The 113,359-nt window shown below is 39.3% G+C and overlaps 1 protein-coding gene across 1 annotated transcript; it reads right to left on the bottom strand.

Moving 5' to 3' along the window:
* Nucleotides 1-22,728: 22,728 nt before the first annotated feature.
* ATG5 (autophagy related 5) lies at nt 22,729-104,906 on the bottom strand. Its single transcript, XM_086631270.1, has 8 exons — nt 104,865-104,906; nt 103,844-104,004; nt 96,663-96,790; nt 87,848-87,926; nt 81,770-81,932; nt 66,653-66,747; nt 49,876-49,993; nt 22,729-24,914 (listed from the first exon to the last, which is right to left on the bottom strand). The coding sequence occupies exons 2-8, from the start codon at nt 103,949-103,951 to the stop codon at nt 24,778-24,780; spliced, it is 828 nt and encodes a 275-aa protein (XP_086487396.1). The 5' UTR covers nt 103,952-104,004; nt 104,865-104,906; the 3' UTR covers nt 22,729-24,777.
* Between the last annotated feature and the right edge of the window lie 8,453 nt (nt 104,907-113,359).

Here is a 113,359-nt window from a genome sequence, read left to right as displayed (position 1 = left end):
ACAACATTGAGGAATGACTGTGTCGTTTGCTGCGCAGTCACTTGTCTTGCTTGAACTTAAAAAGGAGCCCAGGAGACGAGGTGGAGCAGTGGCTGCAAGTACAGCTCCCTCTGCCCTGCCGCACACAAGCAGTCCAGGCTCCTCCAGGGCAGGGGCAACATGGGACGGGACCTTCTGCTGTCTAGAGAGGGATTATCATCCTTATTCTGCTAATGAAGACCTGACAGAGAGGCAGGCTGAAGAGCTAAGGGTGCGGACCATACTGAAGGCACAGTGCTCTCTGGTTTCCTTCAAAATCTCAGCTATTTGTCCAAATCAAGGAGGCCAGAAAACAAGGGTCCTCCCTGACCATCAAGCCCATTCTCCTGAAGCAGCAGGCACCTCTGCAAAATGTTCTAAGAGCGTTGTTAGACATGATCATCCTAAATCCCAGTTCTTTGCTGGCCTCCTGTCCACTGACTCCCTCTGCACCCATTAGCCACAAGGGAACACCTCAAACCCTTGTGAATCTAACTCCAAAAATACATTCAGGGATGGACCCAGCCACAAAGTTCAGCTACAGGTTCTCACTTCCCCCAGACTCAAGCTATTTTAGTCCAGGAATGCCTGTTGATGCCATTCCTAATGCATTTCTTCTTTTATTTTTTTTTTTTAAATTAATTTTCAATGTAATCATTTAGATCAATTTAAACACCAAGGCAGCGATGGGCATCTACATGGGGGAATGTATCCAAGTTTAGGCTTATCTATCTATGGAGATTTAAAGACAGACTTCTTTTTTAAATCTAGACATTTCAGTATTTCAAGACCAGAGCTAAGTTTTGCAGCAAGGACAGGGACCCAGGAGCCAAGATGGCTGAGTTCTGGTTTTGGTACCTCCACTGACTGGTAGCAAGGTCTGGAACAAGTCAGTTGACCTTCCCATAAAACACTCGACTCATTTGTAGAAAAGGTACAAGACTTGTGCAAGTTGTGGTGTAAAACGAATATTTACACCTTGTTTTGAGATCCTCTGATACGTAACAGCACGTAGTTTTGTTGTTTGTAGAGAGAACAGGTTGCTAATAGCGCTATCTGCAATATCGTAACATTTAGAAGCCCTCACTTACGGGCCACGACTACCCTGAAGGCAACAAAAACTCTCTCTGCCCCAAGCAGCTTACAAACGAAGCGCTATTAAAAACCCAAAAAACCACTGTGGCTAGGTGCAGAGCTTAAATTTCCATTTTCTCTCAGCATTTTCCCACGAGGGGATCGCATGTGAGAACACACAACAGAGAGTCAGATCACGCCCGGTTCGGTTGCTCTGGCATGCCATTTGGCAATACAAGAATGACATAAATTAAAGTGAAACCTCTTCGCCACAGCCTAAGTGAAAATGTGAAGAGCGGGGGGTGAGAAGGAAAGGGGGATATTGATCCGTATCTCTACTCAACAGTCAGACCAGTGGTGTGGTGGCAACAAAAGACATGCCTTTGCTTTTTCAGTAACTAATAATCTATAGAGAACCATTTCCTTTTCTGCTGTTAAGATAACTCATTCGCCACCTCAGCTGCATGCAAATAATTCGTGCCTCTGCTTAACTAAGTTACCTCTCCGGAGCAGACAGAAGGACAGAAACCTCCCACCAGCGCCAATCGACGTGCAACACTGAAAAAGGAGCCAGCTCACCCAGAACTTTCTGAAACGTTTAAATCATTAGAGGACAACTGCACCAAACACGCCGCGGGAGAGACATGGCTTCATGAGATTAAATGGGTTATTTTTACTGGTCTTCGGTCCTGCCTCTGACCCACATGTGGGTTGCAGGCTGGAACTGACATTATCCAAAGAAAAGCATTTGATATCTCTGCACATAGACCACAGCTGGTCAACAACTCGTCCCAGATTTACACACAATATATTAGCTCTCATCTGTTGCCAGAAACATTACATGCTATTAAAAGTCCGGGCCCCCAGAAGTGTGCTGGAACTGAGTGGGCCTTCACTTCACATCGCTTGGAAACAAACGGGTACTGGGTTGGACATGTGTCTGTATCTGATGGACACCTTGTTCTAATCAAAACGCTGATGCTACTTTCACTCGCACTCCTCTCTCCCCACATTAACACATCGTGAGAAAGGTTAACAACAAAAAGTTATGAAATGCCAGAATTAATTAAGATTGTCAGCATGTAAGCTTCAGGAGCAGCCCTCACTTGCAGGATCATGTGCTGATTTTCCCCCAGGACTTCTACCTCGTTCAGTGGGCAAGGTAGGAGATGCTTGCCCTGCAAGGGATGGGGCAGGGATGCCCTCCCTCTCCTCCCATCTCCATCGCTGACCACGAGGCTCTGGTCCTTGTGTTCCTGCATTGCTCTTCAGCCAGGGCTGGTTGCTCCTTGGTGGTGCTGGTGCTTTCGGTGGATCCATCAGGAGGATGTCTGAAGACTTCACCTGTGTCACTCAGTGTCCACATGGGAGAGGAAGGTGGTGGTCCCTACGCATGACAGAAAAAGAAGTAAAATACAAGATTTGCAAGTCACATGTTCTCTTTGGGTGCCCAGACTTTCCAGGAGAGTGTAACCCAACTGAAGTATTATTTCACTGCAGCATAGCTCATCCTAACTTCAGGGGTCACTGGGAATCCTCAAAGCCTTCAAACTGAGCACCCAAAACCAGAGAGTACCATACTTCACAGCTTGTGAAAATCCAGTTGAAGTGACTTGCTCCATGCTATGCACAACTCCTTGGGTAACAGCCGGTGAAAAACATGTTTCCCCCAGGCAGCACCCAGGTCCCTGGCAGAGATGGCCCCTCCGTCTACCCCACCCCATTCAAGAGAGACCACCATCACTGTGTGGAATTTACTAATTAGAGCCTCCTTTGGTTCCCGATGGCGAAGGCCACGAGGGAAGATAACACACATCCCGTAAAGATCACATTGTTACACACATCCATAGGGACTTGACACAGCCTCAGTTCTGGCTTTTCTCAAATCTCTGAGTGCCCAAACTTGCCACCTCGCTGCAGTTCTTACAGGCTGTCAGGGCAAGCTCCTGGATTTTGGAAAGCACGCACACAGGTGAGATTTGTCTTGCTCTGTGGCCTGCTTGGGGTATGTGAGTACAACGCAGCAGGATTGACATTTTTCCATGAGTCAAGCCACCAGCTCTGCTGGCTGTGGCACTGCTGCCAGGAGCAGCCCATCACCCATTATGAAGACTAGCACGGGTGGGTGGCGAGCCCCACGCTCTTTCTCTCCATCCCTGTTACCTTTCTCATCCTCCCCTTCCCTGCCCCCAGCCCTGTCCTCTTGCCTTCTTGGTGAGCGTCCCTGGGGCTCCCAGCTCCATGCCAGTGCTGCCAGTACACTGGCCACGGGGGAAGGTGGCCACTGGCTTTTTCGGTCTCCTCAGCCATGACCCAGCAGAGAGCAGCGGTGAAACGCTTGCCTTTTCTTTGGAAAACCTGATGCCTCCTAAGCGAGAAGACACATCTAACTAAGCGCAAGGGTGAGATGAAACACTATGAGGGGGGGAAAAAAAAAGGAAGAACATCTTTTCACAGTCTGTAGATGCAAAGTGAAACTATTTTGATAGATCTAGCTCACTCACATTGAAAGGCCCAGAGTTTCTCATCTCTGACTTTACTCTGAGGCATGAAATCTCACCCATGACTTGACAAACTATAGCATCCACAATGCTTTGTGGCTCCTCAAAAGCCTGCTGTCACCCTGCCAAAAGCTCACCTTCAGCATTGTGCTGGCTTGATATTGCCAAATTACTCCCCCTTTTTCAGAGTTTTCCTTATTTTGATGCATTTTACTTTGATAATACTTCTCCCTGGAGCTGAAAACCCAGCGATGTGGAGCCAGCGCTCTTGTTTTTTGGCACACTGACATCTCCATGGCTGGATAACGGCAGGCGGGGAAGCAAATAACTGGGCCCATGCTAGTGAAGCGTCCCCTTTACTGGCAAGTGATAACAACCAGCTTTCCTGTGGATGTTAAGAAAGTTGCTAAGCCGCTAAGTAAGAGCTGTTTGCCTTCAGCTTCCTCACAGTGACTTACCGTAGCTCAGCAGAAGGCAGATCCAGCTTGGCAGCCTGATTTTGGACAGTCTTCATCTACAACCCAAGCAGTGAACGTTTAAATCAAGATTGGTTTATGGAGAAGCATTTTAAATGAAAAGAACTGTGTTTAAACCTGATCTTATGAAAGCTCAGCCATGTGCTTGGCTTACCAAAGTTAGCTCAAAGGGATAATAGTTCTATATAATTCCTTTGAAAAGATGCAGTGGTTTTGCTCTATTTTGTTTTAGTAAAAGAACAATCTAGCCACAGAGATGAAGAAATCGGTAAATGTTTCAGTCTGGACCGAGCATCTTTCAAAAGGAAATAGTCTATCTCACTGAAGTTGCAGAGAGGATAAAAGGGGTGGATGACACCTTGTAGTTTGTATCATACAAGGAAACAACCAAGGATTAAAGATCTATTATTCTGGGATTACCGTATGAATTTTCTTCCTAGCATTATGAAAGGTTTCTGTTTCCCTGTTGATAGATCATCTTCTAAAATGTTGTCTAATTAGGTAGTACCTCAGCCACTCACTGTCACCAGTGTCGCACCCTTTGATTCGGGGAGATAAGAAGATAGGTCAAAAAGGAGGTAGCAGATGATTGTACCACCTGTGCAATATTCATGCCTAATATATTGTTTGCTAGAGTTCATGCTCAGGTACTTAAGATGTTTCCTGCTTGCTTATCCTTCTCCCTCAAGACAATTTCTTCATTGTTTCTGTATTATCTTGGTCAGTTTTGGCATTGACACATGTAGGAGCCCACATATGCTCTGCCCTGCTTCAGGGATAACTAACCTCCTTCTCTAAAATTATTTCAAAAAGTCAGGAATGGAGAACAAAAACAAAAGACAAGTTCAATGCTCCGGATACCTTTTGTCCTGGTACACATGGGGATTAAATTGTGTTTATCTCCTTCCCCTGCTCCAAAGACAGAGGTGACATTAACAATTCAGAGCACATCTCTCTTCAAGATCTCTTGCAGCATTTAAAACATAGAGAGCAAATGGCAAAAGTACCTTTCATCTCCTTCTGAAACTTAAGTTATGCCTTAATGGTAACAAGTGAAATTAAACTGGTTGTTGCTGTTTAACTTCTCTGTGCTATTTCCTCACATGAATTAGTCATGATCAACTCTATTTGGCAGTTGTCCTTACAAAAAACAGAACAGAGAGAAGGGTTAAGCACTCCCATACGATTTACTCAATAAATTTGTCATACCCCTTATATAGAGTTGTCCCTCCAGTTCTGCCTGTTCCCTAACATATCTGGCAGTTTGAACAATGTTGGCAATATTTAAGCAATTAGGCATTCCAAGTGGAAAGGTTAATATACCTTACCCTCAAACGCAGGGTGTGTTTTGTCTTGTGCCTTCAACCATCCTTGATGAGCACAGATTGCACAACAGCCGCCAAGTAGGAAGGTCTCTCAATTTCAGTACGGCCAAGATGATTGTTTTGGTTTAGCCAAAGGCCAATAGTCCAATGGCGAGGATGGGACAAATGCACCTTGATTCGAGTGCTATTGAGACAGATAAGAAAGAGGGAACTTCATTGCTGTTACCACTTTCCGAGTGTTAAAGCCTTTGGTCATACTGGCATCGGTGCAGAAACAGGTAAAAGATAACCTGTAAAAGAACCACCTCTCTAATGGAGGTCAGAGTAGGACTGGTCAAGGAGATGTGAGATTTGTAGTTTATTTCCCCCTCTTTTGGTTGAGCAGCATCAGGATCTCAGTTTCTTTTTTTGGCCAGTTCTCGGAGACAGCACCTTGTTCGTGGTCCAAGTCTGGTGGAAAGCTCTGGGCAGGAACGGGCATGGCTGGAGAAGTCTTATAGCCTCACACTGGATGAGACCTGGAAGGCCACAGTCCACCAGTGATGAAACCACATCCCAAGCCAGCCAGTCCAGGAGACGACGTCTTCAGCTGAAACCGTCCCTGAGGTTGGAGAACAAGTACAAGTTGCAAACCACAGCCCCTCTGAGGAGCACCTCTGGTCGCTGGGAGGCCACCAGCTGCTGAACCAGCTGCCACAGCCCTCCTCCTCTGGCAGCAGGGCACACCCAGTAGCCAGCCTCCCTGTCCTGCCTGACAGGGATGCTTGGCTGTGTAGTCAGGACCTAGCTTAAGCCAGAAAAAAACCCCAAATCTACACAGCAGAGAAGGAAGTTTTGCAGGTCGCAGCCACCACCGGTGCTGCCCATCCACCCTGAGCCTTCACAGGAGGTCCCGTGCGCTGGTGGATGCAGGAGGTCAGGTCTAAGATGCTCAGCTGCCCCCTCCCGTGAGACCTGAATGGGCCTACGACCTCACCTGCGCTTGGGTGCTCCTGCAAGGCCCCCCTGGCCTCACCAGGGTCTCTCATGCAGCAGCCCCGTACTGGTAAAAACCGCTGAGAATTGGGCACTCAGCCTCTCTACTTGTGGCTGATGGTATTTCCCTGGCTGGGGTGATGTTGATGTTCGTAATGAAGCTTTGGCAGAGAGAGAGAGAGAGAGAGACATGTTGTAACCATTAGCAGACTTTGCATTTAGAATTTATCTCAGAAAAGGACAAAGGATAACCCAGCTCGATGGGGTTTTTGTGCGAGTTTGGGTCTACGCTTTCCATTGTAATCTCAGCCCCGGTCTTCACCATTGTCTTTCTCTGACCCAGAAAAACATGATCGTGAAAATAATGTTAGTTAGAAAATAATGGAACTGATAAGTCATTGCAGGCACATGTGCGTCTCATTATACATCAGTTCGGTTTCACTATATATTTTACACTATGTAACATAAATTTCACTATGCGCCACAAGTATTTCAATATGTGATAGCCAGAAAGTGGCAGTTTACACTAAAAGTTTCAGTATGTGGTAGGATATTTCAAATACTATAAATTCTCTTTTTAAGTGAAATGCATTGTGTGGATTAGTAAGAACTGCAGTTGTTTTAGTTTACCCAATGTGGTTTTCTTTCGGAACAGGATTTAGTACTGTGCTGTTCAATTGTCGTGTTTATTTTTATCATATGTATAAATGGATGATTAAATGAAAATTCATTAAGCCTACACCACACAGGACTCAGGCAACCCGAGTTCTTTTTCTAAGATCTTTTATCTCAACTTACATGGTAGTAACAAACACACTAGACTATATTAATAAGCAAAATAAACTTCCTGTGTGAGGCTTGTTATCGGCCTCTATTCATAGATTTTCTCTTTGAGCGAGAAAAATTCGAGGGACCTGAAATCCCCTCTAAGGGTGAATAGTTAAAGCAATGAGTAGGTATATCAAGGGTCCGCACTGAATCGCCATTTATTGCAGACGATGACCGTTTCAGTGGCAACCAGCAGCAGAGGAATCTGTGCTGCTCACCACGGCTTTGAGTCTGTTGATCAGTCTGACCATACAGCTACCATGTTAATTAGGTAATATTTTGCTAACAAACGCTCTCACAGTTGCTGAAAAGGGGTATTCACCGTGATGCTACTACACTGAAAAGCTCTGTCATAGATTAGAGCTACCAGGTCATCATGTTTTCATGCGTGACATCCTGCAGTGCCAGAGGGCACAGATTACCTTTGAAAGATACTTGCTATGTACCAAGAGCACTCCAAAAACAATCATGTGGCTTAGTGAAGCCAAGGCACATCTGCAGCAAGGACCATCTCCTGCAACCTTGGTCAAAGCTATTCTAATCCTTCCAGACTTGCACAGCAAAGCAATTTCCCCACATCCAGTACCTGCCATTGGAAGTGCAGAAAGAAGAAAAACATTAGACTAAATTTTGGTTATGAGTTCTCCCTCATTCTCATCGCCTCTAAACACAAGCTATACCAAGAACAGTGCAGTGCAAAGTTCTTTTTCATGCAAAACAGCCTCAGCAGAGAGCATGGGGCAATCATAGAGTCATAGAATGGTTAGAGTTGGAAGGGACCTCAAAGATCATCTAGTTCCAACCCCCCTGCCATGGGCAGGGAAACCCTCCACTACACCACGTTGCCCAAAGCCTCATCCAACCTGGCCTTGAACACTTCCAGGGATGGGGCATCTACAACTTCTCTGGGCAACCTGTTCCAGTGCCTCACCACCCTCGGAGTGAAAAATTTCTTCCTTATATCTAATCTAAATCTACCCTCTTTCAGTTTATTATTAAATCTACCCTCAATGCTGATCTCCAGCCTAGAAGAGAAACATCAGCCACCAGTTACCTCTGCTCTGGCTTCTGCCCTTGAAGATATAATTGCACAGATAATTTTCTAGCAATTTTCAATGGATAATTTCAAAATGCTAATGATCTGTACTGAAGTTCAGTGTTTAGAAGAACTGGAGGCCTCGTCTACCCCGTCTCAGAAGACTGGTGACCCTTCACCGGTGTGACTCTGAGCAAGCCACTTATAGAGCTACAAAGGCCCTGGATTAATCAGAAATAGGTCTTTTAACGTAACTCCTTGCCCCACTAGCAGGCCTAGCGGACCTCATTGGCTCCCTGCCAAATAGTTCAAGTACCTATTAACCAAGGAAAAGGTAAAGAGCTTGGGATGTAATGTGCTGGATTTCAGCCCAACGGTTTCAAATCTCCTAACCCGCAAGAGCAGCTTATCTATGTTTGGAGGTCAAAGACCTCAGCAAAGCCCTGTTAACAGGTGCATGCTGGCACAAACTCAATTGTCGGCTCTTCAGATTACACCGATCCCTTGGTTCCTTACAAGTGGGGCAAAAGGGGCCACCGAAGCAGCCAGTGACACACTCGGGTTGATCTGAGTCCGCTTAGGCTAATTTTTTTGGCAAAACACATCATCACGAGTGCTTCCTTGGCTCACAGGAGCTGGAACGAAATGCATCAAGTTCACAGCTTGGCTACCCTACTCTTTCAAAATTTAAACCCAAGACCACAGTACTCCTTGTTTGTAGTCTCTACTTACCATGAGAAACAAACTCTGCCCCAGGTACGTCACAACGCAAAGCTCATGAGCTGTGTCAGATGCTTCCCAGTGACTGGGTTGAAGGAAACAGGAATGTTTGTGTCAGACATGAGGCACGGGGGCAGTCTGGAGCGCAGCAATTACTGCTTTCATCGCAGATGGGGGCTGGGTGCAAGGGGAGCTACCTTCTCGTGCCCTGCCTGAAACCTTGAATCATGAGTTTCCCCAGTGTGCCCAAGAGCAGCCGTGCTGTCTGCTAGAGCGTCCCTGCATTAGACCAGCTAAAACATGGACTCATCTCTCCATTCAACAGGATATTTGGGATGAAATAAAGCAACGTTTTTAAGTGCATGACTGCTTTCCAGCATGACCAAATCTGAGCTGTTCCTGTTACTGTTTAAGAAGAGGAGAAGAGACAACAGCACAAACTTTCCCATATTCACTTAACTCCCGTGTTAGATCTGGGCTGAGGTATGCACAAAGCAATATATTTATGCCCTAGATTCCACTGCCAATACTGCCAACAAAAGCTAAATTACAATGATTTTCCTGTAGTCAGGTTGCTAGTCCAACAAGTTCTGGAAGGAGGGAATATATTATGCACATCCTCCAAGTCCCCTCCTAAGCACTGTCAGGTTATAATTTTAGCTTACTCTTATTACTGATCATGTATAATTGACGTTGAGCCATCCTTTAGCCATCATGAAAGTTACATTATCTAAGCTGTCGCATTACTTTCACTAACTCATCTTGCCCAAAGTTTTTAGTATTTCTTGACTGAAAAGGCAGAGGAGCAACAAAAGTTCATAAAATAGATACCAACTCATTTATCAAATCCAGACCTTTTCATTTGACCCAATCAAGTTTCACTTGTAGGCTAAAGCACATGATTTCAGAAAAAGAAATTGCAGTGTAGCTTGCAGTATTAACTGCTGTGATTTCAGAAGCAGTTGGCATTGGCTTGAAGACCGCAGTTTCATGTGTACTAATAACATTTAACAAAGGACTTTTCCATCTTTGATGACTGAAGAAGTAGGACCATTCGTAGCATATAATTAAGCTGTTGAGTTTCCGTTGTTTTGAATGTGACCTACCTTTTTTCCTCTTTACTCAGCTATGGCTGAAGCTAATATCTGTTCATCAAAATCCTTCTGTTTTGAATCAACACATCTCCATCTATGCAAATCTGAGAGGGGAAATGCTCACCACGCAGTTCATATTCCTGATAGCTGAACCATTCCTGTGGAACATCTCTGCCACATTTGTGTTTTACGGACATTTCTCTGTTTGAAGTCAACTTCTACAGGTTTTCACACAGAAAATTTTCATCAGCCTCATTTCCTCCAGCTTTAGCAGCAAAACATCAGCAACACGCAATAGGCAAGAACCTTGCAAAGTGACACCTTAAAGAAAAAACTTAATAAAAAGATTGTCTCGGCACAGTGTGAAAATTTTCCACATCGGCAGCTTCCTGCATTCTTTTCCGTTGATTTTCTTCAAATCAGCCTTTCTTTCTTTTTGAAAAAAGAGCAAGCATTGGTGTTTCCTTTAGCTCTGATTTTAGCAACTTACTGCGGCAGATAGTATTCTGCTGATCTTACGGAAGGAAAAAGACCAGTTAGATCAAACCTTCTCATTCATTCATTGCTGCAAGTCCTTGCCTCTAACGAATGTTCTCTTCAGGACAGGGGAAGCAGCTTTGCTTCGCTGGTAAGATTGCCTGAGAGTTTTGATGAGAAAAAGGCCTTTCCTCGATGTTCGTACTGTGGCTTTTATGCTGCAAGACATAAAACAACTGCAAAATTCAGGATCTGTTGAATTCCGCTTGTGTGGACAGGGGGGCATTTCCCTGTTGTGGAATTGGGGTTTGCAATATTATTTACAAGGACAGCAAAAGCCCCAGCATTCATTTGCAAAATGCTCCACAAATATAGACAAAAGCCACAAAGCAGACTCAGCAGTCACTTTCGTATCTTAAGCAAGATGGTCAAATGAAAACAAACAGCTGATTGATTTAAAGGAGATCTGTGGGAACTCCTCTGCAGTAGCACAACGTGTTTTACCTTCTCAACAACTGCATAAAATGAACAAATGACTTGTTTAATGCTGCATTTCTATACCTAGATATCTGCTGGTTCCTGTTTCCCATAAGCATAGGATGACACTGAGGATAACACAAATTTCGTTCTAGTATAGTAACAGAAAACAGTGGTCAAAAAGAGGGCAGCATAGAACAGTGTACTGTAATCATCAGTTACCTTCTGAAGTTGGCATATCTAATAATTTTGTTTTATTTTTTTAAATGTTAACATCCCATTATTTTCACAGAGCTGGCAGATCCAAAGAGTCGGGGAGGAACAGACCAAGTGCTAATAACTTCTTACACGTAGAAGAATCAGAGGATGCTGCAATCCCAGAATGTGTTTAGGAAACTTAAGAGCTGGGGAAGGTTTGCACTACTTGGGGTTTGTGCCTGCGATTAGGCACTGAGGCACAGCCTTTGGAAAGGATATCACTCAAAAGGCACAAACTAACACTGGCGTAAAGGAACCTCACTGGTCTGGACAAACCTCAAATCATTGCAGCCCATGCGAAAACCAAGCATTAAAAGCAAGAGTACTCTACATTCATTCTCAACAAGTGCTACCACAGATCAGGTTTCCCACTTTCCCTGAAAACTGACATTTGGATTTTATGTTTATTCCTCAACTGTTTCTGTGGAAACAATGAAAACCACCAAAATGAAACTCAGAAATCAACTCAGATCGTCTTTGCTCCAACTAGGCATATCCTAAACCCTGGGTGGCAGGAGAGGGAAGCAGCGCTGCCTTTTTCTTGTTCAGATAGCAATACCCTAGAGCACACTGAAAGCGATTATTTCCATCTGCCACACACAACCTAGAAACCTGAAAATCATTCTGCTAGTAGAAATCTAATACAGTAGTGAGTAACCAGAAGCAACCTACTGCTTGCTTTCATGAATTGTCACAGTGTTTTGGAGATGCCACAAGTGCAGTTCCCTGTTCTGCTATGCCTAGTAGGGTGGATGTTTAGTACTGGTCTCCAGACTGAGTAGTATATCAAGCAGCAGGTGGAAAAGAACAGAAGTACATAGAATGCTGACCCACCACAGAAATTACTCTTTCCTTTCAGTCTGCATTTGAAAAGTTTTAGACGAGTCAATTTTTCCCCTTCTTTTGAGGAAAAGCTGGTAATGACCCAATTAACTACTTGCAGAAAGATAACTGCTATGAGATCATGAAGTCCTTTGTGCAAACAGTCGCCATTCGTAACAAAAAGTAATTTCAGGATAAATGTGTAGGACTTCAGTAGGGATAAACATCAATTTAAGTAGTGCATTTGCCATAGTTTAGCACATAAGATCCCCAGATATTTAGCTCATCACTGATACTGAGATTATTGACTGCTATAAACAAGAGCAGAGATGTCACTCCATCATCAGTGCATCAGCACTGCACCTTGTTCCTATACATTTGCCTTTTAATTTGCTGCATTCACATGTCTGCACCATCCACCCCCCTTTCCAAGAGGACCGCAGCTCTGGGTTTGGAGGAGAAGGGAAAGGGAAACCAGCTGTCGGTACCATTTCCGTTGCCCTTTAAACCCTGACTATTTGTTAAAACAGGGACCAGTCCAGTCTCTGTGCAAAACCCTCCAGGAAAACCAAAGCGTTATTATCTGAAGACACAACCTAACCTTTGAACAGCATGCCAGTTTTCTTCTTAACCGTGAATATAGGACTATATAGACCCATCTGTCTCTCTTCCATAGCTTGATAAACAGCTATGGATGTCATATCTTGATCAAAAGGACAAGGACAGCTAAGCAGATTCCCAGTCGTTATAAACTAGAGAATTAAGCAACCTAGAAAGGGAAACAGGTGACCTTTCTTCAAATGACATGGATGAAGTCTGGTGCCTGGCTCCCTATGCCCAGGCACAGACTCTGGATGCACCCAAATTGTCAGTCAACCAAGATACATGGTGTGACCAGGCAATTCTCAGTGGTTAAGACTCAAGTCCTATGCACAGAAGACGAGCTCAGATGGAGTTACCTGGCAAAGTTGCTGGTTTAGCGGGACTAGGACAATTTTAAACAAAAGATGAGGTCACATACTTATTAAAAGAGAAGAGCCTCAGTAGCAAATGCATAACGCAAAGCTCTCATGTTTGCTAGAAAAGAGATTTTAACTGATGAAAATTCTGCAGTTACTAAACTTGTCACAGTATTCCCCATGAATTTCTCAATAACTGAGAAGTGGACTGGCTAGAAGCAGACAGGCTAGGCAGCCACTCTCCCATTGTTAAAATAATTGGGATGTCTCAAGATTCTCTGTTAAGATAACAAACCAACACTTGTGGTCTGATCTTGTTGAAATATTTTGGATATTCTCTGTTTCTGACAGTCCAAGGAATTCTATTACTCCGTTTGACAAAAGAGGCAAAACCAGTAGATCTGCATGATGAACCCCCACATAATTACCCTCCAAGTCAGATCAAAGAGGAGCTCTGTCTCAGACTGCAATTTTCATCTCCCTCTTCTTATTTATTGGAAGATGCATTTGCCAGACACAATATTTTCCAGAAGGGAAAGTAAGATCCAGGATCTAAAATACTAGGCATGCTGCCTCCCCTCAACCATACATGCTAACCTCAGTCTTATCAAAGCACTTGAGAAAATCTGAGGGTACTGCATTGCATTGGTTCAAATCCAACAAGCCAAGCAAAAGATTTTTTACATTTTATTTATGAGATGTGAAAAAGTTGCCTTCTACTCTCCAAACCATAGTGCTAAATACCAAAGACACTATGAAAGGGCGCCTCTATTATTCAAAAAATATTTGTGTGCTTTTGGTAGATTAATTGCATTTAACATTTTGGTTAAACACACAAACAAGCACAGCTTTTTGTTGTTGCTTCAAATGAAGCCAGAAAGAGAACAAAAGGCATTCAACTGAACCAATTTCGGTTTATAAACATATTAATTTTAAGAGCGCTATGTGTACACTTAAAATGAATTTAAAGCAGTCAACCTTTGCAGTACGATGCCCAGTTTCACTATATCCAACTAATCCATAAATCCAGATGCAAGTTGTCACGGACACTTCTTTGGAGAGCTCGCAAAGTTAAAAGTCAATGTTTCCTATTAATTAATAATTGTTTTCAGCTGTTTTGGCAAGTGATTAAAACAAAGCGTCTGCCTTTAATGTTACGATATAAAAGACGTCTTCTTTAGAGGCCTAAGTGCCAAGAGGGAATCACCTCATTTGCATGAAGGTGTCACACTTGATTGCTTGGAACATTTGCAAGCAAGTAAGACGAACAGATATTGTACCTGCTGGTGCAATGGTTTCCATACCATGTCCATTGAAACGAGTCACTGAGCAGTTTCAGAGGAGCATCAGCTGGGATAATTATAAAATGATCCTTCTCATGTTAACGGAACACCATGCTATAAAGACTCGTCCCATAAAGAAACCGTATGGGCTGTGCACCCTTTACCAAACCGTGCTGTCTTGTGACTTCAATCACACGCCCTCTATATGTTGCACTGCAAAGCATGATAGCACCTGACCCTTCCAAGCTCCAAAGCATCACCGAGATACTACTGACAGGGTCGCTCGAGGTATCAGTGGATGGTTCAACATCACCACAGTTCTGACCAGCGCCTGCTCCACAGCAGGATTAACCTCAGCTTTGAGAAGGACCTTCTGCCATAAGTAGCCTTCTAAGCATCGTCTTTTATTCCCAAACTGCTGCCAATTAATTCCCTGAGTAAAACTGAAATAACAGGTCTTCTGGAAGCTGAATTTCCACATCCTTGCAGAGGAAGGACAGCAGATTTCATGGCACAAGCTGACAAACTCTGCTTGCAAAGTGGCAGGTACTGACAGTAACATAAGCTGCAGTAAGATCCCTAGTTACCTTCCCTATCTGAACACCAGTCAACTCATGGAGAAACTTCTCTCTTCTGCTGCATCAAGAAGCTTGTGAAGTGATAAAAAGTGTCGGGATTTGAGGTCCTCTCTTTCTGGTACATCATGGGAGTTGCTGCTAGCTCCTCCTAGCTCTTGGCTTCTATCTCTAGTTTTAAAAACTTTTAAGATGTTCTTTGTTTGTTGATGTAGGGTTTTTTTAGACTGAATAGCACACTTGATCTCTGCAAGGCAATGAATCCAGATAAAACTGCAGACTGTGCTGAGCCAGCAACAACGTGTCTGTGTTGTTGAGGAGTGTGTGTATCACTTGGGGAGTGACAGAATTCAGAAGAACCAGACTGCTTCAAATAATTATCACCAATGCTAGTCAATGAAATAATCCCTGTCCTGAGGTTACTTCAAATTCCTGAAAACTCTTTTTGATATAAATAACAAAATCACTCAGAAGAAATCCTGCAGGTAAAGATGAACACTCAGATTCATTACTATTGGGTCAAGATGCATGCATGGTTACAGAACATCTGGCAAATCCACAGTTAATTATTCATCCTCACATTCTCCCTCCCCAGCGAACACCAGAGACAGCACCCTGCTGCTCTCAGAGACACGAGCAACCTGTTTACCCTGGGACAACAGGAGGTAAAAGTTCCCTATCTCGAGGCAGCTCTGAAAAGCTCACACCCTTGTTTATTATGTGGCAACCATGGCACATGCCTATACATTAAGACATAAAGGATCTTCTCCTTTATCGATGGTATCCGCATCCATTTCAGCGTAGCACCTCACAATCCATTAGGATCAAAGCAGAATGTCTAAATATGTTACAGTTCATTTCAAGCACATATCATATTGAAGATGAAGAATGCATTTTTATCCCATTCAGACAATACCTTGCAGCAAAGATCTACTTGCTGATGCTGTGCACTCAGTGCCTTTGATTATTTCAGCGTCTTCTACTGATGAAGAATGAACTCCCTTTAGGAAAAAAAAAAAAACACACACGTGTTTTTTTTCTTGAACTCTCAAGCCTCCTGATACCATCAAATGGTGTTTTGGAATAGGAGCCGCATGTGGTTTTGAAGCACTGTTAATTGCCTGCAGTGGCACAAGCAAGGATGGACTTGGGTGTGGGCAGGGGGAGGGGAGTTGTGCAATAGGCCTCTTCCATATGCCATCACACGATCTCAATCAGGTTTGCTTCTTGAAAGTACACAGAAAGCTGATTACATAGAGACAGCAAAACAAGCGTGAACAAAGGCAGGTATCTGCCTTTGTGGATACTTCCATTTGCTTGAGTGCCAATTTTTAGAGACCATTTAATTTATGCCTTGTGTTATCTTGCTAGAAGCTTCTGTGGTTACCCCAGACCAAGTCTCTGTTAGAGGTGTGGCTCAAAAACTTGAAAGACCTAAATTTCAGAGCCTCCTGAAATGATAGCTGAAGAATTAATCATTATGCCCAGTAGCTATAGTTCACCTGCTTTGTTTTTCAAAGCATGCTACAAAATACCCAAAGGGCTACGTTATGGAAAATTGTGGCACCTAGTTTAGGTAAGGAGGGAGGGAAGAGTGCAAGTAGGTAAGTGTGGTGGGTTGAGCCTGGCTGAACGCAGGTGCCCACCACAGCTGCTCTATCACTCCAATAGGATCACAGACTCCCTTGGGCACCAACCTACTCTGGCATGGGGTCCTCCAGGGGCTGCAGATGGATCTCAGCTCCACCATGGACCTCCACAGGCTACAGGAGGACAACCGCCTCACCATGGTCTGCACCACAGACTGCAGGAGAATCTCTGCTTCGACACCTGGAGCACCTCCTCCTCCTCCTTCTTCACTGACCTTGGTGTCTGCAGAGCTGCTCCTCATACATCCTCACTCCTCTCTCTGGCTGCAGTTACCGTTGTGCAGGTTTTTTCCCCCTTCTTAAATACGTCATCCCTGAGGTGCTGCCACTGTTGCTGATGGGCTCGGCCTTGGCCAGCGGTGGTTCTGTCTCGGAGCCAGTTGACATTGGCTCTTTTGGACATGGCGGAAGCTTCTCACAGCTTCTCACAGAAGCCACCCCCATAGCCCTCCCTGCTACCAAGACCTTGCCACGCAAATCCAATATATTAGGCTTCAGAGATCTGAAAAATTTTCCCCTGTGCCCCCAAAAGACACCGAACCCTACATGATTTATGGAGGCCAGAGGGGAAACAACTCCTGCTGCGCTTCCCCAAGGAAGCCAATTGCAGCAGAACCGTTGAATGCGTTCAAGTCTCAATAAAAGATAAAATAAAGACCAAATAGTTCCTCTTATTGGCATATTAATTAAAACCACACAATATATTTCAAGGAAAGTATAAGATGACCCATTAGGATTATGCCCTCTTACCATTGAAATAATTGAACGTGCAGCCACAAGTAGGACATCACTAATTTCACTAAAAACTGACATTATGATTTCTTAGTGAAAGACATTCGAGCAATAAATTAAGCTGTTTTTTATTGCCGTTACGGCTATTGTAACAGCGATTTCCTTAACAGCTGTCAAGTATAAATTTATATACAATAAACCAAACCTGGACGGTTTCCATAAAGGAGCAGATCCCCCAAATAGGCAGAGAAACTGCCTGGGTGGTTCAGTAAATACAAGCCTCAGCAGAACAGTAGAAGTTCTTGTGTGTCTTCCTATTGAAAGGCGTCAAGACGTAAAGCGCAGAAATGCTGATGATTAAAAATGACATGTCCTCCTTCTACTGCCTATACAGCCCAATTATGAACACTGACATATTTTTCTTCAAGTAAACCTAACGTGACATAATCTTATTCTGACTGGAAAATGAAACAGAAAAGGCTTATGATCAAAACTGAGTTTGGTGTTTATTACACACGTTGAAAACGTATGCTGCTGCTCTGTACGAAATATTCGTAACAACGTAAAGTAAAACTTCGGAACCATGAAACAGTAATTTTTGTGACACAAAGGTCCTTGAGCGACCCAACCATCCATTCCCTGGATAGAAAAGCAGTGCTGATCATTCGGTTTTCCACAACACAACATACCGAAACAGTAACGAGAAGCGCCTGCGTGAGTCGCACCACCATTTCGCGCAGGACATTCCCATTCCACGCAGCTGAAGGAGGTCCAGGACTAGGGTCTGCTGCAGAGGAGGAAGCTCTGAAACAACTTTTGTAAATTAAGTCCTTCTTAAGCAACGTGCTGGAACAACAGTTAAATACACTCTCTGAAGCATGCTGCTGGCTCCGAGGAGAAGGCAGTCACGGCAGGCGGTGACACCGGAGGTGCCAGACGTCGCAGGTGAGAGCCGGTGCACTACCGCCTTCATGGAAAGGACCGAAAGGAAAACACAAGGTGGGAGCTGTAAGACGATGACTGAAGGAGAAACCCAGGTGAGATCGAGAATCTAGCTCCGTCATTTCACTCCCCACGAAGTACTCCTCTCTCCAGCCCCACCTTCACCGCCTTTTGGTTCTTCTCGTTTCCCTCTCCCCTCCTCCGCACCTTTCTCTTGCTGTTTTCCTACAGGGCTGCCTGGTTTGTGGTAACAGCCAGCAGAAACGAGCTCACGCCTTGGATATCGAAGGAGAAGCCGTGCCAGAAGGGTCACGGAGTGCTCCAGAGATCGGGGTTTTAGTCACGCTGACGGCACCGTTACCAGTAGGACACCCAGGGAGCAAGGGGCAGGTTCAACCTCATCTCTAGTTAGCTGAGGTCAGGGTTTAGCTAAAAACAACAACAAAAAAAGAGAAGCTGCAAATTAAAGAAGAGTTTGCAAGTAAGGGACAGAACTCGCATGATAAAATTGTTGTGGCCGAAACAGCGAAGGAGCCGTACGTGACTTCCTGGGCCATGGCAGCACTGCAGGGCTCCAAGGCTGCTCCCGGCGCCGGGCTCTGCCTCCCACTGGCCTCGTGCAGGCTCGGGTGAGCTTTACAATGAAGGAACGCCAGCTTATTTCCCTGATTTTGAACTGTGGAAAAAACCCAGTCAGGGTGTGTGTGCATCTGAAGTGCAGATGATTTTAATTACAGCTGAAGGAGCATGTAAGGTGCAAGTTTCAGCCAGATCGTTTCCATTCTGATCTTTAATTCTGTGGAGATGAAAATACTCATGACTGCCTCCCTCTAGCTGGAAGAATGACAAATTATCTTCTTTTATGGCAGTTGGGACACTACTGACCCTAAGCAGCAAAATCTCAATAGGAATTATATACATATCTGTGCGAAATAAGACACCACCAGCTTTTGCACGTGCACTCTCTCCATGAGCCTTTCACTGTAAGGCTCCCATGAAAGTAGAACATTTAGTGAACAACGCTATTGATTTTTTATTTTTACTTTCCTCCCACCACAGCCTGCTTTTCTTTGAAAGAGGACTGAGCTTCTAGTGGCTTTTAAGACGTGCACGTGAACTTGCAAAACGCGTTCGACAAAGCCTAGCAAGCAATCCTCCCAATGCTGGCAGATGCAAACTGTATCATGTACCAGCTTTACCCTTTCCACTGTACGATACTCACGATTACCGTGAACGCGAAGATGAGAATATAATGCGTATCGGTAACTAGATCACACGTTTGTTCCCACAAGGTATTCATTTTATTTTATCTGTTGACCTATATTAGTGAAATGATGCAAGGATTAAGGCTTTAAACATCTTCAGTGGAAAGTGCTATTTTAAAATCTGACGCATTTTGGCAGTTTCAAGTGCAGTAAAGTCAAGCTCCTCCAACCCTACCACGGCGTTTGACTGCCTCTTTCTACCCTAAGCATCTTTTATCCATATAAATATTATTAAAACCAAGTGGAAAACGATACCTTTAAACTTCATATAATTGCTAGTTATTTTATACATATATAAACCTGAACTACCCAGAACTCCTCTTCATGTACCTGTTTGCACAGCTGTTATCTGAAAGAAGTTGTGTATTCTTTTGCGTTCTTTCATCTATTGTTTAGAAAAAACGATGTTTCATCTCACAGTTAAAAGAACTTAATTACTTGAATCGTAGAGACATGAAAGGCAAGGGAAGGAAAGAAAACATCTCTCTCATTTTAAACTCTTCTTCCATAAGCTAATTCGATAGTATAACTCGAAAGTACAGAAATCTGAAATCTACTTCTGAGCATTTGAAACTTCACGTCTTTTTACCTCTGTCTCAAGAGATATTACTCAGGTTTAGTGTGACATTTTGAAATGTCACCATCCCTGTCTCAAAACCAGAAGTTGTAACACAGAACAGACACCTACTTGCTTTCATTCAGAAATCCATTCTGTATGTGATGTGATAGAAATTCTAAGAACCTCTGTGCATACCCTTTCTCATCCTAAGGAACGGAAAAAAATAATCACTTCAGGAATCTCTTTCCTGTCCAAATAAACAGGGACTGCTAAAATCAATGGCTAAAGTCACTTCCCAAAAGCCTTGTTATTCTGATACAGCCACAAATCTTGAATCAAAAATATTTTGGGGGAGAAATACTTTCCCCTGAAATACACTCTTGCCATGTCAAGAAAGTAACGTTATTTTCTCAGTAAAGACAGAGTAATTTTGGTTTAGCTGGAAGGCTGAAGTTGGAAAAAGCAGTAGTAATGCCAGAGATCCACTAAACTTCACATTTCATCCATCTGCAGCACCAGAACAGGGAGCTGTCACGATCACTAGCGCGGTTCACTTTCTGGCATAATTTGAGAATCACTAATATTAATATTAGACTTATACAAGTATGTAATCAGTTTTAACATCTATACATGGTAGCATATGAATAAATACATCGGTAAGCTACTACTAAATTTGCAAGCGAACATCTAGGTTCTTTAGAGAGTTTAAAATCATTACATGCAAAAATGTTCAATTTGGAAGGTACCTAGGAAAAGGATTAACCCATCCCTTTCTTGTCCAGTGCCTTGATTTGGTAAAGTATCACTGGCAAGCTGTGAAACATTCTCCGAAGTGAACAGTCATTTTTTGACCCTGGAAGTCTCCTAAGAGTGTGCTAGTACACTTGTACAGTCAAGATTCAGATTTTCCTAAATATTGGAAATGAAAAAACACCAACTATCATCAGTGCCACAAGGAAGGAGTTTTCACTCCGATGTAATTCGCCATATAAGGAAATTTATTTTTTTTTTAAAAAGAGGCCATAATTATTATGCAGGCTATAAATAATACTGGAAGTGATGATCAAAAGCCTTCATCAGCTGATAGGTATCTGGCTGTCAGAGCAAAACATGCAGGAACACAGAACTGAAAGGACTTTCCCAGGCCCCGTGTCCAATGACTGCTACTGCAGGCAATCAGCTCTTATCCTTTCCATAACTTACCCTTCCTATTGGCTCGTTCCACAGCTCCCAAAACTCTCAGTGGAGAAGCAGCTGGGTTTCAAGTAGCTCAATGGTTTTCCTTTCCATAAGTTTATTAATAGCTAGTTCGTACTGCACGTTCCTGTGCCTGCTCTGTCCTGAAGATTTAATATTTCTTCACATTCCTGCAAGATTTCCCAACCACATCGATACACATGGCCAGCGATATCTGCATTTCTGCCACTAAGGCAGCACAGTCCCTATACCAGCTCCAATCTCTCCTTTCTGCACAGGGGCATTCAGACAACTTCCCCCCTGCCCCCGCCTAATATTCCATGTGAGAACCACTGCCCATCCGGGAAAAAATTCCCGCCTCTTCTCTGAATTTTCTGTACTTAAAGGGAACCCAGGATTACAGGAGCTTTAGCAGCATAACACGCCATTGTACGAGCTCTACTCATTTCCCAGCAGACATCCTTCTCCTTAGTCCCTGTGTCCACTCTGTATATTCAGTTCAACATCTTTTCCCATTCTCCATTTTTTGGGGTTACCAGGCCTTCGGATGTCAAGTTCACGCTCTTCCCAGTAGTGGCAATGTCCTCTGACGTTTTACCAGTACAAATTTAGGCTCTTTTTTTTTTTTTTTTCTTTTGCCAAAGAATTAATGGAAATTAATTTAAATCTAAAATAACCAATTTCTAGCACTTAAAGAAAAGGCACTGCCTTGTGTGCTGGCCGACAGTGGGCTGACTGACAGCCAGTGGTATCAAAGAAATAACTAGAAAATTCACAATTTCTTCACTGAACATTCTAAACCAGAGGCAGCCATTGCCAAACAACACGAAATATAGTGAAGACAGCAATAAGCTCTGTATTTTGCTCTTTTTTAAACTATGATTTAACTTGCTCACCAGATACACTTAAATTATAAACGTAGAGGAGCATGTGTGTGCAGGTATTTGACACTTTTCCTAATTATTGAAATTAATTTAATGAGCACTATGTTAGATTCTGACCACTTTACACCAAATCTGTTTTTTCCAGAAGTTGAAGTATTTCAAAGTGAAGAAAAGTATTTAATTAAGCCACAACTCACCTCTGTTACTGTTATCCACACACTAGGTAAAAGAAACTACAAAACCATGATATAAATCAGGTAAAGCAAAGATGCCCCTTCATTTTTGTGATGATGTTCTTTTGTTCAGGTATGTCACCCAGTCAGCTCTCTAAGAACTTCCTACTTATTAAGCATTAATTCAATGTTTTTGTCACTCCATGACAAAAATCCTTACTTAGCTGGAAATGAAGACAGACTCAAACTTTGCTTTATTTTTTAATAAAGTTTAAATAGTTAAAATAAGAGGAAAGAGTATGTTTCAAAGCCAAGCTATTTCTTTGTTCCATGCTAGGCCTTAAAAGTTGGATTTACTAGCAAATACGGGCCATGAGAAGAGAGCTGTATACTTAAAATGCTGGTGTAGAATATATTAAAATAGCCAGTGACCTACTCCAGCTTACCTTAAAACAAAGGAAACACAATCTTTACAGTTTTTTAAATGTACTGCCTCTTATCCCGATTAATGGAAAAATTATCCCTACAAAAGATTTTTTTTTTCTTTTTGAAATATAAGACTCTACAAAATATTTGCTTTATCCATTGGCAGGACTTTGAAATTCTCCAGAATATTTAGATGTGTCTGCCTAAGAAAGTTTATAAATGCCAATCCAACACTCTAACAAAAATTCCAAACAGGACTGGAAATTAGAATAACTCAACCAAATCATTCCACTGTAAGAATATTATGTTCCAATTTCTGCATAAACACAGATCAGCATGGTTTGTTTTGTTTTAAAAATTCTTCATGACCCACAGAATACAGCATAGGTTTATGTCACTATTACCTTTTCCCTTCCATTTCCTTAATGCTATTTCCTCATTTACATCTAAAACATGATGTAATTTGTCTACTGACTTTTTGTGTCCTTAGGGCTTGTTTTAGCCTCAATTCTGTCTTCATCCAAGGAGATCCTTCCTTCCCCTATTGTTTCTTAAAGAGGTTTTTGTTTCTTTGATTGATTTTCATTTTCTTATTTTTCAGATATGGGTAAGTATCCTACCATAAAGGGAGTAGAGAAACAAAATGGGAACAGCTCTGGGAGTTACCGGGACATTTGCAAGTCAAGACTTTGAGTAGGAACGTCAACAGCTGCTATTTTTGAAAAAAAACATCATGCTTTCTTCATATTTGATAATATTTGACATATTTGATAATATGTCTACTATAAACATAGTCTTGTGCCACAAACAGCCACAAACTGCAGACAAAGCAATATAGCACACAGTTTGATGAATTTAGCATAACACAAAAAAATGGCAGAGTCCTGGTAGCAGCTGCAATGGTAACAAACATTGAGAAACCAAAGTGATCCAATAACCTAAAAATACATCTGCTAAACTAAGGAAAAATCTGTGCAACGAGATTGGAAGCTTCCAAATTTCAGACTTTGCTCAGGGACCACAGTAGAAAACTAAACTCAGATGTAAGGAAGTATTAGCTTGGAAAAGCCTCAGCTTTCCAAAATCCAAAATTATTAAAAAGCAATACATCTGTTCATCATTCCATGATTTAACTGTTTTCTAGTCTATGGGAATAAACAGCAGGATACAATTGTTTGCAACATCCGTTTACTTTTTTTTTTAAAACTTTTTAAACTAAATTAAGAAAATATTCTTACAGAAAAAAAAATCAACCTTAGATGAGCACAAAGAAATGGCATGACAAATCCTGAGACAAATTATCCTACATCATTGCTAGTCTATGAAAACCAGTTTGAATAATAAACATACTGGAGTATTCGGTGACATCATACAAACTGAAAGTATTTGTAAATTATTAAGTTGTGCATGTTTTTAAATGACAGAACATGCTCATGGATTTACTTGAAAATCTCTCACTGCTTGTTATCAAAGTTAAAAGATCATTTGCATACCAATACACATACTGTAAACATGAACTTCTCATTAAGGAAAGATGGGTTTACAGTAATTTGATCTTTTACAAAAAGCTATTGGTAACTGAACCTCTCAGTGTCTAACTTTCTAGAAAATTAAACCAATGTTTCCACCCTCAAAGTTGAAACACTACCGCTTTAGGAAACAGCCCTGTTTATTTGTTAATCAGAAATACAATCAAGTGGCATATTTCCATTTGCTCTTCGGCTGACGGTTTCAGCTTCATTATATTTTACAAGAAAACAGCAGACTCGCAGAGGTCCTGTAAATTCTTTCATATCGCAACCGATTTAGTTACAGCGGTGAAGAAAAGCAGCGGTGATGCAAAATAAGATCAGCCCCATTGCCCTTATCTGGTGATAGGATCTCTCTTCCTGTTTGGCTTGCAGCAGTGAGGACTTCTTGTTTTGTTTCGTTTTTTTCTTGGTTTTTTTCTTCTGGTCAGGCTGCCTCTGTCAAAACTGACGGAAGCAAGAAGTTGACATGCCCTTATAATTCCAGCTTGAGAATGATCCTCATTACCAATACAGCTGAGTTTCAATCAGTAGGTCGGGGAATGATACTAATGTGGAGAAAATTATCTGGATAGCTCATATGTTCGCTTAGCCACTGTACGGGTGTTTCCAGCATTGGCTCAACTCCATGAATCATCACTTGAGTCTTCTGCTCTCCATCTAATTCAAAGAAAAAGAGAAACCACTAGTACACCATTCCAAGTTCACAGAAAGATTAAACATTTACTTATACTTAATTTACGGTAGATTTAATTGGTGTTACAGAGTTTAACGTCTAACAGAATGAAAAGCAGGAAATACAGTACGGAGAAAGCTGAGACTTCTATCATCTAAAACAGAAACTTTGAGTTAAAATTAATTCCAAGAAAAAACTGGATTAAAATGAAACTTAATGAAAGTGCCACTCTTCTTTGTTATTTGCAAGTTTGGTGGTGTGGTTTTTTTTTTTTCCCCTACAGTGATCACAGCTTGGTGTCACTGCAGTTAAGGCACGTCCATCTCGCCTGGCTATAAGCCATATGAATTTCACGCTTATGATGTTGAGCTTCATAAAACATACTAATGAAGTTGTATTCTTAATACTGTGATCTCCTGAAAGAGTTGGACTACACGTAATATGTCACACATATAGTACATGTAATATTGCTGAAGTAATTTTGTTTTGCTAAGAATAATTTAGTTAAGTCTCTAGCAATATTTCAGAGTTACCCAGAAGGCTGAGTTGGCACCAGCTTTGTCTCAATTAGTTTCATCTCTTAGTAAAGCTAAGTTAGCAAATGACTCCCAGTATGACAAGAATATTTTCTAAGAATATTTCAATTCTTTTTATTTATACTTGTCCCAGAGGATGCAAGTACTTTGATTCTTTGATTCAAATGATGGGAACCAGCTAAAGCAACTGACATAACTGTCATGAAATGAACTAAAAAAAAACCCCAAAAATGAAAATTTATTTCAGAGTCTTGAGATGGGAAGAGCATCTGAAATATGCTCCAAATAATGGTTGGGGGCGGAGGGGAAAGGGGAAATAGGCAGTGACCTTTTACTGTTTTTATACTATACTGTGGCATTCTCACATGGACCCACCACAGTGAAATCCACATTCAGCGCTCAAAAATATCACTGTCTTCTCTAATTGGTGTTATATGCTCCCCTCAACTGTCTGTATTACAGAACAAACCACCATGCTCCCCAAGAGTTGCATGAAAGAGCAGATTCTAGAAATGAAGGTGTCATTACTGGCTCTTTCATTCAGCTACCCCAGCTGTAGAATAATTCCTATTTTATAACATAGACCACATTTGTTTGGTAACCAAAATGATTTGACAGCTGTTCAAAGAAGTTAGTATTATAACCGGGTATCTATGCTAACACAGGCTAAATTAGACTAGAAAGAATCATCCTTGAATATGCTGTTGACTTTATGCTAGTAATAATTCTTCCTGCAGAAGCAGACAGTTAATGTTTGCCTAAAATAAAACATTAAACATTAGTTACATGTTACTTACACATGGTATCACATTCTGCACAAATTCTTGATTAAATATATAAAGCTTGATTCTCTAAATGGCATAATATACACATTATCACACCAAATTAAGCATAAACAACTGCTGGTTTCTGGTTTTATTGCAGACAGGTCAGAAGAACGCAGCACGTCGTATAAAAATAAAATTCTGGTATTTGCAACCAAAGGCGGTATTTATTGGGCTGAAACATTATCAGTCAGATTGTCAAGAGTATAAAATCCAAAAGAAAAGATCTCAGAAACCAAATTTTCACACTAAGTAGTTAGGGAATATCTAAATATTTTTAATATTAAAGTAACTCCCAAATATACGTATTTAACACTTTCAAATTCAAATCTATCTGTGGTATTCGATAAATTGGCCGCAGCATTGGTGACCTTTTTTTACATTTCATAATATTATTTAATGTTCAGAAACAGCTAATTTGCATGCACAGCCAGTTGGCAGAATGCTGTTTCGGCATTAGTACTGTGCTAGCCACCTATACGTAGCTAACTCTTGGCAAAAACTTGCACAGAAAATAGATTAAAAGCTTCAGAACCTCAGTATCATTCTCTTGTCATTGGAGGAAAGGCTGATAAATGATAAACACTTTCTTTGGCTCTTTTACTGTGTGACAGAACATTTTTGAATGTCTGTGCCTGTACGTACTAGCTTTATTCCTCTTGCTTAAAAAACGAAATGCAGTTAATCTGCATGTCCCCATTCCCTGCTCCCTACCCAACTCTGTCCCTTTCTCATACAAGCCTTTTACTCTGTTCCTCAGCAAACTGAGAAAGTCTTCGAGGTCAATGAAGAATTTACAGTTTAATTAAAGTCTAAATCTCTGCATTAGCATTGTTTGTGCTTTAGTATTATCTCTGACAAAGCATCACTTCTCCTCAATTCCTTTTCCCCTTGAGGCTTGACTAAAGAGATCTTATCTACCAATTCTTTATTTACTGTAGCCGACTTTTGCAAAATCCATTGTTTTTACTTTAGCATTCTTCCCTCCTTTTGTTACTAGGGACCATAAACTCTCACTTAAATCACATTTACCCAAACTTTCCTCAACTTTCATGTTTTCAATAACTTCCCCATTTTGAATAACATACAGAGTCTCTCTCCTATAAATGGCTCCTCTGCTTTATGTAGCAAAAAGTTGTCATCAGGAAATAAACTAAAAATATTACTGGAAAATATTATTCTTGTCTCAACAGCTGTCTAATTCATATCCGCCATTACCACTGTGATCTGGGTACTGGATGATTTGCTAGCTATCATGAAAGCTTCATCCACCTGGTTTATAGATATAATAGATTTACATAATATTTTTCCTTCCATTACTGTTCATAGTCTTAAGAGTTGTAGCTTATTTTATATGCATCTTGACACACCAGGTGCTGCCCTCTTCTTCCCCATCCATATTCTATGATAACAAGTAATCTTTTTAGACTGACAAAATGCCTCTATAAAAGTGTACAAGTTGCTAAACACAACACATATTTAAATGAGTGGTGTAAGATTTAAATGACTTAATTCCAAGGAAGATTAATGCCATTCTATGTCATTGGACTAGGCCTATAAAATTTAGGGCAAATAACTCTGCTCAGCTGTAGTGCATGAGGTCCAGACCTGAAAATATCATTACTGTCAATATCTATTTTACGATATTCGGTAATGTAGTAAAAAAACCACACCAGGATTTCTTTAAAACCAAGTAGTTCAATTTTCCAGTTCCCTCACCGATGCCCCCCTTTTAAAATCATGATAGAACTGAGTTACAATTTAGCTACCATGCGACCTGAAGATGGTTTCTTTTACTTTGTTGCAAATTAACCTCAGGAAGAAGAAGAATTGAAAATATCAGAAAAATAAGAGCATAGCAATGTATGTTTTATAGGCAGTTTTTATAACGTGTGTGCATAATAACTATTTACTTAAAATCAGAGTATTTTTATATTACTGAAGTGATGCACAAATAAGAAATACTGTTTGGGCATTTACAAAAAAAACCCAACCCTCTCAAAATCAATTAAGTCATCTCCTCTCAGAGCAGTTGACCCAAGATTAAATTATTTTGCTTTCCTGGTGGAAATTCATAAATACAGAAGGCACTACAGGCCCCAAAAGTCACTAGTGGCAAGTGATAAGCACAGATGAGAAAGCTTTTTGGTAAAACTTAACAACGTTGCATCTTTAGAAGGCAGATAACTATGCTTACATTTTGTGTCCCAAGACATTTTGGAGACATTTCAGATCACTTAATTTAGACACTACCTCAAAGGCTGCAACACTTAAAGTAGGTATCCGACTCAGGCTAATAAATCGTACCATGTAAAGTCAGAAGACTTTTCCAACTCTGTACAGAAAATTGACAGAAACATGCAGCGCTGAAGTGAAGGGTTTAAGAAGAGGTCTGCTCCTCTATCACCTATAAGGTGCTTCTGTTCCAGATCAGAAAGCACTTCGATCTAGCCAAAGAAAGTATTGGCAAAGGACTCTCTTTTGCAGATAGGCATCTGCTGGAAAGAAGCAAGAAAGAGTGGCCGTTGCATCTCAACAGAGTCCTTGAAACAGTGGTTGAAAGCCTTCCTCAACTCAAGGCAGCTTGAGTCCACTCTCCCTTCTTTAAGGAGAATGCCCTAACAACTACAATATCTGCTGTTGCTAATCCTAAACTTCCCCTAAAAACCCTCAATGTCCAAGAATCAGTGAGACACCGAGAAAGAACAAGGAAGAGAAAAATCTGTGGCCTTCAGAGAAGGCAGGAAGATGGCGCAATGCCATGGTGTCACACGGTAAGTTTTTCTGTTTCCTTTAGCTACGTAAGTTACCGTTTGCAAAGTAAACCGCTCAATATTAGGAAACAAAAGAATTCAAACTTCTTCAGCATGAATTTCGATTGTTGCACATATCCTTGATGCAATCCAAATACATTTTTCTGAATTATCTTTTTAATTAGAAAAGAAGAATTGAAGGGAAAAGAAAAGATTGTTTTTGAGATAGACTCAAGTGCCTATGAGCAGAATAGTGAGAAGGCACTACTTCTGGCAAAGGTACATATTTCAGCCATTTTTCACTCAGATTAGCACCACAATGCTCACCAATGCTGCAGCTACATACTCCCTTTCACCTACACTCGATCAGCTTCTCCGACCAGACTAAGTCCGTGATGCACCACTTAAAATTCTTCAGTGGGATGAAATACCTCCCTTCTTATTTGTGGCCTCTAGCAATCACCTGCCAGGGCAATTTAGCTGGCTTAAATTCTTTCACTGACAGACAATACAAGATATTCAGGATTTAGCAAAAATGTCCCAGGAGTACTTCAATTAGAATCCTCCATATGCAAGCCCTCTGCATAGCAAGACCCAGAACCTCCCTGCAGTTACCAAAATGGACAATGCAGAAATCGCAGCTTACTGAAGGCAGCACCACTTACAAAATCAGCTTTAAGACTCTAAAAAGGGAAATAGAACACTGTGCTTCTAACTAGGAGAAAACACCACACTTGTTGCGTGATACAAGGCCACAGGACTATATTGGACAAGGATACTAAAAAGCCTAAGGAGTAAATACACAACCCAGGAAAGTGTCATGCAGTAGCAGCCTTATGAATAACGTAGCAGAACTAGTTTCTTTTTCAGCTGTGAAGTGGGCAATGAACACTTGCTTATCTTCAGAATACATCATATGTTCTGGATAATATGATACTAAAGGTATTCCTGAAATCATCACTGTAGGAAAACTCATCTTGGGTCAGTGTTATAAGGAGCAGAGTCCTCCTTTTGTGGCTGTGGTGTGTCTGCTTTCCTTTCCACCTCTCCTGCTCCTCAGATGATCAGGCAGGAGAACAAGCCTTTATGTGCATGTACCTTGAAGCAGCCAGAGCACTTCTGGACAGCATGTGCTCAGCAGCGGGTGCCTCGGACACCTCTGAATCTGAAAAGACACACCAACTTCTTCATTGGGAAGATTTTCATGTACCTCTTAGGAAATCACTTAGAGATACACGGCTTCCAGTAATGTGCTTCACGCATAGATGCAACCCCTGAGTTAGTTACTGTCAGATATTGCTGACTCAATTTTTAAAGCCTAAAGCCAAAGCTCAGTGAGGCTAAGTCCCTAGCAAACAAAGGTGAAAATTTTCAACTTGAAAGTTAGGCTTCTGGTCTAGCAAAGAGGATCGCAACTATGTGCAATTATTTACAAAAGACTACACTGTATTAGCAAGCAAATTCAAAGGCTATGTTCTAACCTGTAACCACAGGTGGGAAGAAAGAACAGGACAGTGGTTGAAGTTATCCTTCCCCTCTCTAGGCACCTCAGGTTGGATATTCTAGGACACACAGAGAAGAGACAACCCCAGACAAGCCTCATAGTCTAATGAAGTAGTCCTCCAGTAACTTCTGCACCAGTAGCAGAATATAAACAAACAAGCACTTGATGAACGCTCTTCACTTTTTGCACTACACTTTTAAATAGTTAACATCTCTAAAAAAATCCAAAACCTCAATATTGTCAGTAATGGTTCAATTTGACGATATAGGGATCTTTCAGCTGCTAGCACTGAAACTGATGAATAACATCTAGTTCTTCAACAGCAACTCGTCCAAAACTGAAAACAGCTCCAATGTCTGCTATTAAAATTGACAACAACTGGGTACCATTTACAACAAAACAAGCTTCACAATTATTTTCATTATGTGTGCTACAAAAATCACATGTGCTCATAAAATATCCATAAACTTCAAAAAAAATTAAGCAAAGGGGTATTTATGAACATTTTCACATCACTTTTGTAACATTTACTTTAGCCAGATAGCACATCTTTTTTAATTTACAGCAAAATATTTCTTTGCTTAGTGAGCAAGCTTACCTACAGAATGAATTCAACTCATCTCTAAATCAAATATCCATGCTTTGCTTTGCTTTTCTTAAGTATCTTTTTTTAAAAAATATTAGAAGTTAAAAAATATTATTTCAGGCTTTTCCATTCATAAACTCAAATCTAACTGGAACATTTCTGCAATCAGTTTCTGGCATGTGTATGTGTAATAATGACCAAGTACAGAAATACAATGAGACGTTCAGATTCCACAGTAACGATGACCTCAACATAAAGATCTCAAATAGAAAAACAAACTTGTATTTTAAACAAATCTTACCTACTCCGCTGTGTACTAACAGGTGCTCAATACCTATACAATTTTATGGAAAGTGCATACAAAAAAAAAAGTCAAATGTCTTGGCCAAACGATCACTTGCTCTGTCAATAAACTCAGCACAAATACTTCAGACAGTGAACAATTAAATTCTCTCTCTTCACACTAGCCTATTTCAGCCATCATATCCCAGGATTTCCTTATCTGTGAATTCCACCCTATTGCAAAAAGGACCCTGCTCGTCACAGTAGTAGGCTGCATTGCTAGAAATGACTGATTTTCCACAGCAATCTTAACATACTTTTCGCCTCACTTTAAGCGCGCATAAACTACCAAAATCCTTATTCCCTTCCTCTCCCTAATTTGGAGCAATTATCAGTTTAAACAGAAACACAGATGATATATTGGATCACAATCTGCAAGATATGCTGTTCAACATCCTCTGAACGAGAGCAAGAACACACAAAGAAGTCTGCAAAGCCGACTGTAAAATAGCCTAGCCACAAGAAAAGGTTCCTCTGACCTCAAAAATTTAGAGGCTGATACGTGACACAAAAACACAAGATTGACTTTTCCTTCCTGCCTACATATCCCGCCAGCCCCGGGGAAAGCCACTGATGCTGATTTCAGGTGAAGAACTTGCACACAGAAATACATGGTCAATGCATGATTCAGAACAGGTCTTTTTCCTCAAAATTTTTCTGTATCTGGAATAAATGTTGTTCCAAACACAAGATGTGGTTTGGAGAGTAAGAACTTCAGTTCCTGGATATAATCCAACTGCCCAATATGAATATAAATGAACAATCAGGTAAATCTGTTTAACTGGCAGCAACAAGAGAGTATCTCTCATTTTAACCATTGGTAGCAACATGAGTTCAATTGCTCAAACCGAAGGTCAGCGTTTTCCTAAATATGTATTCCCAGCTCTCGATATTCTTAGTATCTATACAGATATCCCAGAGAGCTTTTAACTATAGCAATTTCTTGGCCTCAAAGACAACTAATGGTAATTAAAATCCACAACTTTGTATTTTGTTTAAAAATCTCTTTTGAAAGGAATGTTAATTTTTAATAGGTTTATGGAATGACTCCTTACAGATAACAGAACAACAGTGCTTAACTTAGTTTTTCTGACTCATTATTTTGACTTTTAAAATACTTCTCCAAAATAAACAGTTCAAAACATCAGTCTCTCTCCAACCTGGAATGTTTTGTCATTCATATTAAGTGTTTCAATTTCACCCTTACAAAGCCTTGATGTCATCCTACCAGAGGCCCTCATAAGAACTACTGCTTCTTAGTACAAAACACTATGATAGAACCAGATCTGTGTCAACCTCAGCGAACAGTACTTGATTACAAAAGCCTAACTCCAGACAAGGTATCTCAAGTATTCCTCCATTGCAACACTGTCATGAAGTCCATGTTCACTGATTTAGCTTTAATTACTGTTGTATTTCTTTACATGGTTTTGACAACACAGGACAGTTGGCTGATCTCTACATGATCTTCTCGTGGCATAAACATCTCCTACTTGAGTTTAGACATTTGTGACTTAAAGGAGAGGAAAAAAGTTTCTTTGTCACAGTTCTTAGTATGATTAGATCCCCTGGATTATATTCCAGCACAGTCCTAGCTTTCTCTGTCCCCAAAATGAAAGTAGATGAATATGCAACGTTATCATCTACATTAAGTATCATTAAATACTGAAATCAAATCAAATACTTAGTATCACCTCTATTCATCATTTTCTTCTCCATGCAATTTTTCCTCTCTTGTTATTTTCTGTCATCTTCTACCTCAAGTCTATCCTCAGGTTAGATAGCCACATTTCTGAAACAATAACAAAAAAGGTGGATAAAACTAATCACCACAAGCAGAAGTTCATTATACTTTGGAGCAGCTAATGAGAACTTGGGTTACACTTTTAAGCTAATAGTAGCCAGAAATTATGTAAACAAACTAGAAAACCTTTTTCTATTCCATTGAGAAAGTTTTTAGAGTAAGTGAATTTGGCCTCAAACACCAGTAAGTCCGGGTTCCCTGAGCAGACTATTCTTAATAATTCTGCAGGCAGTTCAAAACAGTTAACATTGATAGTAATGCCACCTACGACAAGCAAGGGGATTTTTCCTCCTGTAAAAGAGTTCATGAAGCTCAATCGAAAGGCAGATAGAGGATGGAAATGAAAACTTTAGTTAACTAAACTGTTTGTATTTTTTAAAATTTTTATTCTTGTATATTTAATAGACACTTTTTAATGGGGTTGTTGTAATAAACCCCAAACTAATTTATGACAGAATCCTAAAACACTTTTCTTAAACATCTAACATTTCAGTAGTTAAAAGTTTTCAGAAGACTTTAGCAATGACTGGGCCTGAGATAGTTCCCATCAAACATCTACCTTCAGGCTGAGGAAAAAAAAAAAAAAGATATTTTATAAAATGAAACTACCAGGAAATATTCTCCCTTCTTCCTTAGCATCAGTGCCTTAGCCTCAGCTCTGAACTAGCAACAAATCTAGTAATAAACTAGTTTATAAAAGACTAGGGTTAGCAACTGAAGCTTATAAAACAATTTTATCCAATGCGTTCAAGTTTGGCTACACACATGTGAACAAAGAGACAAAGTTCAATGCAAATCATGTCGCTGCTCTGTGCAACAAGCGAGCTCACAATACATTTACACACAGGAGGAACAGGCAAGGTGTGTGCATTAAAAGATAAGCACTTGAACGCATGACAAATTGAGCCCAATTCATCCATGATATGTCTTCCATTGCTGAGGGAAAGCTAAATCACTTTTAGGAGTTGTGTGGCTTTTTAAAACAGCAGGCATCTTGACTTACAATACGTTAACCCTTTCATGCACCATGCCCTTAACTAGATTCGAAGGTTTCCCTTCCCTCTGAAGGTAGGTTGTACACAGTTTAGAAGTTAAGGCTATCGCTGTATACAGCTAGGGAGCTAAATGTGAGCAATATGATTCTTAAAAAAAATAAATCATACATTTGATAAAGATTTTTCTCTATAAAGATTGGTATAAAGCAAATCAATTTGCTGTAAAAAAACCCTCTTGTCGCTAATAGTTTGTGAGAACGTTTAAAATATCATTGTTTTCAAAATAGTTATGCCAAACAATTAAATAGCAAACTCTCTATACAATCATATTATCTATCTCCCCATGCATATGCACATTCATAGACTTTTAAAGGTTTTTAATGGCATTCTTGAACTTTCAACCTCTATTTTACTTCATTTTCAAGTTACCATAATTCACATCATGCCTGCAAACATTTGTCGATTCTAGTGGCCGTCCATCTTTTATAATGAACTTTTCAGCTAACCAAATGATGAACTATTCCTAGCAGGGCAAAGCAAAGGATTACCACTGCTGCAAAATCACTGACGACACAGGAAAGACCAGCATGTTTACTTGTTTTCAAAAATTAGCCATAATGCTAATAGTTAGTTTGTCTAGTTTAATAAATCAGATTCAAAAGTGGACATTTGGACATAATTACAGTTTAAAAACGTGTCTGAAAAGTGATAAGCGATACATACAGATCAAAGGCTTAAATGGTTGCTATTTCGTGTTTTGTACTTTCCCCCATTTAACTGCAGAAAAATAAATTCGTTTTGCCTTTTTCAAAATGCTACTTCCAGCAATATTATTATGATATTTAACAAAGCAAACAACTCCACAAGCAAACGACACATGAAAATGGAGATGAGCTATTCAATTAATCCCAAAGTACGGACAGTTTTGTTCCATGTCTAACAAATTCGTCAACTCTGCTAAGTTGATCAGTAAAAACTTGGCTAATTGAATCCATCGATGTGAAAAACCACAGACTCAAGTCTGTACTGCATACATCAAGCTGAAGGATTTCTGCTTCAGCCATGGCGGTAATAGTCAGTGGGGTCAGGTCAAAGAGGGTTAAACTGAGTCAGGATATAGCCAAAGGAATACATCAAACACTGATTTTAAAAGGGCAATTAATCTTAGACAGAAATGCTTCCTGGGGAATGAGATCTCAATCTTAAGAGCACACTACATGATGTAGCAGTAAAAATGTACATATACAAGCTTAGAGAGCTTTCATCCTGTGATCACAAACAGAAGGGGAGTGCTGTTTATCAGAGAAATACAAACCCTTGCTAAAATACTTACATTAGCTTCTTCCGGGCCCTTACTCATTGAAAAATAAAATTCTTTAATGCGCAGGCAATAGAGTTTGCACACATGAAATATCTTTTTCTGTACACCTACTGTAAGTTCTTTCCAACAGCTAGCAGATTAAAGTATTTAGAGATCTCTAACACAGTAAAATTAAAAAATTTAGTATTGAAAACTTCAGGAAAGAGTGGATAAGGAGTAACAGAATACCTGAAGGGCTCTTTACACTGAACAGTAACTTTAAGAAAAACTAAATACATAAACTCCCTCACAAAACAGCTACCTGTTCAGAGTTAAGACTGAAAGTGAATTTTCATCAAAAGTTCATTTTAATTTTTCCATTCCAAAATATCAAGAGAGTTAGCTTCAAAGCTGATAGTTATCATATAATCTTTATTTTTAAAGGGTCTGACTAGTAACTTAAGTATTATTTTTATTTTAGAGTTCAGAAAGTGTTTTTCCACTTTACAGCAGAAAAGTAGATCCACAAAGCTTATAACACATACAAACAGCATTTGCAAACAGAATTTGCTACGTTAGTATCATTAATTAATTAGCAATATTACTAGGAATCATTAGCTACGTGGACAAATCACTGCTCTGAAATGCGTTACAGCTAATTTTGTGCATTAGTTTGCAATTTTAAAGAGAGCTGGCTTTGCCACCACTCTTCCATCTGAGGATACCGATTCCCAACATCACAAGTGGCAGAACGGCATCTATTTGTGTATCCGGTCCACACATCTGACTTCTTTGCTTAAGTTGCCAGTGAGTAACAGTTTCCACTCAGATAACTGGACTTCAGTGAAGTTTCTCAAAGCACAGACAACCACTGCATTTTGCCATTGTAAATGTTGTGACGATACCATCAGGAAAAAGGGCAAGGAGCACAAGAGGCATTCAAATCTTCAATGACTATAGCACCCCTCTGCACATCCCAAGCCACTGTGTAAGACTTGGGCTTTGACATAAGGAAAAGTTTTACCTCTATTTTATTACAAATATTCTCCAAATCGCAAAAGGTGCCAAATAAGATAGAAAGTACAATTTATCCACTGAATGTGAAGTTATCAAAATCTGTGATTAAAACAAGGCATTCAGGAAGGGTACAACTACTATTAATAAGTGCTGCTGAATCCTTAGAGAAGGAAGTAGGATGGGGTAAATAGTGCTTATTAGTGGATTACTCTGCTTTACATTATTGGTAAGGCTGCTATTTTTCTCCTAAATATTAAGTCCTTTAGTTTTGCAGGTTCTCTTCTTTTTAGGCTTGTAAGATGTTTATCTCCTGGGAAAATCAGGTTATACCTATAGACATTAAGGCAGAATACAGTAAGACTGCAAGAGAGAAGCAAGGAAGGTGGGAATGATTTTGCTCACCCTCCTCCTAAAGATACAGTACATAGACCTAATGTAAAGGTATAGATGTAGCTCATAAAATTAACCAGAAGCAACTCTCCGGAGCTCAGGGCAAGTGCCAGAGAACAGCTCATGCCTAATTCAGCTATATTATCTCCTCCTCCATAGTAGTCATTGAGAATAGTCCCAGAGTGTTGAACACTGCTCAGATTTTCTGAGAGAGTATTAATTGGCCTAGACCTAAATTATGCCAGAGAACTGCTAATAGTCATACAGCACAAACAACACATGTTCTAGTCCTCTTTTGTTTACTAGTATAAATAAAAACACTGACACCACAATGTCTAAATCTGGTTGTGCATTGCAGTGTCCTAGTTGAGAACTTCATGTTGCAAGTCTTCACGGAGGTTTACTGCTGCCTGCTGAAAGCTTTGGTAGACCCACTACAGTCTCCAGTTACACTTTCACCAGTTACAGCAAAAGGCAGAAGTGATTATACAGCATATGAACATTAACAGGATGATGACCTCTACTGAAAAAGGACTTTTGGAGCATTCTCACATTTTCTATGAAACTAACCATAAAAAATATCCTGTAAGTCTATATACATTGGGTACTTCAGCTGTTGCTGACATGCTTGTTTCTGTGAGCAAGGATACAGGAGGAACTAGAAGAAAGGTTTGTTTTGGTTTTTTCCTGTGAAGTTGTTGATGGTTTGGTCATACTGAGTGACCTCTGTGATCTCCTTGGAGTGAGACAGACTGATTTAGATCAGGATTCAAAAAAAAAATCCAATTCTTAACTCTGCTACTGACCTCAGTGTGACCAGGCGCAAGCCACATCACCACTCTGTGCCTCTAATTTCTCCTTCCTTTTTGTCTCTCTTCACTCATCTTTTGTCTAAGCGATAAATTCTGTAGGAACACACTGCAATGTCTGTGCAGTGCACAAAGAACCTGAGGTCTCCTCCTAAAACACAAAAAATATTCCTTTTAAAACTGAAAATTCACCACAAGCAAAACATTTTGTCAAGATGCTTTGATTCCAAACACTTCCCTAAATCTCATATGCATGGCAGATTACTGACAGAAAACTTGCCCAATTTCAAGTAATTTTCCACAACTTTTTCCTGACTGCCTAAATTTTCAGATCCATAGCATTCCATCAGGGATTTGGAGATAGGACACTGATGCTCCCAGGAAGCACAGCTCTACTGCAGTCCATGAAGCAGATTGCTCTAGGATGAAAAAATCCCACCTCTCTTCTGCAGAGAATTTTAGAAGTGCTGGCTTATGATTCCAAACAGAATAAGCTAAATTTTGAGAAGGTTATTCTGCTCTGTGGAGGATTTTACTTTCTCCATTTCATATTACTACTGTTAATAACAGACAAACTTTGTTGCGCTTGAATTGGCCTTCTGACAAATTTAAAGAGAAGAGTCTAGAGTCTGATACTAATAGAACTTATTGGGTGGCCGACAGAACAAATTTAGCTGAAGCTGAACAAATTTCCAAAGGCTTGTCTGAGAAACAGGATTATTTCCCTATTTGCTGTACCTCTTCCTACATTCTACCTTTTTGAATGTGCATGCCTGTGCATGCCCAGAAACCACTTCTAAGTCACAAAGAAAAAGCATATTCCTCTTGTGATATTAGGAAAGTTGTTGGATGGAAGGGGAAAGACTAGACTAGAATAGACTATTTCAGTTGGAAGGGACTTACAATGATCATCTAGTCCAACTGCCTGATGAATTCAGGGCTGACCAAAAGTTAAAGCACGTTATTAAGGGCATTGTCCAAACATCTCTTACACTGACAGGCTTGGGGGATTGACTACCTCTCTAGGAAGCCTCTTCTAGTGTTTGACCATCACCTCGGTGAAGAAATGCTTCCTAATGTCCAGTCTAAACCTCTCCTGGTGCAGCTTTGAACCATTCCCACGTATTCTATCACTGGATACCACGGAAAAGAGATCAGCACCTCCTTCTCCACTTCCTCTCCTCAGGAAGCTGTAGAGAGCAATGAGGTCACCCCTCAGCCTCCTTTTCTCCAAACTAGACGAACCCAAAGACCTTAGCTGCTCCTCCCAGGACATGCCTCCTAGCCCTATCACCAGCTTTGTTGCCCTCCTCTGGATGCATTCAAGGATCTTCACATCCTTCTTAAATTGTGGGGCCCAGAACTGCACCCAGTATTCAGGGTGAGGCTGCACCAACGCTGCATATAGCAGGACATTCACCTCTTTTGACCAGCTGGTTATGCTGTGTTTGACACATCCCACGATGGGGTTTGCCCCCTTGGCTGCCAGGGCACGCTGCTGACTCCCATTGAGCCTGCTGTCAGCTAGCACCCCCAGATCCCTTTCTGTAGGGCTGCTCTCCAGCCACTCCCCTCCCTGTTTATACTTGTGCCTGGTATTACTCCATCCAAGGTGCAGAGTCTGGCATTTAGACTTGTTAAATTTCATCCCATTTGTCCCTAGGAAAGGGGCAGAGGGCTCACAAGCTATCAAACTGGTAATCCTTGCATAGTCGATTGAGGTAAAGTTGGAGCAATCCTTAAAACCAACTTATGCTTGCCGTTTCCTGAGAAATTCTATGCAGAAAGATCACAACTAGCCCCAGATCCCCATCATGTTTCTTCTTTTCTTTTGAGAGCAAGGAAGCCAGAACATTCTGCATATACAGAAGCCCTCTCTGACTATGCAAAGAGCTTGTTTAGAAATGAAGATGGCTATCAAGAAGCCATATAAACAGCACAACTGCCACAATATTAACTCTCTCTCTGTATAGTCATGACAAATTAATTCTATATTAATTAATTCTGTGGTCATGACTATCAATTCTATAATGTCAAGCCAACCTCTGGACTTCCAGCCCTATTGATCAAAAATAACTACTAAATCAAAAGGCATGCAATTTTAACACAGAAAAAATAATCTTTTCACTTCAACTAAAAAAAACCAAAAAATGCTACTGCAGCAGGTAGGTGTGTCCGGATGTAAAAAAAAAAAAAAGTTGGAAATCTAACAGATGAAAGGCAGATGCAGAAGGATAATCCAAGCAGATGGCCTGGTTAGGAAGGGATAACAGGCACAAATAATGACTCATGCCAGAAAGAAGACGTACACGATGACCTCCTCTAACATGGAGAGCACCATTGAGTCAAGGACACAAGGAGAGTCCAATAGTTTAAGTAGTGAAGTTCAGTTCTGACCTGCAAGATGACTCTCACAGTGGAGTAGAATTCATATCACCAGTGAGCTTTTAATCACCTTTTAGAACGCCTGCACATTACAAGAACTCTAACCCTTCGCAATACTGTCATATTCATGTGGGATGAAAGTGTGGCTAATAAACTGCCTAAAACTGACCAGGGCTAGTTTCTAAATTTAGGTGGTCCGGAAAAGTATTTCAACACTGTACCTCCAAAGCACTGAAACGCAGAGAACAGCCTGCAGAAAGCACAAGCAGTCAGACTTACTAGCTAGATACGGGGAGCAAAAGCTTCCTAAGTTTGCTCACCACCGGAGCAGCAAGGACTGGGATGGTGCTGTGCTGCTCCCACAGTAAACCCCAGGTCCAGCTAAGTCTGACCTCAGTTAGGGCAGGCCCGGTTACATTTCCTGTCAATCCAAAGACATTCACACTGCATACATTTACCTTCTATTGCACTATTTGTCACTGGCATCAAAATTAGGAGCCCACATGGCAAATTTAATCTAAATCAATTTTCTGTTTGACTAATTTACTGGAAGTCAATGCTTAGAAAACGGAGGGAGAACAAAAACAATTCATGTGTAGTCTCTCATACAACATACATTAAAAAAAGCTGAGAGTTAATTGAAAACAGCTGATCTCTAATTCTACAAAATCATTCAGTACAGCAAGTCTTAAGAGAAAAATCCTGGAAGTCTTTTTGATCCTTGTTTTATTTCTGAAAGAACTAATGACACTGCTGTAGAAAGAGGTCAGTTCACACAGCTTTTCTGAATGAACAACAATACTGTGAAAACTGGGACTGATTGATAGCCTACTGTTTGCGTCATTATGTCCAAATGTTTACCATTTGAGTCTTCAAGGAAGCATGAGACAAAAATCAAAACAAGTTTTATGAAGACTTCAACAACACTGGCAAATTAAAACTATATCCAGAATTGTTTAGACATGATAGCAGTGGAAGAAAACTGTTTCCTTCTGCATGATACAGTTTTTATCTTTGCATTATGCACAATGTCTCGAATTTCTGGCATGGAAGAGGAAAGAAGTCTTTCCCTCCAACACTGTTTTCTGTCATTTTAATCCTTCGCCTCTTCAAAGCGTTCTGTTGAACTCAACAACTATTTCCTCTTGCAGTTGTTGCTCTGTAGTTATGTTAGATCATACTGTGTTCATCCCCTTCTCCTAATAAGATGAGTCACCATTTTTAAATGAACTACTTACAGTATTAGGATGTTCTTTTACAGGAACCTCATAAACGTCTACTAAACAAATTATTATTTTTTTAAATTGTGGTGAATTATTCACATGAGTTTTTTCAAACTGATGAACTCTGAAGTTGAGAACTGGTCAGAATTGGCATCACTATTTTTAGAAACAAAGGCCCCTTAACTGGCAACAGGAACACCTATCATCAGATGCCTAAAACCATGCAGAAATGCAGTATGACCTCTCTAGCAGCAACAGATTCATAAAATTTAATTTTATTAATCTGTCAAATGACATTGTTGCCATAAGCAGGTAGCCTAATCTACCTAATTTCAGCAAGCCAGAGGTTATTAGACAGTAGGGGAAAAAAGCCATGGTGTTATCTCCTTCAGGCACAGATGGGAGGAATACCCGTAAATAATGTGTTCTACCATATCAGCTATGTGACCTTACGCTGTATTTGCAGGCAACAATATGGTCTTAACATCTTCTCTTCATTGCCTGTACAGACCGCATAGTTATAGTTTTGAAGAGACCGCAGGCAATATCAAGCTTCATCTTAGCTTATTCTTCCGTAATACACTAAATATTCTCACAAATAGTAATAACTCAAGTTATTTTAAAAGCCCCCCTAATCTTCTAGAACTGGAACTACTGCTGACAATTCCACTTTACCACACAAGAACTGTCCAATTAAAGCACCAACTTTTGTCTGTGCAAGTGGCATCCACAAGTGTAGGAAAAAAGATCAGACGACAAGTTTACAAGCTGTACCATGAATAATCAGAATAATCTGATTCTAACCCTGGAGTCCTCATGAATGGGTGTTTCATATTAAAATAAAAGACAACTGTCATGAGCTTAGATTCAAAACTACACGATGCACAGTTTGTGAGAATTAAAACTAGGACTTTACACTATTGGCTGGAAAGGATCTTTGTACAATTTCAGGAGTGTAAAATGCTGAACAAAAAGGGGGACACTAGACGATTTTATTCCGGACTTCCCTAAGTAACAATGACATTAGTCTTCCTGGAGGATATCTGAAAATCAAGAGATCTAAACTGGGAAATGGAAGAATGTTGATAGTGAAACATGGTCCCTAGGTTTATAAATATTTTAGATTTTTATATCCAATGGTACAAAAACATTGTTGGAAAACTCAAGAAAACTGGAGTATAGACAACGGAACACCACACGACAAAAGGATGGAAAGCAAGAACAAACTAAAGCAGAAGTGACAATGACCAACTACTTCCCTGAAGATACAGATCTATTTCTATTAGGAAATTAGCTAAGGTTTGAAAAACTACAAAAATAGTTATACAAAATATGGTAAGCTTGCTTAGTCAAAGATGTAGAAAAGCAAATTTTAAAGGATGTAAAGCAGGTATTAAAAGAGTTACAAAGGACAACGAGTTGTGTATGACCAGAATAGAGGTCTTGAAGGAATAGGATGCAGGAAGAAGAAAGGAAACTGCTGTAGAGCCATTGACATGAAAGAAAATAGGATGGGTCAACACAAGTTGAAAAAAAGAACTGAGAAATAAGTGCCACTCCTCCATGACGCCTGGATCAAGATCAGAAGTAATTAAACATTGCCCCAAACCTAAATGACCAGTTTGCCTCAGTTCTAATATGAACAACTTGGAAGAAATCAACAAAAACAAAAGCAAGCACACCTCCCCAACAGGAGATGATCACAACTGAGAACTAAACACAGTTTAATATGCTCAAATTGCAGAACTTCCAAAGTTTTACCTTAGAAGACTGAAAACAAATGAAAATGCACATCTAGTAAGGATTCCCCATAACTCTAGGAGGTCAGGAACAGCAGTCCATTAATAGAAAGTTAAGTATTATCTACACAACCACAGAACTCCCATTCAATCTCAACTGTATGCAGCCTTTAGATGAATTTAAGTAAATAGTAATTATGGAAATATAGTAAAAAATGTGTTAATACACAGCATAGGTTTACCTATAGTAAAATTTCAGATTGAGATATCTGTCTGTCTTTCATTTACGAACTGCTGTGTAACTGATACATTACAATTTATTACTGCAATAACTAAAAAACAAATCATAACATGCCTTAAAGAGAGATTACAGCAGGCTGCAATACAGAAGAAGTGACTACTGGATTAATTTGTGTTTAAGAATGTTAGTTTTAGTATTTATTAAACAGGACAAGTAGAATTTCACTGCTTCCCAAATGTCATGTCAACACAGGAGGATCAGCACAAAGAAAAAAATTGGAAACAAATTAAACGCACACATATTAAACACAAGGTGATGCACTTTGTGATGATTTGGTCTTAACTATTTCTGTTACCACATAACCACAACCGCTGCCTGTCAAGGGGCTAAATAGGCATCAAGGAAAAAGAAAAAACTACTTGGCTAATGAGAAAATCTGATATCTGATATAAATGTCTGATATATATCTGATATAACACATTTGCTGTCTAAATACTCATTTAGACAGAAAACTAGAGAAGGTTATATTAGATTAGTTCTAATCTACTCTTCTGGAAGGAAGTGCTGTACAGTACTGCAGTAGCAGTACTGTAAAGTGAAAAAAGAACATCTTCTCTGAAGGTTTTCTCAACATTGTATTATTCTTAAAGATGTTTGCTACTAATAAAGGCAGCCATTCTCGTTGTTGTTCTAGAGGAACAGGGTATCCTTTACAGTCATGATAATTACTGCAATTGCCAAAAGTTTCAAGAACTACATTGGCTTCCTAGCGCTTGTTCGAATTCGAAGTACTGCTTTTTCTTCACACTTTCTGATCATTACCAGTAACTACAAATTGCTTGATAGGCGTTTTGACAAATGGGTTCCAAACTGCTACACTCTCTGTGACAGCTCCACTGCGGTGATTAAGGACAAAAAAAAAAGTCAAGTTCACACTCCTTACATTCTGAAGAGTAAAAGGATAGTCTAAGTAGAAGCCACTCTTTCCTTTCATCTAACAAGGCCCATGACAAAAAGCCTTTAATTTTTATCCACCGGTTTTACTCTGATGAACAGCTTTAAAGAGATGAAACTATTTAGCAATTCAGAAAGGTGAGCACTGAGCAACATTCATTAAGCAGGATGATATATACATAATTGAATAAAGGGCCAGTTTGAGGAGAGACAGGGAAGTATGGTTTGGAATAATAACTGCTCAAGTTTTCATTTTTTGAGCACTTCAACAAGCAATAAAAGCTTTCAGTAAATAGTTTCATAAGCTAATCTAAACAAAACGCAGTATCTCATCAGTTACCCATAGTCTGTTAACAGTTCAAAATAACATTAACACAATATTTAACAAAGACCTTTTTCACAATCAATGTTTTAATGTCACTATTCAACCTGCTCTACTTCTGACAACGTTCTTTACATTGTGTTTTCAACAGTTGGTAATCAACATATATATTAAATCCACATATATATAAATAACATTTTTTCATTGAAATATTTTTTCTCAGCACAGTTAAAAGAGACACTTAATTATATCCATGTTTCCTAAAGCAAAGGCATATAGACACTGTGGGTGGTTCTTGAAATCCTTCCCTCCCTCTTCTTGTGGTGGTCCCTAAGTATCTGACAGCAGGAACAGCTCGCATATATGGCTACAAATGCTGAGTATGAAAATCATATATTCTCTGTGTTCCCACGGCACAAAGCTCAGTTACCGATGTCACCATAGACAAGCAATCACCACAATTACCATGCAGCTTTCAGTTGAATGAAAAGTCGTTGAAAAAAAAGAGAAAACCATAGAGAAAAAAGGAAAAAAAAATTCAACAGATGAAGAAAAAGAGAAGGATAGAGAAGCTCAAATTGATTGTATTGCACTGAAAAAAGATGCAGGTAATTCACTAAAGAGGGGAGCTAAAGAAAAAGAATTGGAAAAATATCTACATTACTTTTTGAAAACAAGAGTGAAAAAGGTTGAAAACAACTTGCTTCACCAATATCTATTATGTCTTTAAGGATATCTTTGAGATATTACTTTTTTTTTCCCTTTGTTCAGAAATATTAAGTAGATCTAAACTTTGATAACACTGAATAAAGTCTAAAAATCCAGATATGGAAAAGAGTTTGCCATCATTTTCTAATACACCTTTGATAACGTATTCTATTTTGTTACAATATTATTTTAATGTGTTGATCAGAATAAATATAATTTGTAGATTAAAAGAGAACATATAAATTTACAGGCATTAAATCAGAAAATACCAAAAAAGGTCCAAAGATGACAATTTTTAATATCATGAAATTCAAACAGTCTTGATCACAACCCATTTTTCCTTCAGAAACTGTTTCATCAAGATTTTCCTGTGGAAAGAGACTGTATTATCATCATTTTATAGATTACATACTGAAGTCAAAGAGGCATTATGGCCAGAAGTATCCATTTTTTAAAGGCTGGGAGAGAAGAGTAATGACAGGCCTAGAACTTGACTTCAGAGAGTGCCTAGTTGCACACTCAAAGCCCCAGAGCTCTTGCTGATTCCAAGTACACGCAAGCTGTTCAGCAGAACATTCAGCGTTGATCACTGGATTTTTCTGGTGCTCCTCTCTATAAAAATGAGTGGTTTTGTAACTCTCAGCTTGCCTAGTATCACATATGAATGAACTCCCTATGGGAGAAAGAACTGAATTCAATTCCCAAAGGCAGTATTCAGCTGCCTAAATTATAATACTTCCTGAAGTACATTCATTCTCCATCCATCATTTCAACAATCAGGACAATGATTTTTCACTGTCACTAAAACATGCCCGGCCTGTGCAGGAAGACAAAAGTGTCACAGAAAACAAAGGGAGATGAGAGGTGGAGAGTGATTAGAAGCTGTATAATGATCAGTGTGCATGTGTATAGAAATTAAGATTGTGCAGGCAGTCTACAACTCTGACACCTCCTAAATTTCAAGTATTCAACTTCAAATGGATACAGCTACTTTAGAAGGAAAACATTTATTCATAGTTGCCCAGGTTTCCAAAAAATGCTTCCAAATTAAATTCTCATATGTCCATAAAACGGACGGAAGCACTCCGCTCTACAATCTCCTTTGCATTTTGGATGGATGAAGCATCTATTGACAGAGGAAGCTTGTTAAACTCTCTGAGCCAGCCTCAGAGAGAAAATTAGACGGAATGGGTTTCATGTTCAGCAGCGCAGACATGCTGAGGTTCTATAGTCTCAGGAGCCTAGTCCATTTGCTGGAAAAGGGAGAAGCACATCTTCATTCTGGCTGCTAAGATTTCTATAGGCAAAGCTCCAAAGTGGCACTATGCAGTCCAGTGAGTTAGTGGTTTTTTTTTGTTTGTTTTGTTTTTTTGTGTTGGTTTTTTTTTTTTTTTTTTTTTTTTAATAGCTCTAAGCTGTATTAGAACATGAAGACTTAATCTGGTGCACATTACACTTGAATAGCAAATGAGATGAGTGGATTAAGCCAAGCAAGAGAATAACCAAAGCTCACTTACTGGCTAAGTTGAATCATCAGTGAAGAGAGTATGATGAACTGAAGCAGTCAAGCCTAAACCAGTGCTGTCCTTCACATTTCTTAAGTGCACTGACCTTACCTGCGCCTGTTCCTCAGCAGTAAGAATCACTGCTGTCATGCGCATCTATCTTTTTGGGTCATTTTCCCTAAGTCTGATCCTTTCTCTATTATCCTTTCATTTTGTCCTAGTTCTGCTTCTTCTTGATCCATCTCCTAGATCTTTTTTTCTTTCCATGTTGCCATGCTTAATTTTCTATTTTGTATTCCTGTCTGAGGTGCAGTCTACTTGTACAGTAAGCGCTGGGCAAGTTTTCCCTAGTCCTTTATGTGACTATCTGCAGCTCCACCTGACCACCTATTCACCTGCATCTTCTCATTCTGCCAGTGCAAACTGCCCTTCTTTTCAACTTTTGATTATATTTGTTTCTCCGAACAGTTTCCAGGCCATCCAAATCACTTCGCCAGGACTTGCACTGCCATTCTTTCACAGATGCCTTGCACAATCTCAGTGTATGATCCACATGCAATATGCTGCTTTTTCTCCCTCATCCTTCTGTCATCTCCTATCCCACTTACTCTGTCCAGGTGTTCAGTTATTATGTCAGGTTTTGGCTTTTGCCCCAATCACTTTCATCCTGCCACATTGTTTATAGTCACTCTCCCCATCACATTTAATGACTCCCAGATCTGTCATTTTCTTTCAAATTGCTTGTTCAGTCAGCCTGCCTTCCCCTCCACTGGCTCTATGTATTAGTCTAACCCCTTATCTCCTCAAAAGTTCACATTATTTTCTGCATTTAGCTTTCCTTCTGTTACCTACCAAAAGAGGAGGAAAACATTCAGAACAAGAGGAACAAGTGAACAATGCAACAATACACAGCTGCATTACAGGAGAAATTCTGCTGAATCCTAGATAGTTCACACTCACATGAAAGATCAAATTCACTAAACTTTAAGTTTACGAGTTGCTCATTAGAACCTTCAGGATCAAAACGAGGCCAAATTCAAGCAGATTTATACAGGAACAGACAAGTATATTCCAATACATGGAAATCCTGTCAAATTTCAAATCGCTCCTCCTTAAGTGTTAGGATAATACCTATTTTAGTTTCTTTTCTTTGAAGTAATTACCATTTTTTTTGCCCCCCTTGTGTAAACAGTATAAGGTGGGGGTTTTATTTGAGCCTTTAACAAAAATGAAGCAAGCAATTAGCACAGCACATTTCTATTCTGCTATTAAAAGTTTGGTGCATTTGTCCACATCTGAAAAGAAGGCCTACTAATGGGGAAGCATCAAGTCACTGGTAGTTTGGTAAAATTACATTACATTCACATTTTTAATAAAGGCAGTAACTAGCACATTCCCCATCTGCAGCTTTAGTAAATCCACATAAAAATTATCATACATTATATCCTGGAATAACTTTTGCATAAATGCTTTTTGAGTTTCTTTTCTTTAATTTGTTCTCTTGACTGCCTTCCAAGTCAAAATGCATCATCCTTCTTACTCTTTTTTTAAAATTCACTTCGTATCTTTCCACTAGTGTCTGTAGGATCCTCACACCTAAGTGCTTAAAGATGGTTAAACATGCTTGTGCTAACATTCAAGTATCTATTTGGTTTTTGCTTTATCTTTTGAACAATTAGTTGAAAGCATTACCTAAAATCTATAGTAGCTTTTGGTTTTTGCTTTATCTTTTGAACAATTAGTTGAAAGCATTACCTAAAATCTATAGTAGCTTTAGGAAAAACAGACACATGGCTAGCAACATTCCATATTTTTATTACCTTTTGTTATTTTCGGAAATTGTTTTTACACGTTAAAAAGTATTAAACAGGAGTAAAAAAAATACTTGGAGATTTCAGTCGATTTCCCAGATCACCATACTTAAAGAACTCCATGACAACTATTTGATTCTGAATTATAGAACTTCTGTCTACAACATCATACAGATTAAATTTTTTCAAATTTAGTGCTTTACTGTCAAAAAGTTGTTGGAGATGTCCCTGTTCCTTGCAGGGGGGTTGGACTGGATGACCTTTGAAGGTCCCTTCCAGCCCTAACCATTCTATGATTCTATGATTCTAAAGTGCTGATGCTACACCAGTAAATTCTGTGTCAAGATCCTCCCTAGAATATCAGACATTTCTCTAAACAAATTGCAATTTATTGAATGAAAAAAAAAGTTACCCATTTACAGATACTGGTAAGACAAAAGCAAGAACAAGATGAAAACCATTTCACATTAAATAATTTTGTTCTAGATTTGCTCAGCAAATAACACTGATATACCTTTTAGGTGGGAGAAAGGTAGAAGTTCCAATAGTTGTAATCTTTGAGGCTAAAATAACATCCAGAAATGCTTGTTTTTCTGAATAAGTGCTGATCAACAAATGCTATTGTATGAAACGATATAATCCTACGTGAACTAATTGGTATCTTTTCACATAATACTAGTTAGTAACCATACATAAATTATTACATACTTGTAACAATCTATTTATTTTCCGGTACGTTTTTAAAGGTTGGGCTTCAACACGGAAAAAAGTATTCTGAAAACATCTTTAAATTTTATCAATTTTGGAGTTTTACATACGAAAAGTTTATGCAATATAACATTAAAGGTAACAAAATAAAACGTCTGTTGACATTGCTTTAAGAATTTTTTTTTAAATGCAGAAAATAATATGTGAATGTTTTTATTAACAACAGCATGATAGCAAAAGAGTACACAAATTTTAAAATAAAAATTCCAGAGATTAATTTTTCAGGAGTGCCTAAGGACTCAATCTTATCCTCTCCGAACAACACAGGTGATGTATAATGGGCACACTAAAGGGCCAGGAATGAGTGAAATCTGAAACTCTGATACTGAGACACAGTTCTACCTCCAAAATCCCCATATGAAAAAACCCACCAAACAATAAATCAACAGAAAAAATTACCGTGTTGGACAAAAGTTATTTCTACAGTACCTTCAGGGGTGATAGCACTAGGACACACATCTTTTAGCAGATCTCCCAAAGTATGTAACTGTCCTCCTGAAGCAATTGGTCGAAATAGCTTCTGTATAAAAGGTCTCTCTGTTGTTGCCTGTTTTAATAACAAAATTAGAAAGAAATAACAATTTAAAGACCTTGCAAATATGTAGTATTAATATTTGAGACAGGCAGAAGATAGGACAGAACAAGGGGTTGCAGCAGAAGAAACGTCTGGCATTTCTATTTCTTTCCCCTCTCTCCTTGCATATCATTCATATTATGAAAAGCAAGGGAGTTTTTGTTTGTTAACACCTGAAAGTAAATTGACACTCCAGAAAACTGTGAAGATAATTTATAAACAGTATCACGGATACAAAAGTGGTTTTGGTTTTAATTTAAAAAAAGCGCCTTCTGTTACGGGAATAGGATCTGCTTGAACAAAACATTTTAATACATTCTTAAATTAAGTAAAAGAAACCGCGAGCACACACTTAGGAGCTCAACATATGCCTATACATTTTGCCAAGTCAAAGCAATACCGTAACAAATATTCAATACCTTCTGCAATAGTCTATCTTCCTCCTTTTAAAAACACATTATGCACTTTCAATGGCAAACAAGTACCTGTATAGCTCAAGCCAGGTGAGGTTTTTTTTGCAGTAAATTTTATGTTGAAAAATTCAAGCTATTTCAGCCACAAGAAGCAGAGTACAATTGAAAAAAAAAGGTGCTGTGCTTTGACAGACAACCCAGAGTCTTCTGCCTACTTAAGGAATTAGTCAGATGTAAATAACATATATGCCCCACTTCTCCTGCAGATATGCACAGGAATTCAGAATGATTTCAACTATGGGTCCTGTTAGATCTTGCATATCATCATAGTTTTTCAGAGACAAAAAAACCCAAACAAATCCACTGGCAGTAACTACTGCCAGTCACTGCCCACAGCATAGGCAGTAACACTCCCAATGCTGCAGAAGCAAAGTAGCTTACGGGATCTACAAATGCACTTATTTAAGAACTGTGGTTACGTTAAGGTTATCTCCTTTGATTATATGTATAAGTAACCCCAGGGTCAGGAAGCATCTGATACTGAAAGGACAGGAAAAGGCTGTTTTCCTGACAATCTGACCTCTCCTCCCAAACCGAGCATCTCAGCCAGAAAACAGAATTTAAAAAACTGATATTCAAACAACTCAAAAATTTTAATCAAACCCTAAATTGTTGCTGACAAATTTCTGCTAGGAGATAACTCCAGAAAGCAGTTGATGGAGCCTGCATTACAGGTGACTGGGCTCCAGTAAATAACACTTATCACATACTATGTTAATGAGAAAAAGCAATACAAGCCACTGCCCCTTCCAAATTTAGTTTCCTACCACTCAGAAAGTGGTTCCTGTCCTACTACAGTAATTAAAAAATAGAAATAAAACAACATAACTCAACATCAGTAAGTTATTTTATCTCCTAGTGGAGGTTTTTGGAAAAAACTCCACCTTAAGTATAGTAAAAAATTTGAAAGTTAAAAATTAATTTGAAAGGAAGTTATGATGTAGACTGTCACCTACATGAAAAGCCACAAGCAGTAGATTAACCATGACAACTTAATTGTCATTCACATCTCTGAAACAGCAGGGCAAGGAGTCCTTTCGTAAGCGTAGTACACTACCTCAAAGTAATTCCAGGGCAGTATAGTGCAGAACTGTTGACACACAGCTACTTGTTATTTCTTGCCAACAGTCTACAAAAATGCAAAAATAGTCTTTTTCCAGTTTTTCTTATGAAGACTGGTCAGAAAGAGCTGACTAGCTGCTGTAGTTAATTCTATGTCCTCAGGGTAGCAGAATGTGGATACAAACAGTGCTAATGAAACGTCTGAACATTTGAAAAACGATGGGAGGCACACAGCCAGCAGGATCCACCTCAGATCCACACTTGAGAAGTGAACTCTGGCACATTACATTGAAGTGGTGCCTCTCCAAAACATAATAATAATAAAAAAGACAAAACCCCTGTAACATTAGGATTTAGTTATAGCCAAAACAATTTTCTAATAAGTTTATTAAAAAAAAAATCAATTATTCACAGAAGTCTAATCACAGCTCCCAAGTGCCTACCATCTGAAGCAGTAGAAGTGGAAATAAAAAACAGAAGGAGGATGCGGGCAAAGGGGGTTATCATCAATAGACTTTAAAGATAAGAATTTCTCAAGTGCATACTGCAGTTTCTCATTATTTATTAATAAATCACAATATTTTTTTCCTAGTTATAATAATTTAATGCCAAGAGAGAAAAGCCAACGATGTATTTTCTAAAGTCTCCTACATAGTTGCTGTCTGCTGCAAAGCAATATCCTCAGCTGTTATCATGAAACACCATAGAAAATGAATTCAATTTTGTATTTTAAATGTTGAGCCATACAGATGTGGTAATGTAAATAAAAATCACTGGTCTCCATCAATGTTAAAACGATAAAAGTAACTACATGTTGTTTACATGAAGATTGTGGTTCACAAATATAATCCTACAGGCAGAGTATTACCCCAACATGCTTACACATCTTTCCTCCCATGCAGCAGATGCCTTATGCATTAAGAGTCCAAAGAAAACTCCCATCCTACAATCTAGAATGCTTATAGGATAACTTTTCAAAGCATCTTAGTCATATAGGAGTACAAATCATTTAAGACAAGTCTTACCATCACCCCTTTTGAAGTGTGGTAGCTAGTAATATAAGCCCAACTTGACTACAGCTTTCTACTCTAGTATTTGCTACAGCAACATATGAAGGAATAGCCAACATGAGTAATGGCTTACATAATGTTGTGTTTTGTACAATATTTGCTTAATCAGTCATGCAAAACAGTACTCTCTAATCTAACCCACAAAGATATCACTGCATAACTGTTAACTGACAATGATTTTTAATAATCTTCATCAGGCCTAAAGCATGTATTTGTACAGTATCCATCATTTTTTCCTACTAAGATTATCATAGCTGCAACAGAATAAAAAATAAATAATAAACAGCACTTTAATTATTTAAGTCCAGCCCAAACTTAGCTGTGAGCTGTTCAAAAGATGATGGATGCATTCGCAGGATACACAGGTGAGAGTCAATCAGTAATTGCTAATGACAGGTCTACAGAGGAAATGTCGTTAACTATACGAGCATATGAAGATAACCAATCACCTGGCCCCCAAATATGCGGTGGATTTTACACTGATCATGTCCACTATTTAGTATCGAATCATCACATTTTTATGAAAGCAAATATTCAACTCTAAGTTAATGTATTTTCTAGAAAGTTGGACTTATTTATTACAACTGAAATGTCTCATTCTTCTACTACATAGCACCACAAACCTTGTGCTTTGCAGAACAAATGAAGACTTTACTCTTTTTAAAGAAAGTTTAAACAATAACAGTGATAGGAAAGTGAAAGCGAGAACAAAATTACATTACAGTAAGAAAATAAATAGATTAAAATTACCTATTCTGTACACTGGCATTGAGAAGAGGGAAAGTTTTAAGAGGCCCTTTAAGGCAGCCTAAAGCCTCACAGGATCAGAGACAAGCTCTATAGTTGCATATTATGCTAGCAATTATATGTCTTTTCCTTCCCTATCATCCTGCCCAAAAAAAGAGTAGTCAGCTTGCCTGGTCCTTTTCAGAGCCAACAGAACATCAAACACTGCATGAAATCCACAATTTAATTAGTCAGATGTTTTATACAGTATATATCCTAAAATGAAAAACATAACTCAGGAACCGGTGGGTTTTCATCTGGAAAAATCACAGTCACCAGTATTTCCATTTAGAAGGGATTTGGATTTTCTGCCTAAACACTCTGCTGCTACTCTAGCAGTATTCAAACAAATAAAAGTTACCATACATATTATATCCACGAAGTAAAAAAGGAATTCCTTACAACTTCCACATGTGCATAAGCTAGCAGCCTAAAACTGTAAAGCTTGAGACTTCCATCCATACTCCATCATATTTTCAGTAACTTGTCAAGTTCATAGCCTGTACTGTTTTGTAATGAACCACTTTACACCAAAAATACTCTCTTAATTTAAATTTATCATTTTGTTTAAACTGATTTAAACTCATCAAGAAGCTTTAGAAGTAATATTAAGACTTTGCACAATGATTTAAGTTATTTTATATAAAAAGTACAGGAAAATTAACCACTCCCTGAAAATAAAACTAATTATATAAATTGTATGAAATATTTACTCAAAAGTACATTTTCCATTCATTTAAGAAGTCTTCTGCTTTGTAGAATTGTTTTCAATTAAAAATCTCGATGCACAATGAAAAAGCGACTAACTGAAAAGATGACAAATTGCTGTACTAATAGAACCATCACAATACCATGTCTATCTGAAAGCAAGATACCGCAGAAATACTGAAATACTCCCCTTTCACTGGTGCTGAAACACAGTCTTTCTGCTAGTATTTCTGGATGTGTATCTTTGGCTTCTTTTTGCTTAATATTAGACCAGAATCACCTTGTGGAAAAGGCACAAGTAATGCTTCTGTTCTGTTGTTGTGGGGTTTGTTTTTTAAAAAGGCGCCACTCACTGAAACTAGACAGGCAGGTTATCAGACTGAAAGATTAAATGGAAGTTGCAGATAAGACTGAAAATCACTAACAAACTCAGGTAAGAAAGAATTCATATCAGAATAGGAAAACTATTTCTGGGTGTGTAGAAAAATGAAGTACTGAGGACCACGGCCAAGGTGGCCCACCTGAACTTGTCCTACCTCTTGTCCCAGGTTTTACAACTTGCATAACGTTATCTACAGTTGCTTCAACTGCTGCATATTTTAACTTTCATTCACAAACTGGTCACATATTCAGAAGAGTTACTTGGGTCTTAAGCTTATTTCATATATCCTGATACCTGCAGAATAAGGCCAATAGAAACATTTGACTGGCTTCTGGAAAAAATCACCACTGAATTAAAAATACCACATCAGAGAGAGCTTTTACATATGTAAACAGCTAGCATCAGATAGCCGAAACAAGCCAGCAAGGCAGTCTATGCAAGAAACAGCATCAGTGATGTAGGTGGGACATTCAGTCCAACTCATGGGCACCATTCTGCGCTACTGGGATGCCTGCAGGCTGCATAAACTGGTGATCACAGCAAATAATGAAATGCTTTATAAGCAGAACCGTGTGTATGTATACTTCTAATTCTTCCCCCACTGTTCAGTGCTGCTGTTCTAAGCTTCCTATCTCCAATCACGCTCTTTTTTAAACAAAAGCAAAACTAAAGACCTGTAGGAGCTCTCAAGCTGTCAGTGAGTTTCAAGGAAAACTGCTCTCTCACTTTTTATGCCCACAGGTTTACAATGAAACAATTCCAGTGTGAAAGCCAACAGAGACTGTCAGAAAGACAGGCTCAAGTTTATATCTTTATTTTTGGATTAGTTTGCGAGAAGAACGCAAGGTAACTATTTTGTAACTGCTCAACGCCCAAGACTCTGCAACACTCAACTAATGCTTTAAGGGTCTGTTTGCAAATTGCTGCTTTCTGATTAAATAGATATAAAAAGGGAGGAAATTCAAAAGCTGATAATATTTATTCTACTAGAATACTGTAACAAGGTATTTCTACAAGCTTGTCCCACTTTAAAAAAAAAAAAAAGAAAACCAGCTTATTTCTACATGAAGCCTAATTTACAGCCACAGCACAAGGTTGTCTCTGCCACTCTAGAGGCACAGCATTTCACACTATGTGGAACCTTCCAGTGACAAAATAAGAAGTTATCTTCAGGAAACTTGATATCTTCAGGAAACTTGATGCTCAACCAGGATCAAAATGAAACACACTAAAATACCTCTTTTTATCTATTATTTTTAAAAAAAAGAACGTGGTTCTCTTGTTTTAAATAATTTCCTTAGAGGCACTGGTTACACTGTCGCCAGCATATGTAATTTATTCTTGCCAATTGCTTTGGTAGAAGGAACATATCATTCTCTTAGAAAGCATATTAGTGCTGTTTGGGCCAAAGAAACTCTCTCAATATTAGAGAAACACTCCGATTTTTACAAACTGATTACTCAGATTTAACCTTTATTTTTATACCTTTTCAGAGATTTGGCTAAGAACCAGTAACTGCTCTCCTTCATTTCCCTTGGCTAGCCTTCATGTGAAATATTAAAACAGTAGGTTGTAAGAGGCATCCACAGAGCCCCAGTAAAACAAATTACATGAACTTAAACTCTCTTCCTCTGCATTTCAAGTACATCAAATCCAATGTACCTCCAAATCAAATCCCACTCACAAGCAGACAGTGACCATACAAAGGACAACTAACATGAAACTCAGTAAGAAATATGTACACACGCTGAAAGAAGCTTCAAAGAATTCACTCTCCCTCAATCTATTATCTATTAAAAAAAACTATAAACTTAATCTTTTTTGTAAGGCAGCAAGTTCACTCTTGATTTTCAGCTCAACAAGGTAAAGTACACATACACACACACAAAAAGGAAATGATGTTGTTTTATTCATTTGAAATTTGTCCCCTTTTAAATTTCATCAGTATTTTTTGAGCTTCTATTACAAGAGGCGTAAAACATGACGACACGATTTGTCTTTATAATCATTGCTCCTTTCCCCTCCTTCAAATCTTCCAAGCCATAGAGGGCTTCTCCCAGACACGCCACCATTGCTTTATCGTATACCTTTGATGATTTTTCTATTTCACTTACTCTCCAAGTTGTTAGGACTGAACAACATTCCAGATAAAACTGAAATACTATTTCTAGTATTTCTTTAATTAGTCTCTGCAAGCTCCATCTACTAGATGCTGTAGTTATGATTTTGCGTGCTTTGAATAAGGCTGGCACTATTTTTATTAGTGTTCAGAATTTTGAACTGCTTACCTGCAATGTCACATCACTATTCAGAGAATAAGGTATGTCATATTACAAAATAGAACTAATGGAAATTTTTTGAATGAAAGAACTAAGTAATGGTTTTATACGTCCAACATGTAACAAAAACCGTAAGACAAAAAGGAGGAGTATAAACATGTTCAACACACCTATCTAGAATCATCAGAAAAACTGACTCACTGACAGAATGTGATGTGGGTTGCAGGATGAGCTGTAAAGTCAACATACAGAATAAGTTAAATTACTTGCTTTTCCCGTAATATATTTTAAATTGCTCTAATAAATTACATATTTTCAGTAGCTGTAAAAATTACAATATATACCTGATAACAATCTATAGGAAAAAAGCATCCTTTCACTTTTTATTGAGTTTGTATTAGGATTTCTGCTGTTATGTGGCGAGAAGGAAGCTTTGGTTTTCTCACGAAGTTAAAAGTCTTTCTGCTTATGAACAGGAACTTTATACTCTCTAATATTTTTAAGAGGTATGCAACAACAACAAAAAAATTAAACAAACAAGCTACACTTTATACATTTAATTTACACTCACAGTAGTCACATAAATTAGTAGCACAAAAGTATATCACTAGATTGAAGCTTAAGATAATTCTATGAGCATCTGTACATACGCTTTAACATGGTCATGACAAATGTGTATTTGGATACATCATAGATCTGTTGGAGTATGTTCAGAGGAGGGCCACAAGGATGATCCAGGGGCTGGAGCACCTCTGCTACGAGGACAGGTTGCAGAAGCTGGGATCATTCAGCCTTGAAAAAAGAAGACTTCGAGGGGGACCTAATAGCTGCCTTCCAATACCTGAAGGGAACCTACAAGAAGGCTGAGGAGGGACTTTTTACAAGAGTGTCCACTGATAGGACAAGGGGAAATGGGTTTAAGTTGAAGGAGAACAGATTTAGATTAGATCTTAGGAAGAAATTCTTCAGTATGAGGGTGGTGAGACTTTGGAATAAATTGCCCAGAGAAGTTGTGGATGCCCCCTCCCTGGAGGGGTTCAAGGCCAGGTTGGACAGAGCCTTGAGTAGCCTGACCTAGTTGAGAGGCGTCCCTGCCCATGACAGGGAGGTTGGATTAGATTATCTCTAAGGTTCCTTGCAGCCTATGCCATTCTATGATCTTTAGAACTCTTAGGATTTGAAATAACATGAATGGATAAGACATGAAAATAACAAACTGTTAGAAGAATATTGCACAACATGAAGGGCACAGAAACTTACTCAGTGGATCATTTTTCTCCTATAGAAGTGTGTATCTGAATTACCTCAAACCAATTTTCTTACATTTGCATACTTTACATGATCAAGAAAATATAAAATTGCAGTCAGAATGATAACCCGTACACATATCAAGTAAAGTGAAAATTTTGTTATTCTTGAAAGCACTCCTAACAGTATTATACAAGCTGAAAATTCTTTAGCTTTTTAACATTAACGATCACTGTTTTAAAAGCAAGAACAATTATTATGATGTACTCCCATGGTGGAAGCTTTAACTTGCTGTTATGTGGCAAATGGTATGTCAAGAATTGATGTAAGTAATACTTAACGTCAGAATTAACTACTATCTTAGTCAAGACTGTAGTCAAATTAAAGTCACAACTAGAATTAGAAACACATCTGGAATAAGGTTAAAAATTTATGTAGTAGGGCTTATTACAGTTATATCTAGACAATAATATTGAACAACTTTTGGCCATGAATGGTTAAGGACTATTCTCCTCATCATGTGTAGGCAACAACTCATGTATTCCTTGAAGCCTTTCATTGAACAGAGCACACTGTATGAAGCAACTGCAGTTCTGTCCTAACTCCCTACACAATTGACAATAATTTAGCAGTGTTACAAAACTACTGATAAGTATGGCAACTATTTCAGTTAATTCTCCCACATGTGTTGATGAGGGCTATTACCTGCTAATCTATAAAAAGATTAAAGAACCATTTGAAATACGACCCTTTTCCATACTGTTTGAACTGGCAACTTGCTTCCTTACAATCCTTTAGAAAAAGCTTTATGTAGCAACAAAATTAATTATCACAACCACGTAAAACATTTGAAAGTTAAAGTCCTAGCACATGTTCTACTAATCTGAAAAATATATGCTTGGTTAGAACACACCCTTTACCAAATTCAAGTGATTAACAGTTTAATGGGTTGGCTTAATTGTACACTTCAGAATAGAAGACATTGCTTCAGTTTCTGTAACTGTTTCTAAAGATGCATCAGACTGTCCACATTGATTTTGTGTTCACGTCAAACATTCACATCATATTGTGTAAGCACACAAAGGAGAAGAAAACGCACAAACTCCTCTTAGATCTTTCTAAGAATCCTAGATTTTAGTTTTGTAGCATCAAGCAAGAGCCTGTCACAGAATTCATAAGAACAATGGCTCCTAAGGGACAATTCAAGCTCCTGTGGCTTGAAAAAACATCCTTTGGGTTTTCCAAATGGCTTTTCAGCATGCTAACATGTTGATTCTGAATCACCGAATCCAAGAATGGTTGAGGCTGGAAGACACCTCTGGAGAACATCTGGTCCAAACCCCATGCTCAAGCAGGGTCACCTATAGACAGAGAGCCATTTCCAAGCAGCCATGTCCAGCATCTCCGAGGATGGGAACTCCACATCTCTGGACAACCTGTGCCAGTGCTTAGTGACTCTCACCATAAAAAAAGTATCTCCTGATGTTCAGATGGAGCCTCCTGTGTTTCAGTTTGCGCCCATCACTTCTGGTCCTGTCACTGAGCACCACTGGAAAAAGTGCCTGGCTCCTTCTTCTATGCACTCTTCTTTCAGGTGTTTACACACACTGATGAGATCCTCCTGAGCCTTTTCTTCTCTAGGCTGAACAGTCCCAGCTCTCTCAGCCTTTTTTTCCCCCCTCATATCAGATGTACCAGTCCCTTAATCATCCTAATGGCCCTTTGCTGGACTCTCCCCAGTAGTTCCATGTCTCTTCTATACTCGGGAGCCCAGAATTGGACACGGTACTCCAGGTGCGGCCTTACCAGTGCTGAGCAGAGGGCAAGGATCACCTCCTTCGACCTGCTGGCAACACTCCTCCTAAAGCAGCCTCAGATACTGTTTAGCCTTCCTTGCCATAGGTCCCACTGCTGAACTCCCTGTATTCTTTGAATTAAAAGGTTATCTAGGAAACCCTTCATATTTATGAGTGAGGACACTGAGATCCTTATGAGATCTTCAGAGCTTGTATTCTCTTCCATGTGCAGTGGATCCATCTGTTTTATAAAAAAAGTTCTTCTTGTAGAACCTGAGTCCCACTGGGTACAATTGAGTCTACTGTGTGTACGAGCGGTTGCAGACCTGTAAGCTAAGAAAGCCCATGACATAACCACATCCCTTTAAAAGTAAGGTATTTTCATATTGTTGTTTGTAAGCAAGTCCGGAACTGGTTGATAAAGTTAACTTATAAAAGTTAACTTTTTGCATCATCATCATAGGTTAGGAATTAAACTAGAATAAAGCCTAAGCAATAGGCACTGCATATGCTGCACAGCCACAGAAATAACCCTCGAAAATTACATTCTTCATCCCTCTGAAGAAAAAATTCCGTATCTGCTTTTCCCCTTTTTCTGAATGCAAAGCAGTTCATCAACTGGGGTGGGTTTTTTTTGCTATTACATCAGAGTACGAGAGCCAATCTCAGAGGAATACAGCTCCGGATTGCAAGTTTCAGGTAGTAAAAATCCCACTTGCTACAAAACAAGAACCTGACCACATAACGAAGTATGTAGTGAAAGTGGAGAATCAGTTTGTGTTGACTAAACCAAGTGAAACAGAGAAGTAAAATGATCAGCTTTAATGATCAAAAGGCAGTAATATACTATGCCTCTCAATGCACTCATACTCTTCAGAATTAACACTCAAGATTGAGGTGAAAAGTGCAATAATTTTTTTTAAATTGCATGCATATATTAATTTTCACAACAAATTTAGGATGATACATAAATACACAACAGTACTACCTTAATAAAACAGTTTAGGGAAATAGAACCTCAAGAATTCAAAAGCCTCATGGTTTAAATTCAAATCTGTAGCACGAACATTTACAGAAACTCATTTATATCCAAGATCTTTATTGTAAGACAATTCTGAGAAAAAACAACAAATTAAAGGTTTATACAAAAGGAATTTGCTGAAAAAGTAACTACCAATTTATGATTGGGAGTGCATAAGACATTTGGTACAATTAAGGCATTTTTAAATTAGGAATAGACATTTTTTTTTCCCACCAAAAGCATTCATTATTTCATCATAGCTCAAAATGTATTTTGTCTTATCTTTTGCTAACAACAACTAAATCTGTGTAACTGTTTACACAAAATTAATAAACTACTGAGATGCTACTGGATTTTCTTCCTTAGATTCTTGTAAGATCTAAGAGTATCCGATAAGATAAAAAAGCATTTAAAATAAACTACTGTCCAGTTTTCCCCAATATATCCCTAAATAGTTTTAAACTAGTTACAATGTAATTCAGAACTTCAACAAATTATTAGTCATACAAGCAAAACTGCTTTATTCTTTGTATACAAGCTACACCTACATCCGACTTGGAAGGATGACTGTAGCTGCTGTTGACAAGCCTGAGCTAGCTTACAACTGTCCAGCCTGATACCAGCTCAGCCGTGGCTCAGGGAAGGTGGCCACGCCAAGGTTTCACTGCCCCATCTCTTCTGCACCTCCTTCCCCAAGCACGGAGTAACTTTTACAATAGCTTTCAACCAGGCAGACTGACAGTTTTACAGATAACTTGGGCACGTTTATTCAAACTTTAGTCACATCTCTGACAACAAATACAGTTTCTATCTCAGAATTTTTCTTTAAAAATCTGATGGACAGTCTCCATGCTGTACTGCGATTCTTAAAGACACAAGGCTGATCTTGCAAATAGGTTCCTTAAGTCTTTTGAAAAAGACCTGCATGGATGTTACTTAATAGAAAACATGTAAAGAAGTCATCTTTAACAGCAATGGTTTGAGCTAGCCCATTTTACTTCGCACTTAGATGGACTAGAAAAGCTTAGGCAATTACAGAACCTTAATTGTGGTGACAGTGACCTTCAACTCAAGGTGACAACTTGTCAAATTGCTATTACTTCCGGCACTGAACTAAGCAATCAAGTTCAGAAAACAAGTATTCATAGCAACTTAGGGACCATGCTGCCTACATGTAACACGATAAAAGGACATTTGTTTGGGTTTTTTTTTCCTCAATAACGAGGCACTAGGAAAATATTTGCCTACCAAAGCTTTTAAACTTTCGCATTCATAGAGCTTTGATTTTGAAGTCATTTAAAACTTGTGAAAGTGTGCTAGTGTTTCTTCAGTGCTGAACCATCAGTTACTAGAATAAGTCATTCTGTGTACTCAATTGATGATGAATCAAAGGCTGTTTTTTTCTTTTCAGCACAAAAGTTCAGTAGAGCACAGCCCTTGTTACACAAATCAACCATCGTTTCACATTATTTTCCTATTCATTCAAACTTCCTCTTTGTAAAAGAAAGTTTTTAAGAAATAAATTTATCTGTTTTCATGAGGTCCTTTATGAAAACGCCATTTTTAACAAATAAGAAAAAAGTTAAAGACAGGTCTATTCAGGAGCATTTTGCACTAGCCAACAAGACGCTGAAACTTGCTGTGTTGTGTTGCCCTCTTCAGGTCGACAGCACTTATATTTTCTAGCTCTTTTGCTTGACGAGTCATTGCATTTCAACTTCTTTCCTACAAATTTTCAGATTTGCAGTTCCAAGTACAGCTAACTTTACCTCTCTATCCCACCAGTGCTTAAAGCATTTTTGATCTAAAATCCTATCAAAATAAACTTTCATTTCGGCCTCTACGTTTCCCTAACTTTGATACTAATCTTGAGGATTATGAAAATACCAGCTAGTGTTTGAAAAGATGACTAAAATAACAATTGCAGCACTGGTAAGCAAACCTCATGACAAGAGGCTTAAAGAGTTCAATTGATTCAGCTTACCAAAGAAAACCGAAGCTACTGAAATCTCCCCATAAGTGAACCTGGAGGTTAGAAAGTCAGATGACTTTAAAGTGGTGTAAGGCAAAACAAAATCCAGAAACTGAAGTTTAAGTCAGACAAATTCAGCCTTGAAACGCAATGAAGGCTTTTCACTCAAAACAAAAAAAGATTTTAATAGCCTACCAGCATAAAAGGATGGATTAATTATTACTTGAAAACTTTACAGGTGGACCCAGTATCTTTCCAAACAATCTGTTTTGATCAGTTTTTGAGTAGTTGCCATAACATGGGCCAAATTGTAAAGCTGATTTGCATCCTTGTGATGGGTTTTGCAATTGATTATCTGAGCTCTGTCAATTAATGTGGAAATACGAATAAAACAGTCTTCCATTGCTGGGAAAGGGCCATGCTTGGGCTTCTGATTCATTTATTAAGCCAGATGTTAATAATGTCTTAGAATACTTTATTTTCCCCTCCCACCTTGCTATTTTTAGAGGACAGGTCGTGGTAGATATTTAAATCTATTTAGACATCTCAGTACTGCAACTTTGACAGAAAGAGCAAAGTGTTGGATTCAACTGATGTATTAAGTATGGAGAATTTCACTCACATTAGTAAGGCAGATAAATATCATAACAATTTGTGACTGTATGATTTAATCACAACATCTTAAGAGACTTAGGATAGCAAAAACTCGTTCAAAGCTAAGGCCTACTATGTAATTAGGCAACAAAATTAATAGCCTAATCAAAACCTTTAGAAATAGAGGCAAACGAAATGCTCATTCCTTTACCATGGCATATCCCAGTACCCAAATAAACAAGCAGCAAATAAACAATCCCATCATGCCCTTTTGGGCTGGCAAACACACAAGAGCCAGCCTGTCTTAAGCCAAGTGTGACTCTAGAAAAGCTCAGAAGAACAGACTCCAGAGGAAAGAAAGAAGATTGACAGGGAGAGAGCAAGAGCAGGTGGGTAAGCATGACACAGGGAGAGAGCAAGATACCAAAACTCAGAGATGAGTGCAAACTAAGTGCACAACAACTGAGACTCAGAGTGCTCCCATCTGCAGCGTCAGACAGCGGACAGTAGTTCAGCAGGGTAGTCTCTATCAGCCCATAGAGACTCCTCCCTGGTGCCTGACATGCCCTGTTGTCACAGTGCCTGCAGCCAAAGACGGATCAAAAATCACTATTTTTAAACCGTCTCTCATAGACAAAGTTTCCACCCATGTCAAAAGTTCATCTGGTACAAGTTCCGGATGACAGTTTAGACTATGACAGCTGGTAATAAAATCTCCAAAACCTCTTAGCTAACTTAAAATTACAAATTAGTTGATCCTTAGTGATACTCAGTCTTTTCCTTCATCGTCTACAGTACGTGCCAGGATTCAGGTCCAATCTCAGCAGCTACACTTAAAAGAAGAGGTGCTGGACAAGGGCTTTTAAAATTACCTGTGGTTAGTTTAGTTCTGACTTATCCAAGCACGATGTTCATATTTTTGCCACCTTTCTCCCCCACACACCATCACATTCAGATACCACACGAGGTATGATTCATATTATTCTTTAGAAATGTATTTTAATACACAAGCTTTACAACTGAAAGACCCTTTGAGTTTTGAAAATATCAAGCCTTCAGTGAAAAGCATGTCAGATCACTCTTGCATGCATTTTTTCTGCAGCAACTTTTCCCAGTCACATCTAATCATTGCCAAGAATGATTTTTCTTAGTCGATATCATAATCTAGTACGTTTCTTTGAAGAAAAACAAATTCATTCACCTCCTACAGTCAAAACACAATCTAGGTAGTTCCCTTCACAGAATTTCCGTCTAATAATTTTAGGGTAGTGGAAGGTATGGAGATTAAGAGGAGGAACTATCCCCACTGAAGGCAATGTCGAGTAATTTCCTGTCATGCACCTTTATATCCTTAAGAATCTACACAAACACTATGTGAAAAACATAGGGAATAAACATCCACTGTAATACAAAAACCCAGGCTAAACTGGCTTTCAGGTATTTATCTAGGGATATGCAAGCAACCAATTAGAATGCAAAGCTGACTTCTACCAGCACTAATGGAAATTAAATGCAGAGTGGGGGTTAAACACATCTTAAGAAAACTTTTGAACCAGTTATTTCAGCATATGGAAGTCTATCACTAAGTACTGTAAAATTATGTTAAAACTACAGGAATTAATTCCTCGTTTGGAATCAAATTATAATCTCACCCTTCCTAACGCTTTCTGAAAGTTCCTTTAAATACATAGACTTTTATGACGAGCAGTAATCAGTACACAAACCAACAAAACCAAAAAATGCTAGAAACACCTGCATCCACTTTTTTAAAAAGAGGAACATGACTGAAAATGTTTAGAAATATTAAGAGCAGCATTACTGAAAATAATACACACCAACCTTCTAAAAGGCTGCCTCAGCATCACCTTTATTTGTGTTTGGTCTTCGATTCTTAGTTAGATATTTGGGGTTTAAACTATAGCAAGTAGGGGTTTCCATTGAAAAGATAATGAGAATCAAGATAAGTACTACTGGTTAAAGGGATAGATATTACTGAATTAGATTTTTTTTTTCCCTTTTCTTTAAAAAGCTTTACTAGCATGAAGTCATGTGATATCATACAACGTTTTCCTCATAGCTTAAAGGTCTGTACCTTATTCAGACAGCAAAATCTCCATTTCACAAACCCATTTACGTGATTTCTATGAAAAGACTTAAAGAAACCCCAATCACCTATCAAAGAACTAAACAACTTAGTTACCGACTAAACAAAATACTGTGAGTGAACTACTTCTGATACATACTTTTGATACTTACACAAACTTTACCATCTGCTATGATCTCTGACAGAATAACTGACTTCCGTTCTCAATCTAAGGTTTCACTATGATGGTAAATGTCTTATATCTAACACTAAAAGTGACTTCAGTTCCATTGCAAGATTGTATAGGTTTGTATGGTAATTAAAACAGTTATAAGGTAGTATCAGACTATTCAGTACTATGAATAAAGGACTCAAGAGTTACAGGTGGAAAACTTAAATGTAAATAGATGAAAATGTTTCCAAGATGAAACAGAGAAGAACGGTTTAATTTACGGAAAGGCTACACAAATTTTGTATAAGCTTTTAACCATACTGAATTCCAAACTTCATCATGACCTTAATGCTATAAAAACTAAGGGGACATCAAAAAACTGTAAGGAATTCCAAGGAACATGTCTCCAAATAAACTGTTGAGAAAAACAGAGCACTGGTGTATTGAAATAGAAAAACAATATTCAAAGCTACTTTTGGATTGCGAGGTATACAATTAGAAGACAAAGGTAAGAACTAGATGCAAGACCTATGCCATTACTTTCACCTTATAATGCCAACAACAAAAGAAGCCTACACAGTGGCTGAGAGAAAAGCATTGCTCCTGGAATGTTTCGCTTAGACCTTTCAGAGGGCATTTTGCATCCACAGTAGTCTTCATGGTTAGCAGTTATTTCTAATGACAGAATTAGCTTTTTTTTTAAAAAAAAAAAAACCAACAACACAACAAAAATATATTCTATGCCAGCCTTGGCACATTCTCAAGTATTACACACTTACAACACTATGAATGGTAATTACCTTAGAATAAACACAGTCTATTTTGTCTTTGCTAATTCATACAACCCAAAGGTCCGGCAAAGATGAGCATACAACATTCTACCATGATGTTAGAAAACGGAACGTATAATTCTCAGAACAGATTATGATATATGACACCTCAGTGAAAGCGTTTGGTAAAAGTGGTTTTATTTCATTGTCTCCTACCTGATAAATTCTAAATGGGATGTATCGAAATCCACTATCTTCTGGAGGATACTCCATGAGTTTTCGATTTATTGCCCAAAACTGCTCAAATTTATCTGTGAAGGTAAAATTAGATTTTGTTAATATTAATACCATATATTCTTTTTCACCTAAAAAACGTACATGAGACACAACTGGAATGCAAACTTTTCTTACAGAAATTTGACCTATATTATTTTCCCCACATTTCTATTCCCTGTTTAGCCTGAAGCCAAAGGTAAGTCATCTGCATTCTCCTATGAAAACACTGATGAGGCAACTTACCAAACTGAAAGAGAAAGCAACCTGAATTCATATTGTATCTCCCACTGTTAGGGTAATATTAGTCCACAAATTATGAATTTCATTACCGCAATCAACAGTGCCTGTTTCTCCACTCCCTGCTACTACTGGTCCACACTGCCTCACGGTTTGTTAAAAACACCTAATTGTTCTTTACTATAGATGAACAATAGGTGTAAAGTATAAAGAAACTAAAGCAGTAGAAAAAACTTCTTGAGGGGTTTACATTTGAACATGTAAAACTTAAAGTAATCTGCAACAACGTGTGATATAATCAGAAAATATACTGCCAGTTTCACGACACAACCTGAAAATAAAAGTTTATGTTTGAAACACGTTTTTTTTTGTTAATGTTATACAAGTAACTAGGTTTAGTAAAGCAGCCCAAGGCAGCACACCTATTTCATCCTGTTCAGACATTACAAGAACTGAATAGTTTATTGCGCTTAAGATGAATTAAGGACTGCACAGGCCTAGAGCAGCAAAGGCTTTTATACATGCAAATCAATTACTCAAGTCAAGCAAACAACCAATACCAAAAGCGACAGAAAGGAACATGAAGAGCTAAGATGAACAAAGCTGCCGTTAGCGTTAATGGAGAAGGCAGCTTTAGAAGGAGAAGAACAAGGAACAAGTCTCCTTATAGGCCCTAACTCTCCAAGAAACCAAACACAGCAGACGTTTCTTCACAAGGAACACACAGCTCCAATCTTCCCTCCTTGGCACAACATTCAGCCAACTCTCAAGAAGCCTGGCAGTATAAATGCTACAGAATTCAGCCCCCACTGAAGCAAGGTAAAATTCAGAAATCTGTTTGCAGAACAAAGGTTCTTCTTGCTTCCAAAACTGCCAATAATAACTAAAGCAACTGCCGAAAATTAAGAGTCTGAGATTTGCTTCGCTCCAGTGTGCAGCACAGATGACTGTCAGAGCATTAAAAGACATAGTTAATACATATTGCGGAGTTTATAAAACATTCCTTTTCCTGACTGAATGTGACACAAGGCAGGAATCTCCAAGAAACTGTAAAACAAACTCCTGCCAGGTATTCTGCAGGAGCATTTCCTGATACTTATCTCTGAAAGTACTTCCACACCCTTGTTTCCTGATCAGCTGGAAGCGTCTCTTGACATGCACTTACCTGTGCTGGAGCCAGCACCACCAGGCAGGCACCTGCCCGAGATGAAGAGCTGCCGGGACACAGGGTGCTCCCCCATGGCTCACCAGCTGGGAAGCTCAGCAGGTGGCAGTGACAGTGATGACCCTGGAGCTGACTGTACCAAAGCAAGCCTGCATTTGGGAATCACAGCCTAGAGTCAGATGTTACTCTTACAAGGTCTGACATGAAGAACGACCGCATCCTCCTGTCAGCGGGAAGGTGAGGATGTAGCACACTTCCCTCATCCTTGGAGACAGCACTGAGAACAGCTTACAGCTTTCACTACAGATTGTGTGGACAGGCATTCTACTGTAGACATTAAGACATTAATCGATTTATACTTCAATTACCACTTCTGACTATAAACTCAGTTGATAAAACTATTAATTATGGTGATACATGAAACAAAATAATCAAGACCTACTTAAGCCAGTGAGCTTCAGCAGACTCTTAAATAAGGAATCTACATATTTGGAGACATCCTACCTGAACAAAACTAAAACAAACATCAATTTAATTTACTTGTTTAATGCTCATATTACAGTAACTAGGGAAGTTGGATAAAGAGTTTACTGTCTTCAAAATTCAATAATGATAAGCAACACATCTCATGGATCAGAAGAACAAGAAATTCTGAACAAGTAACAGACTTATGGTGGGAGCTTAAGTATATTGTTCCTTGTGGCATATATGGCAAACAAGTGAATCTTTGAAAGACAAAAAAGGTTAAACAGTGGTAATGTATAGTTAACTCACTTCTGTTCTTCATTCCAACTTCCTCACCTCCCAGAAATCATGCAGGTAATCTTATTTAAGGCAGTAAGGCATACTGCCTTAAGTATACTTAAGTAAGGTATACTTATTTAAGTATAAATTTATACTTCTCAGATTATTCTCTGAGCACTCAGACAACGCTCAAGACAATCTATTGTTTTATCAAGATGTTTAAAGTTCTAATAATTTCTGTAGTTTCTAAATATAACAGCAATAAATCTCTAACAGTTGAATGACAAACTTGTTGCATTTTGTAATCAAGTATGTTGTGGCAATCCACCTGATATCCCAGGGAATGAAAAACTTTCTAGTAAATTAGCTAGACATAATGGAGTCAGATATCTTGACATGTGTACAGCACTGTCTGAAGACATCTAAGCTAATTCATCCTCATAATCTTACATTGCTGTCCTCCAAACATCTTTTCACAGATACAATATTTTTATGCCAGGAAACTGAGTTGAGTGTAAGAAAATTAACACAAATTTTTAAAGCAAGCAGCAGGAAAAGGCTATCCAGTTTGCATACTGATACATACGACCTGGCAAGAGCTTTTATTAGCATCAGGAGCATTGGCTGAATGCCAGAATCCTAAAGCTCCAAAATACAAAATCTAAAAATAGCTCTTTCACAGAACCCTTAAGACTCAAAGCTTAAAACAAATAAAAAACCCTGACACCACCCAACACCCCTCCCTCAATCCTCTTGAAAATATAAGTGAAAGAATTAATCATTCTCCCATTTTTGTGTTTCAGTACCTCCTATTTATGCAAACCAGACTTAAGCTATTAATGCTACAACAAGCTATAAGAACTAATTAGCCCTTTGGCTAGACAGGACTTAAAAGACAGAAGGTGCTGGCCGGAAGTTTGACAATCAAAACAAAACTGAGTTTTCATCAAGCTGGTAAACAAGGAAGAGTTCTCTACCTACCAGCAAAAGCACTTCACACTCTCATCTCCCTCCCTCATGAAAAGCTTATGCAGTTTACATGATATCTAAACTCTTTTAACAGTCAAATCTGATTACTTTTAATTTCCACGATCCATCTGTTTTTAAGAAAGTTCTTGACTGATGTGTTGAAGAGTTTCTGTATTAGCAAAAAACAGTACTTGCAAAAGGCAGATGTTCATATCTGAATAACAATATTTAAATTAACAGCTACAAGATTCGAACAGAATGAGATTAGTGACAGTATAAAAGTTTCAAATGACTCTGCTATCATATTTCTTAAACAAGAGAGGATGGTTGCTATATAACTTTGCCTAAAGTGAAATATAAAAAATTTTCTCTATTTTATGTCAAAGATCAGAAAGTTAATAACCAAATAATGAAGGAGACATCCAGTTGAAAAATCTATCAGCTAAATCACTTACATTTATAAATATTCATTCATCAGAAATGCAGTCACTGCATGTCCAAACACCAGACAGACATCAGCCTTCAGTACCACAGAGATGCACAGAATCTAAGGAGAGCTTTGGAAATATCTATTTACATATACAGAAATAGTAAGAGTCGGCAAAACTACAAGGGCTTAATGTCATCCATAACAAAAATCTCAGTACACAAATCCATTAAGCGACAAATTAAGTCTCAAACATGAATTTACAAATACAGTGTGTCATGTTTGCACTTAGAGTTCAGTAATCTATCACTGAAATTGTTCATGCCTTTAAAGCATCCTTTAAAACAGTCAGGGTTTTTTGTTTTAAAAAGAAGGCTGTTAACAGGAAAACACTTTGAGAATTGTTGTTTCCTCCATTAAGCAAGACTGGAGAGCCTTTAGCAGTCATTGACAATAATCCAAGTTTGTAACTGTTACTTTAAAAAGTTGTTAGCAACTCCAGTCACAGTTTGTTGTTAATAAACAGTAACTGCTGAACCTTTTACTACTAAGCAGTGTTAACTAAGGGTTAGCCAGGCTGAAATTTTGAAGGATGGGCCTCTTTCTCAGGCTGACAGGTAATGTTCTTCAATCAGAAAAATTCGTTTTATTTGTGCTAGCATGTAACAGTCATCCTCTGACACTCAAGTGCTGTCGTGCTTCAAATAACTTGAAATTTCACAAAGGTCTTTGTTAGATGCATCTCTTTCACCCACCTGACTCTCTACAAAAATCGTAACCAGAATGGATCACTAAAAGGGTGAAGGACACCACTCAAGTGCTTGCAATCAACACATGCATTTCAATGTAGCATAGCTTTAAATCAGCATACACAAACAAAGAATACAAGCAATTATCACAGAATGAGAAATTATATCTGCAAGTAACTTGCGATGACACAGTGGTCACAGCCTGTGGCCAGTTAAAATGCAGTTCTCACAGTAGAACAGCAAGCAAAAGAACTAAAACAAACCACCTTAATCTTTAAACTTATAAACAGAAATATCTTAATAATAAGGAAGTACTCAGTTTCTATATTTGACACTGATGTAACTGCTCTCAGAATACTGACTTTAGAAGGGGATGTATTTCAGGAAGGCTGCAGAGAAGGTTTAAATAATGGAAAAAAATTAAGGCAGAAATGAGGGAGATATTGTTTAAATTCAAAGAGGAAATGGTAATTCACTGTTTTTATCTTCCAGCATCTTTAGTCAAAAAAGTGAACAAACAGGTGTAGCCCTCAGGGTAGCATATACACAGGAATTTTTGTCTGGACTATTCACGGTTTCCTTTTAAAGACATCTAGTTGAACAAGTTTTAAAAATGCTTGGAATTGAATTGTATCTCTAGTTCTATGCAAGCAATACTAATTTGCTGTTTGCATAAAAATTAGTCCAATCCTTGAGTTTAAAAAAAACACAAAATATTTTTTGTTTATTCTCAGTAGTTCACTGCTGTCTAATAACTATATGAACCACAGAAACGATGCACAGCTAGAAGTACTTAGGTAGAACCAACCATAACATTAACAAAGATCGATACTGAAGACTCTCCAAGTGATATATCAGAATCATAGAAAAATTTTAGATCAGAAATGCTTTTGGAGGGCAAGCTTTGGAATCAAAGCTCCTGCCCAAAAAAGAGCTGTCTACACAAAGTTAAATGAGTTTACTTAAGGCCTTGCCCAGCCAAGTTTTGACCATCTCCACGGGTTTCCACTCGAATCACTTTCACTCCTCTGTCCCAATAACCCATCAGTATTCATAGAATCATACACTAGTTTGGGTTGGAAAGGACATTTCAGGTAATCTAGTTCAAAACCCCTGCAATAAGAAGGGACTTCTTCAACTAGATCAGGTTGCTCAGAGCCCCGTCCAACCCAACCTTGCATGTTTCCAGGGATGGGACATCTACTACCTCTCCAGGCAACCTGTTCCAGTGTTTCACCACTCTCATTATAAAAAATTTCTTCCTTATACCTAGTTTAAATCTACCCTCTTTTAGTTTAAATCCATTGATCCTCATCCTATCGCAACGGGCCCTGCTAAAAAGTCTGTCCCCATCTTTCTTATAAGCCTCCTTTAGATACTGGAAGGCTGCTACAAGGTCTCCTTGGAGCCTTTTCTTCTCCAGGCTGAACAATCCCAACTCTCTCAACCTGTCTCCATAGCTGAGGTGCTCCAGCCCTCGGATCATCTTCATAGCCCACCTCTGGACTTGCTCCAACAGCTCCATGTCCTCCTTATGTTGGGGACTCCAGAGCCGAATGCAGTATTCCAGGTGGAGTCTCACAAGAGCAGAGCAGAGGGGCAAAATCACCTCCCTCGACCTGCTGGCCACACTTCTTTGGATGCAACCCAGGACACGGTTGGCTTTCTGGACTGCCAGCGCACATTGCCGGCTCATGTTGAGCTTCTCATCCACCAGCACTCCCAAGTCCTTTTCCTCAGGGCTGCTCTCAATCCATTCTCCATCCAGCCTGTTCTTGTGATTGGGATTGCCCTGACCCAGCTGCAGGACTTTATACTTCACCTTGTTGAACCTCATGAGGTTCACATGGGCCCACTTCTCGAGCTTGTCTAGGTCCCTCTAGATGGCATCCTGTCCTTCAGGTGTGTCAACCACACAACTCAGGCTGTGTCATCCACAAACCTGCTGAGGATGCACTTGATCCCACTATGTCATTGATGAAAATCAGTACTAAACAGTAACGAAAATCTTAAACAGTAGAGTCCCAATATGGACCCCTGAGGAACACCACTCATCACTGACCTCCATCTGGGCATTGAGCCATTGAACACTACCCTCTGGATACTATCATTTAACAGATTCCTCATCCATCAAACAGTCCACCCATCAAATGCATATTTCTTCAATTTAGAGAGAAGGATGTCGCGGAGACCCTGTCAAAGGCCTTACGGAAGTCCAGATAGAAGACACCCATAGCTTTTCCCTTGTCCACTAATGTAGTCAATCCTGCCACAACTTGTAACAGTTTTCTTCTGCACATGCTCAACTCCACTGCCAATGGAGGCATGCATGAGAGGTGTTTGACTCCATCTACTCCACAAGCCTTCCTTTTAGGTAGTGGAAAGCAGCTGCCAGACCTGTATTCAGCCTCCTCATCTTCAGGCTAAACAAGGCAGTTCCTCCACTCTCTTCTAATACAGCATATGCTCCAGCCCCCTAATCATCCTAGCAGCACTCTGCTTGACTCTTTTCTGTTTGCCAACATTTCTTTTGTCCTGGGGTCCCAAAGAGGACACAGCATTCCCCACACAGCTTTGCAAGTCTTGAGCCGAAGGGAATAATTACTTACCATCTGGCTATATTCTGGGGGGTACAAGGGCTAAAGCAGCTCCCTGGTTAATCTTCATTTCTGCACCACCACATGACAGACTTAAGTTCAGCTTGTTGTTCACAATTACTTCCGCAAAGCTCCTTCTCAGCCAGTCCCTAGCTTGCCCTGATGTATGGGATTTTTTTCTGGTGCAGGACTTCATACTTGCATCTGTAAGCTTCAGGAGGCTACTGGTGGCCTCCAGCTTGTCATGGTCCCTCTGAACAGCAGATCTACCCTCCAGTGTGCCAAATGCCCCCTCCAATTTTTTTCCTTCAATCATAAACAAACTCAATAAGGGTTTAATCAGTGGCATACATATAAACAAATAAACTGTACTGTGCAGACGGCTACAGCTGCAAGGATACCAGTATATTTTCTTAACATTAAAGTAAGTATACTTACTACTGACTTGTGCTCTAACAAGCATTGCGTCAACTGCTAAAGCCAAAGGAGTGTTCTCAAAATTTAGTATCAATTTTCTTTCCACATTGTTTCCAAGAAGACTAAGACTCTACATGCATACATAGTTCTGCTGACTATTATAAGATTTTAACAACTTTTATAAAAAGTTAAATTTTGTGCAGTATGCCTCAAGCATGAAGCAGCTTTGTTGATGAAAGAAACAAATTTTAAACACTTCAAAACTAATTGTAGCATGCCATTTAGAAACAATATTTACAGCCTGTTGCTCTCATTTCTCAGCTATTTAAAGACCTGTCTCTAAATGACTTTAGGCCATCTAAACTCATTGTTCTTATTCTTGTACAATAAAAACACAGATAATTTTGATTGTCAAGGACTTCAGGAAGACTGATACATATTTGACTCTCACCGACTACTACAGTTCAGTGCCAGCCTTTTGAGAACACAGTTTGAAATACTGGTATGGCATCATTAAAACTAAGATTATTTCTTTTTCTCCATATTGTCACCATCCACAGTTCAAATATTCTTGCAATTAAATGCTATGGATATTTTGACACATCATGGTATATAACACAAATCCACAACTGAAGAGGGCACACAAGTTTACTAGTCTTTTCAGACTATCTTCACACACGAGTAATATCAGATACGGAGAGACAGGACCTTAGAACTGTTTGAATTAATGTCAGTGACAGAAGCTAGCTACAGAAATATGTGGAAATATTCTTTGTGTCATAGATAGCAAAGTAACGACATTCAACATGAATGTACATATCTGAAGCAGTCATAATTTTGCCTTGCAATTACACAACAGTCATTACCTGAAATATCTCCACTGCATATTGTGCCTGTTAGTCTTACATACCCTCCAAATTCGCATTCAGCTGGCATGTTACTATATAACACCACAGGAAAGCAACAGAGATTGTAAAATTTGAAAATAAAAAAACAAATAGGCTTTACTTGGACTGTCCATGCTCCATAAGACATGGAATCGCTACAAAAGTAAGCATCATGCTAACTAGCTCAAGTACTAATAATAGTCAAGTACAGTGGTACAGGCCTCAAGGTTGCTTACCTAGGTCTGTCACTCCCTTTTTAGTACTATTATCTTGTAATTGAATTAAATCAATTCAACTCTGCTTGCCTATATGCACTATAACAAGTTTCTAACAGCATTGTTTACAACCAGAGAATAACTAGGAGAAACTTCCTTATGTTAAGTTAGCTGTAAACTCTAGTTTAAAAAAATATATTAATTCATAAGCCACACTACAAAGTAAGCTACCGATGGAACCTAAAAAAAAATGGGGGATCCCTCTCCTAATACTGTACAGTTAGGTTTGAGATCAGTGTATTTAACACATTTTTTTATGCTATAATTTATCCATTAGTTTTCATAGCAAAGTAGTGTTCTGAAGGTTAAAAAAATAAAAGCATATTGCTTAAGTTTTGCAGGTTAACAGGACATTTTGAAAACTGTATGACAAAGCAGCATTTCACTCTTCAGATTATCTATCAGATCCAAAAAGGCCTTTCCCTCCTGTCTTTTAATATACACAAGGGAGCCATATTTTACCAACATTCTTTCCACTTATTAAATGTACTGACGAAACAGAAGTTTCACTTTAAGTACACTGTTACCTTAACACCACCTCCCTTCATTTCTAGGTCATCCATTTATCTGGAAAAGGTTCAGGGGAAGAAGATTATCAAGATGGACTACTTTCCTTTATTTAAATAAGAAAATGCATACATCCTACCAAATTTAAGCTTTCTGTGTAGACTAAAGGCAGGTGGTCTCAGCCACTTAAGCTAAAATGCAAGCTCTGACGACTATTAAACAAAAACATATAATCCATTTTTGAAAAACATAACCTACAGGTTGTGTAGGAATAGAGCAGCAGGGCTTATTACAGACTTCCCTGAATAAGTCAAAGAGAAAAGGACTCCTGACAATTTTACCCAACCCCCAGTTCTCTGCTTCAAGTCTAGATAACCTGGACATTTTAATTTCTTCTTTGCCTGCTTACATATACCCTGTTTATATACCTGAAAACAGTGCAGCGTATCTCCGTACCACTAAGCTATTTTGCTTTCCCTGTGCTATGCTTTTTTTCTAACACAGCTTTTCTTAAAAGTTAAGGAACTTTAAAATTAATGCATCTGTCAAATTCAGGAGTTTACTAGGAGAAAGTAACTTACAAGCATTTAAAATTGCAAAGCAAAAAATCCTCAACAACTAAAAGTTAATTTTTAAAATGAAGTCTGCTTTTTAAAGATACTTTGAAATTTAGTTAGACCTTACATGTCTTTCAGGAAATGACATATTTTGAGGAGGAGGGGAGGAAGGAAAGCAGGATGTAGTAAAAAGCAAAGGTTCTGCATCACTTACATTTAAGTAATACAAATTTAGAAAGATACAGTCAAAGATTCTCTCAATTTCAATATACCAAATATCTGAAAAAACTGCAGAAGAGAGGAGCAGTGAAGGCAGAGAATCAGCTTATTTGTGATTTGGGTTAAAGATGAAAGGCACACCTGCTTCCATAGGAAGTCTGGAAGGTGGCTATATTTCTGAAGTAGTAATATTCCAGGAGCAAGAGAGTCAAAATGAGGACAAAACACAAAGCCCTTGAAACTTTAACAGGTATATAAATTCAAACCGTCCAATATATATAAATAGATTATATGGTTGGCAGATTACCTGTGCCAAAGATGCAGAGACCTCCAAGCTTGCTCCCTCAGAGATTTAACAGTTTTCATTAGACACACAGACATCTAACACAAGAAGGTGAAAACACTAGAACGCATCTCTATCTCTGTCTACCTGTCTCTAGACAACCTCCTCTCACTGTGGAGACTTCAATACAAAGGAGCATTGCAAGTGCTGGGCTGCTGTTTGATCTCCTCCCTTTTCTGCCTTTGCACAGTTCAAGCTCTCCCTTGAGCCCACCGATTCCCACTGGCATTGCTAAAACAGCAGCTCTGCCCTCTTGTTGAGAGCGGTGCAGAGAAAGCCAAGGGGGGAATTCAGGCTGCCATCAATTCCCCACCTTGGCACTGTGACAAAGGGCAGCTGTGCAAGGAGGCACCAGGCCAGCAAAGAAGAGTAACAAGACAAAAGCCAGTTTCGGGGGGGATGACAGTTTAGAATCATGATGCTGCACCCATATGGGTGAAGCATTAGTTTAGTCATTTGTGCAGAAAGGGTAACAAGCCAGTAAACACTGCAGAACTGACACTGAAGTCTAGGTCACAACCCATTACCAGAAAAAAAAACACAACACAACCAATCAAACCCCAAACAAAAACCACCACCACCAAAAAAAACCCCACCCAACCATCCGAGAAGGCCTGCTGTGATGCATCTGATTCATTCTGCAGGTTCAGCATGTCTGAATTGAGCCCCAAGTCAGCACCAAAACCGTGCTGACTTTGTGCAGACCTATTTGAATCTATCTACACCACATCCCCTGGGTTCCATAGTATCAGCAACTCCACTGTTTGGTGTATGCCATGCTATCTTAACTCCAGAATAAGCAGGTATTGACACTAATTACAAGAAAACTTCATGCATTTCCAGAAATTTTTAACCACCAGCCCAAGCAATACACTCATTTTTAAAGCCCAGAAGAACTGTTTAGTCTTTCTTCACAGTTAACCAAACCTCTACAGATAGAAGATGGAACAATATTACCATTCTGGCAGCGATACAGGGAAGAAGAAATTTTGTGATTTAAAAGGTTTAAAAGGTTTGTTCATTCATTCTCCTGTTAAACTCCTTAAGACTTTCTAAGTACATATTGCCTAATTTGAGTTTCAAATGATGAGTTGAGATGAGAGATTTGTTCAGCTACCAAAGCATGCTCATCATCTCAGGCTGAGGGAAAGAACAGCAATGCTCCCACCAATTCCCTACAAAGATGAGAAACGTACATATCAAGCCTGAGTGGGCCACGCGTACACAGCACAAAAGGGATGCTGATAATGTATGACACTGTTTCTTTTTAGCAGTTCAAACATTTCTAAACAGGAACGTGATAACCCAGAACAAACACAACTTCTGCCCTCAAAAACCCAGGACTAGTTTAGATATGATTTAGAAAGAAATGCAAGAAAACACAAACCTGAATCTGTCCATAAGACAAGAAGGGGCTCACATGCATTAAGAGAGAAAATATTGCGTATTCTGAATGTTCGCATGATTTTTCTCCTTTAATAAGAACACTTCAATATGGTCACTGAACTTCTGGTAAGCTCTACAGTATGAATGTGCATTACATTCTTCTTCCATAATATTTTCAGTAAAATAATGACTTCATTGTATTTTATAATATATAAAGAAGCCTTAAAAAATAGTCATGAGTTTTTACTGTTTATTTCTCCCTCTCAAGTATCAGAAATACCAAGCCTCGTCTTCAGTGGTTTTAAAGGATGCCTGTGAAAATTTCAGGGTATGGTTGCTTATACCTCTCCACCACTGATGAAAAGCAGCTGTGTTGAACCTAAAACCCCTCCTTTATCAGAATCATTATATACTGAAGTTATAGATATTAATTCTTTGAACCATGGAAAAAATATAGCTCTCCCCTAAAAACAGTTGAGATTTCATTTGATCCTGAGTCATCACTAGGCTCACAGTCTTAATGTTTCAAAGCTAAAAGTCTTTATTTTTCCCACACAAAAGGCAAGGAAAAAAAAACACCACCCACTTGAAAATCCTCTTTATCCATGATAAAAATGGCCATAACACTATTAAAGCAAGAACAGTAGTAATGTCTTCTATCAATTCTGACCAAAGAATTTTAACAATTCTTCCAAAGTAATAGAGGTCACTATAGCTATATAGCCTGCCTTTATCACTTCCCTACCACAGTCAGACATCCATGATGCTGGTCAAAATTACAACAACACAGTCGTATCTGTCCCAAAGTAGTGTTCTAGCCAAGAAATACCTGGTTTATGGACAAAAATTGGCTAACTGAAGTCTGAAGAACAAGCAAAACCACAGCACAAGCAATAGACAGAATCTAAGTGTTTACCTTTCTGATTTGGTAGCAGATCAACACAAAACCAGAAACAGTGGGAGGAGAGATATAAAAGTGGTTATGAATACCTACCAGCTGTTACCAGCACAAGATTTTGTCACAAATTCACTATTACAGCTCTTCCCCTAAAACTGAAAAGTTTCTCATGCTAACTGTTCAAGTACTTCCTTCTTAACAGAAACATTTATACCAAATTACACTTGTAATTGGGAGTTACATTTCTCCAAACAAGCAAAATGGATTGTTTTTTTTTTTTATTTTTTCAAAAAATGCAAGTTTAATACATATCCTGTAAGTATTGCTGTCACTTATATCACTTCCTATATTTAAGAACTGAAGAAAATTGTTTGAAGTTTCACAGAAAAAAAAGACTGCAGATGCATCATTACTTACAAGGCAGTTATCACAAATGCTACTTTCTTTTCTTTTTTGTGGTCATTCATTCTGTTTCACAAAGAGATTTAAAATTATTACATCTCAAACGAAAGCCTATAAAAAACATACTGAAAGATACAACATGCTTAAAAAGAGTTTTCTTGGTTTCACAAGCTTTTCTTGTTTCTCTTTTATGAAGAGCTGAGAAATTAAAATTAGCATTTGAAAGTATTCAAAAGATTGTTTAAACTTCTCATTTAGCTGTCAAGATTCCACAGGTGTGATTTCTCATTAAGTACAGCGAAACCTTTTTGAAATCAACCTTGCCAGGCAACTTCTGCTCTCAACATTATAAAGCAAAACAGTAAAATTCTGGTTTCCCCTACAACTAAAGACACTCTCAGACAAATAATCAACTAAAGAGCCTAAGATGAGCACAGAAAGAAAACGCTATGTATCTGTTCTCTTACCTTACATATTGAGGGTATCGAGGTTCTACAACTTCTGGTTAAGAAAAGAACCTTAACTCATACCATTACATTCCATTGCCAACTCTTCTGCCATTATTATAACTCATTGTATTCATGTAACAACTTATTAGAGATCTTTTAGTTTTAATTTTAAAAAGCATTAATAAAAAGAGCACATGAAACGCACTGCTGGGAACACTTGAGCACTGGGACTAGGTGATAGGATTTCTTTTTGCCATAAAGCTAATAATTCTTGAAATAGAAAACAAAATTATGCTGGCATAGCATTTTGCTTCTCTTGAACTAAACTGCTTGCAAGCCAAATACTATTAGAGTAGAATACTTTTTTTCATAGAATTATTAAAATTGCAGTTTAAATTTATTTGTAACAATGTAAGCTTTAGGGAAACATCTGGTTTTATACCAATTCTGGCTTCCAGTGGACCAGAACTCTTTATTTACTGCTAATTCACAAAAGTAGATATATTATCAGTCAGTTTGCAGGCTAATATCTATACAAAACAGAATCTCTCAAGAAGTATTTTGAATTGAACCTGATAAAGTGCAATTTCTTACTTGATAAATTTTGCAGGTACATACTGCATTCCTGAAGATCTTATCACTCAAATGGGAAATTAAAGATAATACTTCCATTTCTAATTCTCTCCCAATTATATAAAAAAATAAAACCCAGAGTTTCTAATAAGCACTCAACCTTCAAAATTATTACAAGAATACTTTTAATATGAAAGGTAGTACGGCTAAACAACAAAAAAAATAGAAACCTCACACACTAACTAAACACACACAGCAAACCCAGACTAATTTGGAACTTCACTGTCTAAAGCAAACACATGCCTCAAGTCTTCTTGCATTCAAAGCTTCTCCTGTTTCATTTAATTTTCCTTATAAACATACAGGAAGATGTTAATTCTAAATGTTTAGTATTTTGTATCTTAACATAGAATAAATATCTTCATTCTTACAGCTTCTGTAAAATAAACTTACTAGTAATAATAATAATACAATGACAGCTTCAAGAGTTGAAGAAAATGCATTGTATCACCACCCATTCCAGACAGCAGTTTCTGAAGTGCTTACAAAGCTTTTCAACTTACAGGCCTCTAAGAACCATGATAAGAAAGAGGAGACACTAAAACCAAAATGTTATATTTTGCGCTGCAATATAGATTCATGCCATCTGTGCAAAGAACACTACTTATTTTAGAACATCCTGTTCTGAATTACTTTGCTGACTTTTTCAAGTCAATAATTATCTATGCAGAAATCTTTGTGAAAGCCACGATAGTATCAGCAACAAAAAAAATGAAATCTGGCACAGGGAAAAGTAATATTATTCATCTCCTAGGCAACTTTTTTTTAATATTTACCTGTATTGTTTATCAGTGACAATCCTTGAGCATAAACTAGAGGAGACAACCTTTTTTACTTTACAGTCCAAGACAGTTAATACTGGACAACACTTACACCCCAGCTGTCTCCCAAATAAAGACCATCAGTTGCACAAAAGTACACCAGACAATATTATCTATTTATTTTGTTTTGTTGCTATTTTTGGTTTGTTAAAACAGAATCATGACCCAATTTATTTCCTTGAATAACTGAAGTCACATTTGGATTATCACATAAATGGTAACTTTTTTTAAAAAAATAAAAAGATCTTTTCTGTGACATTAGACTAGAATTCTGCAGAACAATGACATTTTACATCCTGTACCACAACTAAAACTTGAAGAATTTATTAGCATGCTAGACCTAAACATAATTAATACTTGATGCATTGTATTTACCATTCTGTAATCCCATCCACAGTTGCTTATGATCCTTTTTTTGCATCTCATTGATGACTTGACTTTTGTGCTTTAAAGCATCTGCTTCTTTTATACAAGCCATAAAATGAGCTTCAATAACATCCTTAGAATGGCAGTGTAGCAGATCCTTTTCTGGAAAATTCTACAAAGAGAAAAGAGAAATAAATGCATCACGCACCTTAGAAGATGAAGAATAAATGGGAATTGTAATCAGGTTTATGTTTATACAAAAGAAGCACGCTGGAATCTTCTACTTATGGAAAAAGGTAACAACCATTCTCTCACTCTGCTGACAAGAAAGGTTTTACAGTGAAAAACATGCCAGGAAAAACAGAAACTGAACAATTTTCTGTAAAACCAGCAATTACTCTAAAATCACCCAATCTCAACTTGATAAATCCATCTAAACAGATCAGAGGATGTATTTAGGCCCTTATATCTGAAATTCAAGAAATGAAGAGTTTTAACATGTTTTCAAGGAGATGTTCAATTCTCTGGCAACAAACAGGAGAAAAGGGGGAGAAGTAAGTGACAAGCACTCAACACCTATTGATCCCCAATGGCCGTTTAGCACCCATTTCTATGCAGGTCTTTGAAAAATGTTTCCTTCAAGTATCATCATCCACATACATGAACTATAGCATACATGCCACTTACCAACATTTTCCTTAGAGATACTGGAAAACCTTGTCAGCTCCAACTTTAGGTAATATACATGCCTATTGCTAGCCTGCGTGACTTGATTCTATACGGCTTTTATTTGGTTGGAGTTGGTGCACTGCATTCAGCATTGCAGACTCACAGTTACCACTCCTTTGGTAACTTTTATCCCCTCAGTCAATGACAGCTACCTTTCCTAATACATTTATTAAGGAATTATAGTAGTAAATCTCATTCAGGTACAAAAAAAAGATTTCTCTGGAAATTAACTAATCAGAAGTTCTGTAGGTATATAGTTAGGGTTGTTCTTCCTCTTAATTTTTCTTGTATCAACACTTAGTATCACTTGCAATTTTACAATAATACAAGCATACAGAATCACAACTTCACTGTCTTCAGTTTTCAAAGGTTTAAAAACTCAGCATGTTTTATCCCCTCCTTATTTATCTTCTTTTCACAGTTGCTTACGACCATGCTGAACAGTGCAAACCCCAGGAGCCAAACCAGAGTGGCATCATTAGTACTCCCCTTCATAACAAGAGCTTGCCACATGTTTTTATACTTGAACACTCATCTGTTTTTCCGCAAGAGGACCTTTCCTCTTAATCATTACAAATTGGCTATTTAAAAAAGCTTTTGCGACGGACTGTCAAAACCATTTTGGAAATACAAGTACATACAACAGGATATTTTTCAAAGGCTTTTACAACATAGTTAACACATCACAGTAGGAGCAATATAATGCTGGAAAAAAACATACCTTCCCTCCTCCACATAAAACCAGGAAAAATAGTGAAAACTGCTTCAAGCTACAGGAACTCAAAATATCCAAGAACCACTAATATTTGGCAATATGAAAGGGAGCTGGGGATTGCCTTACCTGAAGGAAATTCTGAGGATAAGAATGATAGTTCCCTCCTCATTAGGTTACTGAAAAGAGCTGGAAATTAAATAATAGAATTTCATATCGTGATTCCTCCTTATGACAGTGAACCCAGATTCTGGAAACTGTGGATCAAAAGCATGAGTATCTTCCAAGAACGGGAGTATAAAGGGAAGAAAAGACTGCCAATATCTTTTTCACTGAAGTATAAAGGTCGCAAAGAGTGTGCTATTGTTACTTAGGACTGATGTAAGCAGAGCTGACTAGAAATCTAAGGACAGAGATAAAGCTTGTTTCTCGTATGAAGATGGCCAGGTATAAAGACATTAGAGGACAGAACAGAAAGGACAGCTCTCCTTCCAGGGCAGACCTCGCTCCCTTTCTCCCCTACAAAGTTGAATGTCTCAGTGTAATTGGGCCCAAGATGAATGGAACACATTACTGGGATTGTTACTCGCCAGCTGACATCTGTATAGGCCTGTAAAATACTGTTAGAAGTTTAACTTACTAGCTCAAACAAAAAAAGTAAAGTTTGGTAATCAATCTAGAACAAAGTCAGAAACAGCACACTTCAAGGTCAAAAAAGTTCTTCACATGCCAGAATTCCAAGTGAGACAGCGGCATCTCTCAAAAAAAGATGAAACAGTGGAATGTATCTAATGCCAAGTAATATAGGAACCTAGAAACTGACTTTCACAGTTAAAACCTGAAGTTTTAGCTAAATTTATGAAAACAACAGTTTTGTTACAACAACTATTTTGTTACACTTATGTCAAAATATATTGAACTGCAGGGTTATTTTTTGACATTTCTGTCTTTCTACAGGTAGGCATCTCCCTGCTGACTTCTTCCAATGAATTTCAAATTACAAGGAATGTCACTCCCTGAGGATGTATTCCAGAGAACACACACAGTGGGATCTGCAGAAGAGCAAGGAGATATTTAAAACTGGTCAAAGCTAGATAAGCTAGTGGAAAAAAATCTAGCCACAGTAGTGCAAAGGTGTGGCATGATTTATCTTCCCAGCTTCTAACAGATAACACTGGAAGACTGGAACACACTCCTGCAATCTCAGTGCTGTCGACTCTTTTCTTTAGAAGAAAAACACTGACACATTTCTATGCAGTACTGTGAGTAGAAGCGGAATAACCTGAACATGAAAGCGATAACTTAGAAAACAACACTGCTGCATCTACAAGAGGTATGTGAAACAGTTACACCTACATGAGACTACCAACAGAACATATGGCATCCCCACTGATTTATAAACTAGGGAACAGAATAAGTTTTATACTCAGATATAGAATATATATGCTTGTAATGTATTTATTTTTTTTTAATTCTACTTGCCTTCTTTCTGTTTGAGGAAATAATGAACAAATGTAAATAGCTTTATTCAGTTCCTTGAAGAGACAACTGTAAACAAGTTGGTAGCCACCCCAGCTATGAGATTTGCTGAAAGTTTTAATAGATCCCGTAAGCACCTTTAATTTAAGTATTCTTATTGGTGATGTCTTACTCCCTCCATGTAATGTATCTTTGAAATAAAAGTTATTAAGGGTTGACTTTGATTTTCTTAGAAAGCTCAAGTAGTACTGATTTTGTTTTTCACATCAGTAAACACTTGCAGCGTAAATTTGGTCATAAAGTAGTATGTATCATCTGTACACACAGGCACACTAAATAACTTCTTACATAAAACTGTTCCAAAACCATCGCAGGTAATTTCAACAGTCTGGTTCATAACGCTATTCCACCCATATTTATCTATCAGTTCTAGTTCACAAAATATCTGTTCATACTGTAACAGTCTAGTTGCAATAGGCTACATTTACAGAAAATTACACCAATAATAGGGCATTAAAAACCATAAGGAACATACAGAGTGCCAGAGGTAGCATTCATATATTTGTGTTTAGTTACCATCAGCAGTCTTTTTTTTTTTTCAAAAAAAATTAATTTGAAAAAATGCTCATTTATACCTCTGGCTTCCACAACGTCTCCTAGCAGTTCCACAATTTATCCATATACTACACGGAAAAGTACTTCCTCTTTTCACTCCACCTGACCCAATTTTGAGCTGAGAAAACCAAGACAACAGCTGTTGTTACACAAGAACAGATGCAGTCTCTCCTTCTCTACATCAGGTCATGGGTTGAGAGGCAGGCACCAGCAGGTAAGGGCTTCAGCACAGGAAGAACATTAGCCTTTCCCCTGGCACACTCAATTTCCTCTCCTGCTACCATTTCCAGAGCAGTTCACCACCTCCTGTCTAATGCCCAAAATCTGGAGAGTTGGTTACCACGCTGAGAACATGAACAGCACTAAGAATGCCGCAGAGTAGCATGAGATGAGATTATTAGGAAGGGATATCACTTCCCTCCTCCCCATAAAGCCACACCTGAGTAACAAAAGCAACTTTCCAGACTATAGCTCCTCATGATTCTCAGACCTTAGTACTCTGCTTAAGCTCATCCTCCTATGACTATTTAAGGAAACTGTATTTCAACTTTACTAGAGATATAAATGCATGTTATTTCCTTGCATATCAGAAGTACAAATTAATAAACTGTTTCTTCAATGCAAACAGTAAGAGTGTTTATTATTTCATCTGCACACGTAACACAGGAGGACAATTACAAGTTTTGGTCAACTTTCAATATTCTGTTGAACAGAAAATCTTTTTACATGTTTTTAACTTTAAACAAAGAAGATTGATGGAGGGGAAGTTCAAAAACACTCTTTACAGATGTTCTTGAAATATCTGTTGTTGACTACATGCTTTGGTAAAAGAAAGGAGAACACCATGACAGCAAAAGTCCAACCCCAGAAAAATCTAATACTGTTCAATTAAGCCAAATAAAAATTACGGCTATTTGAAGAACAACTACACACAAATGAAAAGAATAATCCAGGCAGGAATCCCACACCTAAACTATTTAGCTGTAAGAAATTGTAACACATCAAAGTGTCTTCAATATTCTGACATACTTTGATATTTTTCAGTTACATTTTCATTTTAAGGACTGAGGTGTTTATTTAAATAAACTTTCAGATTACAGCAAAAACAGGAAGAGAGATTAAGCAGGTGTTGTTATTAATCCAAGGTGTTGTACTTTTGAAAACTAAATTACATCAGCTTTTAAAATAATACTGCCTTAGCAGTAAGTTATTTCTTCTGATCTTTAATGTACACCTTTGAGACAAACTTAAATAAGCTGACTTTTTGGTGAGTAGTAATATAAGGACATTAAAGTCAGTTTACATTACTACATGAAACTGAAAAGCACAGTGGTGCTGCAATTTATTTCTCAAGATGGCTGTACTTTGGGATGACAACATCCACACACTGCCACTGTTAATCTTCCAGAGCTCTCAGAATGTATAACAATTAAATTATGATTTGTGAAACTAGACGCCTGACAGTTTCTTCAAAACACTTTGAAAGTTTCTTCATCCCATCTCTCTCTAACATACAGACAGAAGTGTAGCAATCATAATGGTTTCAAAAACCTCCCCATCTCCAAGATTCATTCAGTCAGCCACTTAAAAAGTTTCAATACATGGAAACAATCATATGTTTTTATGATGTGTTTGGTGCACACCTCCAAAAAGAATCAGATTGCTCCTGTTAGCAAGACTTTTTCTAAAATATCTTCAAGAGAAGAACTGTTTGAATGAAAACATTCACCTGCTTCTCAGTATGCTTTTCATTTCAACTCAAATCTCACACACTAAGATCAAGCCTATTAAGCTAGAGTGTTCCTTTGAATCAATTTTCCTATTGCATTGTTTCTTTTAAATGAGGAAATTAAAGTTTCCAAGTTAAATAGCATGATTTCTACTTGTGATTTTGACTTCAAAACATAGCTGGGATTACCTTCTCAAAATGTTTCGAAGTATGAAAGAACCCTGCACCAAAGCTAACCCTGAGCAAGTACTCTTCTGAGCAAAGATCAGTAGTGCTATGAAGTCATATCAAATGGTTTTACTATGTGTAACCAAAATAACTTGTGACAAAACTGTCACAAGACCAAACTTATTTCACTTAGTTCTCTAAAGGGGATCCACATGAAGTACAACAGCATTCCCCGACTTCAAGGATTTCTACAGTATCTTATATCCATGCTCATAGGCCCAAAGGACGAGCATTTCTCAATCTTCAGTCAACTCAAGCTAACTGAATTTAGAACATTATAGAAAGTTCTTCCCTTATATCCATTCGACTACACTGACATAGTGCGATAACTTATCTTGAAAAACAATTTTAGATTTTCAGATTATAATAGAATCATTTTCAAAGGAAGGTAATATGAAAGCACATACAATCTCATGGAAAACCACTGCAGATTTATCGAAAACTTTAGATGATCCCTGAAGAATAAACATTCTCCCCTTCAAAAAGTCACACCATCCATTTATCTATAAAATAATTATGAAACTTTTTCCTAGCTTCCAAATTTCATGAAATCCTATGCTTGATTATTTTAATCAAAGGTGTATTTCAATTTTACCTTGAAATGAACCGTGATGCTCCAAGGAAGGGCTGTATTTGATGCATGGAGATCAAACAGCAAACCAATTGGGTAATGCCTTAAAAAAAAAAAAGAGATATAAATGAACATAAAAGCTGTGCATTTAATTCTACCCGCAACAGTTCAGATACCTGCATTTAAATTAGAAAAATAAGCTGTGCGACTCCCACAATTAACATTCATTATTGCTGATTCAGAGAAGTTATATAAGCAGGTATAAATAACTGACAATTTCTGATAGAATCAAGTCTGGAATTTACACATTCAATATCCAGAACAGTGGTCTCCAAGCTGTGTCCACAAAACACTGCTGGTTTTGCAACAGTACAAGTGGCCTACAGCTGCTCTGTGGAATCCTTCAAAACAGCAATTTTAATTAAAAAGTTTGATAATGGTAGGACTAGCTGGTCTGACAGAAAAGTCTACACACTTTCCAATATTTAAGAGTCATGAGTTTATACCACATTGACCCTTAACATCTCTTCCGTCTCTCACCTGTCTGAGGTCATTGTGGAGAATAAGCAGTAAAGTGAAAAAATGACATATCTGTAGAAGGGCTGAAAGAGGAAAGAACAAGATGAACTCTCTACCTTTGCTATCAAATTAAGAAGAATGGAAAGGGAGGAAAAAAAAGCTTAATTGGAGGTTTATATTTTAGTGTATTCTGGATTAAAAGAGTTACACAAAGAAGCTGCTTCCTCCAAATATTGTTGTCTGTCTTACAGCTTTGACTCCTTTAAATTCATTAGAAGATACAGCCTCCAGCAATATAAGGAATATATATACACAAAACTTCCACAGTTACTCTAAAAAGGCCTTCCTGCAATTTTCTCACAAGCAGACACTGGCAAGATTTTCAATAAAATATTCTTTTATGCATTCAGCATACCAAGCTCCATTCTCTTATCTTTCAAAAATCTTAACTAAGACCCTGACTAGCTCTTCATCCTACAAAGAGTTAAGCACACACTTAATTGTGAACTCAGTAGCTCCTCTGAATTAAATGAGACTGATCACAGGACGCACAGCCCTGCACATATATAAGTTTTGAAAGTCCAGAGAGCCATGACCAAGAGCATTGCTGTAACAGCACCTCTGGCAAGCCAATTTTCTGACCTGCTAAACTCTCACGCAACAGTGCTTTAGCACCCTCTACGGGTGAGCTAACCCCAAAGCGAAGACAAAGTCACCACAACAGCAAAATCAAAACCAAACATACTACAATTCTTGAACTTACCTATTGTAACTTCTTAAAACAAAGAATAAGGGGAAATATCAAGAAAGTATCTAGAACTGTGTTTTCCTGACAAAGGGAATAAAAAATATAGATAATGCATATCCAGATTTATCCCAACTCACTGTTAATGCTCAGGTTTTTGCCACTAAGACTTCACTACTAACTGCCAATCATGTGAGTACTTCAACAGTAATTCAGCAAGAGTTCCATGAGAGAGTGGTTCTCCAGGTGAGCTAAGTAACAAAAATCAGATAACCTTTGGTAATTAATGAACAACTAACAATGACTTTCAGTTACTTTCATAGAATCATAGAATGGTTTGGGTTGGAAGGGACCTCAAAGATCATCTAGTTCCAACCCCCCTGCCATGGGCAGGGAAACCCTCAACTACACCAGGTTGCCCAAAGCCATATAACAAAATAGATAGCTACAAAAAAACAACCCCACACACATCAGTTCTTGGCCTACCTCTGTATTTTCTACTCAGTTTAGATCACAAAACGAAGTCCATGTACTCAAACTTTCTTCAGTAAAATCCTTGTGCTTTGCACAGTTGATAGTTTTTATTTTGAAAGGAGCCAGCCCTAAATACATTTTGTTCCATAGCAGAACACATCAGATGAATGAAGATCGTCGACCATGAGAGAAAGCATTTTTTATTCACAAGTGCAGCCTTTCATTAAGAGTAATGTTCGCAACAGGAGTTAAGCAGTTCTGACAAGCAAGACATGTCCTGTGTCAAATTCCAGTTCTCACACAACGGCATTTAATCTGACGACAACAGAAGCCTTAACTAATGCCCGTACATACATCTCATTTTTGAGATACAGTCACGAGCGTTTTTTAAGAGTCTGGAAACAGCATTCCATACAATACTACTAAAGCTATTCTTCACATTTCCTTCATAATAAAACCCGATTTCTTAGCCAGGATAGAGAATTAAGGGAGGCACAAATAGAGAAGTTGAGAAGAAGAGAAGACTTTTCAATTTGTACATGGAATAAAAAACCCCAGCATTCCCTCACTCCATTCTTAAGCATGTATTGCCTTGTGCTATGAGCTAGTATTCCCTCATTAAAGATCTTGCTTCCAGGGGTACTGCTGCAAAGCTGTTTCTGACCTTCTATTTGAAAAATAGGCATTGCAACTGAAGAAACACGCAAATGCTCTCTAGAGCCTACAGTAACCACAGGAATTAAAAAAAAATAGAAAAATTCAAAAACCCAAGAGATCCTTTAAAGATTTGTTCCCCCCCTCCCAAATGAAAACAAACAGAACAACAGCTAAGGGAAATGTCCAGCCAAGAAAGGTAACATTTTGAAAAAACATTATTGGATTGTTGAAATCAAACTGGTCTTAACTAGAGTGGGAGCCAAGGACACGCAGACTGTGCAAAACTTTCGCAAAGGAAATCATGGGGAAAATACCAAAGAGAAAATGTCTAAGAGACCACAGTTTAGATGTTTTGGGTTTTTTTACGAGTTGCTAGAATAATGATTGGTTCTGGTAAGTCTTTGATCTATGAAAGTGTAACAGCACCTTGACTTCCAGCCATTGTCCATTTATTACTACTTGTATTATTATACAGAAAGTGGTTTTGCAGTGTCAGAGAAGTCCGGGAAAACACCATGTTACTTAAAATCCTTTTGAAAGTGACAGTAAGGAAAATTAATAGTTTTCTAACCATTTATTTCTGAATCCAGGACAGAAAGTGACCATATGAGTTGGTAGGTTGTTTTAAGACCAGAATAATTTACTGTGGTAATTCAGTAAGGTATGTCACATGAACTGATAAATCCAGGACAAAAAAAAAACCCCTATGCTCCAGAACTGTCTGAGGTACTAAGTGTATCTGTGATGGTCTGATGGGGCCGGGGGGGGTTGGTTCTGGTGGCAGGAGAGGGGATTTGCTCCCTGTGACTTCCCTGGTTTTGGAACCGGGTCAGATCCGGTTCTGGCCACCAGATCGGACTGCCATCCCCCTCGGGGTTGAGCCAGTCAGCACCTCTGCGAATTGCCCTATTTAAGTTGGGACAAAGGAACCGGAAAAGGTGCTTTGCTCAGGAGAGAGGAGAGAAGGGAGGAGGGCACTGCCCCCGCTCCCTGGCTCCCGGACAGGTGGCTGCCCGCGCCGGGCCAGCGCCACCCGCTGAGGATGGCGGCGGCAGAGCCATTTGGGGAACTCGGGGAGCGCCCCGCTCCCGGGGTGCCCGCTGGGCCGAGTTCACCCAGAGAGGACTAAGACCTGAGAGAAACGGCCACACAGACACCAGGTCAGTGAAGATGGAATGGGACGAGGTGTGCCAGAGCTGAGTTTCCCTTGCCAGCAGTGGCGACACGGCAAGCGGCCCCCCTGCAGCCAGGACGGACTCGGCCGAGCAGAGACCCACTCGCAGCCCATGAAGAAGCCCACGTCGGGGAAGAGACGCCTGAGCGAGGTTGTGGAGCATGGGATGCACAACAAGTAACTGTTAATAATGGAGCATGGGATGCACGACGAGGTAGTGAGGCATCTAGTGTCCGTGGGACGATCCACGCCAGAGCGAGTGGCCACAACTCCCTAAGAATCCAAGACTGTGGTAAAGCCCGCACTGGAGCAACCTCATGGGGAAGGACTCACGCTGGAGAAGTTTGTGCATTTTCCTCGTGAGTAGGGGACCCACTGGAACAAAGGAAAAAGGGTGTAAGGACTCCTCCTCCTTTGAGAAAGGAATGGCAGTAACAGCATGGGATGAACTGACCTGCACTCCCCCATTCCCTGTCCTCCTGTGTCGCTGGGGGAGGAGGTAGAGCTGGGAAGAAAAGGAAAGGGGAGGAGGGGGAAGGTGTCGGTTTTAAGATCTGGCTTTGTTTCTTTTTATCCTCTCAAGTAACCGGTTTTGTTTCCCTTTGTCCTTTTTAAGTAACTGTTAATAAATTGCTTTGCTTTAAGAAAACTGAGTCTGTTTTGCCCAGGACCATGGTTGGTGGGTGCTCCCTCTGTTCTTGTCTCGACCCTCAGTTCTTTTATTACATTTTTTTTCTCCTCTCCACTTTACTGGAGAAGGAGTGAGAGAGTGGCTGTGTGGAGTTTAGTTGCTGGACTGGCCTAAACCACGACAGTATCAAACAGCCAAAACCTAGTGTTTAGGTATTTCTTTGAACAAATGTCTCATTGAGGGAAATTTTGGCTTATCTTTTAGTACTCAATAAGAAATAATTTTTTCATAGATCTTTTAAGCAAATGCTAGCATTTTTGAACAACATGTCGACTACGCCTGATCAAACAGTGCTTCGACCTTTTGTCTTCCACAGATTCCTGATCAGGAAGGGTTAAGCATCCATCCAGATGGTAGCAGATCGACACCTATGCAACTACCAGGGCTAGAGCACAACGCACAGAAAGAGGACAGAAACTGCTGAAGGCCATCTGCAAGTGCTCAAATAGGATGGTAACAAGCTATGGGATGTTGTCCCCTGCCATCTGCTGAAGAAACCACACACGGCACAACAGAGGCCTTAACTCAGGCAGAGCTCCTGAGAGAGAATGCAGCTCTCCAGGTCTCAAGCTGCCAGGAGAGCTTGGGTCCTCTCCTGAGGACTGGGGCAAACAAAGGAAACATCCTTGCCTAGAGGAGGCATGAGTTAGTGGAGGAGCTACATCACCAAGGCAAGGAGCTGTAGGAGGTCAGTGGGCTGTACAGCATCAGGGAAGATAAACAGAGATTGATGGCATCTTCACCAAGATCTTGCAGACTTGAGAGCCTGAACTCCAGCTGCACAGAAAGCGGGTCTGCAGTCACTGGAGTGGTAGAGACTTGCAAGATGGGGAAGATCGAGGTCTTGCGACCTCTGGCAAGAGAGGGCAGACTCCTCCTCCATCTGCAGTCAGTGCTGCGATGGCAGACAAAGGGCTGGAAGTTCCGATGAAGCACCAGAGCAGCCTGAACAGCACATGCACACCAAGAGGAAGCAGTCATAGCAGTAGGAGACTCCCTCCTACAGGAGACAGAGCCCTCTCCTATTTGCCAATCTCACTTGCTAACTGTGGAGGTTTGCTGCTTGTCAAGAAGTTACAGACAGACTGGCAAGGTTTGTCCTGTGCCTGGATTATGATTAGCCCTTGCTGTTCGACCACACGGGCACAAATCTTAAGTGCTGCAAGAGAACCCTTGAGTGTATCAAGAACGGCTATGCAGCTCCAGGGGCAAGGTGGTATCTCCACAATATCACCATTGAAGGAGAGAGGCTGAGAGGCGTGAATGTTGGTCAGTAACTTCAGGTCAATATCTGACTGTGCAGGTAGTGTGACATCAAGAACTTAGTTTTTACAGCCACAGGAGACTCTTTGGGGATAAAGGACTGATAGGGAGAGATGGAATCCATCTAAGCAGGACAAAAATATTTTTGCCTTCAGATTGGCCAGCCTGGTGAAGAGAGCTTTAGATCATAAACATGGGTGTGAGTAACAACCCACAGACAAGTAGAAATTAATGGACATGGGTGGAAAGCAAGTGGTGAAAGGTGACAGCTACAAGAGAGATCTCAAAATTACAAAAGAGGGTAGAAGAGAGTCTACAAGCATATGTACATAAATGCACACAGCTTGGGAAACAAGTGGGAGAAACTAGAGCTCCACATGCAGTGGATGTAACTGTGACAATGTTAGGCTACCCGAGATATGGCCAGACAGCTTGCACAACTGGAATGCTGCTGTAGATGGATGGATAGACACAAGCTGCTCAGGAAAGACAGGCAGGGTAAATGAGGTAAGAAGGTTGTCTTTCATGTGAGGGAGCAACTTAGATGTATGAAACGTAATGGGACAGACAATGGGTTGGTTGAGATGTTGTGGTTCAGGATCAGAGGAGAGATTAGTAAGGGCAACATCATGGTGAGTTTGTTATGGATGATGCAATCCAGGCAAGGAGGTAGAAAGTCTTCTTTAAACAACTCAAGAAGTTTCTGCGCCATAGACCCTGGTTCTTGTTAATCTCTGACATCTGCTGGAAAAGCAACATGGTAGGACGCAAGTAGTCAAGTTTTCTTGATACAGACATTGGGTGGACCAGAGCTGACCTGTAGTTGAATTTGTTACTAACAAGACAAAATAGTCCTGGATGCGATTATCAGTGGCAGCTTTGGCTGTAGTGACTATGAAGTGGCAGAGTTCAAGATCCTGGAGAGACTGATAAAGGAGAGTAAGCAGAATACAGGCCTTTGCCTTTACTTGGCACTTTCTCCTGGTGCCCCTGCACAGTTCAGGTTCAGCCACCTCAGACGCACCATTGGACAGATCTTTGAGGCCCTCACCTGCAGCCAGAGCACTGAACCTACCCTGTAGTTACCAAAATGCAGGTGAGGAAGGAGCCTTCCTCCTGTGCTCAGAAGTTGCAAGCTTCCAGCCTTTCCATATCTTAGCAGACTATTTTCCAATCCAATAATCACAGACTCTGTCTGCATCTCCTTCAATGCAGTTGTAGGTTTAGGCTTCTGCAGCTGCAGGGTCTCTGAGATTATTCGATCCGTTTCCTTTTATAATCTCTGATGCTGCACAGTCTGATGAACTCTTCCTGCACCTCCTTAACTTGGTGACACAGACCCTCCTCCAACAGGGAGGAGACCATCTTCCCCTGCCCCAACAACCTCGGCGGGAGGCCCCAGGCCCCTGTAACTCCAGACCTGGAGAGCCACATCCTCCTTCAGGAACCTGGCCTGAGCGATGCAGACTATGAAGCTAAAACTATGTCTTCAGACTTCCTCCAAAATTTCACTGGAAAACAGAAGAGCTGCAACTGAAAAGAGATAGACTACATCCCAACCAGGTACGAAACTGCACAGATTGTGAGTAGTATGACCTCACAGTGCCAAGTAAATATTTAGAATAAGCAATATTACTAGCAAGTTCTATTTGATTCTGAATGCAGAAGTTATACTTAAAAAGATTAAGCATTAATCCTCACTATTCCTTCTCTACAAACTACTAGCTCAATCTAATTCTCAGTTTTGGTATTTGGGTCTTCCCTGGAACAAGCTTCCGCTATTCAGAGGATTACCCTTCTGCTAAAATAATAGTTTGCAGATAGCATTTTCCTTAGAAAAGCAATTTAAAATTAGTGAGGCTGTTCCTGGCAGAATATGCTTAGATTTTCTGAAAGATCAGAGCCTTAATCAGTAGATGATAATTACACTATTCATTTTCATTTCAATTCAATGAGTTTAATAACTCTTTGCTTAATTTTAGAATTATAATTCATATTTTACTCTATAGCTATATACTCTATTTTTTTTTAAATCTAGTTTAACCATCAAGGTATTTGAAAACTTACAGAAAATACAGATCTATTTTTGGTTCAAGTAAAAAGCTTCTCTTTCCTTTCTTGTTACAACTTCACTGAAAACTTTTAAAGTTTCCTCCCACTATATACCTAAGATTATGTACAAACTGGGACAAACATGGTACCTTGCTGTTTATTTAGATAGTTATTTAGGGACTCAAGGTCACTATGGCACACCAAGAAACCAATTACAGTTAAATTCCAGGTAATTTTTTAAATAGATGTCTAAAGCTGGTTTGGGCAGCCAGTTTCGAAGACGTGAAAAAAGCTCGTCTTCATGCTTTTCTTTTTACGTATTTTTAAGGTTTACACTAGGTTAGTCTCAAAGAAACAAAAGGCTACAAGAGATCTACTGCACCACCAAGTCCAAAGGGACTCCATGATGTGATGCTTGCTAATCACAAGACAATTCAGGTTCAAGAAGCTAAATCAGTCATTATTCCTTCTTATTATGATATAGGAAACAAAAAAAAAAGATTTTAAATCTCTTCAGTGTTCAAAATACTAAATACTTTCTGGAGAGCTGATGCTATTTGCACAAAGCTAGCAAACATTGCAGCTCAAAACGTTTTTCTGTGAATCTCTATGGCAGAAGCAGAAATAAACAAAACCTGATGAGCAGTGTTTATGAAAACTAAGTAAATTAAAGACTGGCGGTCTGATTCCCCAACCTCTCGGAAAAAAAAAAGATATTTAGTAGACCATATGACAGAACAAAACCAGAATCAACAGTAATTAGTTCAATAACATTGAACTAACTGAATTCAACAAGAGCCTGTGCATCAGTATTAGATTATCTCTTTTACAGTGCAAGCACATATGACCAGTGAAAAGTGAAGGTTATGCACATGTTTTAGTATCTTATTTGCATTCAGACTCCAGAAATACTACTTCCTATCTGTATTATTAGGCATCTTTCAAGAAGGTAGAATAAGCTAAAGGAAGATTTATCTGTTGATTCTACTGCAAGAAATGGCAAAGCCCAAACCAGAGGCATTTCATATTACAGTAACAGCTAGAACAGAAACAACACGTGCAGCACCACCTCTGCCTTATACATATAGTAAGTACAAACAGAACAATCAAAGATATGTTCAACATTAAACCTTCTGGTTTTCCCCAAATGGCATGCTTTTCTTAACCTCCTCCTCTTTTGCCATCTTTGAATGTTCTCACACTGTGCTGAACTTAATTCTTTACCTGATAAATTGAGTAAAGGTACAAAACTAAATAAACTCACCATTTCAGTGGTGTACCTTCATATTCAAACCATATTTCACTAACTTCCTCTTGTCTCATAACTTTCTGAAAGTGTTTCTTCACTTTGTCTGTTACCAGTGTCAAGTAGCTTATCCTTGGCAAAAGCAACTGAAAGAAAAAAGTTACAGAATCTCTAAGTATACATAAAATTTACTACAATAATAAAAATATGTAACAAGCACACATTTTCATAACCAAAATTCAGTCAGTATCCCCCGCCCCCTTTCTTTAAGGTGAGATGTCTTTCAGACAGTTTACTTATTAATAGTCAACGAAAGCCTATAAAATTACGTACTCAGAAGATGCAGAATAGCAGTATCTAATACACTAACACACACAAAAAAGGTAGAAAAATAGGTTCTGGATTCTTTCAATGTGATGAGAGGAAGAAAAGTGAAATTTAATTTCTGCGTTTCTGTATCTAAGCAGGACAAAGAATGAAGTTTTTAACCTTTTTCATATGAACAGATAGGAACATGTTCTAACTTCTTATTGAATATAAAAAGCAACTACGTATCAGCTATTATTTCAAAATGGAAATTCCTACAAAATTTAAAAAAATAAAAATTAATGAAAACTAGCTGCTTAAGGGTTTGGTTTCCAAGTGCATTTTGTATTTCCAATAGCTGGCAATTTCCATTTTCTGTGCACTGGGTTTGCCAATTCAGCATGTTAGTCAAAGTTACTAAAACTCCTCCACTATTTAACCTTTGCCCAGCTACTAAAATCAGAAAGAAAACTGCCAATATTTTATCAGTTGAAGCAAGACGCATTCTTACAGCTTTCTGGTATACTATCTTTTTTTCTCAAGTGTAATGTTATACACTATACAAAACAGAATGTTGTGTTATTTTTATTTGCAACGCCTTCCTCCTCCCCCTTTTTTTTTTTTTAAAGAAAGTATCTTTTTTTAAGGTTAAGCAGACTGCATCAATCAGTGTACTGACTGATGGCTGTAAAGCACATTTACTTAAGATGAATCAGTCTGTAACGAACAATGCCTTTCAGTATCCCCATGAGAAAAGATTAACCTCCCTGTAAAATAATATTTAGCTTTGGAGCAGACATTTTAAATGAACCATATCCATCCTGTAAAGTTATTTTAATTTCTTCATTATTAATAAAATAGATGGGTCTAAGGAATAAATAGAAATAAATTATATTTTGCATATGTAGAGAAAGAGAAACATTTGTTTTCCAGTGTTTCTCATAACTAGTGTTGTTTCTTAAAATATTTTCTTTAAAGTATATGGATAACGCTAGGCCTTATGTGAATGTCTATGGTACACATATCCCAAACCATATAAGGATATATTTTGCTTGACAGAAAACTTGATCTCTGCTGCAACATTCTTCCAGAATCTCTCCAACAATTAGACCACATTTTGATACATAAATTAGATAATATTTTGGCCATGATATTAGAATTTATTTATAAATATCAGATTCACAAAGAAGTATGGCAAGTAAATCAAGAGTAAGTTCTCATGAAAGAGAACGGATTTGTCTTTTAGATAATGCTGCATGAGGTTACTAATCTGCATACATCTGTGAAAACTAAATGTTAGGATTAGATAAATCTATAAAAGATCAAGACTCACCACCATGACTATCTTTTAGAAAACCATATGGTTTTCTTTTTCCATCAGTTGCTCTTATTACCATCATCATATTGTTTCTACCTTTTTTCATAGGAGTCTAATTCAGTAAGGTAATTAAACACAGCCTTCAGTTTCAAAATGTGAACAATCTCAATAAATTCAATGAAGCCATGTACACACTCAAGTGAGAATTGTTTGGTACCTCAGTGACTTGGATGACAATATAATCTTATCCTTTATTAACCTAATTCCACATATCTACACCGATTGTTCTTGCTATTCCAATCAAACCCAAACATTTTTTGTGATAATTCCATATTATATCTGTGTGACATTTACAGTTAAATTAATGCTGGTATATTCTGATACGAGACCCATTTGGACTGCTACAAAAGCTAATTTTCAGCATGCTGCAGGTGGCAAAGCCATGCAGGAAGTCATAAATGCATTAGAATCATAGAATCATCTGGTTGGAAGAGACCTTCAGGATCATTGAGTCCAATCACCAAAGCATTATTAATTGCAACAGTGTTCAACATAACCCTTTAAATTGCACAACTACCTACCTCTGCAAAACATTTTACTTCCGTTCGCAGTGTGGAAGAACAATGCAGTTTCTACTTCTACACAATTAGACACAGACAAAAACCAAGCAGCATTTAACTGAATTTAACAGAATGTGGCCAGCACTCCCAATGGGCCTCTTTCGAGTTCGAAACCCAACCATTAATCAGGTTAATAGGGACTGCCTGTTTTTCAGAGATGCTGAGCATTTGCAGCACCTACTGAACTCTTTTTTTGATCTTCCCACCTCTTCTACCTTGCTACAGTCTTCCCCTTCCATGGCAGACATGAAAGGATCCAATTATATTACTTTTCTAGCTTTAATTATCCTAGACTTACAAGCATACTAAGTCTGTTAAACGAGATCTTTAAAAGCATACTTTAAAGACATTTTAATTTTGTTATCTCTTAATATCCCTTCTCCACCCGTTGCTTACAGTCAGTGAAAGACACAAAACATTTTCATCCCCAAAATCCTGTAATTTTTAAATGCTATTACTGAGTATTTCCAGAGGAAAGGTAATAAAAAATATTTAGAAAAAAAAAGTTGATGTATTTAACTATATGCTGGGCCTTAGTCCATCTCTGACAGCAAAATCACACTGGTTTAGAGAGGCCTCTATATGAAAATCAGCGTTCTACACAGCAGCTCACCTTCTGGACTATTAGACACTCACAAGCTTCTCCAACACTTTAGCCACGTGGCAAGGAGCCTTCCTTTTAGGCAAAGCCATATTCATCAGAATGACACTTCTCCCACAGACACTTTTGCTACTGACTCTTAAACTTGTCCGTGCAGGCCAATAAGGCTATACCCTTTCAGCCTTTGGTTACCCTACAGCAATACTTCCAGATGCTGAGAATGAACAGCCATCATTCAGTGATAACAGTAATTCTTGGTTTAGGGTTGTACTACCTAATTAAGAAAAAGCATACACGATCATATGACAAGACATACTAATCCAAGTTAAACTCATTCAACTATGTCAGATTTGCTCAACTGACTTTTTTTTTATCCTCAAACAAATAACCTTCTATCAGCAGACTTTGTGCCAAAGGTTAGAACAATGCTATGCAAATCAAACACATACAACAATGCAAGTAAGGTAACAACTGCAATCTGAACATAGGACTGATAAATCACCACATAATATGCTAAAAGACAGAATGCCCATCATAAATTAAACAACCTACAGTCCTACATGGGCAAATATGCAGACAAGGTAGTATCAAAATTTTTAATGAATAGATGGAGTACATATTTAGCATAGATTCAATAGTTATCAACTTAAATAGTGCATCAGAGAAAGTAACTAATAGGAAAGTGCATGATATAACATATAAGGAACTAAACAGGAGAGAATCCCGTTTTGATTCAAGTTGTCTGGCAACTGACTTTGCCACGCTGCCTGCTGATCAGTGGCAAACAACTCTAACGCTTGCCACTCACAACAAATAAACGTGAAATGAAACACCCCACTTTCAGTTGAGCTTTGTAACTCAAAGGGAGCCGCATGACTCGTCCCCCAGAACAATTACCCAACGTAATTATTTTATCCCTTTAAAATAAACAGGTACTAGTTCTTCATTAAAACCCAGATATAATAATCAACTGGTTTTGATATTATTTCTAGCCCTAGCTTTGAAAGAACTTGTGCAAAACATGCACACAATTCGCATATGCTCAGCTTAAACAAAAATAGCTATATAAAACTGATGGAGGGAGGTAGGGTAAACAAATAAGATCAGGACTTCTACTCATTAAATTCAGAAAACAAAAGTAAATCTCCAAATACATTATCAGGCAGAATAAATCCTAGTAGGCTAGAACATGATGCCCCCAAATTACACAAACCGCAACACCTTCCTTTTGCATATGGTCCATTGCTACAGTATTTAATCACAATAACCAGGAATGCTTTCTGTAGACATCAAATGAAATGCAAGGAACTCCTAATGCCCAAGTAAACACTTGCAATGTATCTTTTTGTCAAGATATATTGCAGCTATCTCCATAGCTTTTGTTGCAGAGCAAAATGCTGTGGAAGCTTAAAGAGTGGCCCAGTAAAGGCCGGTCCCTTGGGCAGAGCAGCATTCTAAGACTGCCTTCTGCTTTAATTTTGTTCTTTACATCTGACAAATCTCAAACAATGAGTACTCTACTTCTGCGCACATTTTACTTCTAACTGTTGTTTGCACCAAGAGGCAGACAATTTTAGGACTAGGGAAAAATCAGATAGTTCAGCAACAAAGGTAGCTCAATCTAGCTGTTCCTAATTACACTTCCACACCAAACATAAGCATCTGTAGGAAACACTCCAAAGAAACTTTACATATCCATTTCCAATGTAACTCTGCAGAAACCTACCTGGCTTGACTATACAAAGAAACAGGACAGTGTTTTACCTGAGCTGCTTAGTTTTGATGTCACTACTCTTTCCAGAAGATAGACAAGCTCATTTAAAATTAGCTCTGCTACCACCATGCAGTGCCATAACGTTATACATGTACACATCACTGCTGTGCAGTGCTAATACATTTAACAGGCAAGGGTCTCCTGCCATACCACTCACAACAAACTGAAAACCATCACACATATTCCGGGTCGTTATTCCAACCCCTCACCCTCCAGGTCTATGTCTTCCTCCATCTTCATAAAGCAAGTTTCTCAGAGCAGAAGCTTTTTTCCCTCCTCTTAACACAATGATGCCAATATTTCCTTCCCATGCAGCCCCCTCATTTATGGAAAGCAGTCTGGAATGCAGAGGTTACATCTATATTAACAAGTACTGAGGTGTGGCAAGAGGAGACATGTAAAGCTGAACAGCTGGGAAAATTTACTACGTATACTTTTTTACTTCAGTTTTAGGGGTTTTGATTTTTTTTACTTCAGTTTAGCTCCAGCTTGATTCCATACACTAAATGCCCATTAGCAGCTGAAGCACATTATCTGCTTCAGTTCACTTGAAAATGAATCAGCTTGTGGGCTATAAGACTGCTGCGTGATGCAAACCTGGGCACAGTAAGTGGAAAGGATGAAGACTTGGTTCAAAAATGCACTTCAGATCTGAACAAAAACATTAATATAAATGCACTCTGGAACCATGAGAGCTAAACCATGCTTTAAAACCTTGACTGCTATTCTACCTTTTACTATTATAAATTCTTGGTCCCTTTTAAGAGGCAAAGCTCTAACATGACCTGAAAAAGGAAGAAGCTAAAACTTTAGAATTGTGATCTGTGAATAACCAGATTTTGCAGCAATAGAGGATTAAGCCTTGAGAATTTTTGTGCACACTTTAAGCAGAGTAAATCAAAGAAATCCCACCAGCTTCAAACTACCTCCTTGGCTTAGAAAGTTGGCCACACCATGAAGATAACATGGTTTCAGGGTTTCCATGCTGATGTTAAACAGACCAAGACTGCAGAGAGCTGGAGCACCTCTCCTATGCAGACAGGCTGAGAAAGTCGGGGTTTTTCAGCCTGGAGAAGAGAAGGCTCCAGAGAAATCCTGGAGCAGCCTTCCAGTACCTAAAGGAGGCCTACAAGAAAGATGGAGAGGGACTTTTAACAAGGGTGTGTAGTGATAGGACATGAGGTAATGCCTTTAAACCGAAAGAGGGTAGATTTAGATTAGATCCAAGGAAGAAATTCTTCACCATGAGGGTGGTGAGTCACTGGAATAGGTTGTCCAGAGAAGATGTGGATGCTCCATCCCTGGAAGTGTTCAAGGGCAGGTTAGATGGGGCTTTGAGGAGTTGGAATAAGGTGATCTTTGAGGTCCCTTCCAACCCAAACCATTCTATGATTCTAGGCATGTCTCTCTACTTAAACTCATATCTTTCATGTAGCACTTATTCAATACATATATTTTAACTTGTATATATACATATATATAAAATTTGAATTCTGAGACTTCTAGATAGCTCAGATCATGCAGTTGACCTATTGCCAAATGCAAGTAAACGTTTTACCAGTGGTGAAACTAAAACAGAAAGATGAGCACCATCATCACTGAACAAAAAGCATTAATGCTTTACCAGGTTTCGAAAACCTAACACACACACGTGTAAATCAGAAACTAGTGAAATAAAGATGCTATTAAACATACAAAATAATTTCTATCCAGTAATACTCTCAAAAAGAGTAGAATGGGATATGACAAGACTTCAGAATCCGGTAAAAAGTTCTAGTACAAGACCTTCTTCCCGCATACTTGGTACATTTCAAATTCAAGTTTCACTGAATCAGCTAACATTCTCTATCAGTCCAATGTCTGTTAGGTACTGGAAGAATGAAAACTGCTGAGTGCACTATACATAAACACCACAGGATTACACAAAAGGCACTTCCAGTTTACAACTGAAATACATCCATCACCTTCAATTTTATCATCAGCTACCAATCCAGTTGAGACACTGTACTGTTAAGACATCACAGCTGCTTTTCCTACATCAGAGCTAGATCTCTCATGGCTGCTAGCACTTAAAGAAAAGAAAACGAGCAGAAGTCACCCATGAGCAGAAACACTGGAGCCAGTGTTTGTTATGGGTTTGTGTTACACAGGTGACTGATCTTAGTGTTTTAAGATTGCACAAAGCTCTGACTGAAGTTATTTCTGTTGTAAGATAACATCAAAGTTCTCTCCCTTCTTCTGGTCATTACCCAAGAACATAGAAACTCACACAGAGACTTCTCTTTTTACCTAATTACCTGTTGAGTTTTTCATAATTTTTTTTTAAGATCTTAATTATCTGTGATAAGTGTCTCTCGCTGGTGAAACAAGCTTAAAGCTTGAACCTGCTGTGAAGAGAGACAAATCACACAGTGAAGTCATACAGTTCACTTTCAGAAGGTACCAGGAATAAGAAGAAAAAAGTTGTGGGTGGGTTTGTTTGTTTGTCTCACAAAATGTAGTCGCACACATGATGAGAATGAAGGAAACCAGCATTAACTACGGCACCGGACTATCTGTGACCACCATTGTTATACTCACATAGTAAGGTTCAGCTTCCCTTTCAGTTATCTCATCCTGATACAAAGTGAAACAGGTTGGTATTCGTCCAAACCACACATCTCGAAGCACATCTTTGTCATCTGTCATTCTTCCAATGGACAGTGAGGCACATGTAGATCAGTTTGTTTCTTCAGCTAGAACTGTAACCCCATTCCCCCCAAAACAAACAAGTCAGCATGACTGCAAATAAAATGTATCTTGGTAAAGGTTCTCCCACAACTACACTCCTGCAAGCACGATCAGCGTTGTCACCGAGACATTAAACGCACCAGTTTGTAGAAAAAACGGAATGAGTTAAAGCCTCCGAATTAACACTCTCAGCTACAAACACACGGAGGACGGCAAGTAAACGAGTAGTTCACAAGTAAACGAGCGCTTTCTACGCCTGCATCGCGCCCCAACCGCAGAGGCAAAGCGGCCTTTCCCGTTACCGCCTCGCAGTCGTCCCGCCGCTCCCGCACCACTCCGAGGCTCCAGCTTCACCGCGGGCGGGCGGCCCCGGACCCACGGGCAGCCAGCAGAGCCGCTGTCCGCAGACAGGCGGGACAAGCAGCGGCGGGAACGATGAAGCGCGCAGAGGCCGCGGGCCGGCCCGAGGGGGTCACCGGGGCCGCAGGACAGGCCCCAGCATCGCCCAGACCCGCGCTGCAACCCGGGGGCGCCCCGCCAGCGGGCTCGGGGCGGCGGCCGCCCTCCGCGGCAGCGGCCCGGCCAGGCCAGGCCCCGCGAGGCCGGTCGGTCGGTCGGATTGTCTGTCTGTCTCCCTCCCCGGTGGCCGCCCGAGGTGAATCAGCAACGCACGGCGCCGGACCGAGGAGTGCTACGGCGGCAGCCCCCGGCGTGCTCTCCCCGGGCAACGGCAAGGCCGAGGGGCGGGCCGCGGCGGCCCCGCCCCAGCCCGCCAGGGGCGAGCGGCGTCCCGCGGGGGGCGAGTCTGCCCCGAGCAGCCCCCGCGACGGGGCCGAGAGCGGGCGGGAGCAGGGGAGGGGGCGGCCGTTACCTCCGTCGCAGCCCACGCCACCGGCCGCGCGCGGGGCTCGCGGCGCGCCAGGCAGGAACTGAGCGGCGGCCCCGCCCCCACGGCGGCCCCGCCCCCGCCCCGCCCCAGGCGCATGCGCAGTCCTCCGCGCGGCTTCCGCCAGGCTCCCGCGGGCAGGCTTCGGCGCGCCCCCGCCCCTCCCCAGCCGGCGCCGGAAACCGGAAGCGGGGCGGAGGGCGGTAACGGGGAAGGGCCGCAGGCGGGGCGGCGCGTGGGTGGAGACTCATGGGTTCACGGTTTCTGGGCGGGAAGGAGGCGGAGGCCCGGCCCCTCGTACCGCCGCACCGACCGACCGACCGGCTCGGCGGCAGCCCCCTGCGGCGCGATCGCAGTGGGAAGGAGCCGGTCCCGCAGCCGCCGCCCTGCGAAGAGGCGGCCGGCCGCGCTCCGTGCTCCCCGAGCGCGCTGTGGCAGCTGCAGCGGCGGGGCCGGAGGCGGGGGGTCGCTGGGCTGCAGCCGTGACCGAGCCTGGCCCGGGGCCGGGCCCGCTCCTGAGGCGGCAGTGGAGTCGCTCAGCCGGTAGGCCGCGCTTCTGCCGGCGCGCAGGAGCCGGCGGGGCTCAGCGCTGAAAGTTTTGGGTCTTCGCGGGTTTAAATGTCCTTCTGACGATTTTGAGCATCATCTTACCACTTCAGCTCTCTATTCTCTCCTACCCGATTGTTCTCTTTTCCTATACACCACGATTTTATACCCTGATCACAGGAAGGTGAGGAGTACCTGCCGCCCCCAGGGACGTCTCTTACATACCAAAGCATCGCTCTTGGATCGGTTTTTATCCGCCCAATGGGCACAAGTTCACAGCGAATTCCATCTCTGCATTTTAAAGAGCATCTCCTGTGATTCTGTCACTCCGCAAATGCCCAGCTCGATGTCCTACAACTGTAGGAGTAAACAGGAAGGACAGCACTTTTCAGGTGGGAGGGAACATCATAATTCAAGGAAGATTTGTATCATGGCTTCCTTGCTAGTATGTGTCACCCACCAGCAGTTGTCGAAGCTGGGTTCTTCGAAGTTGTCAAAGCAAGGCGTACAACTGTAGCCAATGTATTGCAACTGGTATTTTGGCAGTTAACGTTTGAAAGAAAAATGATAAAATGTGGTTTTACCTGATGTGGGTGGCACACGCTGCGATTTCAGCAGCGCGATGTTCTTGCTATGCTGGCTTGTGGCCACCAGATGTCATGCAGTGGCCACTGCTGCTGAAGGTGTCTTAAGGAATTCAAGAACTAACTACGGTTACTACTTTTTGTGGGTTTTACCCAAAGACTGGCGTTTTAATGAATTTGTATGTTGCTGATTCAACCATATGATTTGGGGAATTATAGTATTTTTTCAGTCATCTGAAAGATTGAAGAGGTCTGAAGAGCTTGTTTGATTTTTTTTTTCAGTTTAAATAAGATTGTCGTGATAACCTCTTTTTGATAAAACATAATATTCTGAACACGAGCCCTATTATAAATTATTAAAAAGTTTTCTTTTTTGTTAATGCTCTATAAGCAAAAATTTAACTGTGGCACTTCTGTGATTTGGGATGTAGACAGTGAAGGTTTCCCTATCTTCTCTGCAAGGGATTTGTGACACATTAATTAAAAAAAGAGGTAAACTGCTATAAACCTGGAGTGAACTTCATATTTGGTATGGTCTACCCCAAAGCATAGGGAAAGACATCACATAGCACATGCTGTATTGTGAGGGCTTTAGGGTATCAAGTGACCAGTTCCCTTATATTCCTAAATACTTGCCTTGGCTGAGAGAGTTGGGGCTGTTCAGCCTGGAGAAGAGAAGGCTCTGGGGAGATCTCATAGCAGCCTTCCAGTACCTAAAGGGGGCCTACAGGAAAGCTGGAGAGGGACTTTTTACAAGGGCATGTAGTGATAGGACAAGGGACAATGGCTTTAAACTGAAAGAGAGGAGATTTAGATTAGATATAAGGAAGAAAGAAATTTTTTACATTGAGGGTGGTGAGGCACTGAAACAGGTTGCCCAGAGAAGTTGTAGATGCCCCATCCCTGGAAGTGTTCAAGGCCAGGCTGGATGAGGCTTTGGTCAGCCTGGTGTAGTGGAGGGTTTCCCTGCCCATGGCAGGGGGGTTGGAACTAGATGATCTTTGAGGTCCCTTCTAACCCAAACCATTGTATGATTCTGTGTATTGAGCAGCACCTCTAAAGGGCATGCTACCACTGAGGTGATGGAACTGAAGGGATTCCTCCGAAGTATTCCCTGGGCACTCACAACAGTTTAACTAGTGTGAATGGTGTGGAAATGACTGTCCTGTGGACCTGGAATGACAGAAACTTCTGGATGCAGAAGGCCACTTCCATGGAGATCTGCGCAGAACTGATCCCGCAGTTACAAAGGCATCTATCCCACAAGCACTATTCATTGCTACGAGCTTCTCTACAGATTTCTGTAAGGAACCCTGTTAATGCTGTTACAAGTCCGCTGAAACTGGTCTGATGAGGATGCGTTGACTAGTGGAACTGCTGTGAGGTGCCAGCACCACTGCAAAAAGTAGTTTGCCCTGGTTATGAGATACACAAACTTTCAAAAAGCTTTGCACATACGGATTTCCACCTGTGAGCCCTCAGAGTACTGCTATCGGAAAGAGTTGTTTTGGTAGTGCTGAAGGGTTTGGCTGATCATTGTGACAGCATCACTAAAGGTAATGGCAGCTTGTGTAGAAGAGAAAATGGCCCAGAAACATCCACCGGCACAATGGCTGCCACTCATTTTTTCTCATCAGCAGGAAGAAGTCTGTCAGCACTGCTATTAGTAACGATACTAGTAGTGTGTATATACTGAGTATGTGACCCGTTGTCCCTGCTGCCTCTGCTTGACTCCTGAGAACTTAACCTCTACTGCTACAGCTCTCAAAGCACACCACTGGCCAGCTGAACCGTGTCATCAGCATTCTGATGATTACTAATGACAACTACCAACCAGATTAAACATTTACTTTAGCATTATTCTCTCATATAGAATATAAGGAACATAGCCACCTGACTCAGGCATGATTCCACTCCATAGGCTGAAAACTGAACTCCACTGAGTGCCTCAGACTTTTGCTGGATCTAGATACCAGATGCTAAGTAGAGAACAGACATAGTAATTTATGAAGTGAGATAACTTGCTATTTAGAGTATCTAAACATCCTAGCAAACTGCTGATGTAGTTACCAGACACGGGTGCAGTAAGATCCATTGTAAAATCTGTGTGAGATTATAAAGACAACAGTTCCATATGCAAATGAGGCTCTGCTACTGAGATTAACTTGGTTGTAGGTAAATACATGGGATACAGTGTAACTACTGAACAAATAAAGTAAACCAGAAGTGAATGCCAACTTTGATATGAATATAACGTAAATAATGAATCCAAATGTTAAAAATAATTGGTAGGATAGAATGTCAAAACAGGTACAATAGAAAAGGAATTGCCTCCTTTGGCCTATTGTTTTCACACTATTATCTAAAGCTTAAAGTTGCACCATCACTCAGCAGAATGGAGTCTAAATTGTAAGGGGAAGAGGTCAACAAACATATTTCCAATTCCAAAGATCCTCAAGCAGTATTCCCCCATTTTAAATGTCATCATCAGACAACACACAGTGAGTCATTGCCTAATGGCATCCGAATCCAACACCTCTTAGTGAGTACATACGGAATGTGAAGATGCTTGTAAAGAACAAGATTATAATTAAATTAATTCTAACAGAAATAAGAGAAATGGAACAGGTGGTTTACATGTTTATGGGCAGTTATGTTTTTGTGTAATGATAGTGGGGACGAAGACTTGTAAACAGAGCCACTGTATAATTTAGGTTGGAAGGGACAATTGGAGTCCTTTCCTGACCTCTAGGCCAACATCCCTTCTAAAAGCAGGAGTAGCTACAAAGTTAGATCACGTTGGTGAAGGCAAATAATGCCAACATTTGGTTGGCATTATTTTACCTGAAATAAAATGTGAAATAATATTTCCCTGTATATTTTGCTATAACTGAGATAACTGATATTCATTGCTTTTGATCACACGGAATGAATTCCCTGCTGCTTTCATAGAACTGGTATTTTACGGCACCTACGTAAAGACAAAATAAGGATCTTTCATAGGTATAGCAAAGAACCCTGGCAGGTGGAGAAAAAATCCCTTTTATTCCGGCCTGGGTCCTCTTTGTGTAAAATCCTGACTCCATTACATCAATGGCAAAACACACAAAGATATGTGAAACTTAACTTATTCCAGTGTTACTTTATTAAGAACTGATCAGCAATCACTATTAATGTTTTCCCTTAATTTCCTTAAGAGTTTTCAACAGAAAGCAAAACATATTTTATTTTAATTTCTTAGCCATTTTCTTTTGAGTATGTAAACAAAACCAGATTGTGAGAATCATTAACGTGCACCTTTTAATATGCAACAGTAAGAGTCAAATGAAACTCATAATGCTGCTATTTATATCTAGCTAAATAGTTCATTGTTGTCTACTCACAGTGAAGAATTAATTTGATTAATTACATGAGAAGCTGATTCATTCATTCAAGACCTGTCTGGAAATATTACAAGATACAAGTACCACGTCTGATGGCACATAATGTTTTCCAGATACAGTTTTAATTTATATGTTTCTGGAAGCAAAAAATCACTCTTACTTGGATATACTTCTCTTTTCATGCCCTCTTCATCTACTACTATTTGTCTTCTAGAAGAGAGGAATAGTTTCGGAAATACTCCAGACTATTTTTAAACTCTTTCTTGTTTAAATAACTGAAGTGTGCAGACAGCCATCCTAGTTTTCCCTCACAATAGTTAACTCCGTTTGACTTTGCTGATTTCCAATTTATATTCTAACTTAAAATTCTGAAGTCATATTTCAAACTATTAAAATAATCTTTTATTGCTAAAACAAGTGACTGGACATTAGGAACTCACAGTTCTAAGTCTGCTGCTTATTATTTACCCAGAACAAAATTTCTTGTGCTTGCTACTTTGTCATAGCCCCATTAAGAAGTCTTGGTCTTAGTGAGGAGGGAGAGAAATACCATTTTAAAAGATTTCACAATATGTATGTATGGAGATTCCTTACAAACATAAATCAGATCATAAGCTTTCTTTTTTTAATATATTAATAGTGCCAACAGCCATCTGTTCACTTAGCAAGACTCTTACCCCTCTGCATGTTAACTAAGTAATACTTACTCTGTCAAGTATTGTCACTTATCAGAGAGGAGTGCCTTGTATTCAAGAAGACAGTAGGATGATGATTCCCAATGATTCCCATTTTTTCTCTCGGAAACACTGGAACAAAGAAAGGTTAACAGCTTTGTCAGTATTATCTCGATGTGTGACAGGATTGGCTCCACCTATGTTTGATACATGAATTTAGCCATATATGACGGAGGATCACCACTATCTTATTGCTGAATCAGCACGGCCAGGAAGTAAACCAAAAGTACAAGGAAGATAATATAATAATCCTGTGCTGTTTGGCTATTGGAACAGCCTTTAGGTTGTTTATTTTCAGCCAAGAACACTTCTCACCCAGAATCTGAACAGAAAACTCCTGTTAATGCTGTTGGGATGTCAACTTCTGAGACAAGGGTAGTCCAGTCCTCAGTACAAGAAGGCGCTAAGCACCTGTGTCACCCAGTACTTGGGAACTCCTGGAACTGAAACTAGCATTAACTGCTGTTTATTGGCAAGTAATCTTTTATACCTTAGTAAGACAACTTCTGGCTGTACAGCTTTGTATTAAAATACTTCCAATGAGGATTTAATTCCTTTTCTACATAATGTCAAGCATCTGAGTTAGACACTGTCATTTACACGTATTCATTACAACCTAGTCTATTGGCTGACTTACGACACCTGACATACTATTGCAATAAAGTATCAAATATCATATGGATTCATGGACAACACAGTGCTAAGTGTGGCGTAGGTACGACAGGACAGATTCCCTGCCCTTACAAGTAACTACAGCTTCAGAAAAGTAATTTTCTATTCTCCGTAAACCTAATGATGTTTGTCTTATTACATCTGACCATAACTGCCTAGACCATGGTTTCTTAGCTTTCTGAAAGTAAATACTGCTGATTTGTATTAAAATACAGAATTTCTCTATTCCAGACAAAGCCATTTTTTTGTGATATGACTGGATGATCTTCAGCAGTTTTACCCAGGGAAAGAATTTTTCTCAAGTGAGAAAAGTCACTTTGATCATTGCGTAGTAATAAAGCCTTGACAACTGCAGTTCTGAAGCTCTGATATATCTTTGTTTCTCCATTAATGAAGTACATAAGGAAGTTTAAATTTACAAAGACTTTTTAGGGAATTTAAAATCAATATTGGATGCAAGTTCTCCTGTTTTTTCTCTTTGTTGTATTTGCACAACTGTTTTATGAGCTAGTTGTTAAATCACTCTGATTTCCCAGGAAAGAAAGTGAGCACACGATGCATATAAAATAGAAGGATGGATGTTAGTGTTGATGGAGAAAAAAAGTAAAAATCCTAAAGTCTATCTGATTCCATAGGAGGTCAATTCCCAGTGACCTCTCTGGTGCTGAGTGGGAGGGAAACAATCACTTCCCTTCACTTACTCACTACACTGTGGCTAATGCAGCCCAGTATAGCTTGGCCTTCACTGCTGCATGGGAGTTTGCATTTGCATCTGTTGAACTCCATGATTTTTCCACTGGCTCGTTCCTCTCATTTGCTGGAATCCCTGTAAACGGCAGCCCAGCCCTCTAGCATATCAACCACTCCCCTCCACCCCAGTGTGTATCATCCAAAACTCCAACAAAGTGTGTGTTCTAGCTCATTGTCCAGGTCAATGATAGAAATGTTAAATGGCATTGGCCCTACTATTGATGCTGCAGGAACACCACAAGCAACCAGCTTCCAATTAGACCTCAAACCATTAACCACTACTCTCGGAGCCCAGCAGTCCAGCCAGTTTTTCACCCACCTTGCAGTCTACCAACCCAGTCCACATCTCCTCAGTTTAGCTACCAGTATACTACAAAAGACTGTGTTGAGAGTCCTGCTTCAGATAAGCTACATCTGTAACTCTCATCCACAGAGCCAGCCATTTCATCATAGAAGGCAATCAGGTTGGTCAAGGATGATTTGACCTTGATGAATCTCTTCTATCTGATTCTAGTCATCCTTCTGTCCTCCATGTGCCTGAAATGGGGAGGACTTGTTCCTTAATTTTCCCAGGAGCTGACCAGGTTGTAGGTCTTCCTTCTTGGCTTTTTAAAATATTGATGTGACATTCACCTTTTACTAGCAACTGGAGAATTCCCTCAGTTGCCACAGCCTTTCAAAGGTGATAAAGAGGAGCCTCACAAAGACATCAGCCATCTCAGCTTCTGTGGATACATCTCATCTGGTCCCATGTCCAGAATTACTTCAATTCTCCCTGAGTTGATCCTCCTGTACAGTGGGCAGTATTTCATTCCTCTCAGTTTGCTACTAGCCTTAGACATCTGGCCTTGCCAATCAGAAACAAGACAAAGAAGGCATTAAGTACTTCAGCCTTTTCACATAGTTTGTCACCAGGCCCTTTCTAGCTTGCCTGCACTATCTAGCAGCAAGCTTATGTTTTCCTTCATCTTCCTTTTGGGGCTTTTTACCTGTAGAAGCCCTTCATGTTGCCCTCCAAATTCCCTAGTGGTTTCAACCCCAGGCATGTGTGGCTTTCCTAATTTGTCTCTTGCATGCCTGGGTGATGCTGCTAGATTGCCTGGTAGCCCATCCCTGCTTCCACTTCCTGCATACTTCCTTTCCATGTCTGAGCTCAGCTAGAAATTCCGTCTTCAGCCAACCTTGCCTCCTGTCGTATCTTCCCATCTTCTAGTGCCATCGCGATGGACCATTCTTGTGCTTCAAGATTTTATTTGAAGATCAGCTCTAATGGGATCTTTTTCTTTCTTGGCTTTCCAGGGATTCCTAACAACCCATTCCTTGACCAAGCTGAAGTCCACTCTCCTGAAGTCCAGGTCTTTACTCTGCTATGTACCTTCCTCACTTCCCTTAGCATCTTAAATTCAACCTGTTTCTCCACTTCTTTTTAGACTTTGATCTCCATACCCTGATGAACCTGCTTAAAAGCCTTTCTCAATAGATTAGCAAGACTGTTAGGAAAGGTGCTCTTGCCTCACCTTCTCATCACTTCCCACCAGTCTTTTCTCCCAGAAGAGGATCCATGGGCATAGGAAGCCCAAGGCTCTGCCTGTGACACCTGCCACTCTGGCTCTGATCTGCAACATATATTCTTTCCTACTGAGCCCATCTCCTTGACAGGTGGGATCAAAAAGGAACAAAAACTTGGCCCCTTTACCACAGTTTAGATGGCAACATTCGCTTTTGATTTGCTCAAGGTCTCTTTTAGCAGCAACACTTGTGGCCAGGTGGGTGAGCAGAAGACCCGTAGAGAAGGGAATCTCAGCTGCCAT

The sequence above is a fragment of the Tauraco erythrolophus genome, chromosome 2, assembly GCF_009769465.1.
Source record: "Tauraco erythrolophus isolate bTauEry1 chromosome 2, bTauEry1.pri, whole genome shotgun sequence".
NCBI classification, from domain to species: Eukaryota; Metazoa; Chordata; class Aves; order Musophagiformes; family Musophagidae; genus Tauraco; species Tauraco erythrolophus.
The sequence above is the reverse complement of the archived record's forward strand: the minus strand, read 5'-3'. Positions and strand labels throughout refer to the sequence as shown.

Bases quoted from the DNA above. Each gene is read 5' to 3' on its own strand.
- ATG5 (XM_086631270.1), bottom strand. From the start codon at position 103,951: ATGACAGATGACAAAGATGTGCTTCGAGATGTGTGGTTTGGACGAATA. The intron at 81,933-87,847 runs GTAAAATTGAAA...TTCTCTTTGTAG, and splicing joins GCATCACGGTTCATTTCAAG to AATTTTCCAGAAAAGGATCT. The intron at 66,748-81,769 runs GTAAATACAATG...TTACCTTCACAG, and splicing joins GTGGATGGGATTACAGAATG to ATAAATTTGAGCAGTTTTGG.